The sequence below is a fragment of the Phoenix dactylifera genome, chromosome 17 (genome assembly GCF_009389715.1).
Source record: "Phoenix dactylifera cultivar Barhee BC4 chromosome 17, palm_55x_up_171113_PBpolish2nd_filt_p, whole genome shotgun sequence".
Lineage (NCBI taxonomy): Eukaryota > Viridiplantae > Streptophyta > Magnoliopsida > Arecales > Arecaceae > Phoenix > Phoenix dactylifera.
This window is the reverse complement of record NC_052408.1, coordinates 12,116,031-12,257,340: the sequence shown is the minus strand read 5'-3', so window position 1 is coordinate 12,257,340 and position 141,310 is coordinate 12,116,031. Positions and strand designations below refer to the sequence as shown.

The window sequence follows — 141,310 nt, the reverse complement described above, 5'->3', positions numbered from 1 at the left end:
GACATGAATTTTGAACATCTAAAATACATTTATTTAAAGTAACACCTGCCTCGGTGCCCTATACTCTGATCCAAGGATAAAATTTCAGGGGATCTCTAAAAATGTGCTGTTTTACAAAATAAAAATAAAATTTGTTGTGGTTGAAATTTAGCCTGAGGGCGACCACACCGGAAGAGAGCCGAGGAGGCGCCGGCCGGAAAGGAGAAACAGAGCTGCCTCCGGTGGTCTGAGGTACCTTCAAGAAGACACCGGCCGGAAAGAAGAAAAATGGCCATCTCTCTGCGCTCCGGATATCTGCACAAAACCTTGGCCGGGGATTTCGGCGAAGGCCCTCCGATGGCTATGTTAGCCAAACCTTTTTTGTGGAGTAGGGAGCTTTCTGAGTGCCTTTCATAGCCTCTTGTCGCTCATAATAGCTTGTAGCAGCTTATAGAAGCTTAATAATGCATGTAAAAGCTCGTAGAAGCTTGTAAAACTTACCGAGGGCCTTTCCTACCTCTTTTTATCGGGTGAGGGTGACGATTGTTATCTGAAATCTCGAGCTGAAATGTGATCAGTTGGCCAATAGTTGGAGATAGCGTATTGGCGGGTGCGGCGGGGTGTGACCCTTGACAGGTGTGGCAGGGTATGGCCCTTGACGGGCGTGGCAGGATATGGCCCTTGACGGGCGTGGCAGGATATGGCCCTCGGTTGGCGCATCATGACGTGGCCAGGTACAACTGCAGGCGAGGTCGAGCATGCTTGGAGGCCGCAATGTGTGCTGGGTGAGGTCGGCTTTGGCCTATGGTGGAGGTCGGCTCTTGGTGGGGCCGAGGTCAACCTGGCTCTTGGCAGGGCTGGGGTCGTCGCCTGCAGGGTAGCCTCTTCGGCCTACTCGGCTTTGAGGTTTGCTTGGCCGGCATTGGGTGACTTCATGCCAGAATGAGACGATCTATTTTGCCTCCCATCAAAATCCACCCCTTGCGAAGTCAATCATTGAGTGGATTTTTATGCAAAATTCACTCTGGGCAAAGCTATGGAATCTGATTCCTGCGTGAAAAGACATAATTAAAGTGCCGAGTGCAACATGCCAACCATATGAAGACAGACCCAACTCTTGCTTGAAGGGTCCCGCTGAACAGCAAGCTGTGGACGCAGCTTAAGAGTTACGGGGTGGTTGAGCCTTCCAGAAGCCTACCCTTTTGAAATAAATAAGGTTTTCCATAGAACTTTGGTCTGAGATGTTTATGATCAAAGAAATTTGAACCCATGAGCTGCCTCTATAATTTATCATATAATACCCCGCAAGGTTATCTCTACAGCCCTCAGGCATTGGGGGCAGGGAAAGGCTACTTATATATAAACAAAGAAGTAAATCAAGCAGAAGTGTGAGTGCATCTGTCAATAAAAACATTACTAATTGGCAGGACCACAGCCATCCATCATTAGTTTCCTTGTTCTAAATCAGCTTTGCGTTGCTTTCCAGGTTTTAGCTAATATTTAGTCATAAGTAGTGCAATTGGAGAGAGTGATGTCTTAGAGCGGCGCAATTGCAGGCAACTTAGCAACTATTTATCAATCAAGAAGAACCATCTGTAATGGTTCCCCCACTGTGGGACTTATTTGTGTCCCTGGTTGTTCATTTCAAAATTCTCCTTCTCAAATTTCTAAGAATTTGTTGAATTTTTCTAACAGCAGGTGAGCTGCAAATGATGCACATCCAGTACACTCTCTCCCAAGGATTTGAAGTTCCTAACTTCAAATCAGGGCAACAATGTTCTTCACTTTTTAGGTGAAAAGAAACAATGTAAATCCTCTACTGGATGAGACCAGCAGAAGGAATAACAAACAGCACCGGATCAGGGTGAATCTGTTTTGCAAGAATTTGCCACGCAGACAGGCCCCAGAAAGGAAAGGAATCCAAGACAATATGTTTGAGAGATATTTAATGTGAAGTGACAGAATAGTCAGTACCTTTTACAGTGGTTGCAACCAGAAGGGGACCATGAATACTAGCAGAAAATTACATGCACATCATATAGTATAATCCACAGAGGATATCAGCCCCTGAATAGAAGAAATTGTCCACATAAGATGCTTAAACCATTTTGAGGTGGTTTTTACAAGCAGCTTGCTAACATGCCATCAAGTCCATTTGTATGGTGCAGAATTGTCTCTGATTGTCTGTGGCCTCAATGGATAACAATTGATGATTGCGACGCACCACTAAACTCTGAAAAGCAACATTTGTTGAGTGTCACTTCCATGTAAAAGTCTTACATTAAGGTAATAGCTATAATTTAGGTTAGAAGCTCCTTGGACAATCTTTCCATCAAATTCCATGGTGTGATTTAAGCTGAAGAATGGTGCCTCTAAGATTAGATTGCTACTCAAGTGTAATTTATTCGTTGGTTAACAAAGCCATCTTGACCTGCTTAAGTAGAGTCATCAACTATATAACCAGAAAATCACTGGATCAACATGTTCTTTTATATTTTATGAACCACTCAATCTGCAACCTGATTGCTTTGTCAGCGCAGCTCTTGAGAGAGCTCTTGAGAGATCAGACTAATTTTTGGCTGCATGGAAACTTGAAATTACTCATATCTTGTTTAAGGTTGTGTATATGTGACCCTCCCCAAACTCAACAGTGGCGGGAGCCTCATGCATTGGGACACCCTTCATTTTATGGAATCATGCAATTGCTTATCTTGTTTAACTTGGAGGACAGAAGACATGAAAATAACAGGGATAAGTAAATCAAACTAGCAGTGCTAATCTTGGAGCACAGAATACATGCTGAAGTTTCAAAACATGTATTTGATTTTCCAGATCGACACAATCAACTACCTGGGTCTTGCATTCATGCTTATGACAATTAACATATCCAGATAGAACAAATGCTGCAATGCATAAAAGAAGAGCATCCTTAACACCAAAAACTCCATAAATTCTTTTGTTCTTTTGAATATTAAAACCGAATCACATACAACATAGTATTTCAAATACATATTTTGACAAATAACTTTTTGCCTCACATGACAAGATTTCATACTGCATTACAGACATGTTACTTCAGTACAGCAGCATCAGTCCTACAAGCACCGCTCCAACAGAAAACATCTTTATGAAGATTGGCAGCCATTACCAGAAGAAAAATCACAAAGAAATCAGATGGATACGTTGATATCACCCAATTAGAATTCAATGTAAAATAGGTGATATGATAATTGCCAAAAACACCCAAAATTATCCTTGCAATGGGAAAGCAACATAATGAACTTAAAATCCATTAAAACGTGTGCATGAATTTTATGTATTTTTAACAATAAATACAAATATTCCATGAGTAATGATTATTATTTTTTATCTCTATCTAGAAATGAACATGTGCCACCTTATTCCACACTTGATTCCTTAACAAACTATATATAAAACAATCTTTTACAGCTCCAAATTGATTATTACCTATTTTCTGTTTTTATACAATTTCAGCCGAAACCATACAAAGCAAAATAAAATGGCCAAACATTTTTCAGCCTATGGCCGAGAGCCAATATGTACTTCAAAACCAAAATTGTACTGACGATAACATTTTTTATAATCTTATCTCCGTTATTGGCTTCAGCTTAGGCCATATACGGATATGCTCTTCCCTATGATTCAAGTAGACCTATATCTATAAAACCAAGCCCATCATATTGATGCAAAAGTTATATTTCTCTTCAGTAATAACTTAATTGCCCTGCCAGCATTTGTGATCCATTCTCATGCTTGAGAACGCACTGACATCTTTACTAGAATACATGGTATTCTTAACTGGATGGATAAATTGGGACAGAACCAAATGCTCGAGTTAAAAGAATTGTAAAAAAGCAATCTGCTTGGTGAGGCATTCCTGACTGAACATTACCATTTCTCTCTGTTGTTTGATATATGAATCCACCTTGAATCTGAGAGTGAAAACCTATGATATCTCACTGAAAAATTTGTTGCTTGGAAGAAAGAGCAATATCCTATGCTTCCCCTCCTCACCTCCAGCTTAAGTTGATGCTGGTAGACTAATTATTATGACTTAGTCAAGTCACCACCTGCGATTGCATGTTCTTGGTCACTTCGTAAATCCTACTCGAGAAAGCCAAAACAAAGTCACAAGATAGGGCTGTCACTGAATATTACTTCTGTTTAATCTAAAACAGACATCCCAGCTCAGTTTAAGTCGACTGTGATTTTATTGTAATTATAAATATTCATAAAAAATGCAATTATGTCAATCTGAATTACCAAAATAAGTAGGCTAATTTCATTTCATCCAAAAGTAGAATTTGTCCATGAAGTACATAACCACAAAGTATGATTTCCCTATACATATTCTCTGTAAAAAAGATTAAATTAATTTGTCTACTCGTATTCCTTATTGCTTCCTGATTTACTATATAACCCAACAAACTATTAAGATCACTCCATGCAACTTGGGTTCAGTTAAGGTTGCACGAGTTTTGCATATCTTGGTCATCATGTAATTCAGAAGAAATCAGTGAGTTTGGAGTACTATCCATCAATAACAAATAACAGAATTTCTCCAGCAAACTTACTAATAAATACAGCATAAAGATAAATAGAAAGTGATACATTAGAACAAAACCAAAAAAGCAAGCCTTCTACAGAACATGATATGTGAAAGCAAGCACCCTGTATAGAATGAAATCATAAAGCAAGCAACTACTTAGCGTAACATGTCTTCTCCTTCTCTTTGTCCGGATTGCAAAATTCAACATATATTCATCTCCAGCTGCTTTTAACACTAATGTGAGCTCCAACGCCATCATCTATCCAGCATAACAAAAAATAAAGTTACCTCACTAATCAACTTTGACCATAGCAGAGGCCTTGGTAGGTGACGGATTTGAACATAGAACACGCATGATCTTGCTATTGGAAGAACATTGTGACGCCTTGAGCTTCTTGCATTTCCATGTGGATGTAATCTTCATCGACAAATGCCCATCATCAGAATGATTTGCATTGTTGGAAGATGTGTGTCTTTCTACATGATCCAATTCTGATTCCCCAGTCAGTAAATGATCCACAGAGCTTCGAGTATCTTCAGTTTCTCCCTGATCCCTTACATTACATTGACTTAAAGGCAATTTCTTTTGCTTAATTTTCGCTTTCCTACCACCAGTAATTCTTCTATCCTTAGATCCATGATGATGTTTTTCTAAATGACAACCAGATTCTTCCTCTTCCCTCCCAAAAAGGTCATCTTTGGAGCATACAGCAATGTTTTCTTCCACTTTATCTACAGAATATCCATTATTCAACTGAACAGCTTTATCACCTGAAACAGGTGAGTTTTCATTGCACACAGCACCACCATTCTGAACTTCCTCTTTCCCAGAACCATGAAGCTTCTTCTGTTTACTGTTTGAAATTCTTGGGGAACTGTTCATAGCTCGATGCAACCTCCGGGCCAATTCTTCATCTGTTTCTCGGTTCCCCATGGGCTGTTTATTACTGTACAAGAGCTTGACCGCCACATGTTTCTTTCGAGATTTGGTTTTGGTTGGGCAATCCTTTCGGGCAGCTTCACTCCTTGAGATTGAATCTAATAATTCCAGGGCATTCCTGGCAGCGGTCCTGGCCTTCGCAGCCGCAGCTGCTTTCTCCATCGCAGTGGCTCTTGCAGCAGCAGCAACTTCTGCGGCAGCCAAAGCTACTGACTTGGTGGCCTCAATGATCTCATCAGGGGAAGAAGTGGTTGAGTTGGTAATATCACGGATACGGGCATTGAGATCACTGGAAAATAAAGGAACAGGAGGCGAGAAATCGCAATCAGAACCCTCCTTCTTTAGCCCAGCGAGTAGTCGCTTCCGAGGAGGCAACCGGGTGTTGAGATCAAAGGAATCCATCCAAATAACCTTTGAAATCGACTGCCTATGTATTCAAATTCAGGAATTAGATTCCCATATCGAACTTGACCTTACTGAACTCAGATAATGAATTATTTCAGCCCATTCAAACCTTCATAATTGTCAAGGAATCAGCTTTCCAGTTTCCACTACTACGAATTCACTTCTTGGATCCCATCCCTCAAATATGATAAAATTCTTCGAAGAATTCACCCGTCAAGGACCACAAGCAAAATCCATTTCAGCGAGCTTATAGACGAATCAAGGTAACAAGATTCCAACTTCCTGACAAATTCCTGCAGATATACGATGAAAATAGCAATCTAAAGATAAAAGAAATCAAATTAAATCCGAATTCAGAATTCGAGATCGATTCAGGAATTCTCCCGAGACTATCGAGACATGGACTAAGTGGCCATGAGATTAAACCAAACAACAGACATAGTCATAGAATAAAAGGATCGAAACCCTACCTCGCCTTGAAATCAGGCTGGATTAGGGTTTCCCTTGAGGCAACTCTCGGAGCTTTCCGACGGCTGATGGAATTTTTCTCGGAAACAGGAGAGGGGGATCCCCAAAACCATGAGAGAGAGAGAGAGAGGGCATTTATCTCATTTATTTATTTATTTATAGGAGCTGACGGCGTTTTCCCCGGTACATTTCAAACTACCAAAATACCCCTGGGGCGCGGATAAGCACGATGCACTGCCGTGGATACGGCATCCGACGGTTGGATTTATAGCTTATTTTCAGGGAGTGAATGATCAGCGATCGTTACCGTTGACGGATGATAGTAGAAACAAAAGGCATCCGCTGTTAATTTTTCATTCTATTTGATTCCTTTTCCCATATGTACTGACCTTGGATGGTTTTTAGGTTACAAAAGATAAAATTATCAAACATAATATGCCCAATTTTGGATAGCTCTTGTTAAGACTTGCTCAAGGAGAAGGTGGTAATGTGCCATGGCTTATATAAAAAAGGTGGAACTAAAAGGGAAAAGATTGGTGATGGTTATGATTAATTTCTCATCCTTCTTGTTTTTATATAGTAATTATGGAATGCAAGATCTGCAAAATAGTTTTAAGATATTTGATTTTGAGTTATATTGAATTGAGTTAAGCTAGAATCCATATGATTCTTAGGTTTTGTTCGAGTTAGGACTCGAACTGGTTCCAGCCGCGCAAAACCATCAAGTTTCCCCGCTATTAACCAGCCACATAGGTCCCAATGTATAAACTTTGCTCCCCATCGCAACCCCAATCTCCTTTCTATTCCTTCTATAAGAACTTCCTCATTCATGGTGCCATGAACAAAACTCTAAATTTGAAACTTTGCCCCTCTCTCTCTCTATCTCATCTTTGCCATGTTAGACATCTAGATGATAACCGATCTACCTTTGAGATTGTCTCTATTTCTTCCATTAGTTTTGCTCCCATTTTGCCGGTTGTTTGCCTACCTCGAGATTCTTGATGCCATCCATCACTCAAATCGGATGTATGCAATAACCACAAGCTCCTTCACTGCATCAACCACCACCATCTTCTCCAGCAGATGAATCCCATTCCTCCTTTCCTTCTTCTCACTACATAAATTTATAGGTAAAACCTAGAGTCTCATTGAATGGACACCAGACTAGCATTGGTATATATATCTTTATATTGTTTGGCTTTTTATCCTGTTGAAATTAGAGCTGTTTTTTTACTCTCCTATCCTATTGTTTCTGCAATAAAGTTTAATCACTAAGTTTCAGGCCATTATGTTGATAATATACATAATTAGTCTAGAAGAACTAGTTAAGCTTCTACTTTATCATCCATGGATGAATTATATTAAGTTTACTTTCCTATCCAATTGTTTCTTCAATAAAGCTTAATCACTAAGTTTCAGACCATCATGCTCACAATACATGTAATCAGTCTAGAATAACTAGTTGAGCATCTACTTTATCATCCATGGATGAATTATGTCAAGGATTGTTCAAAGTTTAGTTTCGCATACAGAGGTCAAACTAAAGAAATTAATGGATTTCCAAGAGTTACATCATTAATGTCCTTCTTTTTTCTTTTCTTTATTTTTTTTTACATTTCCCAGCTTTTTATGTAGTGGCTATAAAATGACTTGGTAGCCGCTACAATGAGAATGAAGTATGATCAAATTAAATAGGCATAAGGAATCTATTGCATTTTTTTTATCCTATAGAATTTCTTCCATGCATTGACCCAATATGAGGTCACTAAATGAATATATGCAAAAAAAAAAAGAAACGAGCTTATTAAACATATCATATGTATTTTTAGCACATGATTAGTTTAAAAGGATTGACCTAGCATTTGTTTTAGGATCCATGGGTAATTTTTGTTAATACTCATTTCATGGGGATGTGATAGTGTCCTATTCCATATGCAAAGAACTTTATTATTTAGAGGATCAACAAGGGGTTTGTTATTAATTCTTTACTTTCCTTGTTTTTATACAGCGATCCTAGATGATGTGGCAGACACTATATGGAAATACCCAGTGCAGAATAAAACATAGAGTTAAAAATATCAATGATACTATTAACTTCTTATTTATAAGATATCTTTTCAGTCGGTGGACTTGAGGCCCGTTTACGGAAATATAAAAAAAATAAAATTATACATCAAACCCTACACAGAGAATATATTAATTTTGAAATCATTGACCATAAATGGATAAAAATTTCCATGTATTTCGAGCAACTGCTGCATGGAATGCATGTGAAAGGATGGTCATAATAAAAAAATACTATAAAATTATGGATGGTCATGATCCTCCTATTCTTTTATCAAAGAATAAGTAAACTAAAAGAAATATATCAATTAGAGAGTAATATTTTTTTTCCCCGGATAGGATATATTATTAATTCTTTATTTATTTTCTTTACGATGACTGTAAAATAGTTGCACGGTCATCATCTTAAATTAGGAAATATGGTCTGAAACATAATAAAAGAACACAGGAGGGATCTCTGTGAATTACTGGGGCCGCTCCGGTTCGGTTTATCAAGTGAACCGTCGGTTTAAGTTGCTCTTCTGGCGCCCAAGAAAGGCGGTGATACTCACTCCCCGTTCACCGGAGAAATTTCACCGCCTTCTCGAGGCTCGGCGCTCGGCGAGAAGAACTCCGGCGACGAAACCCTAGAAAGTAAGCCCCAAAGCTTTCATCATTCGACCAGGGGAGTTCTCTTTCTGATCCCTTTTCTAGAGCTCTTTTAGCCCCCTTGCTTGATTTCTCTTTCCAGAGCTTTTACTCCCAAGATTCCGAGTTTCAGGGTTTCCTCTGTCGTTCTTGATACGAAACTCTGGTTATTAGAGTTTCGCTTTTGTTTCAATCCGTCTGGTTTCTCGTGCGATTTGATGAGGATATTTCGTTTTAATTACAATTTTGTGTTTTTTTACTCGTAATTGTGATTTTTTGTAACGAGGGATAAATCGTATTTTAGGAAGTCCGTTTTTATTGAAGTCTGCGTTTCTTTATTGCTGTAGTTCCTTTTTGCACAATGATATATCCTAATCTGTTTGGTATTGCAAGATTTTCATGGTATCCCATCATAGGGTTCTTGAACAATTATATACTAAAGAACTGCTTCCAGTCTTAAATACAAGCGAGTTTTTACTTTTTGGTGTTATCATGGTTTATTGAAGTCTGCGTTTCTTTATTGCTGTAGTTCTTTTTAGGACGATGATATATCCTAAGCTGTTTGGTATTGCAAGATTTTCATGGTATACCATCATAGGGTTCTTGAACAGTTATATGCTAAAGAACTGCTTCCAGTCTTAAATACAAGCGAGTTTTTACCTTTTGGTGTTATCATGGTTTATTGAAGTCTGCGTTTCTTTATTGCTGTAGTTCTTTTTTGGACGATGATATATCCTAAGCTGTTTGGTATTGCAAGATTTTCATGGTATACCATCATAGGGTTCTTGAACAGTTATATGCTAAAGAACTGCTTCCAGTCTTAAATACAAGCGAGTTTTTACTTTTTGGTGTTATCATGGTTTATTGAAGTCTGCGTTTCTTTATTGCTGTAGTTCTTTTTTGGACGTTGATATATCCTAAGCTGTTTGGTATTGCAAGATTTTCATGGTATGCCATCATAGGGATCTTGAACAGTTATATGCTAAAGAACTGCTTCCAGTCTTAAATACAAGCGACTTTTTACTTTTTGGTGTTATCATGGTTTATTGAAGTCTGCGTTTCTTGATTGCTGTAGTTCTTTTTTGGACGATGATATATCCTAAGCTGTTTGGTATTGCAAGATTTTCATGGTATACCATCATAGGGTTCTTGAACAGTTATACGCTAAAGAACTGCTTCCAGTCTTAAATACAAGCGAGTTTTTACTTTTTGGTGTTATCATGGTTTATTGAAGTCTGCATTTCTTTATTTCTGTAGTTCTTTTTTGGACGATGATATATCCTAAGCTGTTTGGTATTGCAAGATTTTCATGGTATACTATCATAGGATTCTTGAACAGTTGTATGCTAAAGAACTGCTTCCAGTCTTAAATACAAGCGAGTTTTTACTTTTTGGTGTTATCATGGTTTATTGAAGTCTGCATTTCTTTATTGCTGTAGTTCTTTTTTGGACAATGATATATCCTAAGCTGTTTGGTATTGCAAGATTTTCATGGTATACCATCATAGGGTTCTTGAACAGTTGTATGCTAAAGAACTGCTTCCAGCAAGGTCCGCCGTACCGGTCCAGATCGGCGTACCGGTGGCCGGCCGGACCACTCTCTTTCCCATCAAAAAAAAAAAAAAAACCACAGCGAGGCGCTGTGGTCCCCCCCCTCCCAAAAAAAACACCGTACTGGTGCGAACCGGCCGGTTCGCACCGGTACGAGGCCGGTACCGGCCGGTACGGTCTCCGTACCGGCCGGTTCACAGAAGAAAACCGGAAATACCGGTTTTCATCTGTGTCCGGTACCGGTCAGGGACCGGACCGGTACGTACCGGCCCGTACTAGCCGGTACGGACCGGTACGGCATTCCTTGGCTTCCAGTCTTAAATACATGTGAGTTTTTACTTTTTGGTGTTATCATGGTTTCTTTAAAAATTTCCTTTTGTTCTTTCAGGTTATATGTAAATGCAGAGCATAAAACGCTTGCCGAGAAGTGTTCATAGTCCACTGCGTTCGAGCATAGTTTTGTTTGACTTGCCGAAAGTCGTGGAAGAATTGATATATAATAGTATTGATGCAGGTGCGACCAAGGTAATGACTTACATCTCCACTTGCTTATCGCTTGGTTTCTTTTACCTGGTTTGATTTTGTCCACGGAAGATTAATTCTCTCTCTCTCTCTCTCTCTCTGGTTTGATTTTGTCCAGCAAAGCTGGTTAATCTTATATTGCTTCCTTGTCTTGCAACCTCTTATTTGCTTAGTTATTTATTTTTAACAATGGAGTATGTATCATTGCTTGTGAACCATGCCATGACTTTTGGATTTACAAGGCCAGCCAATAACTGTTAACTAAAAGGTCGCTACTCAACAAGTTGTGATCATTCATCTCCAACTGAATTTCATCTTATCACTGAAGTTATCATTCTCCTTTCCTCGTACTTATTCTTGCTCCTAAATATCTATTGTTACATCCAATATAAAGAAAGCTTATTTATGACTTTACAACAAAGTATGAAGGGACTTGTCATGAAATATCTCAGATATAATAGGGGATGGATTTAGAGGATAGAACCAGTATTCTGGTGTTTTAAAGTAAATCCATAGACGTGTTGTTCTCTACATGTTTTTGAAACTTCATGGTTGGTTCGATGGTTAAAAAATAACAATTTGAATATCATATCATTGGTCCAAACTTCTCCCCTAGTTGAATTCTTGACAATATTTTAAAGTGGTTCTGTTTGTCTGCAAGCCATTGGTATGATCTAGGCAGGCTTGACCTAGGTTGGCCATGGTTCCACAATTGGGTGGACTAAGGCACACTAATTGGCTGGGGTCTTCTTTACCCCTTGTTATGGTTCAAATAAAATATTATATTAGCTAAAAGAGAAGTGGCATACAATTAGCTTCTCTAGTTCCCTTCTATACAGTTACCTCTTTACCCAACTTCTTCAAACTTGGCATGTACAAAGTTTATGCATTATGCTAGATTTTTGATGTTGCTTCCTTGTTTTACCAAGTGTTTATCTTTCTACTCTCTCATCTACACTTTTGAGCAACGATTATTTTAACTAGAGCTTAGAGGCTATGTTGATAGTGATTTCCGTGATCATTTGATTGATTGCTTCCACTTGTACCAAGCACGAGTTGTTACTTGTCTTTATTTGATTATATAAGTGAATAATGATTCTAACTTTTGGTGGTAACTTGTAAATATCATAGCTCTTGTTCACCAACTAGCATCCAGGGTTGAAAGTGAATTGGTGGAACTTGGATCTAATCTGAAAATGACCCAATTTGGAGTCACCATACATCCATGGAGAGGATTGGCCATGGGTCTCCAACCAAAAATCCAACATCTGACCTGACCAGTTAGATGATAAAAGTAGATAACAGTTATAAGTCTGACCCACAACACTAAGACCTAACCAGATCTAACTCATCCTGTGAGGTGGATGGGTTTGATCTGAGTTTTTACATCCTGGAAGTGACTTGCACCTCTACTCATAGGAACCTTATTGTTAATATTAATGTTTTAATTTCATTGTTCAGGTTTATGTTTCTATAAATATCAGAGCATGTTACGTCAAAGTAGAAGACGATGGTAAGCAAAATTCTGCTCTTCTCATTTTAAATAATTTTTAGAGTCATACAAGTAATTGCTTGCTATTCTCCACTTTCTGTGCAATTCCAGGTTGTGGTATTACAAGAGATGGACTGGTCATGTTGGGTGAAAAATATGGTAGACATGATTTTCCCCCATTTTTGCCTAGACAGATGCTGTGATAGTATACATTCAATATGCAACTTATTTGAACGAATTAATTATAGTGGTTATCGTATTTCTGTTTATTGTAGAAGGTTTTCTGCATGTTATATCTGGATCTTCATGGCATTGTTGCTGTTCATAGAAGTTTGTCTTTCGGTTGTTGATTGACTCTGCTTAGAGATGTATCTATTTCTCTTAAATTTTCAGTTCAACATTCTGATGGTGAAACATGAAGGAGACCCTATATGCATATGCAAGCTATGGCTATTGATTTCTGATGTCATGTGACATTTTTATCAATAAGCTGTTTTAGGGATGAAATCTGTTGATAGGTTGGACATGCTGTTTTGACGTAGACTGTATATGCAAGCAACAACAATAGATATCTGGTGTTTTGTGGCATCTGTACTATGAACTGTTTTGACTATTAATGATAGGTTTACATGCTTTGACAGATGCTTTCTTGCAAATCCAAAGTTACTGAAACTAAATTTTAACATTGTGCTTCATGAATGTTCTTTTAGTCCAATAGAAAGAATGCTGAGTTGTACAATCTGGAGGATGGATATGCAATGGTGCAGAAAGATAGGAAACATTTGGAAATGATATTCAAAATGATTACTTAATAACCTAAAATATATTTTATCCTTAAATAGAAAAAATTGTCATAAAAAAATTGTAATACTAGATTATATTGTCATATCATAAATAACATTTTTTAAATTCTTATATCCTTAAGCCTCTATACTTGTACATAGTCAAATTTGTATTCAAATACATCATCTATGACAATGCCAACTTCCATGTCTAGTTGCATTTTGGAATAGTATGGTCATCACCAACCTTGGCAATTGACATGAGCCTGGTCTATATCTTTAGCATGTTTGCAGTGGTGAATGATAATTTATGCCTGCCCTCTTGGAAGAAACAAAATGATGTTTCTCTTCATTTTGATGTTATTGCTAAAGTCTGGTGTCGATAAGAGGGTACATGCTTGCTTATACAATATCCATCTTTGATATGTGACCGGACATTTATCCATAGATTATTAACTAGGCTTTAGGTTGCCCGTACCAACTCATGTTATAAGATCATCTAGTAGACTTGCAATGATTGCTTGTAACAAGCTTTACTTATATTTCTTATGCATTTCAGGTCTTCTTCATGTTGAGTTGTTCGACCAGATCAACTCACAAATTTTGACTCTAATTAACCTTTTTGTTTGTTTCACATTAATCCAGAACTGGTAAGCTTTCAGAAAGTCTAAACTTTAGACAAATTTATGTCTCGTGTAAATGAAACTGGCCACTCATAAGGACAATGTTAAAACATAAATAGATCTTTCTCAAATATATGTAAATTGATTAGCAGCCTTTCTTAAAGCAACTTGATTTGCAGGAATTCTTCCTCTTATTATCTCATCCAATAGACATATCTTTTTGAGTTGCTGATAACTAGCTAGGCACTCCCTAAAAATTGAAAATAGCACTCTATTAGACTTATCTTTCTGAATTGCTGATAATCTACTGCATGCTCCATAAGAAATGAAAGTAGCATATATGACATCAAGATTCTTATTGGGTAAGCATACAACGTTGATAACTTTGAATTGAACACATCCATCATTTAATTTATAATGTTTTCTACAAGGGTTTAAGTATTGGAATTAATAGTGCACTAGTTGGGGGCTCATAAGGTACGAGAGTAGGTGCTAAGGTATCAAAGGTAACACTAGCTATCGCCAAGGTTTGCTGAATCGATACTGGGGGGTGTGTTGGCCGATGATTGGTTCGATATAGTACGGGTCCATACCATGCCATTCCAGGCTGTACCAAATCAGGGATAAGGAGGTGAGAGGGAGAAGGAAGGAGGGAGGGAGGGAGGGGGGAGAGGGAGGTAGAACCCTAATCCTAACCTTAACCTCAGGGGGTCGGAGAGAAGAAGGGGAGAAAGAGGGATGGCGGAGAGGGAGAGAGATGATTCGTACTTATTCGGCTATGCTTGTTCACCAAAGAAGCTCGGGCGGTCATTGGAGGAGGATGGTGGAGGGGGCCGGAGGATTTCTAGTGAATGGTAGTAGTGCGGGTGGTGTGGGGCTGAGTGTGCTCGAGTTGGTCATCATGGGATTCGAGAAAGAAATAAGGGTGGGGTGTGGGGAACTGAATGTGAGAAGCTACCGGAGGAGCCCCATGCTACGGCGGCATCGACGCCTTCGGCGAGCTATAGAACTCCTCTTCTATCTCCTCGCCCATTTCTGTTAGCGGAAGTGTGGAACTACCATCAGTGGTATACAAGGATTGGTGGCTTCGATGCTTTGAGAGAAACGAAGAGAGAGAGAGGGAGAGAGATTGCAAAATTGGGACCGCATAGGGAGGGAGAGGGAGACAGAGAGAGACCGCAAAATCAAAACCACGAGGGTATCGGAATTTTATTGAGGGCCGAATCATCCAGACCGCTCAAATCGTTCCAATTCTTGATCAGTTCGGTTCAGTACAATTTGAACTGCTCGATATGAGATGGTTTGGTCAACCTTGAGCTATCCTATGTCAGTGCAGTATGGTATTGATGGGCAAAATAAATATCGATCCCTATTGATATAGTATGGTATGCCTGGTATTGACCAATACCAACCGGTACTTCAATCCTTAGTTTTTAGACATCGATGATAATGCTTATAGTGAAACAATTTTCTCTCGGTATTAACACGCTAATTTTCACTGAAGATTAGCATCTAATTTGTGACATTGTATGAGTGATTGAACTAATTCTAGTTTTATTTTTCCATATTAGATTATTTGTCCTTTTTGTGAAAAGGAAAGGGTAAAGGGGCTAGAAGATTGCTGCATTGTGTAGATTGCTGACTACTTGAGGGTACAGAAAGCTAGTAGGAGTTAATGCTTTTTATGTTGAGATGATTTGTCAAACAGGATTAAGTGATAAGCTATACTGCTCCAAATTGTAACTAAAATCAGAGTGCAGATGACATTCAGATGTGTAAGTTATGCTTTAAAATCCCTATTTTGAGAGGAAAATGCTTTTATGATTAATTATATGTTATCTTTTGGGACATATAATGTTGAACAATTTTGTATCCAAGATTGAGTACGCTATAAATAAATAGTACCGGCAATCCTTTTTTTTTTTTTTTGGTGAAAACGTCAATTCATATAGCTCTAGCTTGAGTACATGCAGCCAAATCCAAAGAAAGTAAAGAGTACAAAAAGGTGGGAATATCAGCTACAGATGTCCAAAGAAACTTTCCGGAGTGCCGGGCGACGTAGGAGGCGACCCAATCAGCTGCTCTGTTCGCCTCTCGGTACACTTGTGCTGCCCGAAAAACATCCATCTCCTGAGCAAAACTCCGGGTCTCTAGGATGAGCGGGTGACCATCACCGTGCCTATCCGCACCCCGAATCTAATCGATCACCGCAGAAGAATCCCCCTCGAGGTGCACCCGCACAGCGCCGAGGACCCTTCTCACGTAGGATAAGCCCTCCCAAGCAGTCCGCAACTCTGCCCCAACAACGGTGAGCCCTGGGATGCGACGGCCCCCAGCGGCTATCAACCTGCCCAGGGAGTCTCTGATCACAAAACCCACACCTCCAGAGCCACCATCCCTCGACCGACTGCCGTCAAAGTTCACCTTGAGATGACCAAGGGGTGGGGGCACCCATGAAACAAGGGCAAACCTGGGCGCTGTAACAGCGGAAGGAGTACCCCAGATGTCCCTGGCCATCCCAGAAGAGAACAAAGCGGTAGCACCGGTGACCTCCCCTGCCTGTAGCATGGCTCGATCCACTACCATCCTCGGAGACCACCTCCTCCCCTCAAAGAGTCTGGCATTCCTATTCAACCAGATATAGTAAGCTAAATGTGTGAATAGAATGCCTACCTCAACACAACTGGGACTCCGCACTGATGCTCTCAGCACATGAAGAAGGTCCTGCCGACTCCACCGAAGGAGGGAGTGGAGCAGGAGACCTCCTCCAGATCTCTCTGGCCTTGGGACACTGTAATAGAACATGGTCAATAGTCTCCTTTGTATCTGTACATAGATCATAGCACTGAGAAATCCGCATGCCTCGGCTCGCTAGCAGGCTCCTAGTCGGTAGGCAGCCCCATGCCACCTTCCAGACGAAAAGCGCCACCCGCGGGTGGACCCGCATCCTCTATATCCATCCTTCCTCAATCTGCCGATCTGGTGCCCTACAAATCAAAGTGTGGAGATCCCTGGCTCGAACCTGCGTCCGACCCGTTGGCAGCCAAACTAACCTGTCAGGCACCTCTCGGATAGGAACTGGAAGACCCACGATCGCCTCAGCCAACTGCTCCCCAAACACCTCCCGAATCAATCCCTCCCTCCACCGGCCCCTCCCTGGGTCCATCAGGTCGCTGACCCTATATCCAGCAATCCTCGTCGAGTCTACCAAGGTCGGGAGTCGGCTGATCGGTAGCTCAGTCACCCAGCTATCCTCCAAAACATCTATGGACTGCTCGTCCCTGATAGCCCATCTGATCTCCGGAAGCACCCACGCTGCTCTAGCACACATCTCTCTCCAAACCGGAGAGTGGAGCCGCCCCCCTCGCGCACCAGGTAACAACGCACCGTATTTGGCCCTCATCAGTGAGGACCACATACTATCAGGCTCTAGCACAAATCTCGCCACATGTCGTGCCGCCAAAGCCTCCTGTCTCGTTACCAATGACAATAGCCCCAAGCCTCCGTCCCTAATCGGCTGGCACACCACCTCCCATGCCAGCAAGTGGATACCACCTCTACCCATACTCCTCCCCCAAACAAAGCCCCTAAAGAGCTGCTCAAGGGTCCTCACAAAAGATACAGGAATGAAGGAATTGGATAATAAATAGATGGGAATCGAAGAAAGAACTGACCGAACCAGGGTAATCCTCCCCATCATAGAGAGAGTATGCATCTGCCATCCCTCCAATCTGTGCCTGATACTAAGCTCAAGTGAGGAGCAGTCCCCGCTGCGCAGCCGCCGTCCACTGATCGGGACCCCCAAGTACCTCAGCGTGCCCTCCTGCTCACCCACCCCCAAAATCTCCAAGATAGAGTTCTTTATGGCCGGCCTGATCTTCGGGCTGAAGCATACAGAAGACTTCACCAAATTGACTCGCTGCCCCGACACCCGACAATCCTTTTTCTTTACTCTGATGTATTTTGTCTTTTTGTGGACACACATATAAATGTATGTACACGTGCAGATGCCATCAAGTTTTGATAATTTTGATTTATGTATGCCATTAGTCAATAATGAAGTTGATGACGTGGTTTAATGTGGTGTATGAACAGTGACGTCCAAGTTTGGCCTCATGGATGACATTGAATCTATTTCTAAAAGCCTGGGTTTTAGAGGAGAGGCATTGGGTTCCCTTTCTGATATTTCCTTAGTGGAAGTTAGAACAAAAGCTCGCGGGAAACCTAATGCGTACCGCAAGATTTTAAAGGCATGCATTTTCTTTGGATTTTGAAATTAAACATAGTTCTACTTATTTATTTTGACTAATTGTCTCATTCTCATAAAACTTTTCAGGGACCGAAGTGCTTATTTTTTGGAATAGATGATCGGAGGGAAGTTGTTGGTACGACTGGTAATGTGCCTATGCTTATCTGAATGAAGTATTTTGCTCTTGTTTTTAAAGAATATTCGCAATCCTAGTAGCTGTCATAAGGCTTGTTTGTATGGTAGACTGATTGTTTATGGCATTACTTAACTCTTGTAACTTCTTCCCTATGAAAGACACACTAATTTCATGATTCTGTGGTTATATAGAAGGTTTCATTTTATATGAGAGCAAAGAATGTTTTATTGCATTGTGGTATCTTTCCCATTGTGATGACTGGACCACCTGGAATCATGTCTTAATTTCTTGTTAGTGGATTTAAGTTTCTAGCATACTCTCATAATCGAAGTTGCAGGGTATTGGAACCCTTCTTTAGCTTTTTTCAGTGCTTGTCCATATGCACTATTTGATAACAATTTTAATTATTATGAACGCACAATTGTCAATGAATGTTGTCATCATTTTCTTGGTGTATCCACTCTCTTTACTGTGTTTGTCAATTAACTGTACCACTTTTGTGATAGTTTACTTACCTAAAAGGAATCTCCCAAAAATGATCAGCCGTTAATTTTATTTTTATGATGGTTATCATAGGCTTCAGCCTAAAATACTCGTCTACTCATATTTTGCTTACTACTTGTGGTTGCAGTATCCATTTGACCTTTTGCATGGTTTACCTGTAGATTTGCGAGTTGTTTAATCAAAGCAGTTTATATCTGAGAAGGTCCAGTTCTCCTATTCCTTAATGACAATGCATGCTTCTAACCAAGCTACCACATAGTCGTAATTGCAATTATGGTATTTTTTGATGTATCTGGAACTGGATGCCAGTGCACCAACCGTGTGATATCTAATTTGTCCATTTTGTCTCAACCATTGTCATTATAATTTGACTGTTGATAATATAGTAATAAACTAATAATACTAGTATTTCAGATCAGGGCACTTTTATACCATACATCGCACTTCTGGTGGTTTTTGTATTATTCATCTGCCTAAGCTTGTTTTTGAGGATTTCCTTTCAATTTAGCCTTTTGTCTTATAGTTCGTGTCTTCTAGGTGAATGCAATTCCTTCTGCTGGACCTTATCTTCTTACCTATACACTTTGCTAGTATCAGGGTATCTTGGAATGTGGTTCCTTGATTGCTTTCTTAAACTTTGGGGATCGTATCTTTGAATTGAACAGGGCTTAATATTGGTTAATGTTAACTCCACAAATAACTTTTTTTTATGTACACTTCCTGTTGGTTACTTTCTTATTATCATCTTCTAAGGAGAAGAATATATTTGTGGCCATATCTATGTAAAAGAATAGGGCATTTATCAATTTCTCAGTATGAAAATTAAACTCTGTAGTTTACAATCTTAACTATTCATTTTTTATCTGATCTGGCAGTGCAGATTTGTGTTGGTTTGCAATGCAACCCATATCGAAACTTGTAAAGAATCAGGTCTTGGAATTTAGAAACGTGACCTAAGCTAACATGATGCATGATGGTTCACTCTTTCTAGCCTAAGTCAACCCTTATTCCCATACTGCCCATTAATCTGATGTGCCAATCTGACTCCTGGCCATGATATATTAGTTTTATTAAGCAGGCTGTTTTGGTAGCTATGTTTATATGAATTAGTCAGCTACTCTATTGATTATATTTTCATCTATTTTACATACTGCTTCTACTGTAGATAATCTTGCATATATGTTAGCTATTAAGTTATATTGGAGCAGCATCATCTGAACTAGCATAATTCTGTGAGCTTCTAGATGTCTTTTGCATATCAATACAAAAGAACTTATTGTGATGAAGGCTCCCATGTCTTGCAGTTATTGTTCGAGAATTATTTTACAACCAACCAGTTCGAAGGAGATGCATGCAGTCTAGGTTTTCTTTCCTGATTTCAGTCCTTGTTATGTTGCTTTTTGTGTCACGTAGTTCGCACATGCACAGCTTAATGTCATTTGTAGTTTATACTGATTTAATACTGCTGTCACTGCTTATCTTTCTATCTTGGAAGCCCCAAAAAGGTTCTCCATTCTGTGAAGAAATGTGTGCTTCGAACTGCTCTTGTTCACCCGCAAATTTTATTCAAAGTCACTGATATTGAGAGGTGAGATTTTTGTATTAAATGATAAATCAGTCACAGCTTTTTCCATACCAATTAACGACATCATGCCTCTTGTGAGTGCAGTGAGGATGTGTTACTCTGCACAATTCCTTCGTCATCTCCTTTGCCTCTTATCTCTGATGGTTTTGGGAATGAAGTATCCAGTTCTCTACATGAAATTGTTTACTCTGATAAAAAACTGATGCTTTCTGGGTATATATCTGGGTCTGCTGATGCTTTCTCCACAAAGGTACAAACTTAGGAGTAAGGTTAGACAGTTTGACTTATTCATGAATGTTGTAAACTAATTGAGCCTTTACTTTGCAGGCTTTCCAGTATCTCTGTATCCTTCCCCTCCACCCTTTCCCTTCTATTCCATTGATTTCTTCAAGCATTTATTGTGACCTTGATATTTTCAGATATTAACTCAAGGTTCGTTAGCAAGTGCCCAATTCATAAATTGGTTAATGATCTGGCAGCTAGATTTCAGGGTTCTTTAGCCCAGAGGGTCGAGCCTGAGTTCCATAGGGGGAAGAGACTCAAGAATCATGGATATCCAGCATATATGTTTAATCTGTGCTGTCCTCCTCTTAGTTATGACCTAAGTTTTGAACCTTCAAAGACAATTATAGAATTCAAGGTGGTAACCTTATGCTTAATTCGTGCTTCTTTATTCTCTTCTCCTTTGTGCATTTAACTTTCACTGCCTATTCAATATGTTTACATGCATTACAAGACTTTATCCGTTTTAACTTTGCCAACCAGCCTTAGCTCAGCTACTTGGCATTCCTCTCCGCTTTTGAGAGGTCCAGTGTTTGAACCCTGGTGGTGGCATAAAAAACTGGTAGAATATTATTATTTGAACTTGAAGTATGAAATGCCTTCACCTTGGACTGACCTACTTTCTGTCCTTTAAGAAACCATGTAGCTGAGGAATCTATGTTATCTGTCATTAAGTTTCCTTAAAGGTTTAGCTAAGAAGATTTCAAGAGGAACTAAAGGGGTTAGTCCCAGAACATTCCTTGTTTAGTCAGGGGTGCATCGTTCAAGATATTTTGGTTTCAATCCTTATTTTGTCTTGTTGAATTCTTATATATCTTGTTTATTAGTTCAACTGTTCAAGAAAGTTTTAATAGGTATTTGAAGTGGGCATCCTGTTTGAATTAGCACTCTGGAATTAGGTGGAACTAATGCTAGTTATTGTGAGGCTGTTGTGCCAATGTTGTCATCATTTCGTTTTGAGTGATATTAGTGTGTTCATTTCAGTTATAGGTTGAGTGGATGAGAACTCAGAGTCAAGGCTTTGCTCAAAATGATAAAGGTGTGTTTTGATTTGGGGCACTGGGGAGATCCAAATTTGTAACTTTTAATAGTGATTATTTTGTTAGGCCTGTTTACCAAGTCTTCTTGGTTGGCAACCTTTTCCTTGGTTAGCAAGGAAGGAATTTTGCTTGATATAGTTGGTACTCTTGTAAGAAAAATTCACTGATGTCTTGGAATAAGTGATGATAAGATATGAGATAATGTTACTCCACTTGGCAGCATGGATAGTTTTTAAGGTGAGACTTAGTAAGCTGACTTTTACCCAATTTAATGTGATAGTTTTTCATTTCATCCTTTCTAATCCATCAGTTGATGGCTTTTGATTTTTGCATGGGAGGAGATTTGAGTTGGAATAACTTAAGTCACTTAGGGAGAAAATTGCCTGCTGTTTTTGGCTACCAACAGCTTCTTTTCACATGTGACATGGTCTGGAAACATGGTCACTGATACTCAGATATTGACTTCTTGAAGTAGTTGACATGAAGAGAACTGTATTACCATGTTGTTCCCTGCTTTCATGTCCTTTGATCCATAGTTATTGATTATGAAGCATCTATATGTTTACAGTTTTACCAGAAATGTCAGGAAATGATTTGGAGCAAATTTCAATTATGCATTTTGTCCAGCTTCCCCCATTCCTTTGGTTAGCTATTGTATCAAATTATCAATAATATATGCAATACTAGAGTCATTATAAGTCACACAGCTCAAAGAAACTTTCATGTCTTATTTTGCTGCTTCAGATGCATTGTTTAGTGGGAACCAGGGATTATTCGAAATATCTACCTTTTGTCCCTCTAAATCAACTCTTCTGATGAGTATAATTCTAAATTATTATAATTTATATTCCTATTCCTTTAATAGAAAAATGTGGGTGTATCTCTATATTCTTTCTATCCTCAAGAGATGTTGTTCATGTACAGATGGCTGATGGGATTAGGGAGTTGGTTGATTTTTATCTATCTCTAGCCTTAACTCTGTTGTAAGCAGGGTCTCTCTCTGTATAGGTAATATTTGAACTGATATATTGTCTTTGCTTCAAGTAAGAACACAAAAGGCAAATCTGTATATTGACGCTCTTGCTTCATTGTATACATTGATTCTGCCTCTGGCAAGATACCCTCTGTCTCATCTTTCATTTGTTGTGAATTAGTTCATCTGATAATGCACACTTTATTTTGTTCAGAAATTACTTCTGCCACTTTCAGCAGGCCTTTGATTTTTCTGTTCTTTTATCAGGAATGGGGTACTATCTTGATTTTCTTTGAGCAAGCCATCATGCATTGCTGGGAACAACTTCAGGCGAAATCACTGCAAGGTCAACTTTTCCGATGTAATGATTAATTGAACTGAATATCATTGTTGGATGAAACTGTTTCTAAGTTTTAAAAAGTTTTTTTGTTTCACATTTAGTGTTTCCTTGCAGGAAAATCTTTTGCCTATAAAAATGGTATATCTATGGAAAATGAAGTTCAGAAGGAAGGTACTGATGTTGCATCCCTGATAGATAGCAGATAATGTGGATTCTTTAATTCTTGAAAGAATTTCTCTTTTTGTATATATGCCAAATTAATTGCAAGATCTTGCCATTTGCCATTTTTCTTGCATGATTAAAGAAAATTCGACATGAATTTCTTCTACTCAATATTTCATATTGTCAATCATGTAGTTTTCTACTCTGTACATATTGGAGAGTGAGGTTATATATGTTTCATAGTCTTTATCAATGACTGCTTTTGGCAGACCCATTGACCACAGACATATCTAAGACCTCTAACATGAGAAAGAAGAGATGCAATATCCAGTTACGTCATTGCTCTGTTTCTCATAGCCCCATTAGCAGTCCCCTCAAGATTGCATCAGAAGATATTACTACTTCTCATGGAAGATCATCTAAAGATCACAAGATATTTTCCCTGGAGCCTGAACCAAGCCAAAGTGATACTGAGTTTTTTGGTTTTACTGATTGCTCTTTGCAGCATGTAATTAATGACAGAGCGGATGTTCTTGATTCTAGATGTGATCAAATGGGTGGCATAAACCACAATCCTCTTTGGTGGACAAGGAATGCTGATTCTTTGCCTCTGGAAAATCATCTCATTCCTGATCTTACTTCTGAAGTTAAAGAAAAATGTGATATGCAAGAGTTTGTATGGAAGAACAGACCTCCTAATGGCACCAGAAACTTGAAAGGAGAATTAATTAGTTGCAACATGACTGATCCTCATGACATCTTGGTAAATGCTCAGAAAGTTCATAATCCATTACACAATCCCAACCCCAAGTCTCTCAGCAAACCAGGGATGAAAGAAAGTTATCCTTTAATGGAGAATGAGCTCTGTAACTCAACTCCCAGTGGTTTTGGCATTAAGCTTGTTCATTTAAGAAAAGAACTTGATTCAAATGCTTTGGATGCTAATTATCACGTTGAAGGTTCAAGTTCTAGGGATATTTTTTGCCCCAAAAAATTTGATGCTGCTACGCCCTCATTCAATATAATTAGAAAATGCCAGGCACTTAGGGACTTGGATGTGTTATCAAGTGATTCAGTTGGCCCTCATTCTTGTGATCAAACTTGTTTATTTGAGGAGAACAACCTTCATAATAGGCTAGAAGTTTGTGAAACTGGCTCCATATGTCAGTTACCTAATGAAGAATGCCTTCTTTATTCCCGACATCCAACTTTTGATTCTACAAGCAGAGATTCATTGGAATGGAATTTGAGATCTTTAAGATGTATTGATGCAGGGTACTCTACAATAATGGAAGAAAAGGATGAATTTTTCAACTCTCTTCGGAATAGTTACAGTGAGATTTATCCTGATGAAAGCTGGGCGAAAAACAGATCAGATCATGAATATTGCTCTAGTCCCAAGAAAGATATGCACTATGGCCACCTTTCAGATGAAACAACTTTTGGTGATGTTTGCTTGTTGGATAATTTAAATCATGAAACTAGCTGGTTGTTTTCAGACTCTATTAATGTTAAAAGGACTGATGGCTATTCCAAATTTAGAGTTCACCCGGTGCACAATCATGATAAGGGGGTTGAGAGCTCATTGCATGAACAGGGATTTCGAAATCATGTACTGCCTCAGGCTCACAAGGTTAGATCAAGGAGGAGTTCTTCAGCTCCACCATTTTACAAAGGGAAGTGCAAATTCTTTACTTTAAACTGTTTGGCCAAAACAGCGAGAAAAAAGCCTGATTTTGAGTTCTCAAAGGCTTCACCAGGTTTGTCAACTGTACAAAGAATTTCATATCCTTTCTAAAACACAGTGGCAGGTTTTAAAACTGTTGCATGAATTCATGTCTTGCAGAGAGCATAAACTCATTAGATAATGTGTCACAATCTAATGCATCACAGAAGCCTCTTAACAGGGAGGTTTCCCAGCCGCAGATCAGGTAGTTCATTTGTTGGTTGGTTTAATTATGAAGGTTTTCATATACAAAAGGCTGTTCTGAGTCGGCAAAATTCTTTCTTGAATTAGACAATGCATTGATGAAAAGCGGAGCAGACAAGAGATGAAAATATCCTACTCCGTAGGTTCTATCACTGATGAACCAGAACATGTTGCAGCTGAAATGACTAAGTGGCGAACTGGCATTTTGCAGCCTACAGTTAAAGTATATCTGTGATAATAAAAGCTTAGATAGCTTCTTGGAAATGTATCAGTTCATTTCTTTTTGGATAATACAGCTTTTTTGACTATGTGATAGTTATCTGTTTGTTTTCCTAGGATGGGGACTTCTGGCATAATTCTTTTGAACAAAGTGAAGATATACTAGACATTTCTTCTGGTATTTTACATCTCGCTGGTAGCTCCTTAGTGCCTGAATCTATTGACAAAGATTGCCTTCAGGATGCAAGGGTTCTCCTTCAGCTGGATAGAAAATTTATTCCTGTAATGGCAAGTGGAACACTCATCATTATCGATCAGGTTTCCATTTTTGCCTTTCTTTATCTAGTGTCAAACTATCTCATTCTTTCATATATACACACTTCTTGTTGCCATATTACAGATGATGATTACCTTGAGTAAAACATGTATTGATCCGTTGTGTTTTCAAGAATGTGGGGATGATTGCCTAGACTTGAACATGAAGACATTGAAAAGTGAAGAAAAAAGAGTCAACAGCTGAAACTCCTCAACAAGAATATTTAATGCTAATAAAAAGTGATACTGCATATATGTTTGTGTCAAGCACTGACATAAGTAACCAGTATAAGCATAACTAACTTTGTAGATTCTAAACATATCTGGTAGATGTTATTTGGAACTTCATTGTTACTTCGTGAACAAAAGTGTGACAAATATGAAACACAGTAATCCAATTAGAGGGTACAGTGTGACATAAGGAATGTTATGTGCACCACACATGCTGGACCATTTTTGTTCATGCAATTCCAAAATGTGTGTTGTGTGTGTACACCTAGGAATGTGTGTGTTGTATGTGCCTATGTTTGTGCATATGCAGGGTGAGGGGTCAGATGGACGCATGTGTGCGCGAATGAGATTAGAATGATTGGCTTATAACTTTGATATAGTTTTGGTTTTTGACTGGTTTATGTTGAATGTAGATTGTTTGAGCATGTTAGACTAGGGCTCGATTGGTCTAGCCAGGATGCATTTTTGGTCTGCTTGGTTTCATTCAATCTTTGATTTGCTGTGTTTAGCTTTGGTTGGCTTGAAACCCCATATGAACTGATCAAGTTGTATGCTACCTATGTGCACTGAATTGGAAAATCTTAAAAGGCTTTCTAATAATGTAGGAAACATTTGACTGTTGAGAGTACTGAATTTGAAAAACCAAGGAGAGCTGTGGAATCAAAGCAAGACACAACATCTAAACAAACAGGGGGAGATATGTAGTTATCTTACAGCAACAAAGAACTAAATGCAGCAAGTTTTAAAGGAATTCGGGATTTTTCCATTGAATCTGCTCAAACCTGATTTTTCTAAAATGAACATTAGTAGAGATTGCTTATGTTGAATTAATATGAATGAGTTAAAGGCATAAAAAAGAATTAGCCTATTTAGTAATGGTCGATACTCTATACACATGATTCTCCATGAATTTGCTTAGCATCATGAACATAGTCACAGTCTCCTGTTTTTTACAGCATGCTGCAGATGAACGAATTCGCTTGGAAGAGCTTCGCCGAAAGGTTAGTTCATCTCAATGAATTTTTTCACAATAAAAGTTTAAGAAAAAGGGCAGTTCTGTGCCTCAATACTGTTTTTCTAGGTCCTGTCTGGTGAGGGCATTGGAATTACTTATCTGGATCCTGAGCAGGAGTTAGTATGTCTATCTGATTATCCTTTTCTTATGCAACCTGTAAGCATGTTTACTTATTTTTGGTATTTCGATATTGATTGCCTTTTACCTTTATTTGTATATCGATGTCAGGTTCTTCCTGAAATGGGGCTTCAGCTGTTGCAAAAATATAGAGAGCAGATACAGCAATGGGGTTGGATCTGCAGCACTCCTAGTCAGCCCTCAGAATCATTCACAAAGTACGGTTTTGTTAATTGAATATTGTTTTCTATCTGCTTCCATCGTATTATTGTAGAAGCAATGTCTGTCATGCTGACATGTACCACCCTGTACTAGGCATACTGTAGGTATTGGTACGATACCGAGGTTTGGTTCAGTATATGAGCAAAACCATCCGATGCAATACATGGATGGGCATGAGAAAGTGCTGTGTCGGTGTAGCATGCATACCGTACTATACCTACCAGAAAGTTCCAATACAGTAGCCAGCACTGGTACAATGGACCTTGATTAGAAGTCTTATCCAATTTATTTGGAGAACCATGAATCCTTTGTTTTGGTTGGATGCTATCAGATCCTTAGAGACACAAGCCTTCTGAATTTTTTCAATCCTTTCTATACATTTCTCTTCCCCCACACCACCACCTCCACAACAACAAACAATTTGGGCCCCTTATTTGTTGTGTTCTTGTTTGCTTTCTTTTTTATCACTTCAAGTCCTAGACTTCACTGAGTGAATGGATTCGTAATTTTCTACCTTTTTTACCTGGAACACGTTAGCATTTTCATTTCTTCTAGTTTCACTAATTTTCTCAGTACTCCAATTTTACAATGTATTTGATATTATAATTGGCTTGCAAAAGTTTGCCTTAAGTGGTTAAGCCTCTTATTGAATTTATGATTGTCACATGATAACTTATGAGTTATCTCGTGAAACAGATTATGAAATGCCAGGATGGTTTTCAGTTCGGACTTTGTTTGTGCAAGAGGACTTCATAGAGAATTGTTGATTGGGAATTTGGGATGTTTATATGCTTGGGCTGTGACTATTTTCTTTAGTTTGAGGGTGGTTTGAGTTGAAGGATTACCACTATTAAATTAAGTTGTCACTTGTTTGGTATGTGGCAATTGGGAATTTGCAACAGAAGGGTGGGGAGGGGCTTTATTACTTTCAGACAGGATTTGGAAATTTGAACTGCAACAAAATAAGGGCAATCATCAACTGGTCCATTCATTAGGCTTTGAGGAGAAATTACTACTCTCTATTTCTCCCCCTCCCTCCTTGCCTCCTCCCCAACATCTTAAGGTGTTGTGGAGAATTGACATACCTGATTTCACCAGCCTAACTTATTATGGCTGACTTGTGGCCCCTAGCCAGGTTTCATTTGACATGTTTTATGTTTTCTATTTCTCAACAAGTTCTGATTTTATCACTTGTTTGCCATGTTTGTGCCTATTTCGTCATCAGAAGGAGAACAGGAGTTAGAATGAAGCCAAAAGTGGCTTCAGTTTTTCATGAGTATAAAATCCCGTATGTAAATAATAGTGTTGGGGTCACCATGGTAGTAAACATATTATAGTGCAACAACGTGGTATATATTGTAGAATACAGATATAAAAAACCCTTTCTCTCAAAGTAGCAGATCAGATGTCAAAGTATTTGGCTAGGAGAATGTGCAAACAACTAGTGTTATATGATTTAATAAAGATATTGGTAAATGGTAACTGGTGTATATGAGGTAAAGAGAGATCCTTAGCTAGAGTAAGAATTCTACTGGAAAGATGTCAATCATTAAGTGCTTGGGAAGCCTACGGAGTACCAGATTGTTGACTTTTTTAAATAGCACTCTGGTTGCTGCAAGCCTGCAATACACTAATATAGATAAAGAAATGGTAAACTCATTCTGGGTATATGGAGTTTCTTGAGACAGATGTTCTTCCTTGGGAGTTATCTAGGCTGGTGGCTGCTGAGGCAGCAGGGTGTATCTTTTTTATATTTTATTTTTGGAGTCTCTCCCTTTAAAATGTACCCAAAAAATGGCATTCTCATGTTAACAAGAAAGTAACGAAGCCACAATCTTTTAAGTAGTGTCAGCAATGGGGAGGATACACCAACGATTTTCTATTTCACCAACGATCAGGAGTCTGGAAAATTTGGTAATGGAATGAGTCTATTATCGTTCATTACACTCTTTTCGTAAACTGATCGTTAACAAAATTGACTTGCTCATGGGTACTTCTGATCATATACAATGGCTGTATCTTTGAGATATTATAGTCTATCTTTGAAATGTGCTGAAAGAGGCAGCATGGTTGCTACATAATTTGATTACATGCGATACTTTATGTTATCCTTCAACTTACCCTTGTGGTCTAATATCAACAGTATAACACCGTATGACACGCTTACTATCATTTTTCTCCAATTCCATATTAAGCATGTTAGATTTCTCAACATCTTTGTAGATTAATCCATAAATTGTCATGCAAAATTCACATGGTTATAAAAATCACATGGCATGCATTATCAAATATTTATAAATAATTCATGATGTTTGATTGTAAGATGTTTTTGATTTGCTTGATTCACTAAGTAGATTGGTATCATCATATCAGCTAAATTTTGACTCTATTTACTTCCATGTTGAGACTTAGCAAACTTTTTACTTGTTCTCAGGAACATGAACCTTTTCAAGAGACGTGCATGTGGTGTTTCTCTTGTTGCAGTAAGTACCCCTTGCTTGTATGATTATCTGTGTTTTCTCCACTTCTTTTTCTGTATCAAACATACACTTTCATTATTTCTTGATAGCATTGGATGTGTGAAAGTAATTTATTTTTTGCCCCTTTTCTTTGATGAATCTTAAGAGGATCAGTCTGATTTTTTCTTTTAGTGTACATCATCTAGTCAAAGATGAGACTGATTTATGATATGAGGCTTATGGAGAATTTATTATCAATTTTTTATGCTAATATTATGCAACAATTGATGATGTCAAACTTGAATCAATTCAATATAGTATTAGAGCCGAGAAGTTCTTATTGGTTCTTTGCCTTCTCATAAAGTATTTGTGGAAGCTGCTTGACAAGGCTAAATTCCGACATAGTGACTGTGAAATTGATTTATGCTTTTTCGTCTGGGATATTGCCTCTACTACTTTGGCACAGCAAATGTAGTGCAATATCCCACATGTCCTGGCAAATATGGAAGAGAAGAAAGATGGGACTTTTCAAGGACAAGATTTCGAAATGATTTTGAAAGAATGTTATGTACTTATGTCTGTCCAATGTTTGGTTTTTTAAGGTCGCTGATTCTTTATTATGCAAGTGATCTAGCTGGTAATTTTTTTTTTCTAATCCACTCCATGTAATCACCTTGTTAATAGCATTGGAAACTATACATTTTGTTTTCCATGAAATTGGGTAGAATGGATCTTGGAAAAGTAAAGTTTTAGATTAGCTAAGTGGTTGGGGCTCATAGCTTGGCTGGTAACATTCTACAAGCTTGAGCACATGGTTTCAATCTGAATGTTTTGTTTATATATGGCAAGCTGAATAGACAATAATTCAAAGGCCTTTTTATATATGTTATATTGTTTTTGTGGGCGATACATTCATAACATTACCTGCCTTAATTGTGTGATGTTCATACACAATCATATTTATGTTCTAAAATTGCCGTGCAGGTACCATGTATATTAGGCATCAATTTGACTGACAAAGATCTTATAGAATTCATTGAGCAGGTAACCACAACATTCCTTGTAGTTTTCTTTTCTAATAGACATTTGAGATGTCTTCATTGTTAATTTTTAATTCTTTCTTCTTTTATTGTCATTATTTATGTCATTTGACTAATATTGTATTATCTGTAGTGTAAGCTCAGTGTACATTTTCCACCTTAACACATTTGACTCTCAACATTGGGTTGTTGCATTTGCAGCCTTTTTTTCAAGAGCTTTAGTGAAAATGTCTGCAGTTGATCTGACTTAAAATAGGAAGACACCAGCATCTTATCCATGACATTCCAAACAAAGTGACTATCAAATTCATGCTTGGTGTTAGATGTCGTGAATGTGCTGACATGCTGTATTCATGGTTTCTTTGTATTTTCACCATCTTGGCTGCCACATAAGATGTTCAGCATATCAGAGTCAAGATGAATTTCCAGGATAGTGATTGTTAATACTAAAATATATCAAGTATATCTGTTGTTTTCTGAAACTCTCAAACATGTTGACCCATATTGCTGTTATTTGTGAATGATATGGTGCATGAGTTGTACAACTTCAGATTGCCATTAACCTGCACATCCAATTGATGGATTGGTTTTGTTTCTCATCTCAGTAAATCCAACTATAATTACCACCCCCCCCCCCCCCCCCCCCCCCCCCCACCCCACCCACACACACCACCACCACCAACAACAACCAAAAAAAAAAATGTGGCTGTTTTCTAACTTTCTATGATACTTGAGATGTTTTCTCCTCCCTGATTTTATTGTTATTGCAATGTCCAGCTTGTTGAGACAGATGGATCATCAACTCTGCCACCTTCTGTTCTTCATGTTCTAAACTTCAAATCCTGCAGAGGTATGCATGCTTTCTCCTCTATCTCATTATTGAAACGAGGGGAGTATGGACTCGTGTATTTTGGTGCATAAAGAAAAAATCCTCAGCTCCAAGTGTTGGGTTGCTGTTGTCTATTAAATAACTGATTTGAATTCTATTTTCATGAATTAAGGTGCGATCATGTTTGGTGATTCCTTGTTACCTTCAGAATGTTCTCTTATTGTTGAAGAATTGAAAGCTACACCACTATGCTTCCAGGTAATTTTTCTGCACTTTAAGCATCATCTGATGAAAACACAGCCTGTATTATGAGTTTCTTAAGAAATTACGGTATCTGGACTCATCTTTGCCATACTGACAAATGACAAACCGTTGTTAGTGTGCTCATGGGCGACCGACTACTGTCCCTCTTCTCAATATGGCAGCTCTTCATGAGCAGTTGGCCTGGCTTCAGGTGCAGCAGGAGGGCCCAAGAGAGACATGGCATGGACTCAGCCGGCATAAATCCAGCATTAGACGTGCACAGTTGCGTCTGGATTCTGCGAGAAAGTTTCACAGCCGATAGCATGCTAGAGTAGCTTACATTTTGTGGTCTGTATAATTAAATGCCACCAGTCCGTTGCTGATTGTAGTGCATTTTAATAATGTTTGTATACAATTATCATGCATTTGTAAGAATCTAATAAACATCTTGTCATCTAATTAACCATTTGTAATGGCAATAAAAATTTATTCCCATTTAACCAAGCAGCCATTCTGCATGCTATCCTGATTTCAGTCGTCTGATTGTTTCTAATTATTCTGCTATATCTTATCGTGAAGAATGTGATGGTGTCCGCATGTACGTGAAGTTTTTATTTTTTTATTTTTGGCCTGGTATATGAGCATGAGGTCATGTTGCGGCTTCAGGTATGACCATGAATGTCTGTTGTCGCTTTTACTTGGGGGGTAGTGACCAACATGTCCAGAGTTTGCTGAGGAAGAACAAGCAAACTGAAGGAGCTCTTATTAGTATCAAAGATATAAATTTTGTCTGGACATTTCATGCATTGAGCTATTCAATTACAACTAACAAGCTCGATCTAAATGAAGGCATTTACAACATTGTAACAGCTGTTATAATAGTTTTACAGGGTTGCTTGTTATGCTATGCGTATTTATAACAAGTATCTAAATTCACTGTTATTTGACCATCATCCTGTTATAACAACCATCATGTAATAATGGAATAATAGCCATTATTTGGCATTTGCGATCTTTCTTTAATTTTTTTTTTCAAAATCAAAATTTAACCAGTTTTTCTCTGAAAAGCTCGTATTATTGAAAAAATAGTTTCTGATTGAATAACAGTTTGGACAAAAATGTCTGTATTCTTTGATTTGTTACTTGTTGGTTTCCATTTTAATGCCATTGCAAGATCATAAGAAGTATTAATTCTAGTACTAGATTTCAAATCACACGGGAATGGACAGGTAGAGGTCGTCATAACTATTGAACGGTTCATAATGGCTTCAGTTGGGTTCTGTTAATAGCTGCATAGCAGCATCAATAAAACCAACCTTCCAAAGCTTTGTGAACTACCTAACAACTTGTCTCTATATGGTCCGAATCACTTGGGAGCCACCACGCTCTTATTTTCTAGAGATTAACTTGGATGGTAGTAATTGACAATGAAGCTCATGGAGGAGCTGGCTTCGTCACCCGGAATTTTAGTTGCTCCTTTGAAGCTGCAGGCGGTGTTCGGCTTATTAATAATATTGTCCCAATGGTGGAGTTGCGAGGAGCATGGAAATGGCTCGCATATGCTACCATGATGCACAACCCATATTGTTTTGGAGGGTGATTGAAAATTGTGAGTAATTGGTTGTTAAATTGGAAGCCCGTGCCAACAAAACTCGTCTCTACTTTTGGAGATGGCATCCACTATATGCTCCTTTACAGGTGACTCAAATGGGATCACTATAGTGATTTTAGATTATTGGTGACCTTCATCTTGGAGTAATTAAACTCCAATGATCTAGGATTTATGAATCCATAATTAGCTTATTTGGTATGCAATGGGAATCTAAGATAACTGACCATGCAATACCAAAACAATCTTTAATATATTCCATATTTTTTGCAACTATTAAATAAAATTTTCAAATAATTTATAGAACAATACATATGAACATAAATCAAATTATCAAACTTGTTATGCCAGCCCAATTCAACAAAACTAAAAATTAAGCAAACTTGTCAAGGTAACTCCAACGGAATATCAAACCTTCCCAACAAGAAGAAATTTTTTATGAGATTATCAAACCCTTCATAGCTAGAAATATTTTAATCCAAAGATCACCATTTTTGGAAATATTTTTTTGTGTTGGATTGAGGGGCTGTTTTTATCTCCAAATTTCAACCTAACAACATGGCCTTGGGTGATTTTGAAAACATGCCCTCAAGGATTGGTTTATCACTAGATTGCACGGTGATTTTAGAAGTTGGGGTGATTTGGGATCATTGCCATATAGAATTACTGGAATGTAACCAAATACGGTCATCTTGTCACCTCTACCCATATTATTGTTGCTATTAGGATGATCATTTTATACCAAATGCCACCTTTGAGGTGACCCATGTGAAATAAAATAACACATCTAATTGGGTGGCCACCCATGTGGCTGATCGCACCAAGGGAGTCATTTGGGATTCCCTTCCCATTGTTCCTCATCAACTAGGGGATCTCTTGTCCTCTACTCACATGGATGTATTTATACAAGAGTTTTATAATATATTATCTTACAAAATAAACTCTTTGTGAACTACCCAAATTGGCTAGATGCCTAGATCGGAGTAAACAAACCTGGGCTAGCATCCAGGCCCAGCCCAAACCACTCAAGAGTTCGCAATGACTTTGGAGCAATCCACGGCGGTAAAATTCAAAAGAAAGGGCACAAAAATAAGTGCTTCCGTGCGAGGCAATTTAATTCATTTTCCCGCCAACCAAAAACGCCGCCCTTTCTTTGCCCCGGCATCGCGAAGTCATCGACGCCTGAGTTTGAGATCGATCTCCCTCCGCCGCCACCTCCGAAGATCCAAAAAAAGGCCCGAAAGATCGAAGATGACCGCAGCGATGGATTCCAAAACGCCCTCCCAAAACCCTAACTCTATCTCTAAACCCAATGTCTACCAGATCGGGGGCGTCCCCGTGGAGTTCCCCTACAGGCCCTATGGATCCCAGCTCGCGTTCATGGGGCGCGTCATCTCCACCCTCGACCGCGCCCGTCGGCAGGGCCACTGCCACGCTCTCATCGAGTCCCCCACCGGCACCGGCAAGTCTCTCAACCTCCTCTGCTCCTCTCTCGCCTGGCAGCAGCAACAGCGCAGCATCCTCCTCGCCACCCCCACCCAGCCCACCCCCGATCCACTCCTCCATGGCGGCGGCTTCATCCCCGAACCCACGCCGTCAAGTAAAGATCTCATCTTGCCCTTTGTCTCTCTCTTTTCCTTGATCAAGAAACTATTTTTTTGGTTTACACTTCTTTCGCCGATTGATAGGAAACTCGGAGCAGCCGCCTCCAGCTACGAGCGCTAGGGCTCAGAAGAGACTGTTCGCACCTAAAATTTTCTATGCCACGTGAGTACTATTTAGAATTTTGCAATTGTTAGAATACTTGCACTGTTTAAAGATTGGATTTTGTAATGGTGGTTATTTTTGATGATTTAAGGAGGACGCATTCTCAGATAAGTCAAGTCATTCGTGAGTTTAGGAAGACGTCATACCGAGTGCCAATGGGAATTCTGGTGAGTTCATTTTCTACCAGTCCAGATTGAAGATATCAGATGATTATGTTTTACTTTGTCAGGAAGCTAAGTTTGAGAGTGAGTGGGGTTAGGCCCTTTATATAGCAATGGTGTCTGCGCCAAATTTATTGTTTGATGCATTATAACAGATAACAAGTGTGTCATAATTATTGGCTTTCCAGCAGTTCTAATTTCTAAAATTCCAATGAGATGAGCACGATAAATTATCTGGTTTGCTCTAGTATTAGTTTCTTCAACAGTATTTGACTGTAAAGCTATGCAGCATATACATTTTATATGTGTGCAGACATACCAATATCATTGCTATCATAATATGAAATTCATTGAATCATTAATATGAAGTGTGAGCAACTTCACATTCATGCTTGCAGAAGAAATGCAGCTGGATTAATGCTTATTTTAAGAAAAATACTTCTTTTAGTATAGTAATGCTTTTTTAGAAAAAATAATTGTCGAGGCATATTTCTTTAAACACTTACAGGGATTTTGCTCTTTTCTTTGGTCTGACTATTCCAGGCATCACGGAAGCACTATTGCATTAATAAAAATGTATGCACAAAGTCCAATGTCGATGAAGAGTGGTAACATACTTAAGGCTCAGAATTTGTGCATCTAATCTTTTCACCTTATCTTTTGTTGGTGCATCGTTCCTGATGTTCTTTTTTCTTCCCAGCAAGTTGCTACTGAAGGACCCAGAAAATCTAGGCTGCGTTGAGTTCAAGTGAGTTTCTCTATGATAAATGCTTTTGATTAATGATTTCCTCATATACTTTGATCCTTTGGTCTCCCTTAACAGGTAATGGTAACCTTTATGTGAACAGAAATGCAAATAAGCTCAAGGCTCATCCTTCCCTTCAGCAAGGTGGTTGTCATGAAGTTCATGATATTGAAGATCTTGTGAAAGTTGGCCGGACCGTGAAAGGTCTGTTAGGTTTAACATTTAGCATTGAACAGAACATTGAGGTCAAATTAGGTAACTTTATTAGTAATACTTATCATTTCCTGTAGGTTGTCCATATTTTGCTGCACAAATTTTGGCGGAGGAAGGACACATAGTTTTCTGTCCTTACAGCTACATCATAAATCCAATTGTTCGGAGAGCAATGGATGTTGATATTAAAGGATGCATTGTAATTCTTGATGAGGCCCAGTACGACTTCAGTTTTCTTTTTCTTTTTTTGTTTAAAGCAGAAAATAAAAACCTTGTTGTCGATGAATTGTACAATGGTCATAGTATTTTTAAAGAAAGAAAATTTACTCTGAACCACACCTCTCACTAACAGATATCATGACCTTGGAACATGTGGACAATGTTGTCTGGATCATACATATTTTACAAGCTTCAACCAGAATGGTGCATAAATCTCACTTCTTATGTGCATCCTCACTTCTGTTCTATATCTTTTTTATAGCAACATAGAGGACATGGCACGGGAGGGTGGTAGTATAGATGCTGAAGAAGAAGTTCTTTTTAGTAAGTGGTTTGCATGCATCTTCTCTTTCATTGGTGTCATATAGGATCTAATATGGTGCCTACTGCTGTTATTTGCTGTCACAGAGCTGCAAACAGAGCTAGGGCAACTATGCATGATTGACAGCGTTGCAATGATATACCGACCCTTATATGACATGATCCAGGTATGTTTTTAGAAGATATAATGTAAATTATCCAATTTTCTAAATTCTAATCAAGTCTAGGATCTGTGAATTGTACAGGGAATTATAAGTTGGATAAGTGAGAGGAAAAACAACTTGCAAAAGCGTGAATTTGAGAATTACTCTTCGCAGTGAGTGAAACTCATTATTATTTTTTCTATTTTCATCATAGCTACTTAAAGTTTCATAGTTAATTAAGGTGTCAAGGTAACCTCCTGTCAAAAGAACCACAACTGCTAGATTTTGATGACTAAAGAAAGAGGAAATTAGCAGCCAGGTTATTCATTTAGCTGTATCCGGCTGGATAAGGGCATTCTTGGAAGCTTCTGTCTGGATACTGCATTTCTTTAGTCCAGGCTATATTTCATCCATTCATTTCCTGAACTACAAAAACTACCATAAGAATCCTTGGGAGGAGCTAAATTAGCAATTATTAATTATAGAAGTTGAATCAAAGCCGTATAACCAAAACTGCAGTGCACTATAGCAGTTGCACACTTGCACTAATTTTTGTCTTCATGATTAAAAGTCCAATACTTGAATTTGTTGAAATTAGGGATATTTCTTTGAAGCTTGAAGGCATACGTCTCGCTGTGTTGAATTGTCAACAAGAGGCCTGTCAACGGTGTTAACAGGACTCAAGGATATTTCCAAAACAGCTTCTTATATTTTATTTATTGGCCAACTCGTGTATCATATGACAATCTCTTTCACAGTAAATTGTAAACATCATACCTTAATCATGAATTGATTCTTAGTTGGACTGGGGATAAAGCTATCAGAGAGCTTCAGCAAGCTGGAATTACTCAGCAGTGCTTCCCAATCTTACAAGAATGTGCCACAAAGGTGCATATCAAATATTCTTGTTTATATTACTGCATCATATATTTTTACTGATACTTTTGTATTTTATTTGCCTTTGTGCTCAAGGCAATTAAAGCTGCTACAGATGCAGAGCCAGGAAAACTTTGTTTAAGTGGCATCTCAGCTATTACACTGGAGGGTAATTGCCATTGTAAACTCTTGTCTTGGAATTGAGCCTCCTATTTCATTAACAGCTTAACATATGCCCTGCAGGATTGTTCTCCTCGCTTAATTATTTTTTCTCTGAAAATGGCTCTCATGCACTTGATTATCAACTTGCGCTGCAGCAACATGTTAAAAGAGATGGTAGTAAGTACCAATGAACTCTTCTTTTCTTGTAGATAAAACTCTTTTACTCCAGCCTAGGTGACCTAATTCTTGTTTTGAGGATGATACTGAAAATGAGGCTGAGCCTTGGCGCGACGGTAAGCTTGCTTCATTGTGATCTGGGTGTCATAGATTTGAAACATAGAAATAGCTCTTTCCATGTGGGGTTAAGGCATTGTACATTTGACCTGCCCCAGGCCCGGAACTGGAGAGCCTCGTGCACTAGGCCACCCTTTAGGATGATACTAAAACCGTTATAGTTTATATGAACCAGCGATTTCTTTAGTCCACTTGGTTATAAGTAACTGACCATCTTCCATGTGCAATTTTCTTTAGCTACATATAACTTATTAAAGTTCATGATGATACCATAATCTTCTTCCTTCTCATTTCTTTTAAGCCAGTTGTATTTTCTCAAGCTATAAAATAATTGCAGAAAAAGGCCATGCATCTTCACTGTTGCTTTTCACAGCTAGAAGTCAGAATCTGGTGAATGCTCATGGCAGGGAAGATATAAATCAAGGAATTTTATTCTTGTTCATTTATATTTTTGTCTATCCTACTTCTGTGAATATACCATATTCATTAACTATTCCCCCTCCTGCCATGTTTGGCCATAAAACAAGGTTTACTCCCTTCGGAGTTCCCCATGACATAGCATATATTGTGTTTTGCATCTTCCTCTATCCATCTATGCTGCAACTTGATCAATGTGAGATGCTTAATTGGCATCGTTAATTATTTTTTACCATGTGGTTCATCTTGATATGGCTTTTGCTGTGGCCCTTTTCATCAGTACATTTTGGTTCTTAACTTTATGATTCGTTGCATGTATGAATAAATGAGAGTACCATGTGCAGGTAATGCTGCGAGTGGCTTGAAATGCACGTTCAGCTTATGGTGCCTTAATCCTGCTATTGTTTTCCGAGAGATAGCAAACCTTTCTCTTTCAGTAATTCTTACATCTGGGTAGGTGTCTCTACACGTACCGCTTAATTTATTGATCATGGCCTGAGACTAACTATTTTAGAATGGTTCTCACTGTTTTGTTACTGTGAAATGAAAAGGAAGAGGCTGTAAAAGTCACACAATTCTAGCAATAATTCAAAATTGAATACCATATCCCATGTAACCCAAGAAAAATGCTGTCCTGCTCTACAGGAACAATTTAGAGGCTCATTTTGAAGCTAAAGACTGCTTGTTTTCCTTGGCATATATAAATCAACCAGCTTTTCTTAAACTTTGGAGTAAGCTTTGTTTGATTACTTAATTACTCTATACATGCATAGTGCAGGTTATAGATGACATGAAGAGAGCCAACATGAATTTCAATGATTCTCTTTTGAAGTTGGAAACATTAAATTCTCATGTATAACTAATCTATGCTGCTAGAACAATATGTAGCATTCAAGAGGTCATTGATCAAAGTGGAACTATGATATTATATGAATAACATAAATTAAAAAATCATCAATGCTTATTTGACTTTTCATGTATTTTCCCTACTCCTTTGTTTCTCAAGCTAGTTTTTTCTGAGTTATTTGCTACATATGCCCTGGAACCATCATATACTTATATTTGGACTTCAACAAAGGGCTTACCTTAGATGAGATGATTTCCTTATCATGTAAAACTAAAGGACACCGAGCTATGGTTTAAAATTTCAGAAATTTGTTTTTTGGGCTAAAAATGTAGTTGCTTATGCAGTATTATTCATACTTCTGTGGAACAAAACTGGACTGATGTTTGTAGTTACAAACTCATGCAAGGGTTTTGGATGGTTGGCTAACCAAGAAACTGTGTCATTACTGACAACTCTGTTCAGATAACCAAGACTGTTATGTTAGTTTATGTTAAATTTGTTTCTCTTCCGAGTTGCTGTTTTAATACTTGTAAGTAATTGGCTTCAAATATAACCCGCAAGTTTAAGAGCCACTACCGATAAACAATTAAGTAATCTTGTTGACACACGAATCAGATCCATATGGTTTTGCATACTTGACCAGTACAAGCAATTGAGAGTAAACTTTTTTTGTAGTTTGTTAGTTGTGGTTGTTGTATTGTTTGGACATAAAATAAATGGCCTCCTTGATTTTCTTCATCATCTTGATGTACCTTCACATCTCGTCTTGCACTGACTGCCGAAACATCAGAATTATAACTTATTGCGGTTATGGTTATATTTGAACCATGTGTTATAAGATTTTGTCAAGTTGTGTAAGATTCTTTTTTCATTTTGGCATGAATGCATGGCTTATTTATGAGAAACATGATCCTTGATAAGGTTAAACTCACCGTACGTTATATAAGATGCCGTGGTATGTATAATGATATTTGTAGGTATTCTGATAATGTAATTCTGATATGGAGACCTCCAAATGAATCAGAAGTGTCTCTTGTAGAATCTAGACAAGAAACTATTGTAGGTTTTTCTTCAGTATGTATTTCAATTAGTTTTATAACCGATCTCAGCATCTTTAAACAGAATATTGGGTTGAACTTTGCCAGAGTGAATTATCTTAGCATAAGCAAATGATCCAACAGATTACAGAACACCTATCTGAACTCATAAATGCGAAAACTGATTAACTAGGTTACATCTCAGAGCTCTTTATGCTATCTAGAGCCTGATATTGTTCTTTTTCTAGAGTATAGGTATGCAATGCACAATTGAAATTTGCTTTAACTAATACACCCTTAACAGTATTGTTTATCCTGTGCTGACCCAGAACACTCTCTCCTATGGGTTCATTTGCATCTGAACTTGGAGTACAGTTTGAAGTTTCCATGGAAGTACCACATGTAATTGATGTGGATTCACAGGTATGCCATTTTCTCCTGTAAGATCTTTTTTGCTAATTCAAGTACTGTGTTCTAAACCATTATCTTCTGCAGCTTTGGGCTGCAGTAATTCCCTCTGGCCCTGCAAATTGTCAGTTAAATGCCAGCTATAAAACAGCGGATGGATATCCTTTCCAGGTATAACTGAGTAATACTATACTAATATTTATTGAGTTACATTGTTGGTGATTACTTTTGTTCTGCTTATGCTTATAAAGGATGCACTTGGAGCTTCACTGGAGGAAATATGTAAGATTGTACCAAGTGGTGCCCTTGTTTTCTTTCCTAGCTATAAGCTGCTGGAAAAACTACGTGATCGCTGGTGTCAGACTGGTCAATGGGCTCGGTTGAATGCCCAAAAGCCCATCTTTGTTGGTAAGAGCTTCAGTGAATATGTCAAGTCTACTAAAGATCTTCAAGTTTATCTATTGTATGACATTCGTGAGGATGTTATGGCACCTCAAACTGCAATGATCATTTCTTCTGTATAGATGGCTTTTATTTGAGTTAATATCTAGCTACCCTGCATAACAGTTGCAAGGGAAATTTGATGTTTATGTTCCATATAAATTGGAAAACCATGTAGAGTTCTCCTTTGTTGCTTTCAATTCTTTTCCCCATTAAATAAATTATGGATTACTATGAACATCCATATGTCTGTGGTTGCAGAACCAAGAGGAACTATGGATGAATTTGAACCTGTTCTGAGAGGATACTATGATGCAATTCACAGAAACAATAAAACTTCTCATGGGAAAACAAGATATGGTCTAAAGCGAGTCTCGAAGCATCTTCCCACCAAGGAATTTCTGCAAAATTCTATACGGGGAGGAGCTGCTCTTCTTGCAGTTTGTCGGGGAAAGGTGGCGAACAAATTATACTATTTCTGTTACTACTTGTTTGCATTCTTTATGTCGTACAGATATTTCTTATTATCTACTAATATGCAAGATGATTTGCATTTGTATTATTTACTTTCTTGCTTCAACTATGATTGTAAATATTATTGCAAGAGGCAGTACTTTCAAGCTCGCAATTCTGTGACTATGATAGCTATTCTTTTGCTCTTGCAGGTATCAGAAGGGATTGATTTCTCTGATGAAAATGCTAGAGTAGTTGTATCCTTCACATTGTACTCAGTTTCATATGGTGTTCTTTTAGGTTTTGAGAATCCTAGTGCCCACTGCTAAATCATCCTGGTTCCTACTCTTGAATAACCAATTAGATCTTGGGTAACTACACTATTAGAATAGAATAAAAATTTAATATGTTCTTTCATTCAAATTAATGCTTGTCAATTCCATTGAATTTCATCACTGTGTGCTTTTCTTTGTTATTTGCTAGTTCCTTGACTAAACTTAGGTGATCGTCGGTATTCCATTTCCAAACATGTAAGCATTCTTTTAGATATCTATCTTCAAATAAGCTAGCTATCATATTTCTGATCTTTCTTACTGATTCAACATGAATCAGAAATGATATTCAGGTGGTGATGAAGAAGAAATATAATGATGCATATAAATCATCAAAAAATCTCTTAAGTGGGAATGAATGGTACTGCCACCAAGCATTTCGTGCTCTGAATCAAGCTGCAGGTACATAGATCTTTCACACTCATTTATTGAACAACCATGCCAAGTATTACTATAATTCATGCTTATGGATTTCACTGAAAAAATCAGCATGTAGAAAAGAAACAAAGATTTTCCTTAGTTCTTTCTAAGGTTCCCAGAATAGGTACTAGACCCATGCCAGTCGGCGACTAGCATGGTATGGTACACATTCGTACTGTACCATGCCAGAGGTGTTTTGGCCTTTTTTTAATTATTTTCAAATTTTGAGCTGAAGTCGGTAAAGGATGTGCCAATTTCAATTCAAAATCTGAAACTATAAATAGAAAAGCAAAAGGGTTCGAAGCCACTCTCCTCTATTCCAAAACGAAGAGTAGGAGAGAGATGGGGACAATAGCACCGAAAAAAAGAGAGAGGGGAGAGGGAGAAGGAGAGGGGGGGGGGAGAGAGGGCTTGAAAGCTCTCAATCCTCGTCTTCGGAGGTGGAGGCTCGAAACCCTAACCCTAACCCCTTATGAGAGAGAGAGAGATGCATACCTTTGATGCCTCTTGCCATCCTAACCTTGTATTGCGAGGGAGAAGTTTGTGTGTGTGTGTGGGGGGGGTGACGATGCGAAAAGCTGGGCGAAGGTGAGGAACGATTGAAATAGCGGGGAGGGTTATATTGAACCGAATTAATGGTTCGAACCGTGTTGATAGCCGGCCGGTTCGGTTTGGTATGCCCCAAATTGGTTAGTTAGACACAGTTCTATCTTGGTTTATTCATTGAATTGAATTGCTTCTCTGTGTGATATTTCTTAAGATGCTATAGTCTATACCATACTTGTACTAAATTTGCATTCTTCAAATGATGGTATTTAACCAATTTGTTTTAGCTAAGACTGACCTAAAACTGATTGGAATTTTTGGTTTTTGTAGGTTTCAGTTTGATTCAGCCGATTCAGTGGTTTGAGCTGGTTTTAGCTAGTTGCAGCCAGTTTTAGCTGAAACTAATTGAAACTACTTTTTTTTGGGGTTTAACACATGAATATGTTTAATGTTTTCTTTGATTCTCATTTTCTTTGATTTTTTAATTAATTTCTTGAATAGGTATATGTAATTAGTTCTATACTTTGATACATTTGTCTTGTTACCCTATGCTTGATTGAGCAATGTTTGTTATTTATATTCAACAAATTACTATATTACAGTGATCTAATTAATCATTAAGCTTCATTACAGTTCAATTTTAGCTTATAGATAACTGAAAACCTATGTTACATGATTCATTGGTTCTTCTGGTATGGACTTGGATTTGTAATGTGAAATTATCTGCCAATGAATCTTGTTTAGCGGAGGCAGGATTCGAAAATACATTCCTAAATAAGAGAATATATATTCTAACTTTGATCGTAAGAGATAGATGTTCCTGAATGATTTTATTTAATTTGATTAGACATGAAAGACAACATATGCAACAAGGATAGAGTCTAGACATGAAAGACAACATATGTAACAAGGATAGAGTCTACAGGTCATTCAATTTTATATAAGATTCACATGATCTTTTAAGTAATTGTTTACCTGAGAAACTTGGGGACTTTTCTAACCCTATTGTCTCCTGTACTCTTCACCTTATTTTTCATCGTGGATCTGAAGTTCAACTCTTGCTGGCCTCCTTGTCTTACAAGTTTTTTAATTGTTCAAGGTTGTTAAAACACAATGGCCCCAAATTCTTTAGATTGGCCAGTCCACAAACCTTGATCTCAAAAAAAAAAAATCATTTTTCATCTCTATATCTCTCCATGACATTACAGCGGATGACACTATGAATTTCTTTAAACAGACCTATCTGTAAATTGCCTGTATCCCCAGCGATTTAGGTAACTCTACTCAAAACACAATAAAATTATTTGAAATAACTTGCTTTGATTCCTAAATGTGCACACACACACATGCTTCCTTCCTTGTGATATATTATAATTTGCTACTTTGATATCCGTTTCTGGTGAACTTCTATATTGTAGGATAATCCTTGAATGTTTTCACTTTCCCAAATGTAGAGCAACATTACTCATATTATGGTGTTTGCTATAATCAAAATGATGTATTGCTTAAGTATCATTTTGCTCATTTGTCCTGTAATGATTGACGCTTTGTTGCTTTGTTTGATCTACTAAAAGGCGCTTCTTATCAATTTGAAGCTAATGTCCTTGCCGTTTCTGTAGGCCGTTGCATTCGCCACAGGTTTGATTATGGAGCCATAATATTATTAGGTATGATCACTTAAAATTGCTCTGCCTTTTTCTAACAGTAATGCAACACTGATCAGCAATATAAGTAAAATCTCCATCAGAGAGAGAGAGAGAGAGAGAGGAGTGGCTTAACATCACTTTCAAGCAACTCTCTTCTCCCACTGTTTGTGTACAGCTTCTTAGCCTTCTAGCAGCTCTCTTCTCCCAGTGTATTTAGTCATCATCTTCATGTTCTAAACATTTGTAATTTGCATGCAGATGAGCGGTATAAGGAAGAGCGGAATCTTACACACATTTCAAGGTGGATAAGGAATTCAATCAAGCAATACAGCAGCTTTGATGAATCACTAAAGGGATTACAAGACTTTTTTCAAAATGTTGAGGTCTCCTACTTAACACACATTTTTGTGCTTTCCTTAACTTTCAAATGCCTGTGAACAAATTCCTCCATCTGATCTATTAACAGAGACGGATTGGCCCAAAAAGCAAGGAAGCAACTGGTGAGAATGCAATGCAGACAGACTCGCTCGTTCCTGAAACTAACAGCGAAATTTCACCCTCATCAAAGCAAAGCATCTCTGACCAGGGGTTCCCACTGAAGAAAAATCAGAAAGAGAAGAAGCTCAAACATCAGAACAGAAGGAAGATGGTTCCTGAAAATACAGTAGCCACAGCAGAGTCCAGCCAATTGGCCAAGGATTCAAGTCCTACAATAGTGGAAGACGCCCCTGTCTCCCTTCTAAAAGCTCGATCCAGTAGAAAACCCAAAGCAGCTGGTGAGACGAATAAGGAACTAGCGAACAGCTCCACATCTTGTACCGACTTTGAAAACATCACTCCGGCGTCCTCCAAGTAATCTTGTTTATGCACTAATTAAGTATTAATATTTTCATTCTTTCTTTTTAACCTCATGGTGATTTAAGATGACACCTTGTTTATTATGCAGATATTCAGACACACTTTCTGTAGAATCATCAGAAAACATTCTGCCTCAGTCCCTGGCTATTGAAAACACTGTGATAGAAGATCAAATTGCCAGTCCCAGAGACCCATCGGATGATAAAAGCTCATACTCAACAGCAGCTAATACCTGCAACCAATCACTAGATGGACCATCTTTTTCACTCTCGACTACAATTACAAGCGTAGCAGATACTCCTGAAAAGCTACTATATGCGGACGCCTGCAATTCTGAAAAGGATTCATCTTTGAATATGAGCGTAAATTCCCACAGCCAGAAAAGGAGGAGGATAATGTATTCACCATTGAGTAGCTGTACACAAACAGGCCGCTTAAGCTGTCCTGATGCAGAATGCTCGTGTCAGGTTAACCAGGTCAGCAGCAGGAATATATCCAGAGACGCCCTTCAAAGATCTGAATCACCTTTAGCATACAATTGTCCAGGATCCAGGCATAAGAAACCAATTCAAGGACTGTTCGCCGAAGATAGTTGTGATGTATCAGCTGTCTCGACTGATGATCCGTCCATGGAAAAGAAGCTGCGCATCTGTTGTTCAGTTTGCAGGAGCCCATTAGGGATCCATGAGAACAATTTTCTTGTTCCTTGTTCGTTGACTTCATCATCAAAAGCCTATTTGGCAAACGTTCTGCAACCCAGACCTCCGAGTGCCCGTTTGACAAAGAGTCTCCCCCAGAGCCCACAGACACATTTGCCTGTTCTAATCTCTGATATTGCTTCTGTTGACCAGCGTATCTTTGACAGGTGCACCAAGGACGGTGCTCCACAACATGATGTTTGGTCTGAAGAAGATGGTTGTGTATTCAGGACTCTTACTTGCCCCTTCTGCAATGTTCCCAAGACCCTTGGGGTACAGGTCATGGCAACTGATGCATCCAACGTTCATCTACTTAACAAGGTAAATCTCATATAATTTGGTGCATGGTTTCTATTGGAACGATTTGAAAATCAGGATAATTTATTTTGGTTACTTGATATATGTAGGTTTTCTTTAATGCTGACCATGTGGATATGACATATGAGCAAACATCAAAGCAAGAGGTATGCTTGTTCTTCCCCACGCTGCCATAATTATCCGTGAGCATGAGTTATGGAAATTGACATGATTTGCGTGTAGAAAGAAACGGTAAGTGTTTTTTTTTTTTGGTCTCTGTCCAGGGTACGCCTCCTGTTTGTGCTAGTGTTCCTAACTTTGGCCCCACTGTGATCCAGATCGAGAAATATGTGTATAATCCTCAGCTTAAGAATGCAACAAAATCAAAGGTTGGCTAATGATCATATATAGAAATAGCTCTTTGTTGTCACCTCTACTTCTGGTGGTGACTTATTTTATCATTTGTTCACTAAGCAGCTCAGGCTACCTAAAAGGGATCACATCTCATCAGATCAAGATGGAGACTAACACATGAATGCAAGGATGTTTTACCTAGGAATAACTTTTCAGCTTCCTGTCATAGTGCAGTATGCGATGATAATATCTACAAATGCATGTTCATATCATACTCCAAGGGAACCTTGGTTCATCGGGGAGACAAGTCATCTTCGGATCTGAAATTTTGCAGGTCGATATGTCCAAACATTGTTGAAGCATTCTGGATATGTATTTGTATTCCAGCTTACAGTTAGGCTAATTTGTTTGTTTGAATAAATTTGATCTATCACACTTCACAATGAATTGATACTGTATATAATCCTGAGATGTTACCAGCTTCATTGTTTGTTGACGTAAAATTAGAAATTCGACCAAAAGGTGACTCAAGGGCGCTGGTGAAAAATGGATGCGGATTGATGGCTCAAATTGCCAGATAAACTATAGGATTCGATCATATGCGTACAATTTATGGCAGATATGGTTGTACATTGTCCACATTTTTATCTTTTTGGCTTTTATTTTTTGGGGAAAACCCAGCTTGTTTCACTATCTTAATGACATTAAGGGAGGGGGGCAAATAGTTTGGAAAACAAAGTGGCAACTGGAAACGGAGCAGCCCAGCCCAGTTAAATTGGCCTAATGGATCAGCCCGAGAAGAATAGGCCCATTAGCTAGAGCTCTCCCTATTGCAGCACGAGAAGAAGACTCCTCTGTCTTCCTCCTCTGAATCCAGCAGAAATCGGGGACCTCAGGGCAATTCGAGTTCATATAGGACTTGGAGACTTCACCTATTTAATCTCCTCCCCTCGATGGACCTCCATCGGCGATCATCGAGCTTTTTTCTCTTTCTTTATTCCTGTTGAAGTTCGCGGTTGCTTGTGCCTGTGCCCTCCGGAAATCGAGGCCGGAGAGATCGCTGGAGCCAAGGTAAGGCCCCGACCTTCTCCCCTTTGTCCTCTCTTTCTTCCACAGCCTTAAACCACCGTCGCCGATGAAGAAAGTCGTCGGAAATTGGCCGGATTCCATCTCCCTTGTTTTTACCAGTCCTTCCCTTCTTCCGACCACCGCTGTCACCGACGTTCGTGGCCGAGGGCCTTAGCCCTTCCCTGCATCGGCCCTTGGCTGGAGCTGTTCCTCCCGGTCGCTGACGAGAGGATTGGGGCCCGACATCAACCGAGCCCTTCACCCCCTGTTCGGCCCCGTTTTGGGGTTGATTGTTGCCGACCGGCCGCTGCCGTCAACCGCCCAACATTGCCCTCCACCACCTCCGGCTATCACCTGCTGGACCTCGACCGCAACAACCACCTTGAACCACCCACTTGCTTTCAAGAAAGATGAAAGAAGGAAGAAAGAAAAATAGAAGAAGAGGGAGAGCCATCCCTCCCTTATTTTTCTCTCTTATTTTCTCTCCTCTCTCTAATTTCTCTCTCCTCTTTATCTCCCTCTTTCCTCTCTCCACTTTCTCTCTGCTTTCTCCCTAGAATGTTCAAGAAATCCAATACCAGATCCTGTTGACCCGATCTACAAATCCAAGTTGACCTCTATAAAGGGCCCTAATTTCGCCCTAGTGTCCGGACTGCCCATTGGATCGATCACCTCGATCCTGTTGAATGTCCCTAAAACCTCCATTGATGAACCATGTTGATTAACCTTGGCTCTGATCGAGTCCATGCCCTATAATTTATTGATCGAATCACTCAGGCCTGACCCACCCGGAACTACCGAACATTGTTATCCGACCAACTGTTTCCTTTCTTTATTGTTTTAATTTGAATAAAAATTAATCTCGCTCTTAATGTTCTTAACAGGGTTAACTGAATGGCCTAATGAAGTTTGACGATCTAAGATGAAAGAGATAAGTAAATCTTATACTCCGTACTAGTCTTCCGTGCATAAAATTTGCTTTCAGAAATATCATGCTTTTCTTAAAGTTATGGATCAACATATGTGTTATGAAAATCGTGCTTTATTATGAAAAATAGTTTCATAAATGATTTGATGAAAATAACTTTGTTATGAAATATAAATTTGATCATGTCATTTAGTGTTTTTCATCTATTTATATGTATGTTTTATGAAAAAGATATAAACTTTTTAAAGGTCTTCAAATAGCTACGTATGATCTCTTGAATTGAAAAAATTGACCCTCGGAGCTGGCATTCATACGAACACCAGCCCCACCAACGAGTATAAAATTGGCATACGAACATAAATCTATGTCGATTACGAACACGAGTTCTGTCACGGATATAAAGTGACCATAGCACGAATATATGTAAGCAATGTTTCGAACTATGATATGATTAAATGGTAAAAGAATGATTTATGTATTTATTTGCAAAATAAATTTGAAACTATGAAATATGAATGATTTATGCATGCGTGATTTGTTTTATGACTTGTTTTATTATACTGTATTATGAAATACTTATTTTAAATTTATTGAACTATGTCACTCATATACCTTTATTTTTCTTTTTCTCTCATCAGACAAATAAGGTCGATGGAAACGAAGGATGGTTCGGACTTGGATTTCACGTTAGCAAGATTGGCGATCTATATAGCATAGCAAAACTTTAGCTCTTCGGTTGATTATAAAATTATACTTAGTGATTTTTTTAATAATAAAGATTATGAGTTTAGTTTTTATGTTTGAATTTAAACATTCTGAGCCAATATTGATTTTATTTAATAGATAATAAAATAAAATTTTTATTTATTTATTCTATTATATTTAAGATGGTATTGAAAGCTAAATGTAATGTTGGCTTCGTATTATCGTAGGTTGTACCCTCGGTAGTACGGCCATGTCATGCTCTAAATTTAGGACGCGACAAAATCATGCTCCGGATCTGGGTCGTGACAAAAAATTTCTTCCACGATTAAAATTTTTGCACAGAAGGCTAGGAATGGATTACTTCTGATAAGCAGACAAATGTTAAACAATGCATCCTTTCACCAACAAGATCTGCATTGAAAAGAAATTAGGAACCTATTTAAAGCATGGCAAACAGTCATAGCTTCAGAATCTTAGGACATGTACAAATTGTAGAAAGCACCATTATGTGAGGACCATACACAACTCTCCAAACAATTTTCAGCAGAGCCTTGAAATGCCACCAGTTTGTCAGTGTGAAGCTACGATCAGCAAAACCTAAAACTAGAATGTTACCCAATCAAGTCGTAGCTCTCTCCTTGCCGATACGGACTAAAACTTCCAGGGATCTCCATTTTTCCAATCAAGTGGTCAATTCCTGCAGCAATAAGAATCACTGAGAAGACTGGCAAGATAACTAGTGGAATATTAAAGGAAAACTGAATTAGATCAAACATACTCGGTTCCGATAGAGCATTCTCATAGAAGGACATCTGGCCTAAACTGCCAGAAGATCTTGAACTGTCATTTGATGCATACATGCCTTGTCGTAAATTGGGCTCTGGATCCACAGAAAGCACATCAGAGTTTGTTTGTGTGCCGCGGATGGAGAGAGCATCCGTTCTGGGCAGGTTTTCATGGGTATGTTTCTCTGATTTGGGTTTCTTTTCGTTCGGGGACTCATCATCCGCCTCTATTTCAGACTCGGAATTATTTGGTAAATGAGCAGTCTGCTTCCGCTTTGATCGTGCCCTTCTATTCTGGAACCAGTTATAGACATTTGTTTCAGAGATCTGACCATGCTGTGACAGTTCAAGAGTTATCTCTTTTATCTTTTGCTTGCTTGGAGTCCCATTGCCTTGATCAAAAATGCTCTCAAGAATTTGTAGCTGCATGGGTGTAGGAGTCCAGCGCTGCCTTGCAGTGATTTTATGGCCCCCCGGTGTCATCAGAGGATCACAGTAAAGGCTCCCCAGTCTCATTCCTAAAACAGCAAATAACGAGGATAGCCGATGGAAATTAAGAGAGATTCCTAAGGAAATATCATCCTGATAATTCACAGTAGCGGATATCAAATTTTGAAGCCCATCAGAATATGAAAATAGGAGCATTATTAGAGTTGAAGTTGAGGCTAAAATTGCTTGTAGTTTCTGAAGGAAACAAAGAAGCAATATATAAGCAGCAAATGTACTTCAGTATATGTTTCATGAACATTATCTTTTATGGCAGATCTACTTTTAGAGACAAATGGAATGAAGTAATTTTCATCCATGCAAAGAACATCGAACGATCTGGTTAATTTTGCTAAGTTGCCTTTGAGATGATATTTGGCAAGCATAGAAGATTGAGGTTGATGGTTTGAATTGTTAACTGCTGAATTCATTGTCCGGCAGAACTCATAAGCCATTGCGAAAAAAGAATAGAGGTCAGGATGTGTCTTGCAACCTATTGTGATAGACATCATGATCTTTTATCCAACATGTCAGAAGTAGCTATTCAAGAAACAGTCCTGTATACTTTTTAATCAAACAGATGAGAGTAAGCAATTACTGATGCACCAGGGCATTCTGGCAGATGCAAATGTGTACTTCAGAATTTTGGATTGCAGGGAGTAAAAGAGTAAAGAGGTAGAGACTATTGATGTATAGCACCATGTGAGGTTTAGCGTACTCCAATGCTCTTTATATGGATTCATATTCATCTTGCAAGTTCTGTTTTTTAATATTGTTGTTTCTGGCACCTTTACACTGCTTGGATATAACAGAAAACATGTAATAGAATGACATAGCAAAAATACTAATAAAAGTAATTTTTGGATGGTGCTGTATTACATCCGAGGTATTGTAAAGATGGTGGATCTTATTTAATATCTCAATAAACTGAATTTTAAACATCAATCCCATGTAAATTTTAAACCACGATGACAAATAAAGTTACTCGTAAAGGCTTGGGTAGATGATAGGTCAGACAGGACAAGAATCGAATGTGAATATAATAACTCTCATGCAAAAGAAGTTTCAGAGAGAATCAGACATCCTAATTGCTTGCTTCACCTTGTTAAGTATAGAATAACCAATCTTCATCCTAACAACTAGCACATACAATAACACGTGCCATGATACAATTGAGTTTTTTAAAAAGAAGAAGATGAGGAAAAAAAGGATCAGTTTACTCAGCATCAACTGTCACTGTGTATATGCTTTCAACCAGGATGGGTGATCAAAAAACCACCCTGTCCATCTGCCACATTAATGTAGCCCTTGTATTGGCATACATAGTTAGGGCACATTTCAATATATAAAGGAAATAGCTCGTGCGAGAAGATAGACAATCCACATCATCAAAATTGAAAAGATTGCCAAGCTTTTAACTAGTCATAAAGCAAACAAGTTCTATAGGGAATTCCATTTGGCAAGAAATGTTGGATAATTTTGGCAGAGCTCTATTACCACGTTTGCATACTGAAAGGTGAAACTACTGTCTCGAGCTCTTTCATCCTCACACTTATGTTCTCCTTCTTGGCAGTTCATTTTCTTTGTCTTGGACCTCCTACCAATCTTTGGGAATATAACCATCTTGTTGAAGATTTTAATGTAGCAAAAGTTTCATTCTTATCTTAATTTTTAAATTGGTAGCATCTTTCATTGTTCTCCAACAGTCCCACTGTGTCGTGATAGCAACAAAACTGTATCCCCAACACTGCCAGCTACCTCACCCTCAGTCTCGCTTTAAGCATCTGTTCATCCCATAATATCTCATTTTTTAAGATATCCAAGCGCTAGTTCCCTGTGGTACTCTAGAGTTGAGATATAACGAGGTCAACATCTGACAATTAGACAATTTTCGAAGGTGGTGGTAACAAAAGAAGTAAAAAAGCAAAATAATGTGACTTCGAAGGTGGTGGTAGGAAAAGATAAAGAAGAAACATGTGAGGACTCATGCAGGCGCGTGTTTAATCTCATAGCGGTTATACAGAGAGTAGATCCTAGGTACTTATATAGGGCCAAGGAGTCCAAATCATACCTTCTAGCTAGTCTTTTTAGATGACATCCTAGGTTGTTGCAAAATATGCATTGGTTAAAACATAAAGGCAAAAAAAAGGAAAGAAAAAGAAAAACTGTAACTCAGGTGCGCATTGGCTTCTCTAGATGAAGAGTATGTATATCAGTATTCAGAACATAACTTACATCTAGTCTAACAATTAACATGCAGAACTACAATATCATAGTTGATTGACATAACAAATTCTTAAATAGATCCAATTATGCGGAAGCGACATTCACAGCAACTCTCATTTCATCATTTCCTAATTTAATTGATTTGTCGAGATCAAGGTTCGCCGTCTCAGTACCAGACCCGTACCGGTGCACAGTGTCGGTATGGTACAGTACGAAAATTTTTTGACATACCGAATATCGGTACCGAATCAGTACAGTACGCTCCGTACTGCCTGGTTTGGACCGGTAAGGCATATCTTGGTCAAGATTAAGAGGTACGATTAATATCCCATCTATATAAGAAAGTCACCTATCTACAAAAAAAAGCAAGATCAATGCATCCGCATTATCTTCCAGGGAAGTAATTTGGATGACTAAAAATTAAAATTTTCAAGGACAATTAAGAAAATAAAATTGTTACTAGGAGCAATACCATAAACAGGTTACAGTACTCATTTCTTGATCTCTGATAATGCCTACTGAATAATAACAATCCCATCTTTGTCAAAAATCCAAAGGCCATGAAAAGAAACCAGTGATAGAATGTCAAAAATGCACATGATTCCTTCAAAAACTTGACCTCTGCCTCAGAGCAAACAGAACCACACCCAAGCCAACAAACCTACCCTATCTATTAGGAACAAAACTTCACAGAAAGGAGATAGCAAACATTCCAAGGTGGAAGTTAATGGAGAAATAGGGGAAGTAGAAGCGTTCACTTAGGAAAATATCCACAAAGCAATCATCAGTTTTACTTTCTGATCACAGGTTTCTGACAAAGGAGCAACCAATGTTCAGATAGCCACTATATGTCGTCCAATGCACCATTCCTCTTTATTTATCTCTTGACTAACCTAAACTTGCAGATCATATGATTGGCTCGTCTAATTACAGAGGCTTAAGAGCAACTAAAGGGTGCACAAATTGGATAACAAATCTTTATAAATACTAAAGAGCCCTGATATTATTAATAAATGTACGGTTACATTTATATCAGGCCCAAAAGGAAGCCCACCTTCAAATATATATCAAGTAAATGAACAGAATTTTATGGTACAACGATCATCAATAAATGCTATTGCTGAACACTTGTACTGCGTCTTACAAAATAATTAAATTTCATAAAGGCCATAGAAATAAATGAGCCCTCTGCTCCACCTAAAACTCAAAAAAATCATTAATTTGTCGGAGAACACTAGGAATTATATGCAAACAACTACAGCCCGGTCAAAAATCCCAACAAGAGGCATCAGAAGGGATAAAATCAAGCCAGGGTTGTCGCAAAACCCCTCCTAGGTCTCAAAAATCCCAGCTTTCCCATGAGAGGGCCCCAAATAAATCCATTTGAGAGAGAGAGAGCGAAAAAGATCGAATTTTTGGCATTTGGAGAGGGAGATGAGGAAGAGGAGGGGAACCTGCGAGGGAGTCCTGCTGGGCTGTGACGGCCTTGTGCATCTCGACGAGCTGCTCGCAGATGGTGGCGTAGACGGAGATCTGGCGGCGCAGCACCTCCATCTGCTCGTCGGTCATCACCTTCACGTACAACACGCCTTCCGCCACCCCTTCCCCTCCCCCCCTCCTCTCCTCCTCCATTCCCCTGTTGCTCTGACCGCTGCTGTTAGCCCCACAAGTCTTCTCCCACTCCACCCGACCCTCAAAAAAGTCCCTCCTTTCTCTCTCCCATATCTTCTCCTCCTGTCTTTGGGCGGAAGAGGCAAGTAGAAGTGGTGAAAGGAAAGTAGAAACGAGGGAAGACGCGCACCAGTACGAAAGGTAAGCACGCGCGAGCACCCGAAGATTGGGGACTCTCTCTCTCTCTCTCTCTCTCTCTCTCTCGGCTCCTTAAAAGTAAGTTTTTTGTTACCATATACGAAGAGATGGGTGGATATTAGTAGGCGTACAGGAGACGAGCGGGGGCCGGCGGCTACGGATGGAAAGAGAGGACAGGACGAGGACAGACGGAGGAATAGTCTACACTACAGAGTATAGAGAGAGACAGAGAGGGTAAGGTGTTGGTGGTGGTGGGTATACGTTGAAATCTCCATGCCATCATAATTGCTAGTGCCGGATCAAAGTTTTTGATGTGATTTTGATATGAAATGATGCGGTGCTGGTGGTAGTGATGTTTCTCTCTCTTGTCACTGGTCAGTGCGTGACGTTGGGGTCAAGCCTTCCATTCCATTACCTTTTCCAAGCCAAATGCCGCAGCTTTTAAGGTAAGAGAGACAGAGAGAGAGAGGGATGGAAGGAACATTTGTGCTAGTTGAAATCTTTGCTTGACTTATACTTATGAATTGCTGTCTTATGATTTACATAATGAATAAGTATATATCACTCAAAGTTGTTTATCATATATGTCATTGTTATTGAGTCAAAAATCTGTCTTTGTGAAATTGTTGTTTATACTAATGTTATTGTTGGCCATTATGGGGGCAGTCATGGCATAGTCATATTGGCAATTTCATATTTGATTATAGTTAAATAGTGTTATTATGGATGTATGCTAAAAATAATAATTGATATATCATTAATTTTGTTTATTACTAAAAATTCATAACATGGCAGTTATCATTGTAATGTGATGCTGTACAATATTGATCATGGAAACATTATAGATTTTTAGATTTTACGGGTTTTATTAAGGTAAGCTAACACTGTCGATAACTTTATAATGGTTGTTATATATTTTTTTTGATGCAAGCTGATCGTTTATCGAAATTGTTTGCCGTATGATATGTCATTTTATGCATGCATCTTGTTGATGCTTAGATATGGCTGAACATAAAACGTTACCTCCATGCAAGATATCTGCCAATCTGCATCAATTCATTTGTTTGATCCAATCTTGCAAAGGTCATGCACGAGCTCACCAAATTAGGTCAGGCCCCTGGTGAGGACGAGATTGGGTTAGACAATATGAATCAACCTGGCTAACGTGAACCATGGCCTACGTATCTAGGATGGCAAGTCTTACTACGTAACGGAAGGTACTTTGACTGATAATTATCAATGCAAACCATATGGTGTTTTATTTGAAGTGCAGAAAGGAAAGGAGACCTGGGGATCTAAATCACCTATAGATCTTCTTATTCCCTCTTGACTGTTCCACCACCGGTTTTTTTCCGATTAAAGAGCCTACCATCAGCTTCTTGGCAAATACCAAATATTTGAATTCTTGAATGGTGGTAGACCAAGGCATCTATACCCTTGCACAATTAGATCATACAAACATGACCCTCGACGTACTCAGTTTAATCATGTCGAAAGCGTAAGTAATGCCAAAATCATCGTCATACTTGCACTTAGACTTTTATGACCCATGTTTTGCACCAATTTTGGGCAAAGAAAATGTTGCATTCATCCCCCTACTCTGTTCTCCAAAGACCATCCACCATTAAGATTTGTATCGATTTCGTGCTAGTGCTGATCATGTCTTTATTACAATGCATCATTCTTACAACACTTCTTATAGATCAGAAGCTAGGAAGCCCTGTAGATTGGATTTGCAAGCTTTACTCTTCGTTTTTTACCCTCCTCATCAGCATAAGCTTTGTTATATTTATAGCTATTCCTTGTAATAATCAAAGAAAATAACAGAGTTGTAACACCAATAGGTAGAGAAGGTTCGACGATTCTACTGTATGATTTAAATTATCTCATGCACCCTTTGTCCCTAGCACCATTTTCTCATCCCATTGGATAAAACTAATAAAATTTTATAATCTAGTCACATAATTGAGTGCATGAAGACAACTTAGTGCATTTTTTAAGAACTAGTATAGTGACTATAATCATTGATGCATCTGTCTAATGCTACAAAATGTCAATGTTTTTCCACCAACTATCATTGAACTAGCATCCTTCTCCAGTACCATGTCCACGAAGTGTCTGCAAAGGTCTCTGTCCACAGCTTTGGTCCTATTTTCTTAGCAATTAATCTAATAAGTTCCCATGTGCCTCATAACCTAACTTCGAGCTTTAGTAGGCCCATGTTCCTACTCTCTCCTGACCTCCAAACTCTGTAAGGTTTTTGGTCTCCCCCATTCCACCCTAGAGACATAGAGGAGACAAATTAAGAATGGACTGCATGTGGCTCTCTGCCTAATCTTCTTTAGGCTCGGGGTTCTAAATATTACTTATCCTATGTTCATTAGATTCTATTGGAATTTCATTGGATAGTAGACATGCGTACAATTCGATGTTTCAACTCTCAACCACCCTAGAGTATGTTATCATATAGTAAACGTATTCGGCTTGACTCCTCTTAAAGAAATATTTAGATTTTGAGGCTCCATTATATAAACCATGCTTGAGTCAAATGCAAACCTTGCAACATGCTATAGTGAGAGAAACTTACTTGGTTCCCTCTTTCATTTCTCTCAAAGCATAAATATATAGACTATGGTTTTGTCTGCTCTGATTTTGTCCGGCAAGAGCTGAGGAAGGAAACCAGCCATATGGTTTTATGCCTACCTAATCATAGTGTTTGCTGTAATATATTAATTATCCTACTCCAGCCTCATAGATTTGGTTGGCATGTCAATAAAATGGTATACATGCGCTCATCTCAACTGTTCGAAGTAGCCTGTTTTTCCTCAGTTCAATTAATCTAGAATTGGTCCAGTTTTATGTTATTCCCATGAGCAAATGTTATGGTGATATGGAAATCTTATTGGAAAATATTATATATTGGATGTTAGACATCATGTAATTTTTTTTTCCTACTCCCTTTTGTTTTGTCTCGGCAAATGGACCGTGTTTTGCTCTCCCTCATCGATGCTCGCGGATCCCTCGCTAGTAGTCTCGAGTCACGGCAGTTTGGCTTCCATAAAGCTAGACCCAGTCCCCTTCCGCGGAAGGTGAGGGAACTTTTCAAAGCCATGCCGCAGAGAAAAGGCATCATATCACTTGACTTTCTTACGTGTTTGTGGGGCTCGACTTTTGAAATTTGCACCCCCACCGGTCTCTGTTCCGGTCCTTCAGCTGGTCCCAGTGCTGAAACTCATCCATTTGATTGCGGTTGCAGGGTAAAGCTCGAAAGAACAAGCGAAAAAAATTTACTCAGGTAAGTAAGTTAGAAAAATTTTAGATTTTTAGAGATTGCATAACAACCTATATTATCTTATATTATTTTTTTATTAACATGATCCGATATCTTTAATATTATTTTTTTTTATTAGCATGATTCTATATCGGTAGCATTATTTTTTTTTATCAGTATAATTTTGTTAAAATAATTTTAGAAATCTCAACTAATATTATTTATATGGAGTTTGTATACGAGTATATATAATCCTTGAGAGAGATGTAACAAATATGATGGAATAGAAAAATAAAATCATTTTTTTCTTTTATTTTTATCTTATTCTATAAATATTTTAATAGTGCCGGTCCTTCTGGTCCCCGTGCTAAAACTCATCTATTTGATTGTGGTTGCAGGATAAATTTTGGAAAGAACAAGTAAAAAAATTTACTCAAGGAAGTTTGAAAAAACAGAGATATCCCATGGAATAACAGATTTGCATTTTGATTGGATGGGAAAGTATGAGATTTTTATTCTGTAATGATGTTATTTGATTCATGGAATAAATTGAAGGAATAAATAATAATTTTGCTAATAAATCAAATAAATTAAACCTAACAAGTATATACATGAAAATCAGCAAACAAAATATATAACAATAATAATAAATTTTCTTGCACAGATAAAATGGCCCTTCCTTCTATATGGGAAGAGAGGATTCGAGAAAGATGAGGGACCTGAAACCTTCAAGCTCAAAGGGCTAACCATCGGGGAGTTATTGGAAACCAGCTGAAAGAGCTTTGGCAGGGTTAGAAAACTAGCATGGAAACAACGAATAGGGGAAAGAGATGAGGTTATTGGAGAGGAGGCTCGACAAAGGAGGGGCAAAGAAGAAAACCAGACAGAGAGAAATTTCTTAATTATTAATATGGAATAAGTAGATGTCGGAGAATAGGTTATTTTGGCCTCCTACGAAGAGAAGTTTGGCAGGAATAGGGCGGCAGAAGTCTCCCATTTCCACCAAACGCAGCCTTGTTTGGTAGGTCTACCTACAAACATGGTATCGTACTAAAACACGGTGGGAGATGCAATAGCCTGTATGAATGTGACGCTTCAACTAGTTTCAAATCTAAGGCTGGTTTGATTCTACGCAACGAAAAAATTAGCACTTGACCTACGTGGCATGTTATTGCAGGATATTTGCAGGTATAATTATTGGCGAGCCAAACTGATGTCTCGTTAAGTAATGGAGGGTGGCAGAGTACCAACTCATATTCGTGACAGAGTCAAGTCATTTAATATGAATGATCAGGGCTTGGTTCCCACTCATCCAAGTAGCCCAGATTCCTCATTTTCCGATTCGACAAAAAAGTTCAAGTAATGGAGAATGGAATAGTTGAATTCCTCTCTCTCTCTCTCGTATAAACACAATCACGATGCGCACACTAGGCCGGCTCATTAACTCCTTTCATGGAAGGATGTCGACTATTTGATCGAGGGACCAGCGAAAACAACTTTAAGATTATCACAATCACCATCATGTCTTTATTGCATGAATAGACAGGCAGTGACAAAAATAACCACTATGCGCTGGCTCAAGGATCATACCGTGCATGAAACAAAATTACCCTCATAGCATACCATCATGCAGTGTATCACAACAAAAAAAGGGCAATGTAAAAATATTTGTAAAAAAAAAATTAATTTTATTTTTCTGTTTTATTATATTCGGTACATCTTAGAATTATACATACTCATGTGCAAGTTCCATATAAAAAAAATGATATAAGCTGATATATAATCACGCTAATAAAGAAAAATATTGTAGGTGATACAGACTGTCCCTAAAATTATCCAAACAAAATTATACTAATAAAGAAAAATAATATAAGTTGATATGTGAGGCATATGTTTAGCATCATATCGGCTATACATAGGATAGATCTTGTAAATTTATCTAGAATAAAAAAATTTAAATAATAACTTCTGGCTATATTGTGACTCAAAGTAGCCCAATATTAAAGGTTACAATTTTGGATTCCATGGAGTAGTTTCAACAGCACATAGGATAGCATCCACAAGAACCAGGCTCGTAGTGGGGCCCATATCACATGAAAAAGAAGGAAGAAAAAAAGACCACCGATGTTTGAAAGAGGATCATGTTCATTGTTCAAACCCAATCCATCGCCTGCAGCAATATGATGGTCAACCGAACCGGACAACAACTAAACCATGTGCTGCATGTGGGCTCGGCGAAGCCACAACACGTGGCACCACCGAAACAACGGTCATTATACACTCAGAGGGACGTAACTCTATCTTAACCATAGAAAATTAATTAAACTATCAGTTTTAATCGAATTAAGGGGGCGGTTTGCTTCCAGGAGCTCCGACAGGCCATGTGCAGCGGCACCGTCTCCACCGGCTCAAATTCGGCCATGTGTGTGTGTGGTCCGTGCCACGAGGTGAATTGTAATTAAGACTCAAATTGGATTAGCTAATGACATGAGTACGTGCCACGTTCTTTTTAGTGGCTACTATGGGAATGGTCGTTGGCCTATGAATACGCTTTGACTTTAGTTAATAAATTAAGGCTAGGTTAGATTTCTAGCTAGGTGGGAAAGTAAATTTGCCGATTTCGTATGTGAACTTAGGACCTAGCATGATGCAATCTAAATTGACCCAATTTGACTTGAGAAAAGTTAGGTCAAGAATTCTGGGTCTAGCCCCAAAATCTTAGGTTAGATATAGAATTGAAAGCCGGTTTGGATTTCCATCTAAAATGACAATATGGATTGGATCTAGGTCGAATTGGACAAGGATCTGCCGTGACCTAATTGATGCCTTATTTTCATCTCATACTAGGTTGAGCTTTGTTTTGTTGGTTGTCTCTTTGCCAAGATCTGATGTAGGTTCAGGCAAGCCCAGCCCATAGCTTGACAGGCAAATTTAGGTTCCTATTTGAATTGCAAGGAGTAGTTTATCTACTTTAAGGAGTTGAAGGAGACTGATCCATACTTGAAGAGCTGGATAGAACATTCAAGCAATATTTTTTGGGGGGTCTCAGTATCTGTGTGTGTGCTGTGGGGGGATGTGATATGTTAATTAGTATTTTTCATGAAAGCCTTATTTTCTTTTGCTCATTAATTAACAAATAAATGTTCATGATAATATTGTGATTCCTTTCCAAAAAAAAAAGGATATTTGATATTTTTTTTTCAGAATCAATAATGAAAATTCTCTAAAAGAAATTCTAGGGTAACCAAAATAAAAAGGTAAGACAACCAACCGGCCAAACAAGGACACAAATTGAGGTGCAAACATGAATAACCAGTATTTGATATCAAAATTATATAATCTGAACATGCCAACCTATACTTATCTAGATCCCTTGTGCATATAACTAAAAATTGTATTATCTGAAGTTCAAGTCATATATATATATATATATATATATATATATATATATATATATATATATATATATATATATATATATATATTATTGCATGGCCTCTATTCCTATTGACTAATTGCAGCTTGACTGAAAAAAAAAAGACCATCTAGATGGTTGGTGGGCTCAACCATGTATATTTTGTGGATAGCATGGGACCTCACACCCTGATATAAATGACCATTTACTTTGATGGTAAACCTAGCATTTATTGGATTAGAGAAAAAGGAGTTGAATCTATTCTAGGCTAAAATAGTTTGGTAAACAAAAGACCTCACAATCACTTGTCGAAAAACCCAACCCAAAAAAGTTGTGGGCAATGAACTGCAGCCATTAGCTCAAACATTAGCTAAGTATTTTTTCAATAAATAGCTCTCAGCTAATTCAGTTTGTCCTTAGAAAAAGGATTCTCTCAGGCGCTTATGTGCAATCAGCTAAGTAGTAGTTCCTCAGGTTTGATCAGACTTTGTGCTTTCACAAGCCCCAAATATGTTCATTAACCTTCATTAAGCTTGCAATGAACTCTAAATTGTTCCTTGCCTTCAGGATGATTGCAGAGTTTGAAATGTAAAAATGAATGAGATATGGTAATCATTTGATCATGTGCGTCGTTTGATTCATTAAGATAGTCAGCAAGCACATAAGACAGGTTGTGGCCCTTCGAGCCTCGCCTAATAAAAATTATGGACGGCCGATAACCAACTTCAGACATGTGATGTGGGTCTCACCTAAACCAAGAGGAGATGACCAAGATCAATAGGAAATAGAAGGGTACCTAACTTTGTTGTCGCTACTATATCGTTAGGGCAAGCTGCATGTCCCAACTCATTGATTAAAATGCATGGTTGGAGATCAATTGCGTCGATTGTGTTATACAGTTCCTAGTGAAGACATAAGACTGAGTAAAGCATCTTTTCTATCAGAATAATGCATATGCATGCATTCCACTAAGCTAAATGGGTTGGTGCTGCATGTTAGAAATTTAAAATCGATATACCTCTTATTTCTTTGACCAAGCACTCCACAATGATAACCTAGTAATACAATGGCCAGACACCAACACTATTTTTTCTCTAAAATCAGATATCTCATGTCATTTATCGATGTAAGAAAATATAAAATATATAAATAAATCTACCTCATCCTACCAGTTTAAGTTTTTAGGATAAGTGGTGATTTCAACATGGTATCAGAGCAGAGATCCTGAGTTCGAACCCTGTCTCTGCACTCTTTAACTCTATTATTAAAAATTTCACATGTTGGGCTCGTCTATTAAAGGAAAGTCCGGCCCACATATGAGAGGAAGTGTAAGAAAATATAAAATATATAAATAAGTCTACCTCATCCTATCAGCTTAAATTTTTGGGACAAATGGTGATTTCAACAATCGAACTCCTAGTTCATGAGTTGTAGCGCCTGTTTCTCGTCTTCGATCATTCATCAGAAATCAACCAAATCATCCCTGTTGTCTTTGGAATATGGATTAAATATATAAAATATATCTGAAAGTACATCGCCAACTCTATACTGGAATCTGATATCATGCTACTAAAGTCAGACAAGAGTACGAACTATTAGTACTGCCTAATGAAGAAGGGAGGGAAAAAAGAAAAAGAAAAAAAAAAGGTTTATGGATATCACGACTGAGATAGTTGAAAGATTTCCAAGATCTATTCAATTGAAAAAGAAATCAAAGTTATCATTATACACTTAAGCAAATCATTTCAAGATTAATTTGTCGAAGTGTGTTCAGGTTCAAAGCTCGGAGCTGAACAAAGATTTGGTGTAACAGAAGTCCAGGATAAAAGATCAGAAAAATACTCAGTAGGATGATTATGATGGTGATTAGAAAGTACGAAAACTTATGACAAGATCACAAGTATCTAGCGGTGGTTGGGTTTGATAAATCCATAATTTCTTGTATGATCATAAAGAAATTCACCTTGACAAAAAAATCAAGCCAGGGTACAAGTGTGCCACAAGATAGAAAGAAGCAAGTTAGATTTTGATTTCAAAACCTCAATATTAAGAAGCTTATTTTCATGTTATCAAAATTGTGACAGACAAATAATGACAGCCACTGACAGAGGTGATACTCAAGTTTTAAACAACTAAAACAATAGCAGAAGAGTTTTCCATGCTACAGATCTTTAGTGGAATACATGGAACAAAATTCAAAGCATATGCTCACTAATGCATAAGCCCTACTTTTCCCATCTAACTTCACAAATATCTTAAAAAAAAAAAAAAACGAAGGGAGCAAGATAGAGGTGGCCATGGTAAGAGAAGTTCTTGACAGTACGAGGTTTCATGTTGCTTGCTAAGTATGAAGGATTTTAAATAAAGTGGAGTATTTTTTTGGAAAAGATCTAGATAAGTTTAAGACAGGATGGATTGTAGATAAATATGTCAAGAAAAAAAAAGAAAAAAAGAAGAATGACAAAAGAAAAGAATGACAAACAGACGATACCTGGGAGATCAAAGTGCAGTCCCCCTAATATCCAACAGTAAAGAAGACAGTTCCATTGGCAACAACAATTCTGTCAGCCTTGCCTCAACCAAACAAATCAGTTATTTCATATCATTATTAGGTGCTGATTATGTTTAAATAAATAGAAAATATGGTTACAAGTATTCTCCACATCATGTACGCTTTTGTGAAGCACTGACATACTCACTCGTCATTTACATTCAGGGACACACAAGTTCTCACAAGCATTTCATACATTAATCATGTCTCATATGCCACATTGCTTCAACTTCGCATCCCCCAACCATCACATGCATAGATGAACATGATTTCATGCAGAGAACTACCTTGTTTCACAAGCCACTAGAAGCACATATCCCGCACAACATCATCAATCAATTCCCTTAAAATCACCAACTCAATCTCCCTCCCTACAACATCGATGTCCTCGCACAACATAGTAGACCAAGTAGTCATCCTTACATCCCGTGCCACCATGCTATCTATAGTGTGTGGTTCATGCATTGAAGGATTTGTATGTCTCTGGATCTGATGCCACAGGTCATCCAACAATTTTTTCCCCTGTGGCACCTCAGCAGGATCTAGGACCCATCTCTTGAACCTAGAGCTGTTCATTGGAATCCCTAAAACACTTGGCAATGCCTCATTCACTAAATCAAATAACATTTTATTTCCTATATTGTTATCACCATGATGTAGGAGAGAAACCCCAGTATCCACCTTCCCGTACTTACTGTAAGCTTCTTCCACTTGCTCAAACACCTTATCAGAGATTGGGTTTATCACAGAATCCCACTTTGAAAATGCTTGATCAGAGGGCTTTCCATTATACAAACCAACAGCAACAAGGATATCTTTTAAATAAGCCTTATCCTTACTTTCTGTCTCTAGTGTTTCATCATCATAAGGTTGTTCGTTTGTTGCCACTGCTTCAGATTCATAATTCTCTGAAAGACTCGGCTCTGGCAAACATAGAACACAAAAAGTCAAAAACATATATACATCATAAGAATTGACATGTTCTGTTTGTGACAAAGCAAGAAAGCAAGAAAGTTACTGCCGAGCAAGGAATTTTATCAACAAGGATGTGTGAATTTAATAAGACAGCAAATAGTGCCTTTTCCTTGTCACTCCCATTAAATTTATATAGCGCACTCTCCGTTCAATGTTATTCCTTCTCTTCTGGCAAGCAGTAAAATGTGATCCATTTGTGACAAGAAACAACAGATTTGAAGAAAACATGGAATCTTCAGATTATGCATGTCTACAGGGAGGCCAATAGGGCCGCGGACTGGGTGGCTACGTACGTGGTCAACCACTCTGCGGACATCATTTGGGTAGGGAAGAGTGAGATGCCTAGTGCGCTCCGAGATATACTGTATTTTGACTTTCTTGGATGTATCGGTATCATATTTGTATGAATCATCCGTTCTAGCGAAAAAAAAGAAAAAGAAAAAGAAAAAGAAAATATGGAATCTTTGGCAGCGATATTTTTAAGCGAATAAAACTAATCATGCCAAAAATACATTTTGTCTCCATGCAGGTCCAAAGTACAGGCTTGGAACGTCTTCCAAACTTCAAGCAGATAGGACGACTTTAATGATGAGAAGCATTTAGTACAAATCCATGCACGCATGTTACTCATCTCAATAAGTGTGAAGCCACTGGAAAGGTTGACATTGAAAGTAATCAATGATCATGTTAGTATATCAAGAATGCTGAATTCATTTGACAATGCCCTTTGTTTGAGAGTGAGTTTTCAAAAGCATGTCAAATGCACAGGAACGTGAAACAAAAAATATTGCAAGTTTTCATGCAGGCACGCAAGGTATACCAACAGGGCTTTAATCAAATATTATGATCTTTCCTACCTGGAAGATTACAGCTTATGTCTCCTGAGCTGCGTGGAGAAGGGTGATATTCAATAAGAGGCACCTCCAGTGGGGATACTGGACTTGGGCTATCTGGCTGACAAAATTCATCATGCAAACTGCTGGATGTGGATGCGGGACTTGGTGGCACCTCAGTAGAGTTATCCTGAGGCCAAAAGATTTAATGAGGGAAAAGATAAGAACTGCATCAGCTTGTTACCTCATATAGCTAATAGCAGAATGGATTCATTTGATCATATAACTTGCCTGTGTAATGCCAGAACATGAAGTAGCTGAGGGTGCAGTTGTAACTGCATTCACAATATCAAATTCACTTGCATTTGATTCCTTCAACAACTGGGTCGTCTTCCCAAATAACCTACCTTTAAGAATGATGTTCTGTTTCAAATTTGAAACTCTGCCTTTGAGATTGAAACCATCTTTCCTGTTTCTCCTCACTTCAGCTGAAGTATGTTCAGACACTTCATGCTTCCTACGGATCTGTGCACCAGTCAGTATATGCTGGTCCTCCAGGAGAAGCTTCCCAAAAGCAGTCCCAGATGCTGGAGCAGATAAAGATCTAATAAGGTTTCGTGATGACGCTGCTTCAGCATCAAATGCCATGCTGATTTCTTGTTCGCGTCTATATATTGGTTCATGCATAGTTTGCTTGTCCTCATAATAATCCATATACCTGTCCATCTTTGAAAATTCAGGCATTGATTTTAGTCTTGCCTTGTCTTTAACCAAGAGGGAAGCTCCAGACCTTCCATTATTAGCCACAGGTTTCTCTAAATCAATTTCATTTTTCAGGATATTCTTCAATCTCTCTGATAGGATTTTCCTTGTGTCTCTTTTGATGAGCTCCGACGAATCTGGTCCATTGTTCTGAACTTCACTTTTATATGATCTTGTAGATTCTGATCGCTTTAGTGTCGTCCCATTGTCTCTAGTTACACTTTCTCTAATTTGTTTCGCTATATCACGAGCAATTTGTTTTGGATCAGTTGACCTTTCATTAGAGAGCACTTTAGTACCACTCCCTCTGATGGTAGTACTAGTTCTAGCCTTCCCTTGCATTTCATATCTGAGCCTTTCTTTTACCTCTTCAAGAAAATCTTCCATACTGCAATCCTTTTGAAACATTGCAGACGAGCCAACCCATGACTCATCAAAACCCTCATTTATTTCAGAACTAGGCTTCAAAATCACTATCCTTGTGGGTGAACAAGATCTCTCCTGTTTTCCTTCAATCCTAGCTACCGCTGAGTATTCAAAAGCATTAGTTTTTGCTCCATTTCTAATAACCATGTCATCCTTTATGTTAATCTGATGGTGCTGCCTCGTAAATCTGCAGTTTGGTAGGGCAATTCCTTGTGGTGCAGCCATCTTTAATTTATCTGTTAAAACAAACTCATTGGATTCCACAGGCTTTTTTTGGGATGAATTTCTCTTAGCTTCCAGATATCTCGCCATTCTTCCTTTGTTTAGATTTTCCTGTGCAAGTAAGCGCTCATCCATCCCTTCTGAAAGGTTATGCTTCAGTTGAAGGGCCCCTGTATGTTCCCACATCTTGGATGCTTGCCATGCCTCAAATTCTTTCTTAAATTTCTGCAGTAGCTCTTCTTGGGGGTGTTCGCGTAGATGCGGTTTTGGCAGTCTTAGGCATTTGGTGATTTGGTTACAATCTTGCTTATTGCCAAATGGAAGCAATATTTGATCAGTTTGTTTGCAGGGAACTGAACTAGGATAAGTATGGTAAATTGAACTACTTTCCATGGCCTTCTTTCTTGCTACATCATTTCTAAAATTTTCTATTTTCCATTCCTTGGCATGGATTTTGGGATTCACATCTGTTGATATTGTGTCCATGCCCATCAAACGGGCAACAACACTCGGGGCATTCTGTCTATGATTTCTTCGGTTAGACATCTCCTCATCGATCAACTTCTTCATAGGGGTTCCCTTACGACTGTAATTCATTTTTGTGGAGTGCTGCTTCACCTGACAGGAATACTGATATTCCAAGGTATCTAAGTAAACAAGACTACTTTGTTCTTAAAGATATGAAATCTGTAGATAAAATATATTTGACTATGAAAAGCAGCTTTAGAAGAATTCCCTTGGAAAATAAAAGAAAAAATAAAAAAGGTTAAGAATAAAATATTTTTCTTCCGCCGCTACTAACATCAAGGCACCTAACTAGCAGGATTCCTAGTTACTCCTCTTGAATTATCACCATCCTGAAAAGGCATAAACTTAGACCACAGCCATGAAGCATGGGAGCAGAGTGATATGCAGAAATAAATTTTGTTATACGCCGCTAAGAATCCTACAATATCGATCGATGATATAAAATTTACAAGAACAACTGGATGTCCAGAAATGACAGAAAATTATTGCATCGTGATAAATACCAAATGTATTCTGCCAATAGTCAAAAAAAGCAAGATGAGATGGTGAGAAATACCAATGACAGCACTTACCAGCTCATTTGGATGTCTAACTAATATATGCCAACAAAAGTCTTTAAAAGAAGGTCTCTTCCTATTATTACACCATGTTCAGTAAAGAATAAGCAGACTCATTGGTAATCAGATCATACTATTTTTCAATTTGTTTGATCAGAAAAAGCATCCGACACGGAACAAGCAGAAAAGCCTACTTTTGAATTGTAAATCTGAGCCAATGGCTAGTGACAAAGCTCTTGCATGCGATTATCATGCAACGAATACCTTGAAAGTGATAAAACAAATTGTACAGGGCACAGTTATTTTCCATTTTCCAGAATATGTGCAACTTTTGAGAAAGTGAAAGAAAAAGTTAATTCAAAATATCAATAGGCAGCTTCTATGTAATAATCCAAATTATATCTGAAAATCCAGAATCTCAGAAAGTCATATGGTTCTTTGTTTTTTAATATCAGGATTAAACAGCTTACCGGAATGTTCTCATGAATGACATGATTAATTCGAGATACTTCAATAGGCAACTCTAAGCTGTTTCGAGGAGCTTCAAAACCTACAAAAAATGCAAAATCACTATCACAACATCTGCAAGCTGAGGGAATAAACACCAATCATCATAGACGGTAATAGGAGAAAATGTCCTAAACATGACATCAAATAATTATGTGTTCTCTTTGGAATTATCTTTTCTAATTTCAGGTGGAATTCATCATAACAGCATTAACATTAACATAACAAACACACTTAATTAAATGAATTTGCTAGTTGCAGTCCTCACCGTCACCGTATCTCTTATGTGCAAACCTTCGAGATGTGCCAGCCTGATTGAAATCAAAAATTTGTGTTATGCCCCCCATGGAGCCTGGATGCTACCCAAATAAGCTGATCAAGCTCTCAAGCATCAACCCTAAATATCGCCTAGGGTTTACTCTATAAGCTGCAAGAAACATTTGGGTTTTAAGAAAACAAAATCAGGGAACAAACATAAATCAATCATTAAAGGACTTGAAATCATAAATTAAGCTCCCACAATTATGAAGGTTCATCTTTGGTTGTCAAATCATGCAGTGAATAATTAGGATACAACTACTTGCAGTGATTGCTAGGTGCTCAAATTTCTACATGAATTCATATTAACAAGGATAGCTTTGAACAAGTATATAGGTTTTCAGAAAGAATATTCCTACATTTTAATATGAAAAGTAATCAAAACCGTGAGACGGATGACAAAAGTGAGATCAATGGATAATATATTTTCCAGAATTTTGTTTTACACAAAGGAAAACTTGCAACTCAAACGAATGGAAAACCACGGACCCAGCTTACTCTTCTTTCTCAGACAGCGGCTGTGCTCAAAAAGCAATGACCAATCGACAAGAGCTTGGAGAGATACAGACAGGAAAAAATTCTAAAATGAAAGTACAATGAAGTCAGAATGATTGCTAACTCTGCTGCTTAGCCTCAAGAATGTCGACGAAGGACAAGCTCCAAAGGCAACGACTTGAATGACAAAACACTGGGAAGTATAATAAGGCAATCCAGTCTTTGCTCTTATAACAATCACTTGATTCGAAAGGGAATTAAAAGTTATGCTGCTTAATCCAACATGAGACTTAAAAAACACAAATAGATCATCGAAAACATTTTATAAGAAACGGAACCACAAGATTTTTCCCAGACCATCTTGTGATTAAATCCATTTCCTTCCCTTAATAAAAAGATAGTTGGGAGATTTCAACAATCATCTTCTTGTCAAACTGAAAATTCCATGCAAGAAACCAACAATGGTAGAGCTAAGATAACAAAAGGAATTCAAGAATTTGATGACTCTTACACTGAAAAAAGAATGAAGAAACCAAAAAAAAAAAGAATCTTTGTGCTATAAGTCTAAAACTACAGCAGAGACATACAGATCAAAGAAACACATGATCTTGAGAGACAAAATTTGACACCACAAACTATAGAGTGGAAAAACAACACCAAATGTTCTTTGTTTCTTCAATGATCAAACCTTTATCACCAGAAGGAGAATTCCTTGCTAGCTCCGCCTTGGCGCCTGAGAAAGATTGTGAAGAAGGGAAGCGGAGGAGACAGCCAGGGCTTCTTCTGGCTTGAAACCCGAAAGGTGGTGGAAATACTGAGCTTTTTGAAGAAGAATCCATGCGAAGTGAGGGATAAAAAACAAAGAATGCGAAAAAAAGAGAATCGGCCGTCAAAAAAATAAAAAAATAAAAACTTCCGTTTTTTTTCCTTCTATCTTACTCCGGCCTTTTAACCTCCCCTGTGATGAAGCTATGCTGAGAAAATGGAAACGAAAACGGAAAGCCGTTTCCCTGAATACTTCTTTTTGTGTGGGAATGAGCAAAGTAGGAATAAAGCCTAGCAGAATATTATACCAGCCAAGCAGATAAAAGTAGAACTGACAAGTGATGCCAGTAACAATTCTCCCTGTTTTTTTTCATACGAGTCGGAATCTTCCACAGTCCAATCCCACCCAAGCTTGAGTTAGAGAGGTGTCAGGTCTGAGATCATGAATCATTCATGAATGGTGTAATAACCGAAGCATATATAATGTTAGATTCGTGCTATTATGCTGATCACAAACAGCCAAATAGAAACACAAAATTGCTATTTAAAGGGGAATAACAATTCCTATTCTGTTTGTTCTTATTCTCTCACCAAATGTGATTGATTTTGCCGTTTCCCTTGCCGTTTCTATAATCTGATTTTATTTTTCAATTAATAAAGCTAAGGTACAGCTCACGCGGGAGAGGTGGTTGGTTGGTTGGTTGGTCGTTGCTTTTCCGCACCGAGTCTTTCCATTTGGCGCCATTTTTTATATATCAAGTTCCATCGTTTGGGTCCATTATAAAAACTGGGTTTCATCTAAGCTCGCTGGAGGTTTTGAATGCTTACTGGCAGATCAACGATGATTCTAAATTTATTCTATCCAAAAAAATAATGTGAATGTGCGTGTGATCCTTCCAATCGATGTAGCAGCATAGAATTAGATGTGCAATGAATGGGTGGAAAAGATGTATGCATACAAAAAAAAAAAAAAAAAGGATAATGATCGTGCTTTCGATGTGTGTCAAACAGCTAGATGATTATATCACGTACTGAGCACCAGAAAGCTGTCACAACTTAGGATCTCATCCAAAAAAAAGCTAATCGAAAGGTATTTTTGGAGTTCCTTAGTCCTATATAAGTATTTAAGATCTTTTCGATGAATAATCAATATAGAACTAAGTATACACCCTAGCCTAATAGGATGATCCAACCCAAAAGAACATAGAATTAGTCCCGTGAAAGAAGAGGAAGCAATGGTGCTTAACCTATTCCACTAGCCATCTTAACTCATGTTCTAAGTTCAGACAACAAGAGGGATGTGGCTCTAGGATGCTATCCTACTTGACCCTTCCACGTCCTCTCCTCTTTGGGAGAAGAATTGAGGAAGGACTGAGATTTTTTCAGCTGTTGTGGAAGGCCAGAAAGGCCAACTTGCTAGTTAGAGTACTCCAATCCAAGACGGCAGATTGTTTTTTTTTTTTTTTTGAAGTAAAAGTTCATTTTGGCAAGAAAGAGTTTGTCAAATACTAAGCTTGGCCAGTAGAATGCCAACCAAACTATTTAATATTAAAAATGACTATGCCATCATAAATATGTATCTTTCATGACCTTGTGTTTTGTTTTTTGGTTGATTCATGGCCTTGTTAAGTAGCTGTTGTAAGCTGTTACAGAATTTATAATAGTTGCTCCAACAATTTTTTCTTCTGAAAAATAACATAGATAGCATGATTTGCTATTCCATAAAATCTTCGAACTCTGACTGTCGACACATAATATTGATGACCAAGTCATACAAAGCTTGGTGTTTGTGCTGTCACGTTTGCCATCCATCAGCATACAATTTCAATGGTTAAGAAGCTTTGATCAGCCTAATGGCCTTTGAAGTCCATCCATGCTCTTATTTCAAAGAGAACTTGTCATTAAGACAGGTATGCAAGATTAAAGAAAAAAAAAAGAAGATAGACACGTTGAATTAAAGTTTAAGAAAGAAGGGGTCCATGAGTTAATATGATCGATTCGGCTATCTCTATGATGAAAAGTATATATAAAGCCCAATTTCTTTTCAAGGCTTGAGCCTTTAAAAGTCTTTTAGGTAAATGTGGCCCATGGGTCAGGCTGGAGCAAGAAGAATGGCCTTGACTCTTGACTCTTGAAGGGGTGGAATCACTTTAGAAAGGAGAAAAGGAACCCAAACAGGGGGGCCATTGTGAAGTCACATGGTAGGGACATGGCTCAAGTAAAAAGGGGTCTTAACTTTGATTTGTTAGCAACTTATCATAAGCAGCAGCAAATTAAGAAAGAACAAACCAGCCGAGTTTGATGCCCATGGAGTCCAACCTCTCTTTATTAAATGTTGTTCTCCACAGGGACCTTTTGATGACCACTTGAGACTGTGAAGGACTTGATCTTATCTTGTGCTCAAAAAATCTGAAGCAAGGGTTTTTGTGTGTTGTAAAGGATGGTTGGGAAGAGTGCAGCCTATTGGCAAGGTGCATGTCATCAAAGGACCTCTCTGTTTGATCTCTTTTTTCTTCTTTTTTCTTTGCCACCTTCACCTCTAATGATTTTTAGAGAGTACTCACCATGTGACTGTTAGCTAAAGCTTCATGAAGTTTAGAACTATCTCTCTCTCTCTCTCTTTGAGCCATAATGATGGCATGCGGTGAGCATCACGTTCTCCTACATCAAGAGAAAATTATTTTTCAAAACAATCATGTTTACATTTGGCAGAAAATATTCTAATTGATTTACAACAAAAGTTTTATGCTATTATATCTTTCAAATTTATCTCGCCATGCCTTACGTTCAAGTTCATAAGTAGCTTTGTTTGAGTGACTAGGTTTATACTGGCTAGGTTTTTTTTTTTTAAGATAAGTTAGTTAGGTTATGAACATGGAGGAACGGCTAAAGAAGAGAAATATTAGAGAATCGAAAGGAAGAAATTTAATTAGGAAAATTCATTGGGAGAATTGGTAGGAAGAATAAGAGAAAAAATTGTAATTATGAAATCATCAACAAAAGGAAAGGAGTATTGCCAGTTTGCTCACTCTACAAACTCAAAACTTAATATAGAGAGCCATTAGCGGGGACTAGTGAAATAGTTATTTGCTTGCACAATTTCTCATGTTACCTACTCACACGGATTAACCAATGTGTAAATCCATTTGTACATTTTGACAAACATAAAGATATTTATAGTTGATTATCAATACCGAAAAGATCAATTGCTCTTCAAAACAATTGTTGTTGAAGTTATGCTTCACATATGTTCATAGCTTTTCTCTTTATAATACTGGCCGATTCAGTAAACCTAGTCTTATATGACTGTGCTTGCACTGGTTTAACAAAAAATTAACCTAAGCTAACCCATATTTCCAATCAAATCAGACCGAGCGATAATTTTTTTTGGTTCAATATTAGGCTGGAAAACGTTGATCTCATTGAAAACCGGGCTGCTGATGTTTGAGCAATCCAACCCAAAAACTAATCACAAGATAAGGATGCCAGCCCAAATCAGAACATGTCCTGAGCCTACCTGATCTGGCCCGGCATAAGTTGTGTTTTGGATTCAAAACGTTTGGCCTTTATTTGACTGGGTTGGGTCGACTTGGGCATCTTGTTGTTTGGCTTGGGCTGGAGTTGGCCCAACTCACAAAGTTGCACCCATGTCTCATGTTAGGTAAATAAAAAAAAAAAAGAAGTAGAAGAGATTGACTCGACTCAGCGAACTTGGAACGAGTTAACACGGTTCGGCAAAAACTATTCCAAGCAATGAAGCTCCCGGCGAGGATCGAACTCGCGACCTTTCGCTTACGAAGCGAACGCACTACCACTATGCTACGGAAGCAGGCACGCGACCGTAGTGAATATAACCATTATAAATAATAATTTCTTTGCACTGTTCCTTACCCAAAGTATCTTAGTATATCCGTGAACGGTTGGGGCATGATTTCCGATTAGAATAGGATCTTAAGGTGCATTCTGGAACATGAATATCAAACATGATATTTACCGAGCGTATCGAGTTATATTCTAAAGATAAGCCCCTGCTTAGCTTTTCAAAGTATTTTCTCGAGCTCCATTAGAATTTATTTTTTGTTGCATTTGTAGCTATGAAGATAGTACATTAATATGAATTTGGCTGTCAGGAAAAGAAATGTGAGTGCTTCTATTGCTCCATTGCTATTTAAGCTGAGAACAGGAGATAGGGAATGAGCTATATATGAAGTGAATTCTCTGCTTGTGAAGTTCAAAGATTCTCTCATGGTGTTCCTATGATGTAACTATAGACTTCTGTTTGATTCTCTTCTGCACTGCTCTTTAGCTATAGCCTCAGACCAATGAGCAAATAGTGTCGAATTAGCATTGCAATTTCTTCTGGAATCTGGCCAGCTCCCTCTACCAAGGAACTTATCCTGGGTTCTTGTGTTCTTTCAGGCTATAATACAGATAACATCAAAGTATTAGATCTTGTGGTTACCGGCAGCATAGAGTTACTTTACAAACCATCATAAATTAGACAAATTGAGTTGCAAATAGAACACGAGCACATGGAGCCAAACAAAAAAGAAGTCTTCAGAGAGAATGTTCAACATGCAGCTCGATGCGAACATGATCTCTGGTGGCATCCTTGTTTCTTGCATCAAGTGCGAACAACCCAGCATTTGGAATATTACAAGTAGCTGAAATTGGTACAAGTTTAGAACGCTTAGAGGAGAAAAATGAAAAAGATATGCATTAGAGCAGTCTCAATGTTGCAGAGAATGGTATCGAATGTGCCCAATAAATAAAAAAATGTCCCATGACCAGCTTTTGGTCATGTTGATATTGTCCATTAAAGAACAGAATGTGTCGGTACATCAATTCAGTGGCATTACCAAAAGATAGCAGATATCTTTTAGTGTCTGACAATTCAATCTCCAAAAATCCAACATTGAGACCACTCCATAAAATACAAATGCATGAATATATTAGTAATGAATGAATAAATTAACAATTAGATTCAGCTGGCCAAGCAGTGGTACTGTTCACTATAAATTTCTGCTTCATGTCATCATACTAGAAGGAGAAGAAAAGGGCATCTCGTTTCAGTAAAAGCATGTGAACAATGAAGGATGAAACCATTTGGAACTTAAAACTATTTGAGTTAAATTACATCCATTTGCGCTATGTTGTCCTTGGATATTGATATCCCAAAAGGTTTCGGAAAGTGTAGACATGCATGTCATGCATGTCTACACTTCAGGACACCATTTTTACGATGGCTAGTGCTCATGCATGTCATGCTGTCCAAATCCAGAAGTTTTTTTCTCTTTTTTTTTTGGAGGAAAAGGAGGCAATGGAAGAAAAAGAATATACTCGCGCACAAAGCAATAAAATTCTGCAGGTAAAGACAACTTCCAGGTAGAAGATTTCTAGTCCGGCAACTACCAGGGCTTACAAGAAGGAGAAAGTTCAGTAGCAACCAAGAGTTTAGAGATCGCACCGAAGAAGGGATAAAAGCAACAGCACAGCCCAGCAAAAGGACTTGGAGATTCTCCAACTTAAGAAGTCGGCTGTCTGAGTCGCCTGTCGGCGAATCCAAAAGTAGCTAAATCCTTATGATCTCAAAGTGTATACCAGTCATTAAAGAGATGAATGACTTTGAAAATAATGGCAGAAGGCAAAGAGCAGCGTCTGAGAAAAATACGAGCATTTCGTTCTTGCCAACAGCTCCATATAACAGCAGCAATTAGCATAAGAATAACAGGCTTTAATTCCTTTGAAAAATGTTTTTTTTTCCTCAATTTTAGGCAGACGTCCTGAAGGTCTCCTTTAGGGAGCAGGACTCCAAGAGATGACTCCCAACAGATGTGTGACTGATTCCACAGGGCAGTTGCAGAGGCTGCACCCCCCTCCATAGATTTACCCAGTTTCTATGACAACCTCTCTCTTGTTTAGTTTGTTCATAAGGTTTAGCCAAAGACAACATCTTACTTTTGGAGGGGCTTTGATCTTCCACCATGAGAGACAAATATCATTTGACACCCCTCGAATTAATGAAGCAATAAAGAGAAGAGATCAAGACACCTGAAACATTTATCAGTCAATTGATGGAATCCTGAATTGCACCCAGCTGAAATCCCTCAAGAAAAGCTTTTAACTGCTCAAGCTCCCTTTGAGCTACAATGGAAAGAGTTGAAGGGCATTTGAAACTCCATGAAATAGACCTGATATTGAAAAAAATTTCTCCAAAAGTGTTGGCACTCTAGATTTCAGAAATCTTAAACTATGAAGATATGAGGATAATATAGCTACATATATGATCATGCACTGGATACCAAAGAAACAACGCTGCTGAAGCTATATTAAGCTATAGTGCTCTTCGTAAAGCATTATTCCGAATCATTCACATGCAGCAGGACTGGTGTGGCAGTTGCAATTTAAGGAGCTGAAAACAAATAAAAAAGGCAAAAAAGGGAAGGAAAACGGGCATTAGAGGATGTAAGCTTGCACCTCCATAATCAATGTATATGATGTATTGTGAAAGGTCTTGCTGTGTTGACAAGTAATTGGTTGTGAAGGAAACTAAATGTGCAAGACTTGCAAAGGCACCATGCATATATGGTGAATGTATAAGAGATCATTTAATTAAGCTTATACTAATGCCCATAACTTAGCTTCTAAAGAAGAAGAAAAAGATATCATAAATTGTATAAATGAACATCATGTAACAAGAATTAAGCAGGCTGAAATGACCCAGTTCATCAAGGATGAAATGCCATGTGCACTCTTTTGATTTGACATCATGGCACACATTTAAATATATTGATAAAAGGACCACTCTCATTCTTTTTCCGGACATTCCGAAACATTACATTGCGGTACATTACATACGGACCTAAACAACATTTTCAAAATGATGTTTGAGATGATCATATTAAGAGTAGATTTCCAAAACAATTGATGTTGAAATCTTTGACATCATAGTGAAATAACATTAACATCTAGATGCCTTCAGACAACCTCCAAGAATATTATTTTCACGACATTCATAAACAGGTGGCAGTGTTTGAATCTCAAATTAATACCATAACGAACAAAATTTGTAACTTATATATGTGATTTTTTGGTAAATGTATATTATATTTGTTGAGGCTTATTCCAGTAGCTGTTACTTTCATCATGCAGTTGATGATGATACAAAAATTTCTATCATAATCATGAAGTAATATCAGGAATAAATTTCTTTTCCAGAGAAGATGAAATGTTCGCAGAACAATGACAGCATGCCAGAGACTGCCTTATGTTGGTTTTCACCTTCAGATGGAAATTATCTGAATCTGATTAGAAGCATGCAATCACTATATTGGATGGCATTCCTTATAACTCAGAAGGCTGTTTTCCGTTATTCCAGATCAAATTGTTGGTAATGAGTAATTTTGTCTGGTTAAGATTAATGCTAGATTTACACCATCCACCATATAAGAATGAAGTGCCACCGCCAGGTATAGTCACCTCCAGTTTGTGATTCAATTATCGAAAGCTCCATAATCCTACGTACCAAATTATTTCCTAATAAATTTGTTACATTTTAAAATAATCATTGCCAACCATTTTTATCTTATTGACACTTCAATATAGGTTTATAATTTAAAACATAGTAAACTCATGAACGCTAATACATGGCCAGAGCTGAGATGAGCTTCATTACCATTTAGCAATCATACGAGTCCCAAGAGCTCCCAGTCTTGATATTTTTCACCTTTAACTCCCGGTAGCACTTCTAGCGCATTTTCTTTGCCCATTGATCACTCCTAGTGCATTTTCTTGGTCATAACAACTGATGACTAAGCATTCAAAAGAATTCATCAGTCAGCTTATAATATCGGAGCTGAAACTCCAAAGCAGCTCTTAGAATAAAAAAATGTCAGCAGAAAAAGATACGTAAGAGTCAAACCTGTTTCACCCAAGATGGAACAAGAGTAATTATTGTCCAAATAAGCAACAAAACTTCCTTGATAACATAATTATTGATCTTAAGGAACGAGAAAGAACAGACCTTGGCATCATGCGGAAGTTTGCTGCTAAAACGATTTGAAGAGGAAAAGGCTACTAAGGGCATACCAAGTATGGACAACCCCACGTCGCCAAGAACGGAAAAGACACCCTCGTATCCACAAACTCCGCCACATGAGGAAATTATTAAAAAAAAAAAAGCCTGGCTTCCCGCGGCCACCCACTGTGCCTGTTTTTGATATGAACTTTAACGAGGAGACGAGAAAACGATGCGCGAACTTTAAAGGCCATGTGCGCTCAAAAGAGTAAACAGCACGAAATGTGACAGGGTACCAAATCAGAGACTTTCTTTAACAGATGCCTCCATTCCAGCGGCTCATGAGTGGAGACCGCTGCAGAGGTCGCATCTAATTAAGATGAAAGCAGGTACATTCGGTAAACCAAAACGATGGCTGGCTAGGAACCAGATACGTCCGATAAAGTTCAGAATCCCATTTCTTTCATCCCCAAGCTAGAGAACTCACACAGAAAAGACCAAGCCGCATTGCAAAGCTAGAGACATTCAATCAAGAGCTACACACCCACATACAATTATAAGTTCCCACTTAACTTCAAGGAGACCACGGTAATGCTTCAACTTATACGAATGTGGCTTGTATATTAATATAGAACAAACAACAATTCACTGCCAGAAATAACTTGACATTTTTCTAACCAAGTCATAGCATCACCAGACCATTCAAATACAGAAAAATAATTAGAACATTAAGCACGAATACTAGAGGGGAGCACAGAGTGATACATATATTGTACCAAAATCAGCTCAAGAGTTAGATGAACGTAGGTACAAGATGGTGATGGACGGCGGAGATGCGACCGTCCTGCGTCCAGCCGCACATCTCACAAAAGAGTACAGTTCCCCACTGTAACAAAAGTGACAAATTCTGATATCTACTTCTAGATTTTTTTTCCCCAAAAAGGAGTAAAAACAAAACGAGGGACAACCAAAAAAAAAAGGTAATAGAGGGGGAATCTTTAATGCGCGGTCCTTTGCTTCGCCTTCCACTATCGCCCTCCCACCACCTACTCCTCTTCCTCCTCTTCCTGCACCGAAAAAATGAAGGGTATAAATTAGAGGGAAAGAACAAATTACTGTCGGGTCCATTGAAATTTATCTCGGAAAAAAAAACCCTCACCCCTTCGCTCCCTTCTTCGTCATCCTCATCATCGTTCACCTCAGACTTGGACTTGTCGGATTCTTCTTCGTCATCGGCGTTTTTAGTTGGTCCCTCAGCCTATTTCACAAGAAAAGGGGGGTTTAATTGATTAACGAATTAATTAAAAACAAAAGAATTTGAGACATAAAATTATGATAATAAAAAAAATGATATGAATATGCACCGTTTTCTTATTGTAAGCGGCCATGTTCTTGGTGTATTCGGTCTTATACTTGTTTGCCTTGGCCACGTAGGGAGCCTTCTCCTGGAATTTTACAAACAGATCCGACGAAACAAATTTTATGAAAAAAAATTACTCAGGAAGACACCGACCTAATTTAGAGATCGGTCGTGACAGAATTATTGTTGATTTTTTTTGGGGAAAAATACTCACAGCCTCAGACAAGGATTTCCACTTATCACCTCCGGCTTTGCCAACCTATTATTTCAAAATCGAACAAAATAGGACCAAATTAAGAAGCGGAGAGATCTAGAGAAGGGGAAAAGAGAGCATATTTGATACTTACCACAGAGACCAGCTTATTATTTGGGTTCTTTTCCTTGAACTGCTTCCGGAACTCCTCCCTGCCGTCGAAAATCCAATCCGAAGAGAAAGCATAAAGATATATTCGTCGGAGAAAGAGATCTATGCCTAGAAAAAGACAAATAGATTATAAATCGTAGGTCACATGAAGACAAAGAAGGCGCTTGGCGGCCTCTTCGGTTTGTTCGGGTCCTTCCCGGCCTTCGCCTTCTTCACCGTCTTCTTCGCCTTCTCCGCCCCCCTCCTCTTCATCGAAAGCCTAGAAAACAAAAACCAACCATCTCAGATCTCGAAACTCTAGATCGAAAACCCGAGCAAATAAGATCGAAATCGTTGGCGCAAAAGAAACGAACTTAGTGTCGGCCTTCTTCGACGTGTCGGCCTTCGACCTCCCACCTTTCATGGCGAAATCTGCAAGAAATTCGATCAGATCCGCGAGAAATCGTCGAAAACAAGCCCAAAACGGCAGAAATCGGTGGGGAAAGCGATGCAAAAAGGGGGCTTACCTTAGGGTTAGGGTTTCGTCGAGCGAGGCAGAAAAGGAAAGGACGAGGAGAGAGAGAGATGTCGTTCTAAGTGGCGATGGGATGAGATAAGGGAGGGCGTAGGCGTGGGGGGATAAGAAGGGGAGAGGAGGAAGGGGCGCGAGGGCGTGGGGGGAAATTAAAATCCAATGGACGGAGGGCGAAACGGTCTGGGAGTTTGGGCGGGATTTGAAATCTTTCCTCCACATCACCGATCCGTGTGATCGCCTCCCATTCGCTCCCTCTCGCTGTCTCTCTTCTCTGTGCTTCCCTTCTAGCCTTCGCCGCCCCTCTGTATACCAGGCTTGGAACGAGGTGGAGCCACGTGTCTACCATCGGATCTGGGCCCCGCTAGATCTCCACCACGCGTTGGTCTCTTATTGACAGAGTTACAAAATTGTCCCTGTGGATAACTCTTGATTCCGGCCGTTGATTCGGGAAAGGGAACATCGGATGGGCGGCGGGTGATGGGGAGTACCGTGGGTAGCATTCGGTGGTCCTGATGGGTGCAGGGGACAATTGGTGCAGTCCGTATCCGGTGTGGCCAGTGATGGGCATCGGGCCGTGCCGGGCCGGCCCGGCCCAGGCCCACTAGGCCACGGACTAAACGGGCCGTGCCTGGCCCGGCCCGCTTCGTTAGCGGGCCGTGTCGGGCACGGCCCGCTCAGCGAAAAACCGAAGCCCGGCCCGGCCCAAGGCCCGTGGATTGGCGGGCTGGGCTCAGCACGGCACGAGACGGGCCGTGCCAAGCACGGCCCGTAACGGGTCGAGACGGGAGGCCACATGAGGGAGACCCAGTCCCCCTGGCGGCCGATGTTCTCGTCGAAGGGGAAGCGGCCAAGGTAGAACTCGAGGATGCTGAGGCCGAAGCTCCAAATGTCGCCGGCGTAGCCGTTGTAGATGCCATAGTTGAGGTCGGTGTTGATGCGCTCGGGGCTCATATAGGCGACGGTCCCGACGGAGGAGTTGCAGGGGTCCATGGTCTGGGCGAGGATCCGACCGACGCCGAAGTCGGCGATCTTGACCTGGCGGGCGGAGTTGATGAGGAGGTTGGAGGGCTTGATGTCGCGGTGGACGATGCGCTGGCGGTGGAGGTAGGCCAATCCGGCAAGCACCTGGCGGGCGACGTGGGCGAGGAAGAGCTCGGAGGAGATGCGGCGGCCCTCGAGGGATCCCCCGTCCATGTACTCGAGGAGGATTTGGATCTCGCCGGCGTGGTCGTACATTCCGTGGCACCGGACGACGTACGGGTTATCGGCGGTGCGGAGGATCTCGATCTCATGGCAGATCTGTCGGCGGACGGCGTCCTCGTGGTTGCCGTAGATGATCTTGAGGGCGTAGATCCGTCCGGTGGGGCGCTGCCGGACCATCCAGACGGTGCCTCCGCTGCCGCTGCCGATGCGTCGGAGGCGCTCCAGGTCGGAGAGGACCGGGATCTGGGAGGATGCAGTGGGAGGGGTGGCGGAGGTGGGCGGCGGGAGTGGCAGTGGCATCGCGAGGGAAGCGTCCCGCTGGGGCAGGGGGAGGGTCAGGTCGGGCCGTGCCAGCCCAGGCCCTAATGGGCCATGCCGGGCTCGGCCCGCGGGCCAGAAAATGGCAACCCAGCACGGCCCCCTTTAATGGGCCGTGCCAGGCACGGCCCGATACTGTAGCACGCGGGCCGTGCCAGGCACGGCCCGGCCCAGTGCCTAACTCTAGGTGTGGCTTCTGTTTGGATTCCAAGTGGACATTTGATCGGTTTATATTGATATTTTTCATGCTAACCAGCGAGGCCATCGTCATCCTCCAATTTCAATTGCCTTGCATCAGGATGGACACTTATCCAATTTTGCCTATACAGATATACCCTTTTAGCCTTACTATTTCTGGAAAAATTTGTCCAATTTGGGCTAGTTATTTTAATCATTGATGTTGGATATGTTGCTGGAAATTGGACCCGGAGGCAATCTTCGGTCGAAGAGAGGGAGCGGATGTGAGTCCTCACGGTGGGGCGGTGGTCCGTCGGCGGGCGGCGTCCTCTGTCTGGGTGCCTGCACACGAACCGGTGGCCGGGTTTTCCGGCGCCGGCCCTCCGACGGTCAAGTCAGTGAGGGGGGCAAATAGTATGGAGAAGGAAGATAAACAGTGAATTTTTGGGGGTACCAATGTTTTCTCCTTCTTGAGAGGCCAAGGCTCCCTTTTATATGCGGGGGTCGGTTTACCTGTGATGTAACAGGGAGAGGCCGTAGTATGGCTCGGCATGTTGTTTAGGTCGGTGCTCGGTCAGGCGAATCATTGCACTGATGTTGGCGGTATGGCCGAGATCAGAGACTTATCATAGTCGACTAGACCCTGCTGGGTCGATTTGCCGTGGAGAGCTGGGGATCCGTAGATGTCAGGAGCCACGCGCATTTATTATGGAGTAAGCCGGAGATCCGCATTAATGGTGGAGTAAGCCGGAGATCCGCATTAATGGTGGAGTAAGCCGGAGATCCGCATTTATTGTTGAGTGTGCCAGAAGATTACAGCGGCCATGCGCAATAAATGCCGGAGGGATGTTAGAGTACGGTCCTCGGACATCGGGGTTTCTCTTAGGTCGGAGGTCTCGGGGTCGGTCGTCTCGTGGCCGAGCGTTCCGAGGTCGGACGCCGACTTCTGCTGTCCGGGGTCGGAGGTTGTACGGCTTCTCTGGGGCATTTATGTCATTTGGGGGGAAACTTTATTCCCCCCAACACTACCCCCCGACTTCCGAGTTCGAGCGGCTTGTGGGGCTCGGACGTGGGAAGTAAAATCTGTCACTAAGGTTGGGGGGAAGGTCTCGCCCGCCCCCTTGTGCTTTCCGGAGTCTTCATGGTGAGATATGCGCCCTCGTCTCGAGGCTGCTTTATTCGGTGAGCTAATGATGGGGCTCGTATCATCATGCTTCTTGAATCGCCAGGATCATTTTACGGCGGATTAATGAGGGGGGACCTCGAGCTCGTCGAGGCGATGTCTCGATTCCGTAATCGACGCTTCTGGCTCATTAATGAGTGTGCCGTTACGGGGTTTGAAACGGACACGCGGCGCGACCCGAGGTCGGACGCTTTCGATTTCATGTTACTGGATCATAATTCCGAAGAAGTGGAGGCCTCATCGGGGCTCCACGTGTCCCAGATCTTATTAAACGAGGGGAGCGGGGGTTACGTCCGCTCGTTCCTCAGGACGATTTGATTCTGTGGACCCATGATGAGGCCCCGAGATCCGATGGGACAACGCTTCGATTTCGTATCCGATTTATTAAACCGGAGTGAATACGGTGCCTCGGCTTCCGAGGTCGACACGTGGCGCAACTCGGTCGGGGGGATGAGAACCGACCCCGTCGATCTGGGCCGTCAGGGGGGTCCATATAAACCCCACGAGTCTGCCCTAAAGGTCTTGCTTGGCTGCCTCTTATTTTCGTCGTCTTTCCCCCCTGCTTCCTCCCTCAGCTGAATCTTGCTGGTGGTGCCCGGAGCGATTTTCGGCAATGTCCAGTAGGTTTTCTTCCTGTTTTCACTAGGGTTTTCTCTTTTTTCCTCCTCGTCAACTTCCATTTTCTACTCTTAATTTTTGCTCCACTATTCCGTGAGAATGGGTTCCAGTCCCGAAGAGGTTGGGTCGAGTCTGTCGGGAGAGGAGCTGGAGTTAATCCGCTCCCGCTTCTTCTTCCAGCCCGGGTTTCGCCTTGAAACCGCAGGGCCGGAAGACAGGGTGACGCAGCCGCCCCCAGGTCGGATCGCGGTCTACCGCGAGACACTTTGGGCGGGCCTGCGTTTTCCTGCCCATGAGTTCGTGATCGACTTACTGGCCGAGTACCAGCTCGTCCCGGCGCAGTTAGCTCCGAACTCATGGAGGACCATAATCGGGTTTTTATCCCTGTGCCTCGGGCACGGGATCCCGATTTCGGTAGGCCTTTTTCGTCGGTGTTTTCTGTTAAAGAAAAACCCGGCGGACGTAGGGTGGTTGTACTTCGCCTTTCGGGGCGGTATGTCACTCTTCCGGGGCGCCCCTTCCTCGATCCACGAGTGGAAGAGGAAGTTTTTCTTTCTGGCGTCTGTGGCGCCTTGGGGGTTTGAGCCGAGGTGGGGACACCCACGGCTGAAGGCCCTCAACAGACTCTCCGAGCCCACGGGGAGGGAGCTGAGGATCCTAGACTCTGTGCGAGCCCTCGGGAGGGGCAACGACCTGACCGAGCTCCTGCGGGAGGACGCCCTGGCGAGCGTGGGTCTGAGCTCGGCGCGCCCCGAGGGTAAGGGCGGCTACGTTATTTTCATTCTTTGTCTTTCGCTTTTACTGCCACTGGCCTGACACTTAACAAAATTTTTGATTTCAGATATTCCCCGTATGCCGACCAGTAACACGTCGCTTTTTTCCCGCCTGAGGAGGCGGGAGGCCGAGGCCGGGGGGGCTAATCCCCAGCCTCGGAGGAGGGCGAGGACAGACGGCGCTTCCTCGTCGGCCGGGACGAGTGGCCCCGAGGCGGGGGCCCCTGCGGCCGACCCGAGGCGGGAGCGGGTGGTCAGTGGTGCGGGCCCATCGGCCCCTCCTTGCCCTGCCCCCCTTGCCCGGCGGGGGGAATCGTCCGTGGCCCGGCCGCAGCAGCCAGGACCCGGGCCTGCCCGAGGCCCCGAGGCGAGCGGCTCCGGGACCTCGGGTTCGATCGTGCCGAGTTCTTCCCGAGCTTTCCGAGAAGAGTCGGTTGAGCCGGACTCTTCCATTCCTGAGGGGAGCTCGGCCTTTCAGGACGCCGAGGTCGCACGCTCCATGTTGCGGCGTGCAGTGCTTCCAGCGGACCGGGCCGTGTTCCGGAGGATTTCGCTGGAGGAGGTCGCCGGCAGTGCTTACTGCAGCACGGCCCGGGTAAGTTCCCTTCTTAATTTTCCGGAGTTATTAGCGTGCATACGTGCCTTTCAACTCACAATACCCTCGCTTCTTCTTTTTTTTTTTTTTCAGCATATTCTCGAGCTCGACACCATGGCGTTCCTCGCCCACGGGTATCGGGAAGAAGTTCGGCAGCTCGGCCAGCAGCTGGAGCCGGCCAAGAAAAGAATCGCCGAGCTAGAAGCGGTGTCGGCCGCTGCCGAGGCTCGGTGGGCGGCCACCGAGGCCGAGCGTCTTGCCGTGGTGGGGGCGCTTGAGGAGGAGAAGGCGGCTCACGCCATGACCAAGGCAACCATGCGCGGCACGGAGGCGCGCTTGGGGGAGGTCCAGGCCAGGGTCGCGGCCCTCGAGTATGAGGAGAGGGCCCTTCGCCTCCGACTCGAGCAACTTGAGGCCCGGGAGAGGAGGGCTCTCGAACGAGCCGAGCACGCCGTGGAGCTCTTCAAAGAGTCGCAAGAGTTCCGCGACATGTTGGAGGAGGAGACGGTCGACGGTTTCCTTCGAGGCTTCGAGAACTTCCGAGAGCAGGTGCGCCTGTACTGCCCTCAGTACGACTTCTCGACGGTCCGTCCGAGGGAGGACCGGGGCTGGGGGTCCGACGTGCGAGCCCTTCCCACCATCCTGACATCCGAGGCGGGAATATATGAGCAAGACCCCGCCGAGCCTTCGACGGGGGTAGCCGAGGCGGACGGTGTCATGGAGGTGGCTCTGGCGGCCGAGACGGACGCTGTCCCGGAGGTGGTGCCCGAAGCTCCTGCTCCCGACCCCGAGCCTGTTCCGGAGGAAGGTCTTGAGGTCATCAATGTGCCGGACGACCCCCCGGATGTGGCTCCCGCCGCTTAGGACTTAGCATATTTTTCTTTTCTTTTTCATTGTATCCGGGGTCGGCCCTTGAGCGGCCGACTTCCAATTTTGTAATTGGCCTTCCGGCCCTTTGTTAATGAAAAAGTATTTTTGCCATTCCGTGTTCATCTTTCCCTCTGTTGTCGTGACCGAGGCCAGGGCCTTAGCGAACCGCCTCGATGGCCTAGCTTTGCATTTTAATTTCCGGGCTGCTTAACGAAGTTGTCCTTCTTCCCGGGCTACGTCTTAGCCTTCTCGGGTTCCAGTCATCCCGACGAAGAGGAGCTCCGAGTCTTGAGTTTTTTAGAAAATTTCTCTAAGTCCTATAGCTCGGATTTGGGAGTCATGGAGGTCATTGCGTTTAGCCTTTAGGGGAGTCCCAAGGCATCGAGGTCGGGCCTTAGCCCTTTAACTAAGACCGGACTAGGTCTGTGCGTGCCGCTAATCGGGGAGTTTAGTCGGGTCTCCGAACTTAACTCCAAACCCCTCAGAGGGAGCGCGGGCCAATAGGCAGGTTATTACCGACGGTTTTCGTAGTTATTGTTCTCGGACTCTGCCGAGGCTTCGGTGAGCAAGGGTGGGTTTCCAGAGATTGCCTTGGTACCCGCGTTTGGCTGGCACATTCGTGGCCGGGACCACTTTTTCAGCCGGACGTAGGAGTTTACGTCGAAGAGCCGAGTTGGGCACTAATTTATGAAATCCTCTGTACCAGTTTCGGAGGCTTGACGAACGGTGCATGCATAATGTAATTAGGAGGTCGATCCTAAGCCGACCCGTTAGAGAGGCCCGACTTTGGGGCGAGATAAGGCTCCAACATTAAGATTCCGCTCAGCAATATGTAAATAAAATTTGACAAGGAGGGCGTCCAGTTGAATGTACCTCTTTCATTCTCAGAGTTATGCTTCGCATGGTGGAGTAGGCTGCTTCCCTTCCTCGTCGACCTGCGGAGTCATTTTTGACTTTAAGGGGGCTCGGGCTTCTCACGGACCCGACAGCACCCGCCGAGGTTGAGAGGGCTTGGGGAGACTTTATTGATTTGTAGCTCTTTGCGAGGTCGAGGGAGTTTGAGACCCTGTGGTCGGACCTCGGGGCACCTCAACTTTGGTCGAGGGGTCTTGTGTCAAGTCGGCGGGTCTGCGGACGCTTTGCTGACCTGTGGTACCTCCCGAAGTCGAGGGAGTCTGATTCTCTACGGTCGACCCTCGGGGCATCCCGACCTTAGTCGAGGGGGCGCTACGGGGGGCCGCGAAGGTACTACCCCGTTGTTGGTGATGAGCGCCACGGGAGGCCGCGAAGGTACTACCCCGTCTTTCCGAAGTGTCGAGGGGTCTGGGTACGCACTGTCGACACTCGGGGCATCTCGACCTTAGTCGAGGGATCGCTCGCTTCGGGGATCGGGGATCGTCGACCGCTCCTGGGGGTCCACTTCGTGGCGCCCCAGGTGGAGCCACCCTTTCCACCCCTCACGGCGCCTTCCCGAGGTCGAGGGAGTCTGGTTCTCTACGGTCGACCCTCGGGGCATCCCGACCTTAGTCGAGGGAGCGCTATGGGGGGGCGCGAAGGTACTACCCCATTGTTGGTGATGAGCGCCACGGGGGGCCGCGAAGGTACTACCCCGTCTTCCCGAAGTGTCGAGGGGTCTGGGTACGCACTGTCGACACTCGGGGCATCTCGACCTTAGTCGAGGGATCGCTCGCTTCGGGGATCGGGGATCGTCGACCGCTCCTGGGGGTCCACTTCGTGGCGCCCCAGGTGGAGCCACCCTTTCCACCCCTCACGGCGCCTTCCCGAGGTCGAGGGAGTCTGGTTCTCTACGATCGACCCTCGGGGCATCCCGACCTTAGTCGATGGGGCGCTACGGGGGGCCGCGAAGGTACTACCCCGTTGTTGGTGATGAGCGCCACGGGGGGCCGCGAAGGTACTACCCCGTCTTCCCGAAGTGTCGAGGGGTCTGGGCACGCACTGTCGACACTCGGGGCATCTCGGCCTAAGTCGAGGAATCCTGCTCCATTCCACGTCTCATCGTCTTGCGATTCTTCTCGAGGTCGAGGGAGTTTGGGACTCTACGGTCGAGCCTCGAGGCATCCCGATTTTGGCCGGGGAATCTGAGGATCACAGACGACCCAATATTAAAAGAGGATTACAGTTATCAAGGTGAGAGAAATATTTGCAGAAAAAGGAGCTGAGTCCATTGTCCTGATTGTTTTGAACCCCTTAGGGTTTCATTGGTAATACATCCGTAGATTCTCGGAGTTCCAGCTTCGTGGGATCAGAGTCCCCTCCAGGGACTTCAATTTGTACGCCCCTGGTCGTTGTACCCGGGCGATTTGATACGGCCCTTCCCAATTTGGGGCGAGCTTTCCTTGCTCGGTCGGTTGAGAAGCCTCGGCTCTCCTGAGGACGAGGTCCCCTACTTTGAAGAGCTTGGGCTTGACTCTGGAGTTGTAGTATTGGGCCGTTCGCTGTTGGTATCTCGCCATGCGAACCCGGGCGATCTCTCTCGTTTCTTCGACAAGGTCCAAGTTGCTCCTTAGCTGGGAAGAGTTGGTGTCGGGGTCGTAATGCTCCACTCTGGGAGAAGGCAGGCCGATCTCCAACGGGATGACGGCCTCAGTGCCGTATGCTAGGTTGAAGGGGGTCTCTCCCGTGGGTAGTCAGAACGTGGTCCGGTACGCCCAAAGGACATTGTACAAGTCCTCGACCCACTGTCCTTTGGACCGATCAAGCCTAGCTTTAAGTCCCTGCAAAATAGTTCGGTTAGTTACCTCAGTTTCCCCGTTTGTCTGGGGGTGAGCGACCGAGGTGAAACGGTGATCAATGCCGAGTTCAGAGCAAAATTTCCTGAAATGAACATTGTCAAATTGTCGACCATTGTCAGATATAAGGATACAGGGTAGTTCGAATCTGCAGATTATGGACTTCCACACGAAGTCCCGCATCTTTTGCTCGGTGATCCGGGCAACGGGTTCGGCCTCGACCCATTTGGTGAAGTAGTCGATGGAGACGACCAGGAACTTTCTCTGTCCGGTGGCCAGGGGAAAGGGCCCCAGGATGTCGATCCCCCATTGGGCAAACGGCCAGGGGGCGATGATGGAGGTCAGCAGAGCTGAAGGTCGGCACTGGATATTGGCGTTTCGTTGGCACCGATCGCACTTGCGGACGAAATCTGTTGCGTCCTTCTGGAGTGTGGGCCAGTAGTATCCCTGCCGCAGGATCTTATGGGCCAAGGCTCGACCCCCTAGGTGATTTCCGCAGATCCCTTCATGGACCTCTCGGAGGGCGTAGTCCGCCTCGGAGGGGCGGAGGCATCTGAGAAGGGGAGAAGTAAATGATTGTCGATAGAGTTTATTCTCGTACAAGACATACCGGGGAGCCTGGCGCTTGATTCGACGAGCCTCCGTCTCGTCATGAGGTAGGGTTCCGTCCTGAAGGTAGCAGATGAGCCCATCGATCCAACTTGGCTCGGAGTCGACGTACATGGTAGGCTCGGGTTCCTCCGTGCTGGGGGTCTGAAGATACTCGAGCGCTGTTCCCTTGGGAAGCTCGCTCATGCGGGAGGTGGCCAGTTTGGATAGCTGGTCTGCCCTGAGGTTTTCCGCTCTGGGAATGTACTGAATATTAAAAGAATTCAGGGCAGATGTGAGTTCCCGCACCTTTTGGAGATACTTTTGCATGGATGGCCCTTTAGCTTCAAAATCTCCTTGGACCTGGTTCACCACCAGCTGGGAGTCGCTGAAGGCCGTCAGATCTCCCACTTTTAGTTCTCTCGCCAGCTTGAGCCCGGCGATGAGAGCCTCATACTCGGCCTCATTGTTCGAGGCCGGGAACTCGAGGCGCAGAGCTTGCTCAGCCACCACTCCATCTGGACTGGTGAGGATAAGTCCGGCCCCGCTGCCCCCCGGGGTCGAAGACCCATCCGAGTGCAGGACCCATGGCTGCTTCGGGGTCTCCTCCACGGACTCAGATGGCAGCTCGGGGTCGTCCGGAAGGGTGCACTCCACGATGAAGTCGGCGAGTATCTGAGCTTTGATAGCCGGCCTGGGCCGATATTCGAGGTCGAATTCCCCGAGCTCGACCGCCCATTTGGCGACCCTCCCCGTACGATCCGACCTCTGCAATATTTGCTTCATGGGCTGGTCGGTCAATATAGCTATCGTGTGGGCTTGGAAGTAAGGCCTGAGTCTCCGAGCCGAGATGATGAGAGCGAAGATGGTCTTCTCAAGTTTAGAATATCGGGTCTCGGCATCCCTGAGAACCCGGCTGGTGTAATAGACCGGCTTTTGGAGCTTGTCCTCTTCCCGGATGAGAACTGAGCTCACTGTGGCTGGGGAGACGGCCAGATATAAGTAAAGGACCTCGCCTTTCCGGGGCTTGGTGAGCAGCGGGGGAGAAGCCAGAAGGCTCCGAAGCTCTTCAAAGGCCTGCTGGCATTCTTCTGTCCACCGGAAATCTTTCGGCCGTTTGAGGCTCTTGAAGAAGGGGAGGCAACGCTCGGCCGACCGAGAGACGAACCTTCCCAGGGCGGCTACCCGCCCCGCGAGCCGCTGCACCTCCTTAATTGTCTTTGGAGGCGACATCTCTTGCAGTGCCCGGATATTCTCCGGGTTGGCCTCAATTCCGCGCTGGGTCACTATGAAACCCAGGAACTTGCCCGAGGTGACCCCAAACGCGCACTTCGCCGGATTGAGTTTCATTTGATATTTTCTGAGCTTGGCGAACGTCTCGTCGAGATCGGCTATGTGGTGTTCCGCCGCTCGGCTCTTCACCAACATGTCGTCCACGTAGACTTCCATGTTCCGGCCGATCTGGTCTTTAAAAATCTGGCTGACCAGCCTCTGATAGGTGGCCCCAGCGTTTTTCAGGCCAAAGGGCATCACCTTATAGCAGTAGGTGCCCTTGTCGGTGATGAAGGCCGTCTTCTCCTCGTCTTCTGGCGCCATTCGGATTTGATTGTATCCTGAAAAGGCGTCCATAAAAGTTAGCAGTTGGTGTCTCGAGGTGGAGTCGACGAGCTGGTCGATGCTCGGGAGGGGGAAACTGTCTTTTGGGCAGGCCTTGTTCAGGTCGGTGTAGTCCACACACATACGCCATTTTCCGTTGGCCTTCTTTACGAGGACTATGTTGGCGAGCCAGTCCGGGTAGGAGACCTCCCGGATGAAGCCGGCTCCGAGGAGTTTGTCCACCTCCTCGGCCACAGCTCGTTGTCGCTCGGGGGCGGAGCCTCTTTTCTTCTGCTTTACAGGCTTGCTGGTTGGTTTCACCTGAAGTCGGTGGACCATGACCTCAGGGTCAATTCCTGGCACGTCCGCGGGCGACCAGGCGAAGACGTCGGCATTATCCCGCAGGAAGCTGACGAGGCGATCCCTCTCATGGGCGCCGAGGCCGGAGCCGACCTGCACGGTTAGCTCGGAAAAATTTTCTCGTAGTGGGATTTGAATAAGGAGCTCACCGGGCTCTACTTGCTTCTTCCAGGGGGTGTCCCTCGCATCGAGGGTTTCTATGGGGAGTGAAGGGCGCGTCGGGCGGTCTGGCGCCTCAGCTGGTTGTTTCACTGTGTGGGCCGCCATGTAGCATTGCTTGGCGACCAGTTGGTCTCCGCGGACCTCGCCTACTCCTTGGTCGGTGGGGAACCGCATGAGTAAATGGCGAGTTGAAACCACGGCTCGAAGGGTGTTTAACCCTGGGCGCCCAAGGATGGCGTTGTAGACCGAGGGCAGACGGACCACCAGGAAGTCCATCCTCACAGTGCTCTCCCGGGGGGCGAGGCCAACTGTGACAAGGAAGCTAGCCTCACCTTCAACCGAGACCGCATCTCCGGTAAACCCGACTAGCGGGGCACTGATTCTCCGGAGATGTCCTTCTGTCAACCCCATTTTTTGGTAGGCGTGGTAGTACAAAATGTTGGCTGAACTTCCATTGTCAACTAGGACACGCTTTACATCAAACCTATTTACAATCATTGAGATGACCACAGCGTCATCGTGAGGGGTCTCGACCCCTTCTAAGTCCTCGTCCGAGAACGAGATGACTTCATCGGTACGTGGGCGCTTCGGGGGTGTTCCCTGGGCGGCCGTTCCTGCCGAGGCCCGCCCGATCATGTTGATGGTGCCGGCGATGGGCCTGTTGTCGCCTGGATTTTCGGTTGATGCGACATTCTCCGCCGGCCTTCTTTCCTCAGGTCGATTCCTCACGAACCGGTTGAGTACTCCCCGTCGGATGAGCGCTTCTATCTCGTCCCGGAGTTGGAAGCAGTCCTCCGTGTCGTGCCCACGGTCTCGGTGGAAGCGGCAATACTTCCTGGTATTTCGGGAAAATCCCGTGTCTCGCATAGGAGGCGGGGGTCGGAAGAAGTCCCGACCCTCAATTTCCATCAGGATCTCGGCCCGGGGAGCATTAACGGGTGTATAGTTCTCGTACCTCGCCTGGTACATCCGGGGCCGTGGTGGAGACCTCGGACGAGGAGGTGTCCTCTGCTGAGGTCGCCCCTGCTGACGGGGCGGACTCCTCAGTCTGGGGAGATTTTTCTCTCTGCGGGGCGACCGGCTCCTTTGTCGGCCGCGTTCCTCGCGGCGTTTCTTCTGTTTCTTCGAGGCGGGCTCAATTGCTCCCCGCCTGGAGGTGACTGCCTCCTCGGCCTTGGCGTACTTCCGGGCTCGGGCCAGCATTTCGGTGAAGTCGGCCGGAAAGCTTTTCTCGATGGAGAAGAGGAATCGGTAAGAGCGAACCCCAGTCTTCAAAGCCGACATGGCTATCGACTGGTCTAGCTCGCGAACCTCCCATGTGGCGGCGGTAAAGCGGTCCAGGTACTCTTTGAGGGACTCCCCCTCCTTCTGCTTGATGTCCAGGAGGGAGTCTGATGTCCGTCGCTGGCGCCGGCTGGCAGCAAAGTTGGTGGCGAACTGCCTGCCGAGCTGCTCAAAAGAGGACACCGTGTTCGGCTTCAGTCCAGAAAACCAAAGCCGGGCGGTCCCTCGGAGGGTTGCTGGGAAGGCCTTGCAAAGTATGGCCTCCGAGGACCCTTGTAGGGCCATGAGGGCCCGATAACTCTCCAGGTGGTCAAGGGGGTCGGTGATTCCGCTGTAGGGCTCCACCTGAGGCATTTTGAACCTCGCGGGAACTGGCTCGTCCTCGATCTGGCGGGAGAAGGGGGACTTGGTAGTGAACTCAAAGTCCCCTTCCTGTCTTGCCTTCTTGCTGTGGAGTGCCGCGATCTGGCGCTCCAGATGCTCAACTTTTCGGTCAAGCTCCCCCACCCGTGGGATTGTCGCTGTGGTTTGCGCCAGCCCACGGCGGTCCGGGGCTGACTCCGCCTCAGAGAGTTGGGGTCTCCGGTCGAAACCTTCTCCCGGTGACTCTCTCTGGGGAGAAGCTCGTTCTCCATTGTTGGCTCTGGAGGAGCCATGCAAATTTTGGCTGGGGAGAACCGGGCCGTTGGGGAGACACTCCGGCGGGGCCTGGGCCTGCGGGGGAAGTGAGGGTAAAGCCTCCTCGCGCCGTAGACCTTGAACGACGGCGGCCAGGGCCTGGACTTGCTGCACCAGGGCGTTAAACTGTTCCGGCTGGACCTGAGGAACTGGATCAGCTGGAGTTGGAGAATTCTGGACGGAGTGTCCAGGACTTTGCGGGGGACGCCGGGAGATGTTAGAGGCTCCCTTACTTCTCAACTTCATGACTGCTACTCGGTCCCTTCCTCTAGCGCCAACTGTTGCTGGAAATTGGACCCGGGGGCAATCTTCGGTCGAAGAGAGGGAGCGGATGTGAGTCCTCACGGCGGGGCGGTGGTCCGTCGGCGGGCGGCGTCCTCTGTCTGGGTGCCTGCACACGAACCGGTGGCCGGGTTTTCCGGCGCCGGCCCTCCGACGGTCAAGTCAGTGAGGGGGGCAAATAGTATGGAGAAGGAAGATAAACAGTGAATTTTTGGGGGTACCAATGTTTTCTCCTTCTTGAGAGGCCAAGGCTCCCTTTTATATGCGGGGGTCGGTTTACCTGTGATGTAACAGGGAGAGGCCGTAGTATGGCTCGGCATGTTGTTTAGGTCGGTGCTCGGTCAGGCGAATCATTGCACTGATGTTGGCGGTATGGCCGAGATCAGAGACTTATCATAGTCGACTAGACCCTGCTGGGTCGATTTGCCGTGGAGAGCTGGGGATCCGTAGATGTCAGGAGCCACGCGCATTTATTATGGAGTAAGCCGGAGATCCGCATTAATGGTGGAGTAAGCCGGAGATCCGCATTAATGGTGGAGTAAGCCGGAGATCCGCATTTATTGTTGAGTGTGCCGGAAGATTACAGCGGCCATGCGCAATAAATGCCGGAGGGATGTTAGAGTACGGTCCTCGGACATCGGGGTTTCTCTTAGGTCGGAGGTCTCGGGGTCGGTCGTCTCGTGGCCGAGCGTTCCGAGGTCGGACGCCGACTTCTGCTGTCCGGGGTCGGAGGTTGTACGGCTTCTCTGGGGCATTTATGTCATTTGGGGGGAAACTTTATTCCCCCCAACAGGATATATTAATGGAAGACTCGATGAAAAGAGGTGGACAATGGAACAAATCGATGAGAAGATTATACAAGCTTAGCAACGGATTAAGATCCAACGAGTAGATGGATGCGATAGTTGTTAGCCCTTTTTCTTTTTTACAGCATCCATGCACCATTTTGATTATTATTTGATGATTTGTATTAAGTCTATGACATGTTTTTACCAATAAAAAATAAGTGGAATTGATTATAAAAAGCTTACATTTCATCTTGTATTTTGAAAATCAATGTAGAAAATTTCGAGTTCATCATCTAAGAGACTTGACAGGTTATGATGGATCAAAGGGTGCCAACTACTTGAGTTGGTAAAGTCTACAGGAGATTTAGGTTCAAATCCCACCCTGGCCTTAATTTATAAAAGCATTCTTGAATATAAAAAAAAGCAAAAAAAGAGTAGACCATGCAACTTGCCCTTTAGCTTGATATAGACGTGAGATAGTTTAGATCAAAGGGATTCATGAAGCACCCCCGAATCTCATGCTAAATCATGCTCGTAGTCATATAATGTGCTGCTATGATAGGTGAGTCTCTAGATCCACAGGTATACAACCAAAGATGTCAAGTTCAATCTCATTGACAAAATATTGTATATATCTAATTTTAGAGTTCCTTGACAAGAGTTAGATGTGATGATATCAAAGTATGTGTAACGCTATCTTAATTATATGACCACTATGCATTTTATTAATATGAGATAGGGTTAACTGGCCGCCGAAATTGCTATGACTCGAGTTTTTTTTGTAGTTCCGCCTACTCGACCATTTGTAATCATCTCTTAAACTCATGCTCTCCTAGCTAAGTCTGAGGCTAGGATTTTATGTCAAACCATCTAATAGTTGCCACTTTGTTCGGTGGTAGAACCGCCTAAGTTCATCCATGCACACATATGCTTTGAATTGTTTCTATGCGCACAAAAGGCCACTAATTCTACCACGATATGAATCAAGCTTTCTACGTTGCATACAAATTTGAGTGAACTCTAGCAGCAAATTGATGGCCCTTATGATGGATTAAAAGCGTATCTATATATTGACAATCAAACAAGTTTGAGTGGAGTTGCATATCTTCAATGCTGATTCCAACAAAATTGTAGCTCTATTGTTCTTGCCCAGACAAACATTGAAATAGAGTCAAAACTGAAATTCCCATTCTATTCCAATACTTGCTCTAACAAATCAAATGTGGTGCGGAGCTCAAAATGTTTTCATCATTCGACAACACAAGGCAATCTTCAATATGTGGTGCATGAATAGCTAGCAAGTAGGGGCGGCAAAATATGACCCGATCCGCCAATCCGACCCATGTTCGACCCGCCATAAACAGGTTTGGGTTTGGCCTAAACAGGTTCGGGTTGTAAACAGATCGACCCGTTTAACCTGTTTATTAATTGGGTCGGATACGGGTTTTAAATGTCTGACTCGTTTAAACCGTTTAACCCGTTTAACTGTTGGCAGGTTAAACAAGTCTAAACTGGTTAAACAGGTTAAACAGGTCTAAACAGGTTAAATGGGTCTAAACAGATCTAAACAGGTCGGGTTGGGCATATTAAACAGGTTGGGTTGGGCAGGTTAAACAGGTCTAAACAGGTTAAACGGGTCAGGTTGGGCAAATATGTTAAACAGGTCGGGTTGGGTTGGGTAAATAGGTTACCTGTTTATTAAACAGATTAAACGGGTCGGGTCGGGTTAGCTGTTTAATAAACAGGTCAGGTTCAGGTTGTAATTTTTGACCTGTTTAATAAACATGTCGGATTCAGGTTTATGATTTTCTGATCCGACCTGCATATGATCCGACCCGTTTATGATCCTGATCCGACTCGATTGCCACCCCTACTAGCAAGTTTCTCAACACCTAAGAACAGCTCCTTTAAACCAACACATTGCTCAAGAAAGATCCAGACATCAAGCCGCATGAAATGATAGATCATTTAATATGCTCAGAATGCATCAAACATACAATAACACGCTGACAGATAATGCCCTGCCAATATGCAACTAAGATTGCATGAATGCGTACAGGAAATTTAAAATATCATATTTTATCGATCAATTTTTTTATAAAACTTTGCAAATATAATAAGTAAAACCATGACTGATAATGTACTGATCAATGGATCAACGATTTTTTTTTTTTTTTTTTTTGAAGTAATCTATTTCGCAAAGAGAACTTAACTCATCTATGTCGAGTATCAAAATTCAATCATGAGATTCTCAGATTACAAAGGGTCATCCTTGCTAACAAAAGTTCATGTTTTGCTAGAACGGCAAGACATAGGATTAATGTAAATGAACATAGTTATATTCATGGTTGTCAAAGATGCAACCAGTTCAATAATAACCTAAACCAAGCTCACATGACGAGGAATAAGCCAAGAATAATTCGTAGCTTGAGTCATAAATGAGTTGAGGTTCGATACCTTGAGTCAGCCAAAATAAATAAAAGCTCAGTCTCAACACAATAACAATCTTGTTTATCCAAGAAACGAGAGGAGCCAAAGGCACAGCTGAGTTTGGGAAAAGGTTGCCTTCACAAAGAAGCAGCAAAAACCGCTGTTCAGGACCCGGTCCGAACCAACCGGTTTATCAGAAACCGTGTGACCCGGACTGGAGATTCTGGACCGCCGCCCGCATCGGGCCTTTTCTTTTTTTGGGGAATTTTCTACTTTTCCTCCCCCTCGCCGTCAATCCACCCAACGGGCCGCCGCGAGGATATGAGCTGGAGGCTCCGCTCCCGTCGACCCGATAGCAAACCCTTTCTCCGGCGGTAATAAAGATGGGCGGCGCCGGTCCTCTCTCCCCTCTCTCCATCCTCCTCCTCGTCGTTCTTCTGCATATCCTTGATGGATTCGTCGAGTTTCTCAGAAAGGTAATCGGATCCCCAACCCTTCCACGAGTTCCATCTTTCCTCTCGGATCTTTCCTTCTCTTCGCGTCGAATTATCGGAAATCCGTCAATGAACTGCGTTTCCCTTGCATGTTGTTTGTTAAATTTGCTCGCAAGAGCTTAATTTGATGCCTTCAGTGGAGTCTCATCATGTTTTTTTTTAATGCTAATTCTAGGTCTTGTTGTTCCTATTAAAAGCATCTTTATACTTTGTAAGTTGATCTAAACCATGATGTACATGCTGCAGCTTGTACAGCGTGACGAAAGTTTTAATCTTGACGTGTACTTTTTTGGCTTCTAAATCTGGTCGCGGTCTTGCAGATGTATAACGTCACTATAGATAACGTTTTAGGCATGTTAGAGATGTAGATAACAATTAAAACTGGAAATGCCGAGCTTAATTGTATTTATATTAGAGTAGAGGTTTGTGGCATCTTAGCATCTTCGTAGAAAGGCTGGAATCACTAACTGAGGAATTCGTTTATTGTTTGTGTTACACTGACAAATTGAAGTAACAATCAAATTGATTTCCTTTTTGACCTCAATGATGACTCATTCATAAATCTTTCATCTTAGAGGGGGCCCCGGAAGTTTACAAGGAAAATTATGTCCAAGTTACTTTATTGTCGAAGATCCAATGTGTAGAAGGTATATTGAACCGCATATTAATGTATTGACATGTTGCTATTAGTCTTATCCTACAAAAGAAATCTCCCTGAGATATCTGAGGCCCTCCGCATGCAGCATATCACGGGGGATTGGGGGAATATCATCAAAATATCAAGATATTCCTGATTGACATGCAAGTAAGACATCAATGGTTATCTGAAACAATTTATTAAGAATGCACGCAGATACATGGAAAGGGTAGATGCTAAAATCTTTAATCTTCTTCTCCTCCTTTTTAGAGTGAAAATTATGCTGGTAAAGGATCATTCCAGTGAAAAAAAAGATATGTCTGAGTTGTTTTTCTTCCAGGTAACATCATATATTACTATATCAGACTGATATAAGTGATATTGTTTAATTTTTCACCGTAAATAATGGGCATATGGTTTTATCCATAGCATAACTAACTAACCACATCCCGGTCATTTGATTTTGCTTTGAAAGTTTTTAACCTCCATTTATGCAAGGATGAAGTTCTTGGAATCCTTCCACATCAGAACTTCCATCTGAGTTTCTTTAAATCTCCATCACTCTTTGTTAGTGGTATGAAACAAATACGCGCCGCTCTTAAAGTTTCTAAATATGCAATGATGATCTTCTTATCCTCCTGGGTCCTTTTCATAGGTTTACAAATTATAATCATAAATTCGATCTGTTTCACTAACAGAGAAACACAAGCAAGAAGCTTAATTCCATATATGTTCTCAAATCTTAGATAATGTTCCTACAGGCCAAGCATTCTAATATTGCAGACATTTTTCAAACAAATGTGTAGTACTTGAATCCATTTGTTACTGACTTTTCTATCTTTTCTCAATCAGTGCAATGTGAGTTTGAGACCCTCATTTTCTGTGCCCATTTGTATCCTATTTTGCTTGTGTTTGATTGTTTGAAGCATCTCATATGATTTTTCCTGAGCTTGTTCTGTATTAGCCATCTTCTAGGTTTGGTCCAGTGTGCTCACTTTTATGCTGCTTTTAGCATATTTATTGACATTTGCTAGTCCTTTTTTACAAACACATGTAAGTTAATTTTCATCTTTTCCCTAAAAAGTGTATTGCTTGCTGTTTGATGATCTCTTTCCATCATTTTGTTCTGCCAGTTTATTGTGATCTTATAAAAGTCTGTCAGTTGATTTCCTCATACATCAATTTCCATTTGAACTTATTTCATTTTAATTTCTCATTGTATCTTGATACTGTTCAGTTGGTCCTTTTCTGAGTGAGCTTTTGTTGAATATTTCCCTATTAAAAGTCTTTTGATTTTTCTTTCCAGAGAGGATTGAGGAGCCATGAAGAAGTTCAACTGCGACAAGAAATCAAGCAACTTTTAAAAGAGGCAGGCAAATTATCAACGTAGTGTGTCAATCTCTCTATAAAATCTTATTGTTTTACATTTTTATAATGTTAATCAACATAATGTTTGATTAAGATCATCTTTTACTTTCTTTATACATTTTAGATGTCAAATAAGACAATGAGCATCTATTTTCATTCATTTTTCATCAGGTTTCATTAGGCATGCATTGCATATATGTTGTGAGGAGATACATTCCACTGGTTTTGTTTGTGACTTGCAGGCCCACCACATTTGCTCAAGCTGCGAAACTTAGACGAATGGCTGCAACTAAAGAGAAGGAACTATCTAAAAGTATGTATTTTGGAACTTTCTTTCTGTATTTCCTTTTTTAAAATGGTTTGACTTGGAGTTTAGACAAAGGAAAAGGTGTTGTGGGTAGAATATGAAGTCATCATTAAGCAATTATTTAATTTACTGAAATATTTTGTCAAAGTTGTACACTGTATGGTTTGATCCTTGACTATTTAACTTGGAGGGAGCTTATTGCTCCTCATTCAATGAAAAGTTACCAACCTATTATATAGCTCAACTTACATGAGGGCCTACAATCGTTAAGGTTGGCATGCATCATTCATTGTTAGTTAGTTTTTGCATGACAGGAAATTCTTGTTGTGTCCAAGTTTTGGACTATTTCAACCTTTTGAGTAGGCTGTTGACTATGTAATCTCAGAATCTTATGACTATGTAAATGTGTGAAGTGTACTTTGGGGAATAGATTTTATGTTTATGATTGTTATATTCTTTAATACAAACAGAAGTGGCTTTGTGAACAATCAGGAACAATAATTTACAGAAGATATGACAGTAACATATCAAGAGTTCTTTACTTCTGTGTAGGTCCATGATAACATAAATATTTAAATGTTTTTTTGTGGTTGAAGTTGGTGGTATATGCACCATGTGCCTTTAGTTAGCCGATTATTTGTTTATCTTTCTAAAATTATGAATTATTTACTAGACAATTTAAACAATCAACATGTAGTTAGTTTAGTAACTAATAGGACAATGAAGTAAAGCTGCATCTAGTTTTTCTTACATTTCATTTTTCACATGTCTACCCTAATGATTACTAGTTTTATGTAGGTTTTCTGATATTTTGAACTTGGTGATGGGGCAATTCCTTTGACATGTCTCTTTGGAAACATGTTACAGAAATAAATTTGATTTGGTTCTCCAAAAATCAGGAAACAGAAACATATGGGAGAAATCATAGAGTGGGGAATGACATGGAAAACAATTTGCTATCTCCATTAATTCTGACTATAGATTGCTCTGATTGTTTATGTCACACAACTTTTATATTTATTTAAGGATCCCTGGGGTTTATAGTATGTTCAATCCAAAATTGCTTCTTCAGCATTCTACATGCTAAATACGTGAGAAAGGACAAGCTAGTATTCATCTTTGTGTTCATTAAAGCAGCTAGATGAATTTCAGTATATTTGTTATTTGTGGAAGAGATTGAGGCTCCATGCAAGACTGATCTCTTGAGAAGTTCCAAAGTGACAAAAAAAAAAACATATGTATTCGGAGACAAATCCTCAAATCATATGGAGTCTTTAAGTAGATTTGATCAATTTGCCAGTATAGTTCTTAAAGGAGGCTAAGTTCATCAATGTTGTTTGGTTGGAAGAGTATTGCCAATTTATAAGGTGCACCTAAACTGAGATAAGTGCCACTGCATATTGGTTTAGTAAAGATTGATTCAGTGTCTCCCTAGGAAATCTGTGCCCTTTTTGTGTCACAGTCTTGACAGATTACAGTGGGAAAATTAAATGATGAGCTAACACCGGTGAGCCCCCACCTCATGTATAATGTTGGAATGCTGATTTCAAGTATATTATCTGTTGAATGACAAGGTGGCGTAAACCTCAGAAATAAAGCGGTACATGTGCCAAAATTAATGATCTTGCACCCTCCTCTGGTGGCTTGCTTTCATGTTTGCCATAGTGCCAAGAAGATGGCATGTCTTCATGCCGTGGTCAGGGTGACGGGAGACAAAATGGTTTGCAGCAGTTTGCTTCCACTTTGTAGTTACATCTCAGTCTATCCTTTTGGAAACTCTCACTTTTGCCTTTATAATTTCTCATTACGACAAGATATTACTTTTGCTGGCACTGAAAGGTGATAGCATCCCATCCCCTTTGATAAATTTTCAGTACTGGCCCCCTCTATCCTTCCATTCAAGTTGAAAAAGTCTGACATTTTTATATCCGAGAAGCTATCTTAACTGTTATCTTTTTGCTAATCTTGCTATTGCTTTTATATCTCTTTATATTCTCTCCCTTCATTTCTTTATTCTATTTTTTTTAAGAATGACTACTCTGAATCAAATGCAGAACATGAGGAACACAGCAAGGAGAAGAGGTGGTCGTATGATACGTTTGCAAGAGCCCTGCTGATCCTTAAGGTATCTCCTGATTGCACGTAATGGTCTCTGTGCTTTCTTGGTTGTTGAGGGTTATTGTTTCACTGGTTGGTTCTGGTAGGTAATACTATTTGTTGGACTTAGTTGGCATTTCTGGGGTGTTCCAGTCGCTGCAGTTCCGCAACATCTTTTGCAGCCTTTCGGTAACAAATTTCACAGCTCTTTCCCAACTTTAGAAATTTGCATTACAGAATGTTTTCTGTATTTTTTGTAGCATGAAGAACAGTATTTTGTTTTTATCAATGATATCCTGTCGTATGATAATGATTTGCTTCATTTCAGTAAATTTTATATTATTTAGTTAGTTATTGTTAACAACAAAACATCATCTTTCTGCATGCAATGTGGGGCTATCATTATGTCAGTGTCTTCTGCCTGTTCAAACACCTCCAATCACTTTTCTGGTACATACTCAATCCTATTTTTAAGAACCATTTCCACCTATAAATACAAGGAGGTTTGTAGTTTGGTGGTGGTGTTAACAAAAGCTAGAAGTCTTCAAGGATTTTAACAGGCTGAGGAGCCATTCCATCATATAGATTTCAAGGTGCAAAGCATAGCCAGGTCTATCCTTGAGCATGATTGGTGCTCGAGGAAAATAGTAAACTGGACATTGTGATATGAGTCTCACTACCGTGTGCTTGATTAGGTAACTAGGGTCTAATTCCTGCCTGCTTTTATTTTTTATTTGAAAAAATTATCTACAAAAGCTTAAAATTCTTTAGGTGGGAAAATATCATCCTTTTGGCTTTAACTGAGTTTGAAGTACTCGTAGCATTATAGAAATTGTGGAATTAACACCATCGTGCCCTTTAGGTAGAAATAATTGCATTTCCTGTGGACCAAAGCATGTGAAATATGGTACTCCATAGGTGATCTAACTCTTCTATGTCCTCTGTATATTACAATCATGAACAATTTCATCAAGGGAAAAATTTATAGAACATCTCACAATAAATTTTATGGCGTGTAAATTAGTTATTCTTTACAGTTGCTGACACTATGATCCAGCACTTTTCTTAGAATAGACTTGGATAACGCGACCGGTGTGATGGGAGAATGATTCTTGCTTTCTTGCTGCCATTCATGGCATCATTTTTTAAAAACTCTGATTTAACTCTCATGCAAGTGTCAATTCTGTCTCCTTCAGAAATGAACTATAAGAAGAAAGTTACTTCAAATCTCAGCAATTTTCTACATCATAATGTTGAAAAATATATTGGGATATATTAAAGGTATTAAATGACCCGAGAAATGGTGTATGAGATTTATTAAGCGTAATATCTACACCTCCTTTAAATTGAGTTTTATGCTCTTCATGAGCTTTCTTATATATGCCTATGTGGGAAAGCAGGTAATTTTCTAATATATATATATATATATATATATATATATATATATATATATATATATTTGTGTGTGTATGTGTGTTGTCATGCTTAGCAGATTCTTCATGTATTTTTGTGTTTGTGCATGCAAAAATTCTTCTGCCAAATTTTCTGCAGCCTTTTTCATCAATCCATTTCAGCAAGTTGTTTTCCTTGCATACATGTTGGAGACAAAAAGTCCTTACCGCCAGACACTTGCCCTTCAACAAATGTCCCTCATGAGATAGCTCTTGTTATGAGCATCGGGCACTGTAACTGTTTATCGTTCAGGCCTCAATAACTAGCTTATGTCTGCACATATCGCTTTGGTTTCCTTCAATAAATTTATCAAAATCATTCTCCAATATGGAAGCTTTTTATTTTTTTTTCAGTTTCTTATAAATAGAGTAAATGCTATTTAGTGAAAGATTTTTTGATGTTGCTGCTCAGGTTTATGATAATTCCTTCACATTCTATATGTCTGATGTATAATTGATGTTTCCTGGGTTTCTTGGCAGGGAGGTTCTTGTCCTGGAGATCTGGAGATGCTGCCACTGGCCAAGTCATGGTAGAGATACACATAGACTCCTTATCTATATAGCGGTTTTCATTGGGATACCTATAAAACTGTCTTGTCTCATAGCTTCAAACCATTTTACTAATTCAAAGTTTAAAATGCAGGTTGGAATATTACCTTGGCTGGTTTTAACTAATCGAGTTAGCAAGTTTTTGTGTCAAAAGCTGTCAAAATTCTTGTCCACAATTAAATCCTAGGACTTTGTCTATTCGGTTTATATATGTTGTTTTGGCTCAGCTTTTCCGAAAAGGTTGATCGGTTGTCCATGTGTGTAATCTCTGCTTGCTGTATTTCTAGTATTCTTTTTTCATCTCCTTGAAATGGGCAGTTTTCCTCAGTCACCCCATGAGTTCTTGTATGAAAAACTGCAGAAAACATGGAGTGCGGCATGAATGAGAGTATTCTACTTTTGACCTTGGACAGGAACATTGCATTCTGAGAGTTTTTTCAAAGACAGGTAGCTTGAACATGCCTTTGTTTAAAATATATTTGATCTAATAGCTCAAGTAATCAATCTTCATTGGATCTGATCTGAATGGAGTGAGAAGTATACTTGATTGAATCCAATCCATTTTTGGTGTTTACAATGGGGTTGACTTGATTATGTTATTGATGACAAAACTTTCTAAATTAATTTTGAACGATAGATACAGAAAAAAGATGTATGTAGATGCTCAAAGATATCTATTTCACCTAATATTTTTTTGTTACAGACTGTCATGCAGTTAGGAAGACTAATACTGATACTTAGAAAATAACACTTTTTTTTTGACATGAAGTCAAATATAATACTTAATCTTCATGATCGACTACACCCATTATTGCAATTGCGTACAGTGATTCTTGGAACTTCATTAGAATGGCCTGAGTTTTCAGCACATGAGGTGGACCAAAACTAGATCAATACATTCGGTAGCAAGATAATTAGTTGACTATTATTAATTCACGCGGCTCAAAATAATGATTTGATCTGCATTGCATCAGGAATTTTGGTTGGCTCTAATATGAATTGTGGGAAGGATTATACTTGATTGGATCTATGTTTGATGGAGTTGATAGTGGGTCGACTTGAATATATTATTGGTGACAACTTTCTGAATAATCAAGATGATGGATTAAAAAAATAAAAAAATGAAGAAGTATGTAGAATCAAGATTTTAACTATGCCATGGTGGGTGAAAGAATACGCAGTCTCATGAGTCCACAAAATTGTTGACTCCCTTGGAAGAAATCTCATTAGAATGATCTAAGGAAGAAATCTCATTATTGCAAAAACACTCCATAGTTTTGTCTGATTGGGGTATATCAGATTATGAAATAATTTAACGATTGTTAAAAAAAATTTATCTAGAAAAAAGTTATGGAAAAAATATATTTTATTATACTTAGTTGGTGGAAAAATGAAAATGGCAAATGTCACTATATTTGGTTGGAGATAATCTTATATAAAAATATTGTCAAATTTTTAACAATATTATTGAATAAACAACTTAAATAATATTTTTTTCTTAGTCCATTCATTGGTCATTGGTGTCTAATGAGAGAGACATACTTGAAATGGTCAACTGGTGTTATGTTTTGAGTTATGACTATTGTGAAATTGACAATATTAAAATAAGATATTTGTAGATTTCAATGAAAAAAGGGTAGACATTTCCATCAAGCAATGACAATTCGGATTATTGTAATCTCACATAGAAAAAAAAATACCATCTTCTTAGTAATATTTGTTTTACCTTCTCTCTTAGTAAAATAGACATATGATCCAATATTTACTTTACCATCTCTCTTATTCTTTTTCCTACTAAACATTGTAATCCAATATGGGATTTATTTCACAAATTATCCTAAATTCCATGCTAGATTGCCCTTTTTAAAAGAATCAAATCTAACATTCACAACTTACTCCATCAATACAAATAGGTGGATTAGCAAATTTTCCAAATAAAGGTCGAGAAGGAAAACTATAGTTTATTCATGGGTGGAGGCTTTCCATTATAAAAGTATAGGTAAAACTATGATTTCTTTTTTGAAAACATATATAAAACTTGTAAAACCTAGCTCGTAGGGCTTCTTTGAATATTCTTATATTATTAGGCTGAGAATCCTATGAGAATTAGGCATGTTGACCAATCTAACTTAAAATTTGTAGAAGCCTGCCAAATCCAGCCCAAATTTGAACCTTTTGGGCTGCAGGAAGAAAAAAAAAATTGAGCTGAAAAAAGTTTGGTCAATATAGGGCCATGCTTAAATAGCGTAATTCATGAATCATACAAAATTTTTGGTTCTATTCTGCAGGAATAGTGGAACACGCTCCTAAGATCTACTTTGACTAGTTATTAAATATTTTAATTACATTATCATAATTTTCAAAAAAATAAAAACTATTTTTTTCTCCTGTGAATCGCACATGTTCTTTTGCTTTTTGGTTGTAAAGATGTCAACCCCGCATCGGTTGTGGTTGTAGAGTAAAGATAGCAACCCCGCATCGGTTTTGTTCACTGAATCGGGCCGCTTTTATAAACCAATCGGCCCGCTTTTATAAACAAAATCGGCCCACTAGAAACACGGAACCGCAGAATCCGACAATCCCTATTATGTTAGAATCCAATTCCAAAATACTCAAATCAACCATACATTCTCATCCAAACCTATCCAAACATACGTTCCAACAAGCCCTCGGAACATCAAACATCAAAAATTATAAACCCATTTAAAGAAGGCTATTTCGGTAATTCGCCAATGATTATAAATAAATTTCGAACAAGAAAAAAAAAAAATTATAAACCGACATTAGGGTTTCCCTCTTCGAGCGCGCGCCCTAGTTTTCCATCGCTCCTGTTGTCCTTCGTTTTCTGTCTCGGTGTAAATCTTCTGGGAGTTCGATTCGAGGAGGAGGAGAAGCGGAGGAGGAGAAGGCGGTGACGACGAGGACGGCGGACGCTGGTTCCGGGGTGGAAGGGATTTATCGAGCGACGACCATGTACGGATCTAGGGGGTAAGTCGAGGAAACCCTAACCCTAGTTCTTCGTCTTCGTGAGAAAATTTCTTGAGGTTTTGATTCGTGTTTGCATGAGGTTCTCGTTTAATCTTTGTCTTTCTCCGATGCGTTTGAGTTCCTTTTCTTTGTCTTGTATTGGTTTGTAAATTTGTGATGTTGGTTTCTTAGTTTGGATGGGGCGGACAGCGAAGGGATGCGGGAATCTCTTATGGATATCTTTTAGGCGTTAAGGGTTGGAGGGCTTGGGAGATAGACTGATGGTTCTTGTTGTTTTAAATTGGGTGGTCCTGCTTGATATATAAATTTGGTGGGCAGATGTATGATGTTGCTTGAGATACTGCAGATTTTGGGGTTATAGGCCATGGGCGCCTGATGTGTGCGTTCTGCTAGATCTAGGCAGGGATTTTGTGTAACAACCCAGGACCTCGCCCAAAAAGGCTGGCCGAAGGTATTTTATTGGATTTCTTAGTGCCAAATACTTATTTTTCCAGCGAATAGCTGATGTGGGACTAAACACACGTCTGCGTGAGTCCTCACATTCTCTCCTCATTTAAGCCTTGATATCCTCATTGGGCTAAAGATCCAAATCTATTTAAATATAATCACAAGCACAATGATCAGCCCATGATTAGCCTTAATCAGCCTATACAATATTCTCTAATTCGCATAGGCCATGGACTGGATCCACTTCGATACCACTTATAGCAACCTAAGACCTTATTAAAAAAAGGTTAGCCGGAAGATATTCTTTTGGGTTCCTTGGTCCTCTATAAGTATCTAAGATCTCTCTGGTAAATAATCGATGCGGGACTAAACACATGCCGACATAGATCCTCACATTTTGCTTGTTAGATGCATGTGGTTTCTTGTTTAGGATGGTCGAGACTCTAAGTTATATTTCACCAATCTGTTTGGATCACCGACATAGTGGGGTTCCATTGCTTTTTTTTTTTGGATACAAGAATATGTCAATGATATAGTTTTGCTTCTAACAAGGAAGGTTTTCTTCATGCTGATCCTCTAGGTTTTATACTTAGCTCTTATATGAAAAAAAATCGTTCTAAAACATGGTTTCAGTTTTGGACAAGGTAAAAAGAGTTATGCTTTGGCGTTTTTGGCAGTTTTGGTCAAAGATAAGTAAAATTCAAAATTTTTGTAAACATTAAAAAAGGGGAATAAACAATTTAAGATAGCAGATAAACACTTAGAAGTACTTTGTTCTTCAAGACCTTTAGATTGGCTTGGTAGTTTTGTGTTCAAACTATATATCTAGACATGTATCTGTGTATGGACATACCATCATGCTTTTATGTGTATGTATCTATTTTTACTAAATTATAAAGATATTTGAATCCTGGAGCCATTCACTCAATATATAAGGTCTGACAAGAGCTCTTTGTCCTAACTAAAATATCTAACCAAAACTTACCCTACCCCCACCCCCTCCACCCCTGCTTACCTTGCGGCACACCTGCCCAAGAAAAAGGCAAAAATGGAAAAAAAATCCAATCCGACTCATTAAGGCCCGTGATGTGATTTTGTACCCCAGAAAGTAACTCATCCCTATCATAAAGCAAGTTATGTTGGAGTAATAACAGATTCTCTTTATGTTGGAAAATGAATTTAGATGGGAGTTTTCATTTGGGACATATTTGTGTCCTAGATTGCCTCAAAGGAGAGGTGAGTGTGTGAAATGTCAATGGACGATTTGCTGGAGATATTGACGTCTTCTACAATCGTAAGATGCTTTATATCTTCATACCCTTTAAATTCAATTTCATGCCAGCTTGGCCACTTATAACTTATGGGCGTGGCCTATTCGGAAGACATTGGATGCCTCCTCCCAAGCCGTGCTTAAACTTTTTTTAGTTTCTTATTGTGCCCTTAAGACCTTAAAAAGAAAACTAGTAATTTGAGATATAATTAGAATCTCTCTCCAAAAGGTTTTTTTTATTTTGAAACTTTAAAATGCCTATTCTTGTTGCTCATTTTCAACTTGTTATTTTTATCAATTCTAATTGTGCTTGCCCCTTGCAACTTGCAATAACTTTTCCTTTTCATTTGGTATGTAGATAAGATGTAGATATCCTTTTCTAGTATGTGATCAGCTCGACGACATCATGACGAGAGCTAATATTTCTTTCCAATGGACAAATGCGGGGTTATGCATATCACAAGTTTGAATCCAACTTTAGCAGATCATAACTGTAATTCATATCTAATTTTGGAAGTGCTTGTAGATTTATGATGGCATCCTATGCATTGAATTCAGCATTCATTAGGTGGAGAATATCTGAAGATCAATTAAGTTCTATATCGATTTGTTACTACCTGGAGATTATTTGTTGGTCCTGTTGAGAACATGTTGGAAGTGGAAAGTAATTGCACTTGATTCCAGTTGTGATGGTGACTATGTGCAATTCTAACTGTAGAAATAGATGAAATTTTGGGACTGAAGCTTGAGGTGGAGGAGACTAGAAAGGATAAGCTGGTCCTTGTAGTGCTTTTACCATTGGGATACACTGAGATATCCATCAAATTACTTAACATTATGGTTTGATCTGCTGGACATATTTTATGTTATCAATTGACAAGCTTTGTTTGGTCTATAGTCATGGATCTTTGGTTCTGGATAAGATGTGGGCACTAAGAAGGATTAACCAATAGGATGGAGAAAAAAAAGAATACTTATATTGTCTTGAGCAGCCTAGTTGCTCTTTATTTTTTTTTATAACATTCCAAGGAAATAAAGATGATTTATGTAAAACATCTGGATCGAATTACTTGTCAAAAACCTTTTAACATATATTAGATTTAAGAGCAGATTTCCAATGAGTAATAATCTTTGCATGCCATGACTATGAACTAGGTTTTTATATTTCTGATGGGATCTAGCAGCTTGTCCAAAACAGCCTTTTGATTAGCGGCCTGGACTGGACAAGCTAGAAAACCAATTGATTTGATCCCTTGTTTTGGTCCTAATTCCACAGAACCGGCAAATTTTCCCTGCAGATGTAATAATTGTCCATGAGAATAGGGTTCCATGTTTGGTCTAAAAAGATATAGAAGTTACCTGCCTATGTGGTTTGTATATAGCCATTATTAGTCTTGCATGTCTTCAAACATCACATTCGTGACATTCCTGATTAACCTTCCTTAATCATGTCTCGCTATGATAGAGTTTTAGTCATTATCTCGTCCATTGCCTTGAACAGCATCTTTTACTCTTTGTTTTGTTGCTTTTTTGATGTTATTTCACCTAGAAAATGGTTTTACAATCTGAATATGACTTTAGTAATTAAATGAAGCGAATATACATTTCTTTACTTGGATCATATGTTTAGAACTGATCCTGGATATTTAAGACTATATATGATAAAGGGGTTGAGTCGGACCAGAAAACTATTGAAGAGACTTCCTCATGCGTGTTTGTGCATGCACGCACACGCATATAACAAAACTATCCATTTAGATCATCGTTGCCCAGATTGCCTACCTTCCTTTGAGTGGTTCTGGTGGCCTTTTTTAAAAATTTATAGCTATCGCAAAGGATTGTCAATTTTTCTGTTAGCTAACATTAAAAAGGGGATTGTAGGAAAAGTAGGCGGCTGCTATAAAAAAATCTGTTTATTTGGTCATATATTGTTTCATCACTGTATCTTCTGCATTCAATTATAATGGAAGCACCAGTTTGAATGTAGACCAATAACCAAACAACTTCTTGATGGAATTTGAATGGAATAGTTATGGATTTTCGTGGCTTCAGGATCATGGTTCCATGAATTTGCCTGCAGAAAAGTCATGATCAATAAATATGCACTTGGGAGAGCTATATTTGTTTCTCCTGCATATTTAATAAATATGCACCTGGCGGGGTCTTTTTTTTTCTGAACATTGCTGTAGTTGGACCACTTGTTCAACTGCCATTGTGAGATTTGTAGTTTGTGTTTCTTCTTCTTTTCTATCATCTTAGTGGTGTAGTCACTCAAGGAAAATGATTAAAAAGGGTGGCTCAATGCACGAGGCTCCCGCCACTACGGAGTTTGGGGAGGGTCAGATGTATATAACCTTATCCGTGTGCTTTGAATCAGTGACACTCATGTTTCAATGGAGCGATATTACCATGGTGCCAAGGCGCTCTAACTATATTACTCAATACAACTTCAAAGCTATGCAACCGAATCTAAACAAGATTAAAGCTTTCCCAGATAAGTGTCAACATAAATCAGGATCTTAAGTTTGGCAGATGAGAAACGTCAAGGGAATTAGGTTCAGATTCACATACTACATTTATTGTCCAAGTTTTAGATATTGTAAGTGCACGATGTGGATTGTGATTCATTACTATACCAAATTTTACATTGACTTACTCCCTAGCTTGATTTTATAAACCGTACAGTAAGTCCTATCATAATGATCATTGGGTTGAATTGATGATTCTTGATTGTATTGTCAAAGACCAATGACTTTGTTAGTTTTACCACTCTTCTAACAATAGATATAAAATAATAAAAAGCCATCGGTTTGGTTTTCTCTATCATCCCTCTCTCCCCCTTTCCCCACTCGCTTACTCATAGCATAGTGTATTTGTTTGGTGTTTGAGTGGGAGAAATTAAATGAACGGGTAATTGGAAAGTGAAGTTGGGGTGTAAAATACTATATGCTTCTCTGTGAGTTTATGGAAGCCATCTTAAAAGAAATCATGTCTGCTTTATGTATGCTGCATAAACTGGTTTTCTTCTAATTCTTTTTTTAAAGTTTGAGAACAGCCTTTGTTGATCATATTCATTCTTGGCAAGAATAATAAAAATGCAAGGGTATGCTAGACAGCAAGTCGTATAAATTATGCCAAGATTTTGGAATTTAATGATTGTATGTTGTTGAGCCATCTGGATTTATTAATATAATTAAGCTGGGTAGTTGTACACAAAGCTGCAGGATGACAGGGAGATTTTTTTTTCAGAGGGTTAATGAGGAGTTACTGGTTGGAGGGACTTCACCAGAGATGTGTGGAAGATAGTGTGGAAAATTTTGAGTCATTTGAAGTCAAGGATTCAGACCATTTCAGCTTTATTTTTTGGCTTCAGATTTCTGGGATCCATGCTTTCTGAATCATTAGATAATGAAAAATCTTTAAATGAAGAAATCATTGGTGACTTATTTGGAAGATCATCTACAGCGCACTTCTGTACTTCCTACCTGAATAAAACTGACCTGAAATTTGAAATGATTTGTAGCGGCATGCACTCTGTTCTCTTCCCTGCATATTTGGGTTGAAACAGCCTATTTACTAGTTGGTGTCATCTTGGGTTATGTGATATGTTAATTTGGGTGGGGGGAGGGGGGAGTACTGTTAACTAGTTGGTGTCATCTTGGGTTCTGTGATATGTTGTGCGACTTTTGTCATCAAGATTTGCTCTTTAGATCTAGGTCATCATTTCTTGTTTTTCCATTTTATATGTAAGATTTGCTCTTAATTGTTGGGTCCTCTGTTGTTTCTGTTCTGCACGCATCCCACTTGCTTTCTGGTGACCTTCTGTCTGTCACTTCATAATCTCTGTCGCTAGGTATTTTGCGTAATCTCATTTTGTCTAATAATGTGAGTTTAATTGGGTTATGGCCGAATAAGTTGGTTCTATAACATCTTTTGATAACAGGTGCTTTTTTTTGATAAATATAAACAAATATGTTCATGCTTGCAGTTGTCTGTTGCTTGCATTTCTTTTCTTTTGTCTGATGATGTTTTATGTGGTTTACTGCCTCTATATGATAGTTGAAATTATTTATGCTTTTTATGGTTTTTTTCGGATTAAGAAAATATTAGATAATTAGGCGAAAAAGTTTGTTTGCTGGTCGGGTCTGTTTATTGATTGGGGATTGAGTCTTGGGGGGTGCTATCTCCTTTTCTTGGGATGTTGGATACTGTGAAGGGCAATGATGGGGAGCGGGGGGGTTTCGGACGGGTACGAGGGAACAAAGAGGCCACGAATGATCGAATCAAATCCCTACTTCGCAGTGAGCGGCGTGGGTGCTTCAGATGGCTACGATGCCGGTTCGAAGAGGCCACGAATGATGGAGCCAAGTCCCTACTTTTCTGGAATTGGTGCCAGCAGCTTCTACCAGCCCTACAGCAGCAGCTTCAGCGGTGGAAGCAGCAGCATGTACAACTTCCCCGTGGTTCGTCTGCGAGGACTGCCCTTCAACTGTGATGATCTTGATGTCTACAAGTTCTTTGCTGGGCTCGACATTGTCGACTGCCTGCTGGTGAACAAGAATGGTCGCTTTTCAGGTGAGGCCTTTGTTGTTTTTCCATCACCAATGCAATCTGAGTTTGCCCTCCAGAGGGACAGGCAGAACATGGGGCGCAGGTACGTCGAGGTCTTCCGGTGCAAGAAACAGGACTACTACAATGCAATTGCTGCTGAGGTGAACTATGGGGGGTCCTTCGACAACGAATACCGTCAGATCTCACCTCCAGCCCGTCCAAAGGGCTCCTTTGAGAAAGATCAGATGGAGTACACGGAGGTCCTTAAGCTTCGGGGGCTTCCCTATTCTGCAACCCAGGCTGACATTGTAGACTTCTTTGCGGAGTTTGAGCTGACTGAAGATAAGGTGCACATCGCATGCCGCCCGGATGGCAAGGCTACCGGCGAGGCATACGCCGAGTTCCCATCGGCGGAAGCGGCAAAGAAGGCGATGTGCAAGGACAAGATGACGATCGGGTCGAGGTATGTGGAGCTGTTTCCATCGACACCTGATGAGGCAAGGAGAGCTAAATCTAGATTCAGGAATTGATTCAGCAGCAGTTGTTTTGTTGCTGGAGCTCCGAATGTATGGTGTTCGCACTGAATTTTCTGTTGGCACTATTTTTCTTTTAGGACTGACTGCTAGCTGTAAGCCTCTTCTGCACCTAGATCTTGTCCGGCTTCCCCTAGTTTGAAATATATAAGAAATAATCAATATTAGATGCATCTAAAACTTATTCAATTAAAAGAGATCATAATTGTCTATATCTTCGACTGCATGAGACATGCCACAGACCTATGTGTACCAAAACGCATCAAAACGGCCTGTGTCAATCCAATGCCTTAGTGATTCTGTCACCAAAAATAAAAAGAATATTCGGTTATATTTGTAGTTTTATTTAATTTTATATAGTATTTATTATTTTTTTAAAAATAAATGAGCACATATGCTATTAAATTGATTTATTTTTTATTTAATATTTTTTGATTTTATAATTATAAAATTTAATTATATGATTTACATCCGTATTTATATTCATATTTTTAATATCTAATTTATATTTATATATATTTAGAATAAATATAGATATTAATTTTTATATCTACCTAATATCTATATTCATATTTATATTTATTAGACAAAATAAATATAAATATAGATATATAATATTGTTTGATCCGAATTAAATTATGAAATAATCTTGTATCATTTGATCTGAATTAAGGTTCTACAGAGAGACAAGATATGCCGCCCGTTGCTCAATCCACCTCTGTTTAACACGTGGCGAAGGATGTGAGTTAAATGCAAAGCCTTTTCTTAAGCAGATGGGCATTTAATCAATTATCGGTGTTTGTTTGGCTGGATTAGTGCATTTAATCAATTATCGATGTTTTAATCATTGTTAGGGCACTAGAAGTCTTTGGAATTAAATTACAGTAGATATATAATTTAACTCTGATGCCACTGTGTATGATATATTTATAATGTAAAAGTTTGATTCATGAGCTGTTAGGATATATTTTAGGTGCTCATTATTGCAGCATTGCTACATATTCATTATGCATCTTTTGTTTTTTGAATAAATTGGAGATGCAGGGGATGGAACCCTGTACCTCATCAAAAAACTTGACAAACTTTGGGATTATAAAGTTTCGACTATGCAAGATTCCCTTGTTCTTATGATTTTGTATTAGTCATTAGGGGACTTCTGGTGTTTTATTCAAAAAAAAAAAAAAATCCATGATGAATTTCATGGGGAATCCTCTTTTCTGTTGGCATATCCATGGATGATGGATTTTTTTTCAGTAGTAATGCTGTTGATTCAGTCTTCCTGCTAATGTTTTTAATCCTAATATTTTTGTGAGCTCTTGTTTGATTCCATGAACAAAGTTATATGTGCAGAAGAATGCTGGTCGTCGGTATTGCTGTCCGAACTTGTGCGAGTTTCGCTAAATTATACGTGAAAATTTTGGTTTTATCAGCGATCACTTTGATCAACTTTAGTTGAACTTTTAAGTTACAGGACTCGATGATGTGGCATCTCCCATTGTGGTTCCACATGTTCTACCGAGGCAATATATTTCGTGTGTTGGACTTGGACCGTGGCATTGGTTAAGTGCCTGTATCGACTCTTCATAGGAATATTAATCAAGATTAATGCCTTCTCCACCATGTTGGTTATCTATCTTCACCATCCAAAACAATTAAACAATTTTTATAATGATGCATTAGAAAAGATCTGTCCTTTACCCTCATAAAGCAAACTGTTATGAACGAGGGCAATGGGATAGGTCATCCTTTCTCGTCTTCCCACTTGATGACATTTTGGAGAGGCATGTCTTGTTGAACTGTTTATAAATCAAGTATTAACGCTTATTTAAATGAGTGAGCTCAATGGGTGTCTTCTGACCTCTGCTACTATAATGCAGACCGTTCCTAACCTGCCATTGGGTTCCTTGAGTCTAGGTATGGTGCCATCTGTGATCTGTCCATCCTTATGGTGCCCTATAGAAAGTACCCAGTATTCTACAGCTTTGGAAAGAAAGTAACAAAGCGGAATGAGCTAACAGCTCAGTGAGACAACAAGAATAACGTAAAAGATTGAAAACAACAAATAATCAATACCAGAGTAAATACAAATATTTTAAAATTACATACCAACTATCTAGCACTACTTAAATAACTCGGTGCATACATATACATATATATATATATATATATATATATATATATACACAAACATATTTATATATATATCACAAATAACTGTTCTATTCAAAAGTGATATATCTATATTATCAAATAATATTTTTCTATCCAATACTAGTTTTAAGTAGCTTATCTTTCATCTTATTAACACAATTTGGCTTTGACAATAGTTAATTTTTTGATATTGGACTAATCACGATCGAGCTTTGGCTCGTGATTAGCAATTCATAACACTCATGTGTTGCTTATGGTAACTATGTATATAATACCTAGACGTAAGCTCATAATGGTTATCCATAACATCTTCATATAAACCCATGGCGATTATGAGCTTACGTCTAGGTATTATATACATACCTGTGTGCAGAAAAATCATACCTATGTGCAGGAAACAATATACTGTATGTACAGAACAGAAAACTGTATTTTAGGATTAATTAAGTATGTGCCATCGTTAATTAAGTGTGTTTCAAGTTTAATCGACTATATGCCATATTAAGGTAAGACTTGGCTCACAAGAACAACCTATATTAAGTGTCTACCACGTCGTTGTAATTGATTCAAAACATTCTACAAAAATCAGATTATTTAACTTAACTGTATGCAGAGAAACCATACCTGTGTGCAGGAAACTGTAAACTGTGTGCACAGAACAGAAAACTGTGTTTCGGGGTTAATTAAGTGTGTGCATTGGTTAATTAAGTGTGTTTCAAGCTTAATCGACTATGCGCCATGCTAGGGTTAGTCTTAGCTCACAAGAACAAACTATATTAAGTGTCTACCACGCCATTGTAATTAATTCGAAACATTCTACCAAAATCAGATAGCTTAACTTAACTGTGTGCATAGAAACTATATCTATGTGCAGGGAACGGTAAACTGTGTGCACAGAACAGAAAACTGTGCCAGACTAGATTAAGTATTAAAACATTGATTAATTGTGTGCCAAGCTTACTTAAATGTATGCCATGCTATATTACCTATGTACCAAACTTACTAACCTAACTACCACTTACTCATTATTTTCTTTTTTTTCTTCTTTTCTTTTCTTTTTCCTTTTTTTCTTCTTCTTTTTCTTTCCTTCTCTTTCTTTTCTTTCCTTTTTCTTCTCCTTTTTTCCTTCTTTTTCTTTCCTTTTCTTCCTTTTTTTTTTCCCCTTTGTCTTCTTTTTCTTTCTTCTTTTTCTTTCCTTCTCTTCTTTTTTTCCTTTTTCTTTTTTTTTCCCTTTTTCTTTTTTTTCTCTTTTTTTCTTTCCTTTTTCTTCTCCTTTTTTTTCTTTTCTTTTTTTTCCTCATGGAACCTGTCCCCTCCCATGACACCCCCCGCGATGGCATCACCCTCCTCGACCTCCCTGGCGACCCCTCCCTCCGCCTCTACCTCCCCGAGCTGCCACCGAAGCACGGTGGCGACGGGCGGAGGAAGGCGCTGCCCATACTCCTCCAATTCCAAGGCAGAGGCTTCTGCATCTCCCACTTCTCTTGGTTCATGTACCACCAATTCTACTCCCGCCTCGCCCGCGCCGTCCCCGCCATCGTTGTCTCCGTCGATCTCCCTCTCGCTCCCGAGCAGCGCCTCCTCGCCGCTATGGACACTGGCTTCCGCGCACTCCTCCACCTCCGCTCCCTCGCAAGGCCGCAAGGCTGTCGGCACCGGAAAGGGGTCGGGCCGCGGCGGACGCGGGAGGAGAGCAGGTCGTGGCCGGCGACGGCCGCAGGACGCCACGGCCGCCCTTCTTCCTCTTCTTCGGCGCCTCCCAACTGTAGGGTGGGGGTATTTTCAGCGGCGCGGCTGCGGGAGGGGGCTGGGACGGGGGTATTTCCGGCGGCATGGCTGCGGTAGGAGGCTCGGGAGGGCTCGGGTTGTGGCCGGCACCGGCCATGGCGGGCCCGACCTCCTTTTTTTTTTCTTTCTCTTCTCCGGTGGGATGGGAGATAAAGCAATGGAAATTAAAATATTCTTAGGGGGCGTTTTCGTCTCATAATAAAGTATTAAAATATGGTTGGACTGATTGTCAACAGGGATTAAATGTTAGGGACAGGTCAATAAATGTATCGGTGATTAATTATCCCTATATTTATCTATAATACTAGGGCCGACTCGACTCTTAGGAACTGAGGCGGTCGCCTAAGGCCCAACTAAAAAAAAAGGCCCACTGCAGAGAGAGAGAGAGAGAGAGAGAGAGAGTCGCGTAAAAGCGGCTTCGAGGCACTCGGCCTTCCTAAAGGCAATGGCCCGTTAATTCCTAGACAGAGACCGACTGAGATTAGGGCCCACGATTTCCGCATATAAATTCATACGCGAAACCGTCGATCTCCCGTCGGCTTTCGCTTGATAAAAACATCTTACCCATTCGTCTATGGCATTAATGCATGGACGGATGCGATGCCCATCAGGGGAAACAGACGGTAGACTTTATGCTTTCCCACAGAATTTGTATGCGGTCACAGGGAACCTGAGGTTTTGTCCAGACAAGACCGGGGACCCGTCTCATCGCCCACAAACTTGGAATTGTAATTGGAGCGGATAACAATGGGCCTCTCATTTCTTTGTAATGACGGATGCATCCTCGATCTCATCTACTCCCCCCATTTGGTCTCTATGTCTTCATAATGACCAAACTGCCCTTCTTGATCACCGTCCACAAGTGCTCCCCGTTCTCACCTACGGCCCTGATCAATATTTTCGAGGAGGGCGACGCACTTCCAGCAATGCCACGTTCTATCCCCTGCGGGGCCCATACCCCAAATTTTAAGCACCATTGGTCGAGAATGCGATTTGGGAGACAACAAAACGTGTGGTTCGTAAAAAAAATAATTTGATAAAAATAGTGACGATGAGAGAGCAAAATTAGCTGAAGAATTTTTTAGAATTGATTACTTTTTATACATAGTAAATCAAGCTATTTCTTCAATTCAAAATAAATTTGAACAATTCACCATATATGAAGATATTTTTGGTTTTTTTGTTTAATTTTGGAAAGTTAAAATCTTTGAATAAGAGGATTTGAAAGTGTTGCCTTAATTTTGAAAACTTTTTAAAGCATGACGAATATTCTGACATTGATAGTCTTGATCTGTTTTCAAAGTTAAAAATTTTAAAAGAAGTTTTACAAACAGAAACTAGTACCCTTGTTGATGCTTTAAGTTTTATAAAAAAAATGGATTATTTTCCAAATGCATGCATTGCTTACAAGATATTGTTAATAATACATGTAACAGTTGCTTCTGTTGAAAGAAATTTTCAAAATTAAAGTTGATAAAATCTTATTTGCGGTCAACTATGCTACAAGAAAAATTAAATGGATTAGCTATATTATCGATTGAAAATAGTATTTTAATAAATCTTGAGTACAAAAGTTTGAGCCAAAAGAAAACGCCATGTGGATTAAGTTTGATAGAATCAAAGTAATCATGTGACCCTTGCTAAGATTGGGTAGAGTCTGGCTGTAAAATCATGTTAAGAATGGAGAGCCAAGCTGAACAAATAAAATTCTATCATGATATGAATAAGCTAGCTGAAAGATCGAGTTTAGGTCACTGGCCGGTGGAAGATCGAGGTCTCAATTTTTCAGATCATATATAAAAAAATATTGGTTAGCAAGCCTTAGCTAATTCCTTGTCTAGACTGGATAAGAGATTAAAATTGGGATGGTATGGTCGCATGAGATGAATGCATTTTTATCTTTTATGATATACTTGATCCAAGGATACCTCGCATATCGCACGAGCTATATGCTAATTCCAGTCTAAAAAATATTGTGCCAACTTGACTTACCTCAACTTATAACTATTTAAATTATATCTGTCTGTTAGTTAAACCGTCCGGGAGATTAGAAAGCCAAAACGCCATGATTCCACTTGTTCTAGATTAAATGCTCGTTCAACGAAAAGGAATCTGAGGGAAGATACAAAGGAAACAGGGTGGCAGCGCTGGTAAAATAAAAAAAAAAAAATAACTAAAATAGCCGGCAGGTTGGAAACCGCGTGAGGTGTTCAACGTAGGTTGCTTCTCCAGTACGCAACTGAAGAAAATGGCAAATGAAGTGGGTTGTCTTTTATTATTTTCTAGCCATCTTCATGCCAAGTTCCAGGATAAAACTTGCAGGGACCATTTGTTCAAAGCATCCAATAATGCAAACATAATTATTGCTATCCGCCAAGAATACAGTCAGACAACGAATAAAGTGATCCGCTTAAAATGCTGAGTTGTTGGAATCAAACAAATTTTGTGGGAAGAAAACGAGAGAAGAAAGTTGTTTTCTTGATGAATAGTGAAAATAGCAAGCCAATGGGTTGTACTACAAATAAACTTTTCTTCTTAGGTTCTCATATCTTTAAAACAACAAGTTACATGACCCTTATATAGGCCCTTCAGAGCTAATCCGAGATTAAGAGTATTAATCTCGTTAGCATTCCCTAAGCATCAAATAACCACTTAATAAAGAGAAAAACCATCTCCCCATGCCACTCGGGAAACCAAAAGATATTTGACGCTTAGGAATTACAAACATAGGGAAACAACACATCATAAATGACTTGGAAAAATAAAAGGTCTAGCTTAATTTCTAACATGAGCGAGCTGGAAAGGCTGTCACGACCACTGCAACTTGCAGGCACCTTCTCTCTCTTTTTTTACTTTTTTCTGTAGCATTTCCGCGTGCCATCTTCATGTCAACAGTAGGGCATGTTCATTGGGATCTTTATACATAGGCTTTGAACGATCCGTAGTGCCTCACAGCTTTCCGTTCTTTTCGAGTGTCGAGAGTTCCGTCCCCCTCTGATAGTCTCAAAAAATGGCAATGATCCTAAATGCCTTTGTGAGAAGATACGTCGACCAGCTTTTAGAATTTGTAGAGGATAAGATGTCCATGATGCTAGGCGTGAACGATGAGCTCAAGAAGCTTCAGGGAAGGATGGAGATGATAACAGGCTATCTGGAATCCGCAGATCGGAAGAGGCATGCAGATCCGAATATCGATATATGGGTGAGGCGCTTGAAAGATATCATGTATGATGCGGATGTTATCATCGACCTCTGTAAAAACGAGGCCAGGAAATTGTTGGAAGATCATACATCGAAATCAGAGGTAAGCGATCCCTTATCTTTATTTTCTTGCTTGAAAAAGGAGGTGAGCTCTATCCCGTTACGGTATGAAATTGGTAGCAAAATTAAAGAACTTAGTGACAGGCTAGAAGACATGAATGAGGATAGATCAATATTGTCTAAACTTGATCACACTGAGAAAGATGTTCAAGTGAGAGGAGTAAATCATCGCCAGACTTCTCCTATTGAGGTGAAGTCTGATATTGTAGGGAGACAAATTGAAGAGGCTACCGAGAGTCTTGTGGAGTCGTTAATTAAAGAAGATAAATAAAAAATACCGAATTTTGGGGATTGTTGGGATGGGTGGAATAGGCAAGACCACTCTTGCTTCTCACATATACAATGACAAAAGGATAGTAGATAACTTTCCTATACGAGTATGGGCATGTGTTTCTCAGGAATTTTCGGAGATAGAATTGCTGAAAGAGATAATTAGGGGTGCAGATGGAAATTGTGGTGAGGCTAAAATCAAGGCGGAGCTCGTACCCTATCTTTCCTCTATACTTTTAAAAAGATTTTTTATTGTATTAGATGATGTATGGAAGACAAATGTATGGGAGGATTTGCTTAGATCACCCCTTAAAAGTGCAAGAGCTAGTGGTAGGATAGTGATCACCACTCGAGATACAAGTGTGGCTAGAAATATGAGAGCAGAGATCCACCCAGTTGATAAAATGGACAAAGACAGTGGCTGGAAATTGCTCCGCAATAAAGTTTTTGAAGATGATGAGGAGGAGGGGGAGGAGGAGATCTCTAGATTAAAACAAATCGGGGTTCAAATTGTTGAAAAATGTGACGGTCTTCCTCTTGCAATCAAGGTCATTGGAGGGGTTTTAAGGTCGAAGGATAGAAGCTCTATAGAATGGAATAAGGTTCTCAAAAGTGATGCCTGGTCTATGAGCCAACTTCATGAACACCTCCCAGGAGCTTTATTTTTGAGTTATGAAAATTTACCATCTGATCTTAAACAGTGTTTTCTTTATTGCTCGTTGTTTCCTGAGGACTCTCGAATGCATCGCGAGGATCTCATTCGTTACTGGGTGGCCGAAGGTTTTATACAACCAGCACAAGAGGATACACTTATGGAAGATCTAGTTGAGGACTATTATAGAGAGTTAATTGGGAGGAACCTTTTACAGCTATATAATGATGATGCCTGGGGTGAACTACCTAGGAATCGGTGCAAGATGCATGATCTGCTATGTTCCCTTGCTCTCTTTTTGATACGTGATGAGAGCATTTTTCTTGGCGGCGAGCAATCACCAAATATAAACCCCTTGACTAAAATTCGTCGCTTGTCAATGGGAGAGAGAGTACAAGTCCCCCCATGCAATAAAACAACAAAAGTGCTTGAGGACTCTAATGCTCGGAAAGAGTTGGGAGACAAAGATGATAGAGAATGAACTTCTTCAGAGACTGCAGTTTCTACAAATCATAATGATAAACGTTACGAGAATTGAGAGGCTTCCAGACTCTATAGGAGATCTTTTGCACCTGAGATATTTAGATCTTGATGGAACGAGCATCAGTAATTTGCCAGAGTCCATCGGATGCCTCGTAAACTTGCAAATATTGAACCTCTCGAGTTGTCTTCGTTTGCATTCTCTCCCCAAGGCCATCACAAAATTGTGCAATCTAAGATGTCTTCGTCTCGGAGGAACTCTAGTGAGTTATGTACCAAAGGGAATAGGCAAATTAAAACATCTTAACCATCTTGAAGGATTTGTTGTCGGCTGGCAAGATACAGAGGGGTGCGGTTTGGAGGAGCTACAATCTCTGTCCCAGCTGAGATTCCTGTCGATAAAGTACTTAGAGAGGGCACAACCAGTGGGAGCTCCGGTACTCGCAAACACCCACTCTCAGAGGACACTGATTTTGCATTATTATCAAGAAAAAATAACGACACCGATTTTGACTTCCTGCGCACCTCATGAAGATGCGGAAGAAGCAATTGCAACTCAGAGAATTGACGAGATTTACAATGAGCTCTTCTCAATCCACCCACCTACAAATACTTGATATCTTTTGCTTCTTGGATAGTCGATTTCCCAGCTGGATGATGTCACTTTTCTTGGATGTCTCTTTTCCTAACCTGACATCCATAAAACTCCGTTATTGTAAATCATGTTCGCAGCTTCCTCCATTGGGCCTCCTGTCCCAACTGAAATACTTTCACATTGATGGAGCATATGCAATCAAAACCATCGGACCTGAATTTTTTGGCTCCCGTACATCAGCAGCAGCAGGGACTGCATGTCCTGACATTTATCTCGATGGACAACTGGGAAGAATGGTTGTTTGGTATGCTGGAGAGGGTTGGTGAAGAAAGAAGAGGAGCCCCCAAGTTGCTACCTCGTCTCAAGAAGCTGCAACTTGATTTGTGTCCCAAGCTGAAATCTCTTCCAGAAGGACTACGGTATGCCACCGGTTTATAGGAATTGCTTACTAGGGGTGCTGACAGCCTAATAGAAATCGACAACCTCTCCTTAACTAATAAACTTTCAATTTGGGGAAGCGAGAGGTTAGAAAGGGTATCCAACCTTCCCTCATTGAAAAATCTGGAGATCGTATGTTGCCCGAGGTTGGAGCATGCGGAGAATCTTGATAAGTTGCAATACCTACGCGTTCGCTTATATCCTTCCACAGAGACATCCGCCACCGATTCTGATGGAGAGACTGAGCAACTCCCACAGTGGTTACTGGAGCTACTAAAAATGCATCAGCTGCTCTACAAAATTTAAAAATTTTTGATCTGATCTGAAGCTTACCACTCCTTAAGACCTTCCTCAAGGACGGCCCCAATTGGCCCTTCATTCAGCGGATCCCCCAAGTCAAGATCTACAACGGCAAGGTTGATATATGTGGCCACTTTCAATCATATTTTGAGTATAGCAAGGACCCTCCCGCCTTCAAAACCAACCTGGTGGAATCAGAAGAATCAGTGGATTGATAAAGCAAGTGTCTTCCAAGAAAAAGATAAAGCAAGTGTCTTCATCGAGGTGATTTCTCCTTCCATTACTTTTGTTTTTGGCTTGCTTCTATTTTTATTCACTCTGCACCTTTAAACTAGTTGCTGTTGTGTCGCTAATCTTATGATAATCTTATGCTTTCCCAGATACCACTGCTCGTGCTTCCTTCTGGATCGAGGGCAGCGGATCACTGGTGCTCTGCATTTTCCCTATCCTTCGCTTCATGTTTCCGTCCCCCCTCGTTTTTTGGTTTTGTCATTTGATTTAAACCTTTCTGTTGGGTTTTATTTGCCTTCTGTAATTTCCGTTTCATGGTGTTTTTGTAATTTCTGTTTCCTCTTGTTCTAATGACATGATCATTTGCTGGAGTGTAACTTTTAGAATTTATATGAAATAAATCATCATTCCTCTCAAGTCTCACCCTTTCTATCTCTGATGTTTGTTTCTCCTTAATCTTGGAGGCCAACTTGAATTCCTGAATTTTGATACGAGTATTCCAGCAGAAACAGCTTAGCTTCTGATTGTTTTGCGATTGAAGGAGGGGGCTCTCCAAACATATTTTTATCTATCATGAGATATTGATTCATGAAAATCGAAAGATTTGCAGTTGAGTAAAAGTGGTATGCACAGAAAATTTATTAAAATCAGAAAAAGATACAAAGCGACAGCAAGAAAAGCGTGTGGAAAGACAAAGGAGAGGAGTATAAAAAGCACGGAAACTGAATAAGATATTTAGCACTTGAACACTGACAAAACAAATGAACCATAACACTCCAGTATCATGGGCTCTGTTTGGTTCGCGGAGAAAGAAGGAGAGACAATGTGGTCAATATATATATATATATATATATATATATATATATATATATATATATATATATATATATATATATATATATATATATATATATATATATAATTTGGTTGCAGTTTTTAATGGAGAAAGATAAAAAGGAACACTCTTATGTTATTAAGATTTTTATGTTTTATTGAAAAAAAAATCATGAAAGGCATGAAAAGCTAGTTTTCTACCTGTTGGAAATTGAATTTTTTTTCCAAAACTGCCCTTAAGCCGTCAAAATTCATAAATAAGATTTTTTCTTTTATTAAGGGTATAATAGATAACATAACTTTTCTAAAAAAAATAGACTTCAACCAAACATAAGCCATTCTGTAATGTACCACTTTTTCATGGTCAACTGAACATACCAAAACTATTTTCTCAAGAATTATGTTCTTATGAATCAGCTTTCAAAAAAAAATATTCCGATAAAGAAAAAAAATTTCAACGAACCAAACGAGTTTTTAGAGTCTTTTTTGCCCTTCCAACATCTCATTTTGATTACAAAATTGGAGAAATTATTGCATGAATCAGATCCGGTAGACGGGTCCAACAGTCACGACATTACGTCAGGAACTCAGAGTGCAATGTGTTAAACAGAGGCCATGGGCTTGGAGCTTTATCGCTTGGCTCCCAATCGACCATGTATTTCTCCTCACCTATCCTGAAGAGTCGTGGCCATGCCATCAAGGTAGTAGCCTGGTGGTAAGGGGGCAATAATTCTGCCCGAGTTGCCCGGGTTCGAAACGCGCAGGCGTCGATTAAATTAGGGGACCGGATACCCCATGCCCGGTTGGCGGTTATGTTTTTCTTCCACTTGTACCAAGGTGGCACTGTGGGTGATGTACCCACATGTGAAGGCGATGAGCCTAGTGGGATGAGCCCATGGATTGAGGAAGGCATGCAAAACCTGCAACCTGTATCGAACATTCCCTGGTAGAAGGAAGGCCCAGTGGGGGGCTGCTACGTGAGTGGGCTGGTCCCTTCCCCCCTCCTATTATTTATCAAAAAAAAAAAGAAAAAGAGTGTTGGCCATTCTTTTTCCTTTTTTCCACTTATATGGACTTGTATATTATATGTACCATGCACATGAAAAACATTTCAACCATATCCTACCTAGGGCTGTTAACGAGCCGAGCCGAGCCCGAGCCTCCGCAGGCTCGGCTCGGCTCGTTTCACCAACTCCCCGGCTCGGGCTCGATACCGAGCCCAGTATTGGGCTCGGGCGGCACAGCTCAGGCTCGGGCTTGGGCTCGTGAAGCTCGTTTGCCCGAGCCCGAGCCCGAGCGGCGAGCCCGAGCCCGAGCCCGAGCCCGCCCCATCCTCATCCTCGTTCCTGTCTCCGTCGACCGTCGGAGAGAAGAACGAGCAGCCGCCAGCCGAGCTCGGTTCCGACGGTTCGTCGGAGAAGAATGAAGGAAGAAAAGAAAGAAAAGAAGAAGAAGAGAAGAAAGAAGGATAGAAAGAAAAAAATAATAAGAAAAAAGAGAAGAATGACTCACCTCGTCGCGTGCGGCAGCCGCCGGCTTCTGCCGCGAGCACCGCCGGCACTGGCTTCTGCCGCAGGCACGGCCGAGGACGCCACGGGCGCCGCGGGCTCGGCCGCGGGCGTCGCCGGCCGCGGCCCGACCATCCCGTGCGAGGGACTTCCCTCCTCTGTCGCAGTCTCGCCGCCGTCGTCGGTGGAGGAGTCGGCAAAGAGGAGAAAAGAGAGAGTGAGAAACGGAGAAGAAAGAGGGGGAGGGACAACCCTATCCAGTCTCCGATCGAAACCTCCGGAACCAAGCTCGGCATCGGCGGCGGAGGGAGGCAGTGAGGCATCGGCGGCGGAGGAGGAAGGCGAGAGGGGAGGGGAGGGACACCCGGAGGGGAGGGACATCCGGAAGAGGGGAGGGGAGGGACACCGGACACCCGGACGCTTCTGGAGAAACCCAGAAGAAAGGTCCGAAAGGAGAAGAGAAAAAAAAAAAAAAGAAAGAGGAGGTGGGACCGTGGGACTGTGGGAGGGAAGGATTAAGTGATTAACGGATTGGGTTTGGGTTAACGGGCTAAGTCCGAACCCAAACCAATCCAATTCAATTTTGGAGCCCTCTTTTGGGCTCGCGAGCTGCTCGGGCTCGGGCTCAGATTTAAACGGGCCTCATTTTGGGCTCGGGCTCGGGCTCGTTTGACTAACGAGCCGAGCTCGAGCCGGGCTTTTACCGAGCCGGGCCCGAGCCGAGCCCGAGCAGCTCGGCCTGTTGACAGCCCTAATCCTACCTTACAAAAAATAATCACTCATGGAGTGTGCGGCATAAAAGGAATCTTATGGGGCCAAGATAATTTTTTAAAAAAAAAAAAGATTTCAAGAGTGCTACTATTTAGAGGGCTTTATAACATTAGAAGAAAAAGAAGGTGTGGCAATTAATCTACGTTCACTTATTACATTTGCATAACGACTGATGCTATGAAGCTTGTGCATCAAAAAATTTTATTATGAATGGAATTGTGTTCACCTATTCTGTTCTCAGAATCACGTCCCATCGTGAGGTACCACGCGGCCAAGTATGCGGCCGGGGGCCAAACCTTCTGGGCGGGACGCTGGAGGAGAAGGCCCGGGTGGATGTGGTGAGACCTTGAGGCCCAGGCCGCCGTGGAGAAGCTTGACAAGCTGCTCGATGTCCATGAGCGACAGCTCTCCAAGGCCATGTACTCGGCCGGCGACGAGTTCATGCAGGCCAACCGGACCCCCATCCAGGCCTCACACTATGTGGTCTAGAGTTGTGTCACGGCCCACCTTTTTCTTTTTTTGGTAAACCGGCGCCTCACTACACATGAATGTGAGTTCGCCTCAAACTATCGGCATGCAAAAACAAGCCGCAGTTTGGTGGGCCGACATCACCGGCTTACCAAGGACTCTCCCGCCTTCAAAACGTGGAATCATAAGAATCAGTGGATTGATAAAGCAAGTGTCCAGAAGCATCCTCTCTCTCTCTCTCTCTATATATATATATATATTTTTTTTTTGAAACATCGGCTGCTCGTACTAATTTTGTATGAGCACAGCCAGCTAAATCATTAGAAATAAGACTACACAGTGGTGGAGGGGTGGAGGAGTAGAAGCATATAGAGTGCAAAAGATCTCTCTAGAATCATGGGCAGCAAAAGAGGTGACCCAATCACTAACTCTGTTCGCCCCACGAAACACGTGCACATAAGGAAAAGAGAGCTGCTTTTTTTTGTCAAAATGGCAAATTATATAGCTCTAAAGTGAGTACATTCTGCCAGATCACGATAAAGTAAAGAGTACAGATCTGAAGAAATATCTCCTATAGATGTCCAAAGGAACTCTCCGGAGTGCCGTGCGACGAAGGAGGCGACTCAGTCTGCTGCCCTGTTCGCCTCCCGAAATACGTGGGCTACCTGGAAGCCACCGAACTCTTGAGCCAGTCTCCGAATCTCTCTAATGAGGGGATGACCATCCCCATATCTATCCACACCTCGGATCCAATCAACCACCACAGAGGAATCCCCCTCAAGAAGCACCCACTCGGCACCGAGGACACTCTTCACAAAAGACAATCCCTTCCATGCAGCTCGAAGCTCTGCCCCAACAACTGTAAGTCCCATCGTGCGCTAACCCCCTGCTGCCACCATCCTGCCCCAGGAATCTCTGATCACAAATCCAACCCCTCCAAATCCACCATCCACCAACATGCTCCCGTTGAAATTTACTTTGAGATGACCAAGGGGTGGGGGCACCCAAGAAACGAGGGCGAACCTGGGCGCTGTAAAAGCGGGTAAAGTGCCCCAGATGTCCCTAGCCATCTCACTAGTGAATAACGCAGAGGCTGCAATAATCTCCCCATACTGTGATATAGCTCTGTCAACCACCATCCTCGGTGACATCCTCCTACCCTCAAAAATGCCAGCATTCCTGTCCAACCAGATATGGTAAGCCAGATATGCTCTAAAAATACCCTCCTCCCAAAATCTGGGGCTCCGCATGGATGCTCTCAATAAAATAATCAGGGCCTGAGCCGACTCCACCGACTGGGACAAGGGGACCGGCGATCTACTCCAAATCTCTCTCACCCTCGGGCACTGCACAAGAATATGATCAATAGTCTCCTCTACCTCCGTACACACCATGCAGCACTGTGTGACCCGTACTCCTCGCCGAACTAGTACACTTCTGGTAGGTAGGCATCCCCATGCCACCTTTCAGATGAACAGTGCCACACGCGGGTGAATCCACATCCTCCAAATCTATCCTTCCTCTATCTGCCGTCTGGACTCCCTCTTGAACAGGGGAAGAAGATCCCTAGCTCGTACCCGCGTCCGTCCCGACGGCCTCCATACTAGCCTATCTGACTCCCGAAAAGGAACCAGTAAAGCCAGAATCAACTCTGCCAGCTGCAAAAGAGCTGCTTAACATAACGTCTTTTGTTTTTTTCTTTTCTTTTTCATTTAGATAATACTTATTTAATTATTGATTTCTTTAAACAACCTCCGTGATCTATTTAGCAATATCCATCAGGACGCGCGCTACTTACTTTGCCATGGGTCCTGTTGGGGGAAAAACCCCAAGTCATACATCCACGGAGGCGCTCGGCCGAAGTACGCCGACCGGAAAGCTGCTCGGCCAAGGAATGCCGACCAGGAAGGCGCTCGACTAGAGGGCGCCGACCAGAGTGCGCGCCAAGAGGTGCCCAACCAAAATAAGCTGCTCGGTTAGAAAGTGCCGACCAGAGACAGCGCCGAGGCGCTCTGCTAGAAGGTGCTCGCCTAAAGGGCACCGACCAGGAGTACTCAAAGCAGCCCCGCCACAGGGTGCCCCATCGGGCGACCAGCTCGGCTCGGCACCCTTGCCGAGCCGATGCCTTAACCAAATGTTCAACCTCCGCCTAAAGTCCAAGGGACTGACAACTCCTACGGCTTGCGACCTGCCACTATCTCCAAGCCATCAAGGCATAAGATCTCCGCAGGCGTTCGGCACGACCTGCCATTAATGCATGAGACTCCCTCAAGTCTCCGATGCACTCAGGCATTTAATATGCACTCAGGCATTTAATGAACACGGCCCAAGACGATCTCCGGATCACTGAACCATCAGAGCGCATGGCTCTACCTGACCGCCGGTTCATTCGGTAATAAATGCACTTACCATCCACAGACCCCAGGCCCGCTACGGCCGGCGGTTCAACCACTCCAACAGGTCCGATCGACCGTGACAACTCCCTGATTCCGGTCTGATCCGGTCCCGTTCTCCATTACGCCATTAATGGGCTAAATCGTGCCCAATTATTACAAAACAGGACAAACCTCCTGTCACCTCCCAGGTAACCAAAATCCTCCTATAAAAGGAAACCTGGGGGGAAGAGGGAGAGGGGAACAAAAAAACGAAAACAGATCCCCGGGACTGAACCCGCCGGGAAGCACAGACACAATTGAGGACATCATCCTCTTCGTCTTCTTTATCTTATCCAAATGTTCCTGCTGTCTTCTCCATATACTCTCTTCCCTGCTCTCTCCACATACTTGGCCCCTCTGACTTAGGCATCGGAGGGCCGGCGCCGGGGAGCCCGGCCACCGGTTTTCCTTGCAGGACTTGCACACCCCCCGCGGCGGAGGACGCAGTCAGCCGGCGCACCGCCGTCCGCCTCCTGCAGCAGCGGAGCTCCTCCTTCCCCGGCTTCACGGCGGCCCCCGGGTCCAATTTCCAGCAACAGTTGGCGCTAGAGGAAGGGACCGAGTTCGCTACCATGAAGCTAAGAAGCAAAGGGGCTTCCAACGCCTCTCGACGTCCTCCACCAAGCCCAGAATGTTCCGTTCGGAACTCACCACCCCCGGTTGAGCCAGCACCTCAAGTTCAACCGGAACAATTTGATGCCCTGGTGCAGCAAGTGCAGGCGTTGGCTACCGCCGTCCAAAGCTTACAACCCAGGGGCATCCCAGCAGCACCGCCTCCCCCGGCTCCAGTTCAACCGGAGCCCCCTACAAGCGGGCTTCCTCTTCGAGGTCAGGACCCTCAAGTCCAGGCCTCCCTCTGGAGAGAGCACCCAGTCAGAGATCACGGAGGCTGGCCACAGCCTTCAGAAGCTGAGTCGGTTCCAGGGCAACCTGCACCCGGAGGAACCGCTATAGCGATCCTCCAGAATGATGAACTCGACAAGAAGGTCGAGAAGTTGGAGCGCCAAATTCAGGCACTCCACGGGAGAAAATCAGGACGTGATAACGACTTCGAGTTCACTACGAAGTCTCCCTTCTCTCCGGAGATCGAAGATGAACCGGTCCCACCACGGTTCAAGATGCCCCAGGTGGAGCCCTACAACGGCAAGGCTGATCCCCTGGACCACCTGGAGAGTTACCGGGTCTTAATGGCCCTACAAGGAGCCTCGGAGGCCATGATGTGCAAAGCTTTCCCGGCGACACTCCGAGGGCCAGCTCGGCTTTGGTTTACCGGGCTGAAGCCGAGTACTGTCTCTTCCTTTGAGCAACTCGGCAGACAATTTGCTGGCAACTTCGCCGCTAGCCAGCCCCAGCGGCGCACATCCGACTCCCTCCTTGACATCAAACAAAAGGAGGGAGAATCCTTCAAGGAGTACTTGGACCGGTTCACCGCCGCAACATGGGAGGTCCGGGAGCTTGACCAGTCAATCGCCATGTCAGCATTGAAGACTGGAGCCCGGTCCTACAGATTCCTCTTCTCGATCGAGAAGAATTTCCCCACGGACCTCACCGAAATGTTCGCTCGGGCGCGGAAGTATGCCAAGGCAGAAGAGGCCGTGGCAGTTAGGCGGGGCGGAACCGAGCAGAACCCCAAGAAAAGACGCCGCGAGGTGCGCGGCTGATCCAGAAGCCCGTCTCCACGACGAGCTAAGAATCCGCCCCGCCCGAAGAGTCCACCCCGGTTGAGAGGACCGCCGCAGCAGAGGTCACTCCGCCCGAGGTTCCCACTGCGGGCCCGTGCACCTGAAGGGAGGTATGAAAAGTATACTCCCCTCAATGCTCCTCGGGCTGAAATCCTCATGGAGATTGAGAATCGGGATTGCATCCGGCTCCCCCCTCCAAAGCCAGACACCAGAATCCGGCGTGATCTCCGGAAGTATTGCCGTTTTCACCGGGATCACGGCCATGATACCGAGGATTGTTATCAGCTCCGAAATGAGATCGAAGCACTCATTCACCGAGGGGTGCTCGATCGGTTTGTGCAAGGCCGGCGTGAAGGGAAGAAGCCAGCCGAAGGAGCAGCACAGCCTGAAGGTTCCAATGCCAACAGGCCCATCGCCGGCGTCATCAACATTATCCGAGGAGGGACCTCGGCTGGGGAAGCCTCAGGGGAAGAAGCCTCCTCGAAGCGCCCGCGCACCTCTGAAGCTATCTCCTTCTCAGATGACGATCTAGAAGGAGTCGAAACTCCCCATGATGATGCCATGGTCATCTCCATGATCATAAATAAATTTGATGTAAAACGCATCCTGGTTGATAATGGAAGCTCGGCGAATGTTTTGGATTTTGATGCTTATTGTAAAATGGGGATAACAAAAGAACAGCTACGGAGGATGAATGCTCCGCTAGTTGGATTCACTGGGGATTCAGTCCCAGTAGAGGGCGAGATCGACCTTCTGGTCACAGCCGGGCTCGCCCCTCGTGAAAGTACCATGGGTATGAGCTTCCTTGTGATACGCCTGCCCTCGGTTTACAACGCCATCCTTGGAAGGCCAGGACTCAACGCCCTCCGAGCAGCGGTCTCAACTCACCACCTGCTGATGTGATTCCCCACCAGCCAGGGAGTCGGTGAAGTTCGAGGAGACCAAATGGTGGCAAGGCGATGCTACCTAGCGACCCACGAGGCAAGACGACCAGCCGAGGTGCCCGCCCCAACGACTGACCAGCCGATCAAGCAGATCCTGCAGAGATCAGATCGTGCGGGTCGGATCACTAAATGGGCCATTGAGCTCGGAGAATTCGACATTGAGTACCGGCCCAGACAGGCGATCAAAGCACAAGCACTCGCAGACTTCATAGCCGAGTGCACCATACCAGATGAGGTCGAGCCTGAACCCGAGCCACCGCTGGAGCGGACCCCGAGTTTTACATGGGCTCTACATGTCGATGGCTCTTCAAACTCGGGGGGTAGTGGAGCAGGATTTATTCTCACCAGCCCGGAGGGGGTGGTCGCCGAGCAGGCCCTGCGCCTCGAGTTTCCTGCTTCCAATAACATGGCGGAGTATGAAGCGCTCGTCGCCGGGCTTAAGCTAGCCAAAGAGCTAGGAGTGAAGGACTTGAAGGCCTTCAGTGATTCTCAGCTCGTCGTCAACCAAATTGTGGGCGACTTCGAAGCCAGAGACCCGACCATGCAGAAGTATCTCCAGAAGGTACGGGATCTCGCCTCGACCTTGGACTCTTTCCACATTCAACATACTGCCAGGTCGGAGAATCTCAGGGCCGACCAGCTATCAAAGCTGGCGTCCTCTCGCATGAGCGAGCTTCCCAAAGGGGCAGTCCTGGAATATCTCCAAAAGCCCAGCACAGACGAGCCCGAGCAGACCCTCTGCACCGAGCTCGAGCCAAGCTGGATGGATGGACTCATCAGCTATCTGCAAGACGAAACCCTCCCTGCTGATGTACGAGAGGCTCGCCGAATCAAGCGCCTCGCCACCCGATACATACTATACGAGGGAAAGCTCTATCGGAAATCCTTCACCTCTCCCCTTCTCAGATGCCTTCGCCCAACGGAAGCTAATTATGCCCTGCGCGAAGTCCACGAAGGAATTTGTGGAAACCATTTGGGAGGACGAGCCTTGGCCCATAAAATTCTGCGCCAAGGATATTATTGGCCGACACTCCAGAAGGATGCTATGGATTTCGTCCAAAGATGCGACCGGTGCCAAAGGAACGCCAATGTTCAGCGCCGGCCCTCGGCTCCTTTGACTTCCATCAGCTCCCCTTGGCCTTTTGCCCAGTGGGGAATTGACATCCTCGGGCCATTTCCTCTGGCCACCGGGCAAAGAAAGTTCCTGGTCGTCTCTATCGACTACTTCACTAAGTGGGTGGAAGCTGAGCCCCTCGCCCGGATCACCGAGCAGAAGATGCGGGATTTCGTTTGGAAGTCCATCATTTGCAGATTTGGGCTCCCCCGCATCCTTATCTCTGACAACGGTCGCCAGTTCGACAACATCCATTTCAGAGAGTTCTGCTCCGAGCTTGGCATTGACCACCGCTTCACCTCGGTCGCGCATCCTCAGACAAACGGAGAAACCGAGGTAACAAATCGTACTATTTTGCAGGGTCTCAAAACCAGGCTCGACAAATCCAAAGGACAATGGGTCGAAGACCTATACAATGTCCTGTGGGCTTACCGGACTACGTTCCGCGTCCCCACCGGCGAGACTCCCTTCAACCTGACATATGGGACGGAGGCCATCATTCCACTAGAGATTGGGCTCCCCTCTCCAAGAGTCGAGTACCACGATGCTAGCTCCAACTCTTCGCAGCTCAGAGGCAACCTCGACCTGATCGAGGAAACAAGGGGGTCGCCCGAGTGCGTATGGCGAGGTACCAACAAAAGACAGCTCAGTACTACAACGCCAGGGTCAAAGTCAAATCTTTCAGACCAGGAGACCTTGTCCTAAGAAGAGCTGAAACCTCCCGACCAACTGAGCGAGGGAAGCTGGCCCCGAATTGGGAGGGACCATACCGAGTCACGCGCATTCGCCGACCCGGAGCTTATCAATTGGAGTCTCTAGATGGGACTCCCATTCCGCGGAGCTGGAGCTCTGAAAATCTCCGCGTGTACCACCAGTAGAACCCTAAGGGGTCCCTCATTATTCAACCATTAAATTTCATTCTATGAATTTCACTCTATGAATTTCATTTCACGATAAACTGATGGTTTGCGAACTTATTCCGAGCTCACCAATTTTCTTGATTAACTCATGGCATCAGGTTTATTCTTCCCTAACCACGGTTGGGATGCCCTGATACCTCGGGATGATGGAGTACCTGCATGGACTCCCTAAAGATGTCCATGAGTTTATGGTGCGCTCTCCATCGACGAGCTCGGCTCATTCTCCTACCCTGGCCACGGTCAGGATGCCCCGAGACGTCGGGATGCCCCGGTTACCGGGAAGCTCGAGGCGTCGAGACATAAGTAGCGGTCCTCTCTGACCGGACGAGCTCAGCTCGTGCTCCATCGATTATTGAGTAGCGGTCCTCTCTGACCGGACGAGCTCGGCTCGTGCTCCATCGACTATTGAGTAGCGGTCCTCTCTGACCGGACGAGCTCGGCTCGTGCTCCATCGATTATTGAGTAGCGGTCCTCTCTGACCGGACGAGCTCGGCTCGTGCTCCATCGTTTATTGAGTAGCGGTCCTCTCTGACCGGACGAGCTCGGCTCGTGCTCCATCGTTTATTGAGTAGCGGTCCTCTCTGACCGGACGAGCTCGGCTCGTGCTCCATCGACTGTTGAGTAGCGGTCCTCTCTGGCCGGACGAGCTCGGCTCGTGCTCCATCGATTATTGAGTAGCGGTCCTCTCTGGCCGGACGAGCTCGGCTCGTGCTCCATCGATTATTGAGTAGCGGTCCTCTCTGACCGGACAAGCTCGGCTCGTGCTCCTACCCCGACCTCGGCCGGGATGCCTCGAGACGTCGAGATGCCCCGGTTCATCGGGATGCCCCGATACGTTGGGATGTTGTCTTTATTGGCCAAACAAGCTCGGCTCATTCTTTACCAGCTTCAACCAACGAGCTCGGCTCGTTCCTTCATCGATGGATTTCTCTATCGACGCCCTCCAAAAACGGAGTCCGAGCAGAGAAGCGTCTTTAGTCGCCTCGGCGCCAGGACGCACACGGTACAAGGTACCCATTTATTTAATGTTTTTTTACATTATCTATTCCGCTTCTGGATTTCTCTGCCGACGCCCTCCAAAAACGGAGTCCGAGCAGAGAAGCGTCTTCAGTCGCCTCGGCGCCAGGACGCACACGGTACAAGGTACCCATTTATTTAATGTTTTTTACATTATCTATTTCGCTTCTGGATTTCTCTGCCGACGTCCTCGAAGAACGGAGTCCGAGCATAGAAGCGTCTTTAGTCGCCTCGGCGCAAGGACGCATACGGTACAAGGTACCCATTTACTTAATATTTTTACATTATCTATTCTGTTTCTGGATTTCTCTGCCGACGCCCTCGAGGAACGGAGTCCGAGCAGAGAAGCGTCTTCAGCCGCCTCGGCGCAAGGACGCATATGGTACAAGGTACCCATTCATTTAATGCTTCTACATGGTCTTGGATTTTTCTCTGCCGATGTCCTCAAAGAACGGACGCCGAGCAGAGGAGCGTCTTCAATCGCCTCGGCGAAGGAGCGCTCATGACACCAGCATATCATTACACTAAGTCCGGTGAATTCCCGTCACGAGTTGACGAGCATTCGACCCATTCGTTGGAAACGAATCTGGTCCGCCCCGGCAATGCGAGGGTCGAAGTTCACTAATTACGCAAAAATTGTAAGTCCTAGAGACCGCCTTAGGGCTCGGTCGAATTCTGGACTGAGCTCGGAAAGACTTTCCGAGCCCAAATCCTTGGTATAAGCACAAGCGTTGCTATACCACTGGTCGAAGAACCGAGCAATGGAGCTCGGCAAGCCAAACACTAACTCAAAACCCTGTGGCGGAAAAAGCTCAGGCCCTAGAGCCCATATCCTCGGAACCTAAAACAGATCCGAGCAGAGAAACTTAAACTACAATAGACGAGTTTCCACACAAATGAATATTCATTTCAAAAAGCCCGGAGGCCTAGTACAAGAGCTCGGACCCGGCCTTAACAACGTATAGAGGCCGCTCCGGCTTACAAAAAAAGGAGGAGAAGATAGGAAAAAGGGGAAAACTACACCAAGGGCTCAGGCCCGACGACTTCAGGAACAGTTGGCTCTTCTGCGGCCGAGGCCCCCACGGTGGCTTTGGGAGCTGCCTCGGTGACCTCAAGAGCGATCTCGCCTTCTTCAGCTTGACCCTCCTGGTCGGTCCCGCCAGAGGTTGGAACCTCTACCTCCGCCTCCGCTTCTGGGTTTTCGACCCCAGCGCCTGGTTGAAGCAGGCTAAGGTCGAAATCTGGGAGAAGTCGCCGCAACTGATTGCGGAAGTCCTTGAAGCCCTGGATGAGACCATTGACGCCTTCCTCTTCCATCAAGTCGCAAAACTCTTCCGATTCGCGGAAGAGCTTGACGGTGTCCTGGGCCTGCTCCCGGGCCTCCTTCTCTCGAGCCTCGTGGTAGGCGGCCTTCCGCTCCAAAATCTTTATTTCTCTTTCACGATCCGCGAGCAGAGATTGCACGTCAAGTAGACGGATCTCGAGATCTCGGACCTTTATTCGAGCCTCCCCCACCTCCTGCTCGCGTATAGCGAGCGACGATTCGGCCTCCGTCCGGCGGGCCTCCGCGGCGCGCACTTCAGACATAGTCAAAGAGTGCGCGCCCTTCTCCTCTTCAAGTTCGGCGACCAGAGTCCGAACCTCGTCTTCGGCCGCCCCTAGCTTCGCTTGAAGCACTTTCTGCTCGGCCTCAGACGCGAGGAACTTTGTTTCGGCCTCCTCGCGCCCCCTTTGATGCCTTCGGGCCCGGTCCCGATAGTCCTGGATGATGTGAATCATCGTCTCGGTCTCGTGGAGGCGCTGCAAGAGGGACATGTAAGAAACAGTTTTAAGCCGAAACACAAATTTGCACAGAGATAAAAGCTGACTTACTCGGATGGAAGAGCAAATAGCGGAGTCCATGAACTCGCCGTAGTTCATGGACCGAATTTTGGCCTGGTCGGCCGGGAGCAGCGCGACCCGAAGAACTTCGCGCGCCCCTTGTGCATTATCGAGGGCCGAGTCGCCATCGAAAACAGCCCATCCAGGAGCGTAAGGCACCCGCTCCTGAGGACCCGAAGAACCCGCCAGACCGGCCTCAGCTGGCCTAGGTGCAGCCGACCCCGTTGCTTCTTGGCTATTCCCCGGCTCAGAGCTGGGGAATTGGGGTCGAGTAGACGGCTGACCGGACCGCTGCGTGGTAGAGGTGGGGCGTGCGAGCCTCAGATCTGTTGAGGTCCTCCCTCCCTGGTCGGAATTTGGAGCTTCCCGCCGACCAGGGACTTGCGAAATCGGCACCGGACACGGAAGTGCCATCGTGGCTCCGCCAGAGCCCACGCCCTCTCCCCGACCAGCCTCAGGGCGCACGGGGCGAGAAGCGCGCGCCTCAACTGTTGTGGTCGTCGAGGTCTTCGCCGAGGTCTTTGCTTTCTTCCTCGGCTCGGTCGGTTCTCCTGAGAGTTCGGCCGCCCTCTTCTGGAAGCGGGCGTAAAGGACTTCGCTCTTGGTCACCATTTTTGCGATGTCTGCAAAGATAAGCAAAATTAGAACATTAGAACAATAAGGAAATAAGAAGTTGCTGTAACTATCCTTACCCTGAAGACGTGCCGAGCTCAAGCCCACGTTCACCAGGGCGTCCTCGCTAATGAGGCCGTTCAGCAAAATCCCGTCCCCAAGGCTGCGGATGGTATCGAAGATCTCCTGCTCACGCGGAGAAAGCTGGGGGAGCCTGTTGATGGATTTAAGTTGGGCCGGCCTCCACCTGGGGTCAAATCCCCAGGACTGTGCAGAACCAAGGAAGAAGAATTTCTCTTTCCAGCCATGAATGGACGAAGGAGCACCTTGAAAGAGTGGCCGACCCGCCCGAAGGGCGATGTAGAGCCACTCCCCGTCTCCCGGGTTCGACTTAAAAATAAAAAGTCGCCGGAAGACGTTGACAGAGGTAGGAATCCCCTGCAGTAAACACAGTGACAGGAAACCCATCACTGTCCTCCAAGCGTTTGGAGTGAGTTGCGCCGGAACCAACTGGCATACCGCCAGCAACTCATTCACAAAACTGTGGAGAGGGAATCGGAGGCCGGCCCAGAGTGACTCCGAGTGCACTCCGATCTGGCCTACCGGAGGATCGGTTACCCGATCCCTTCGCCTGGCGGGTTCCAAACGGAACCCGTGAAGAGGGAAAAACCACTCTTCGGTCATCTCGACCTCCAGGGCACTCATGGTGGATACTACTTCGCTAGGCAAAGAACCCATTACAAGAGAGGGAAATCAAAAAGAAGGGGGACCTGGGAAAGATGCCGGAAAAAAGGGACTTCGGCCTGAGGAAGGCTGGGAGAATAGGAAGCTGGAAGCAGAAAGCAATAGAGAGAGAACAGGGGACCGGGGGAGAGTTTATATAGACCTCCCCAACGGCCTGGATCAGCAAAGAAAGCGCTGCATCTTGGTTAGATGATAACACGTGTCGGCCTAAAAAACAGAACGACGCATTTAATTAGGGCTAGCGCTTCGAACGTCGAAGCGCCCCATCGGATCGTGCGGAAAGGCGTCCGCAATCGAAGATCGTGCGGCCCCATCATGAGCCCACGACGCGAGGACGCTTCGCAAAAAGTGTCCCAATAATGAGGCTCTTCGGGAAAAAAGAGACGCCGCCTATTAAAGGCACCTCGAAGCGTTCGATAACTCAAAACGCACAGTAAATCAAAATTCGTAATGACCCAATTAAAGCTACTTCCCGCGCTCCAGCTGATAGCCAACTGGAGCTCGGAAGTCGGGGGGTAGTGTTGGGGGAAAAACCCCAAGTCATACATCCACGGAGGCGCTCGGCCGAAGTACGCCGACCGGAAAGCTGCTCGGCCAAGGAATGCCGACCAGGATGGCGCTCGACTAGAGGGCGCCGACCAGAGTGCGCGCCAAGAGGTGCCCAACCAAAATAAGCTGCTCGGTTAGAAAGTGCCGACCAGAGACAGCGCCGAGGCGCTCTGCTAGAAGGTGCTCGCCTAAAGGGCGCCGACCAGGAGTACTCAAAGCAGCCCCGCCACAGGGTGCCCCATCGGGCGACCAGCTCGGCTCGGCACCCTTGCCGAGCCGATGCCTTAACCAAATGTTCAACCTCCGCCTAAGGTCCAAGGGATTGACAACTCCTACGGCTTGCGACCTGCCACTATCTCCAAGCCATCAAGGCATAAGATCTCCGCAGGCGTTCGGCACGACCTGCCATTAATGCATGAGACTCCCTCAAGTCTCCGATGCACTCAGGCATTTAATATGCACTCAGGCATTTAATGAACACGGCCCAAGACGATCTCCGGATCACTGAACCATCAGAGCGCATGGCTCTACCTGACCGCCGGTTCATTCGGTAATAAATGCACTTACCATCCACAGACCCCAGGCCCGCTACGGCCGGCGGTTCAACCACTCCAACAGGTCCGATCGACCGTGACAACTCCCTGATTCCGGTCTGATCCGGTCCCGTTCTCCATTACGCCATTAATGGGCTAAATCGTGCCCAATTATTACAAAACAGGACAAACCTCCTGTCACCTCCCAGGTAACCAAAATCCTCCTATAAAAGGAAACCTGGGGGGAAGAGGGAGAGGGGAACAAAAAAACGAAAACAGATCCCCGGGACTGAACCCGCCGGGAAGCACAGACACAATTGAGGACATCATCCTCTTCGTCTTCTTTATCTTATCCAAATGTTCCTGCTGTCTTCTCCATATACTCTCTTCCCTGCTCTCTCCACATACTTGGCCCCTCTGACTTAGGCATCGGAGGGCCGGCGCCGGAGAGCCCGGCCACCGGTTTTCCTTGCAGGACTTGCACACCCCCCGCGGCGGAGGACGCAGTCAGCCGGCGCACCGCCGTCCGCCTCCTGCAGCAGCGGAGCTCCTCCTTCCCCGGCTTTACGGCGGCCCCCGGGTCCAATTTCCAGCAACAGGTCCCTCAAAACCTTTATTACCACGAGACTTACCGTGTCTTTAAAATGACAAAAAGATTTA

The 141,310-nt window shown here is 41.9% G+C and overlaps 10 protein-coding genes, 1 non-coding gene and 1 pseudogene across 20 annotated transcripts; 5 read left to right on the top strand and 7 right to left on the bottom strand.

Annotated features, from left to right (window-relative positions):
- Positions 1–4,456: 4,456 nt before the first annotated feature.
- LOC103723996 lies at positions 4,457–6,511 on the bottom strand. The gene is made up of 3 exons (XM_008815112.4): positions 6,365–6,511; positions 6,004–6,187; positions 4,457–5,916 (listed from the first exon to the last, which is right to left on the bottom strand). The coding sequence occupies exon 3, from the start codon at positions 5,889–5,891 to the stop codon at positions 4,842–4,844; it is 1,050 nt and encodes a 349-aa protein (XP_008813334.1). The 5' UTR covers positions 5,892–5,916; positions 6,004–6,187; positions 6,365–6,511; the 3' UTR covers positions 4,457–4,841.
- Positions 6,512–8,910: 2,399 nt separating this feature from the next.
- Positions 8,911–32,419, top strand: LOC103723997 (DNA mismatch repair protein MLH3). Of its 9 annotated transcripts, none has more exons than XM_039115057.1 (25): positions 8,916–9,059; positions 10,993–11,129; positions 12,588–12,639; positions 12,730–12,777; positions 18,119–18,273; positions 18,360–18,417; positions 20,217–20,274; positions 20,408–20,500; positions 20,582–20,747; positions 20,825–20,840; positions 20,917–21,137; positions 23,060–23,138; positions 23,247–23,303; positions 23,564–25,054; positions 25,141–25,225; positions 25,312–25,447; positions 25,561–25,761; positions 26,946–26,990; positions 27,071–27,160; positions 27,233–27,339; positions 29,778–29,826; positions 30,787–30,846; positions 31,620–31,692; positions 31,844–31,929; positions 32,051–32,419. In XM_039115057.1, exons 2-25 carry the CDS (start codon positions 11,004–11,006, stop codon positions 32,234–32,236), a joined length of 3,738 nt encoding a protein of 1,245 aa, XP_038970985.1. In that variant the 5' UTR covers positions 8,916–9,059; positions 10,993–11,003; the 3' UTR covers positions 32,237–32,419. The 9 variants fall into 9 exon arrangements, 7 of the variants coding, with proteins under 7 accessions (XP_038970988.1, XP_008813335.2, XP_038970984.1 ...); XM_039115058.1 differs by having other exon boundaries at positions 8,917–9,059; positions 27,071–27,124; XR_005506696.1 differs by lacking the exon at positions 32,051–32,419 and having other exon boundaries at positions 8,912–9,059; positions 27,071–27,120.
- Positions 32,420–34,680: 2,261 nt separating this feature from the next.
- LOC103701170 (Fanconi anemia group J protein homolog) lies at positions 34,681–47,681 on the top strand. Its single transcript, XM_039115055.1, has 28 exons — positions 34,681–35,123; positions 35,212–35,290; positions 35,382–35,457; positions 35,995–36,059; positions 36,152–36,199; positions 36,300–36,400; positions 36,487–36,628; positions 36,891–36,952; positions 37,037–37,116; positions 37,195–37,265; positions 37,893–37,980; positions 38,065–38,137; positions 38,212–38,307; positions 39,186–39,294; positions 41,055–41,148; positions 41,221–41,304; positions 41,385–41,541; positions 41,836–42,029; positions 42,240–42,284; positions 42,529–42,557; positions 42,640–42,761; positions 44,945–44,992; positions 45,230–45,354; positions 45,438–45,823; positions 45,918–46,848; positions 46,935–46,991; positions 47,109–47,213; positions 47,302–47,681. Exons 1-28 carry the CDS (start codon positions 34,775–34,777, stop codon positions 47,350–47,352), a joined length of 3,867 nt encoding a protein of 1,288 aa, XP_038970983.1. The 5' UTR covers positions 34,681–34,774; the 3' UTR covers positions 47,353–47,681.
- A 2,545-nt stretch (positions 47,682–50,226) lies between these two features.
- On the bottom strand, positions 50,227–55,459 carry LOC103701108 (WUSCHEL-related homeobox 8). Its single transcript, XM_008783081.2, has 3 exons — positions 54,831–55,459; positions 50,658–51,182; positions 50,227–50,576 (listed from the first exon to the last, which is right to left on the bottom strand). Exons 1-3 carry the CDS (start codon positions 55,006–55,008, stop codon positions 50,491–50,493), a joined length of 789 nt encoding a protein of 262 aa, XP_008781303.1. The 5' UTR covers positions 55,009–55,459; the 3' UTR covers positions 50,227–50,490.
- Positions 55,460–64,441: 8,982 nt separating this feature from the next.
- Positions 64,442–71,014, bottom strand: LOC103701168. Its single transcript, XM_039115054.1, has 6 exons — positions 70,734–71,014; positions 69,501–69,659; positions 69,196–69,275; positions 66,522–68,270; positions 66,255–66,420; positions 64,442–65,345 (listed from the first exon to the last, which is right to left on the bottom strand). The coding sequence occupies exons 2-6, from the start codon at positions 69,577–69,579 to the stop codon at positions 64,726–64,728; spliced, it is 2,694 nt and encodes an 897-aa protein (XP_038970982.1). The 5' UTR covers positions 69,580–69,659; positions 70,734–71,014; the 3' UTR covers positions 64,442–64,725.
- Positions 71,015–74,567: 3,553 nt separating this feature from the next.
- Positions 74,568–74,639, bottom strand: TRNAT-CGU. The gene has a single exon. It is a non-coding gene; the product is annotated as a tRNA-Thr (tRNA).
- Positions 74,640–79,534: 4,895 nt separating this feature from the next.
- LOC103701106 (HMG1/2-like protein) lies at positions 79,535–81,216 on the bottom strand. Its single transcript, XM_008783080.4, has 8 exons — positions 81,058–81,216; positions 80,905–80,962; positions 80,697–80,810; positions 80,535–80,592; positions 80,402–80,446; positions 80,192–80,272; positions 79,987–80,085; positions 79,535–79,894 (listed from the first exon to the last, which is right to left on the bottom strand). Exons 2-8 carry the CDS (start codon positions 80,952–80,954, stop codon positions 79,874–79,876), a joined length of 468 nt encoding a protein of 155 aa, XP_008781302.1. The 5' UTR covers positions 80,955–80,962; positions 81,058–81,216; the 3' UTR covers positions 79,535–79,873.
- LOC120104299 (mitogen-activated protein kinase kinase 5-like) lies at positions 80,072–83,350 on the bottom strand. Its single transcript, XM_039115223.1, has 8 exons — positions 83,277–83,350; positions 82,840–82,907; positions 81,058–82,630; positions 80,905–80,962; positions 80,535–80,810; positions 80,402–80,446; positions 80,192–80,272; positions 80,072–80,085 (listed from the first exon to the last, which is right to left on the bottom strand). The coding sequence occupies exons 1-3, from the start codon at positions 83,348–83,350 to the stop codon at positions 81,465–81,467; spliced, it is 1,308 nt and encodes a 435-aa protein (XP_038971151.1). The 3' UTR covers positions 80,072–80,085; positions 80,192–80,272; positions 80,402–80,446; positions 80,535–80,810; positions 80,905–80,962; positions 81,058–81,464.
- Positions 83,351–97,987: 14,637 nt separating this feature from the next.
- LOC103701105 lies at positions 97,988–105,116 on the top strand. The gene is made up of 7 exons (XM_008783078.3): positions 97,988–98,196; positions 100,158–100,237; positions 100,462–100,532; positions 102,581–102,651; positions 102,731–102,812; positions 104,555–104,604; positions 104,718–105,116. Exons 1-7 carry the CDS (start codon positions 98,104–98,106, stop codon positions 104,808–104,810), a joined length of 540 nt encoding a protein of 179 aa, XP_008781300.2. The 5' UTR covers positions 97,988–98,103; the 3' UTR covers positions 104,811–105,116.
- Positions 105,117–107,385: 2,269 nt separating this feature from the next.
- On the top strand, positions 107,386–114,609 carry LOC103701104 (heterogeneous nuclear ribonucleoprotein F-like). Of its 2 annotated transcripts, none has more exons than XM_008783077.4 (2): positions 107,386–107,611; positions 113,631–114,609. In XM_008783077.4, exon 2 carries the CDS (start codon positions 113,684–113,686, stop codon positions 114,407–114,409), a length of 726 nt encoding a protein of 241 aa, XP_008781299.2. In that variant the 5' UTR covers positions 107,386–107,611; positions 113,631–113,683; the 3' UTR covers positions 114,410–114,609. The 2 variants fall into 2 exon arrangements, with proteins under 2 accessions (XP_008781299.2, XP_008781297.2); XM_008783075.3 differs by having other exon boundaries at positions 107,407–107,611; positions 113,545–114,609.
- A 7,257-nt stretch (positions 114,610–121,866) lies between these two features.
- On the top strand, positions 121,867–125,055 carry LOC103701103 (annotated as a pseudogene).
- A 12,293-nt stretch (positions 125,056–137,348) lies between these two features.
- Positions 137,349–138,626, bottom strand: LOC120104298. The gene is made up of 2 exons (XM_039115222.1): positions 138,204–138,626; positions 137,349–138,131 (listed from the first exon to the last, which is right to left on the bottom strand). Exons 1-2 carry the CDS (start codon positions 138,624–138,626, stop codon positions 137,349–137,351), a joined length of 1,206 nt encoding a protein of 401 aa, XP_038971150.1.
- Positions 138,627–141,310: the final 2,684 nt, after the last annotated feature.

Bases quoted from the DNA above. Each gene is read 5' to 3' on its own strand.
- LOC103723996 (XM_008815112.4), bottom strand. From the start codon at position 5,891: ATGGATTCCTTTGATCTCAACACCCGGTTGCCTCCTCGGAAGCGACTA.
- LOC103723997 (XM_039115056.1), top strand. From the start codon at position 11,004: ATGCAGAGCATAAAACGCTTGCCGAGAAGTGTTCATAGTCCACTGCGT. The intron at 18,418-20,216 runs GTAATGTGCCTA...CATGTCTTGCAG, and splicing joins GGAAGTTGTTGGTACGACTG to TTATTGTTCGAGAATTATTT. The intron at 26,991-27,070 runs GTTAGTTCATCT...CTGTTTTTCTAG, and splicing joins TGGAAGAGCTTCGCCGAAAG to GTCCTGTCTGGTGAGGGCAT.
- LOC103701170 (XM_039115055.1), top strand. From the start codon at position 34,775: ATGACCGCAGCGATGGATTCCAAAACGCCCTCCCAAAACCCTAACTCT. The intron at 42,285-42,528 runs GTATCCTTCACA...GACTAAACTTAG, and splicing joins ATGAAAATGCTAGAGTAGTT to GTGATCGTCGGTATTCCATT. The intron at 45,824-45,917 runs GTAATCTTGTTT...TTTATTATGCAG, and splicing joins ATCACTCCGGCGTCCTCCAA to ATATTCAGACACACTTTCTG.
- LOC103701108 (XM_008783081.2), bottom strand. From the start codon at position 55,008: ATGGAGGAGGAGAGGAGGGGGGGAGGGGAAGGGGTGGCGGAAGGCGTG. The intron at 51,183-54,830 runs GTTCCCCTCCTC...TTGCTGTTTTAG, and splicing joins CCAGCAGGACTCCCTCGCAG to GAATGAGACTGGGGAGCCTT. The intron at 50,577-50,657 runs GTATGTTTGATC...TTATTGCTGCAG, and splicing joins GAATGCTCTATCGGAACCGA to GAATTGACCACTTGATTGGA.
- LOC103701168 (XM_039115054.1), bottom strand. From the start codon at position 69,579: ATGGGGGGCATAACACAAATTTTTGATTTCAATCAGGCTGGCACATCT. The intron at 69,276-69,500 runs GTGAGGACTGCA...CATTTTTTGTAG, and splicing joins ACATAAGAGATACGGTGACG to GTTTTGAAGCTCCTCGAAAC. The intron at 68,271-69,195 runs GTAAGCTGTTTA...TTGGAATATCAG, and splicing joins TCATTCATGAGAACATTCCG to TATTCCTGTCAGGTGAAGCA.
- LOC103701106 (XM_008783080.4), bottom strand. From the start codon at position 80,954: ATGAAAGGTGGGAGGTCGAAGGCCGACACGTCGAAGAAGGCCGACACT. The intron at 80,593-80,696 runs GTGACCTACGAT...TTTCGACGGCAG, and splicing joins AGCGCCTTCTTTGTCTTCAT to GGAGGAGTTCCGGAAGCAGT. The intron at 80,447-80,534 runs GTAAGTATCAAA...TTGAAATAATAG, and splicing joins ATAATAAGCTGGTCTCTGTG to GTTGGCAAAGCCGGAGGTGA.
- LOC120104299 (XM_039115223.1), bottom strand. From the start codon at position 83,350: ATGATTCGCCTGACCGAGCACCGACCTAAACAACATGCCGAGCCATAC. The intron at 82,908-83,276 runs GTAAACCGACCC...ATATCTGTATAG, and splicing joins CTCTCCCTGTTACATCACAG to GCAAAATTGGATAAGTGTCC. The intron at 82,631-82,839 runs GTTAGCATGAAA...ATGGCCCATTAG, and splicing joins GGATGACGATGGCCTCGCTG to GGCCTGGGCTGGCACGGCCC.
- LOC103701105 (XM_008783078.3), top strand. From the start codon at position 98,104: ATGGGCGGCGCCGGTCCTCTCTCCCCTCTCTCCATCCTCCTCCTCGTC. The intron at 100,533-102,580 runs GTATGTATTTTG...AATCAAATGCAG, and splicing joins AGAGAAGGAACTATCTAAAA to AACATGAGGAACACAGCAAG. The intron at 102,652-102,730 runs GTATCTCCTGAT...TGGTTCTGGTAG, and splicing joins GAGCCCTGCTGATCCTTAAG to GTAATACTATTTGTTGGACT.
- LOC120104298 (XM_039115222.1), bottom strand. From the start codon at position 138,626: ATGGCACTTCCGTGTCCGGTGCCGATTTCGCAAGTCCCTGGTCGGCGG. The intron at 138,132-138,203 runs GTAAGTCAGCTT...TCCCTCTTGCAG, and splicing joins CTATTTGCTCTTCCATCCGA to CGCCTCCACGAGACCGAGAC.